Source organism: Oncorhynchus keta, chromosome 24 (assembly GCF_023373465.1).
Source record: "Oncorhynchus keta strain PuntledgeMale-10-30-2019 chromosome 24, Oket_V2, whole genome shotgun sequence".
NCBI lineage: Eukaryota > Metazoa > Chordata > Actinopteri > Salmoniformes > Salmonidae > Oncorhynchus > Oncorhynchus keta.
The window spans coordinates 27,911,863-28,052,979 of NC_068444.1; the positions used below are offsets into that span (position 1 = coordinate 27,911,863).

Genomic DNA, 141,117 nt, shown 5'->3' on the forward strand with positions numbered 1-141,117 from the left:
AATCGTACATTTTGTACATTTTATCTTTGGACGTGAATTGAGTCACGATTGTCCTCCCTGGTAAATAAAGGATAAAAAAATGTAATCAGGTGAGAGCACTACCGGTAGGATAAACTAATTCCAGATGGTGGTTTGATTGGTTGAAAAACCTCCTTCGGGCCCCTCTGACAGCAGCGGTAGCCGCTGCGCTAATGTCCAAGTCATCAGATATTGTTTACCAGATCTGTTGGGTATACTGTACACACCCAGCTATTACCATTGAGCTCAGCAAAGATCAATCTGAAAATGGAATCTGATCTCAATATGTTGATGTTTCCTTTCCTTTTTTCTATTGTTATTTCCCTGGCACGGAGAGGGTGTGTGATTAGGATTACTACGTCAGTACCTGGCCTTGCTCCTCTAACTAACCTTTTGGTAAATACTTTCCAATGTGTCAAGTAATTATCTATTTGTTTTCTCATGATTTGGTTAGGTCTAATTGTGTTGCTTTTGGCATTTGGTGTCCGTGGGATCTGTGGGGTCTGTTTGTGTTTGTGTTTGTGAACAGAACCCCAGACCAGCTTGCTTAGGGGACTCTTCTCTATGTTCTCTCTCTCTCTCTCTCTCTCTCTCTCTCTCTCGCTACTGGGATTTCCTACCTTTCAGGTGCATCTGTTTCTCCAACCACCATCCCTCCCCTCTCCTCCCTCTCCCATCCTGCACAGCAAATTATCCAGTGTTAAATTAACACTGAATGTGTGAACCTGTATAGACACTGGAAAGTGTTAAATTAACACGCTTGGTGTAAAGCTTTATTTCACAGAGTTCCTTGCATCTCAAATTGTACAGTTACCACCCATGACTGTTAGTGACAGAGACATGGTTGTTGCATTCATCTGCTTTCTCTCCTGTTGTCTTCATCAAGTGAAATCCTGAGCAAATATGTTATCATTAGAATAAAATTATATAACACAATATGTATTTCGTAAGGTCTTATTTTGAGAGCCTACACTCTAAACATAACAATTAACTCTGTTAATTGTTTGGCATGGGTCATTAGATCCTCAAAAGGTTTTACAGCTGCACCATCGAGAGCATCCTGACGGGTTGCATCTCTGACTGGTATGGCAACTGCTCAGAATCTGACTACAAGTCACCACAGAGGGTTGTGCGTACGGCCCAGTACATCACCGGGGCCAAGCTTCCTGCCATCCAGGACCTCTATACCAGGCGGTGTCAGAGGAAGGCCCTAAAAATTGTCAAAGAGTCCAGCCACCCTAGTCATAGACTGTTCTCTCTGCTACCACACGGCAAGCGGTACTGGAGCGCCATGTCTGGCTCCAAGAGGCTTCTAAACAGCTTCTAGCCCCAAGCCATAAGACTCCTGAACAGCTAATCAAATGGCTACCCAGACTATTTGCATTGTCCCTCCCCCGCCCCCCTTCTATGCTGCTGCTGCTGCTGCTGATACTCTCTGTTATTATCTATGCATAGTCACTTTAATAACTCTACCTACATGTACATATTACCACCGGTGCCCCTGCACATTGACTCTGTACCGGTACCCCCTGTATATAGCCCTGCTATTGTTTTTTTACTGCTGCTCTTTAATGATTTGTTATTCTTATCTCCTACTTTTACAACAACAACAAAAATCTAGGTATTTTCTTGAAACTGCATTGTTGGTTAAGGGCTTGTAAGTAAGCATTTCACTGTAAGGTCTACTACACCTGTTGTATTTGGCGCATGTGACAAATACAATTTGATTTGATTCAAAGTAACACTCATTGGCATAAAATAACCACAGTGTTGGTATGAATAACCAGAGTTTAACCAAAACCACGCCCTTCATAAACATATTTCTCAGCATGCTCTATTGCAAGTTGATTTTAAAAATGTTGGTCTCAATATCTATATTTTTGCATGTACATTGATTGATTAATTAATGTTATGCTTCTCAAATATAATTGACATTCATTTTCTAAACTTATCCAATATGTTACTTGTATTTATTGCACCTGTTACTGAAATAGTTGTTCCAGTTAGATGTTTAGGTAGTCTCATATTGCAGTCTTCCCAACCCTGGCAGTCAATCTGAATGCAGGTTGCAGATGATTAAAAAATTCAGAAAGTTGGATATCCCCACTCGGACTGGATTTACACATCACTTTGCAAGTCAGACACGTTGTTTGGATAACCCCACATGTTTAAAAAAAATCACTTTCCTTGTGGGTTGACCAAGCAGCTGGGTCTTTTTTAATGTAATCCCCCAAATCAAATAAACCAAATAAAATTTAATTTGTCACATACACATGGTTAGCAGATGTTAATGCGAGTGTAGCGAAATGCTTGTGCTTCTAGTTTCGACAATACAGTAATAACCAACAAGTAATCTAACCTAACAATTCCACAACTACTACCTTATACACACAAGTGTAAAGGGATAAAGAATATGTACATAAAGATATATGAATGAATGATGGTACAGAATGGCATAGGCAAGATGCAGTAGATGGTATCGAGTACAGTATATACATGTGAGATGAGTAATGTAGGGTATGTAAACATAAAAGTGGCATAGTTTAAAGTGGCTAGTGATACATGTATAACATAAAGATGGCAAGATGCAGTAGATGATAGAGTACAGTATATACATATACATATGAGATGAGTAATGTAGGGTATGTAACCATTATATTAAGTGTCATTGTTTAAAGTGGCTAGTGATACATTTTTACATCAATTTCCATAAATTCCCATTATTAAAGTGAGCTGGAGTTGAGTCAGTATGTTGGCAGCAGCCACTCAATGTTAGTGGTGGCTGTTTAACAGTCTGATAGCCTTGAGATAGAAGCTGCTTTTCAGTCTCTCGGTCCCTGCTTTGATGCACCTGTACTGACCTCGCCTTCTGGATGATAGCGGGGTGAACAGGCAGTGGCTCGGGTGGTTGTTGTCCTTGATGATCTTTATGGCCTTCCTGTGACATCGGGTGGTGTAGGGGTCCTGGAGGGCAGGTAGTTTGCCCCCGGTGATGCGTTGTGCAGACCTCACTACCCTCTGGAGAGCCTTACGGTTGTGGGCGGAGCAGTTGCCGTACCAGGTGGTGATGCAGCCCGATAGGATGCTCTCGATTGTGCATCTGTAGAAGTTTGTGAGTGCTTTTGGTGACAAGCCGAATTTCTTCAGCCTCCTGAGGTTGAAGAGGCGCTGCAGTGTGGGTGGACCAATTCAGTTTGTCCGTGATGTGTACGCCGGAGGAACTTAAAACCTACTACCCCATAGGTTATTTTCAGGAGGTGTGGCTTTTAGATAATTATTTTTGGCTGTGTGTGAGAGTAAATATCATTCCTGTTGATCATGTTAAGTTTGAACTCTGCAATTAAACATTTTCCTTTAATATTATTTCACGTTACGTAATTAAAAAATATAATTTACATATTGCAACAAAGTGGTTACTATCCCATTGGGGATATCACATTCATACACTTCTGTAAGCTTCATTAAAGCTAAGAAAGTGTCAGTGTTCAACCATAACATGGGATAACAATTCAACAGCACAGATGAATTGGAATGACATTTACTCTCAAGGCTGGCCAAAAATAACTTCCTGAAAGCCACGCCCCTACTAAGCTAAGCCTCCAGTCTTCTGATCTGACCCACTGGGTCATATCTCAATAACCCAGCATCAACAAACCAACTGTTTATTTACTTATTTTTCTACAACCCAACTAAGTCACCCAATGCCTGCAACCCAGCAGTTGGGTCACCCAAACAACCCAGTATTTTTTAGATTGAAAGCCCTCAAAATAAGGCCGTATGAAATACATATTGTATTGTGTTAGATAATCACATTTTAACAATAACATATTCATTTAGGATTGCACTTGGTGAAGTCCATAGGACTGAAAATGGATGTGTGCAACTAACAAATTCAGTCATGGGAGCTAATGTTACAATTCACTCATAAGGCAAAGCATTCTTGGAAATGTGCAAATTCAACACTGTCTATATAGGTCCACACTTTCAGTTTTATTTTAACACTGGGGAATTTACTGTGTGTCTTCCATCCTCTCCATCTTCTTCCAGAATCCTGTGTGTCTTCATCAACTTCTCTCGTTCCTTCCATTTGTCCTTGCTGTAAAAGGCACGGCTTAAGGGCTCTCTGAAAATATCTTCCTCCATGCCAAGACACAGGTTGTCCTCTATAGCCACAAAGCCTAAAGGGGAATTTGACAAGAGACACATCTCCAAGAGCTAGAGAGAAATTACTTTTCCCCTTTGAGTGAAAAAAAGCACCACTTGACTCCATAGAGCCTTGTCCTTTGTTCTAAAAATGACCTCTCTCTCAATTCAGGGCTTTATTGGCATGGCAAACATGTATTTACATTGCCAACGCAAGTGAAGTAGATAATAAACAAAAGTGAAATTAACACAATAAAAATTAACAGTAAACAGTACACTCACAAACGTTCTAAAAGAATAAAGACATTTCAAATGTTGTATTATGTGCAAATAGTTCAACTACAAAAGGGAAGATAAAAAACATACCTTTGGTTTGTATTTACAATGGTGTTTGTTCTTCACTGGTTGCCCTTTTCTTGTGGCAACAGGTCACAAATCTTGCTGTGCTAATGACACACGGGGGTTTTTCACCCAACAGATGTGGGGAGTTTATCCAAATTAGGTTTGTTTTCAAATTCTTGTGGGTCTGTGTAATCTGAGGGAAATATGTGAGTGGGTCAGTCACACTGGTCAGGTATTCTGCCACTGTGTACTCTCTGTTTAGGGCCAAATAGCATTCTAGTTTGCTCCGTTTTTTTTGTTAATTCTTTCCAATGTGACAGGTAATTCTCTTTTTGATTTCTCATGATTTGGTTGGGTCTAATTGTGTTGCTGTCTTAGGGCTCTGTGGGGTGTGTTTGTAAGCAGAGCCCCAGGACCAGCTTGCTTAAGGGGCAAGAGCCTCCAGGTACATTTTTCTGTAGGTGTTGGCTTTGTTATGGAAGGTTTGGGAATCACTTCCTGACCTCACAACCATAAAGGGCAATAGGTTATTTAACTAATTCAAGTATTTTTAGCCAGATCCTAATTGGTATGTCGAATTTTATGTTCCGTTTGATGGCATTGAAGGCCCTTCTTGCCTTGTCTCTCAGATCGTTCAGAGCTTTGTGAAAGTTACCTGTGGCGCTGATGTTTAGGCCGAGGTATGTATAGTTTTTTGTGTGTTCTAGGGCAACAGTGTCTAGATGGATTTTGTATTTGTGGTCCTGGCAACTGGACCTTTTTTGGAACACCATTATTTTTGTCTCTCTCTCTCTTTCTCATCCCCCTTCCTTCCCCTCTTCCTCCTTTCCCTCCTTTCCCTCCTTTCCCTCCGTAAATTAACCCTCCAAGTGGCTTTTTAGAGCAAGTGGAAAATGAATTAAGGTGGTTTGCATCCATGAGCGTAATTCTAACTCATCCACTTCTGTCAGAAGGAGAGAGAGAGAGAGAGAGAGAGAGAGAGAGAGAGAGAGAGAGAGAGAGAGAGAGAGAGAGAGAGAGAGAGAGAGAGAGAGAGAGAGAGAGAGAGAGAGAGAGAGAGAGAGAGAACTTTTGTTTTTGTCTGTGTATCTTTGGGAAGTAGAGGTACAAGTAAAGATTTATGAAGTAGGAAATGAAGATACCACACTTCCTGGAATATGTCTGATTCCCAGTAAACTCTAGCCTGTCCCTGGTCTACCTTCTGACAGTTAATAATGTGTGCTGAAGCTGCCTCTGTATACACACTCGCCTAGACGCCTGTATCGTTTAAGTTCTATGAAATTGAGCTGGTAAATCCTGCAGGCGACACAACAAACTCAGAAGCATGTATTAACGTTCTTGTGGAAGCTGATTTTTTAGTTCCACTGAGAGAAACTCAAGGGAAACCTGTATTTTCTCTATTAGTTGTGGAAGATTACATATAATTATTTCAGCTGGCCTGATCATGATGCAGAATTCCCATTTCATATGATGAGCCTCACATTATAACACAAGGACCTTTTATAAGAAATGTGCAATAAAAATGTCATGAATTAAAGAGTTTTTTTCGTCAGATGTTTCCAGGGAGGAGCTGGACAGATTGAAACTCATGCACAAATTCATCCCATGACAAATTGAATCCTTTCATTTCATTGTTATCCATATGTTTATTCATATATTTCATGAACTAGTAAATTCCTTTGTGTGTATGTAGGCGAGGAGGAGGCTCTTGCAAAGCTCTCCTAAGAGTCATTCTGCCTCTGACTCTCTTCACTTCTCTGAAGGGGAGGAAACCTTCTGTCCTTCCGTCTGTCTGTCCATGCATGTACCGACTCCAGGGGCAGACTGGAGACTGGCCATCTGGCATTTCGAGTAAATGCCAGATAGGCTGGTCCATATTTTGTTGCACGATAACAATTATCTTGCTGATAATGGGAGCCACAAGGAAAAAATATGCTTGTGTGGGGGCTTTGAGAAAACATTTTTGGACCGGTATGGGGCCTCAAAGAAAAAAATGGTCCGGTTTGTTAGAAATGCCAGGGCCGATTTCTAGTGCCAGTCTGCCCCTGACCCACTCCTTTACAGGAGATGAGACCCATGAGGGGCTGAGGATTAACACAGTGATTGCTGTAGGAGAGTCATAATGTTCAGTTGCGATGAGTTCCTGGGGGTTTTGAAGATGTAGCCCAAACCATTGTCAGACAGCCATTTCACTAATCTCAGTATTTAGTCGTTATTGTGTCTAGGGTTGCAAAATTCTGGGAACTTTCAATACATTTCCCAGTATTCCCGAAATCCCAGTTTGATGATTCCTGTAGTCAGGAGGGAATAAGCAGGAAATGTATCCTCCAACCAGGATTTCTGGAAAACCAGGTAATTTATTGAAAGTTCCCAGAATGTTGCTACCCTAATTGTGTAATTTTTTATTGTGGTCTTTTTGTCAAAATGTCCTCTGCTATTGTTAGAAATTGCTTAGATATACTAAAGAATAAAAGTATGTGGGTTGAATATCTGTCCTTCAGTTTCCTTTCATTCAAAACATACAATGACGACAATGTCCTCTCTCTCTCTCTCTCTCTCTCTCTCTCTCTCTCTCTCTCTCTCTCTCTCTCTCTCTCTCTCTCTCTCTCTCTCTCTCTCTCTCTCTTTCTCTCTCCCTCCTCCTCATTTCATCCCTATCACATTATGTTAACCATTAGCACCTAGCAGTAAGTACAGTACATGGGATATTCCTAATTCCTCTTTTCACACCCTCTCTCACACCTCCCCCTCTCCAGCGTAAACCAATATTGCCTGGGCTGGATGTACTGTACACATCTGTCCCCTCACGTGGAAAGAAAGGAGAGTACAGGAGAAGCAGAGGAATGGAGCGGATAAGGGCATTCTTTGAAAGTGTTTTTTGTAACAAGATATTTGAGATTTGTCATTTATATTTTCAAAACTCAAAATACTTTTCTATAGCATTTTTTTTACAGTTCACAATTTGGTGGCCTCCTTTCACCCTGCATTGGTATCAGAAGTCTGATGGCATCATGGTGTGATAAGAGCATCAGCTAAATGACCAAAATGTCAACGTAAATATGAACAATTACAAGGCACGCTGGGCATTATTCTATATCTGCCCCAAAACAAGGCCACTTGTTATTTTTAACATGTACATTTACAATTTGGTCATATAGTAGAGGCTCTTCTCCAGAGTGACTCACAGTTAGGTCATTCAACTAAGGTTGATTTAAAAAAAATAATAATTAAAAACATCACCGTCTTAGCAATTACATTTATTTTTGTTTCCGTTACTGAGAATGTTGTTGTAGTTAAGGCCTCTACTTGCAAATGTATTTTGAAAATACAAAATACTTAAAATACCTGTATTTTATCTAAATGCAATACTTAGTAAAAATATCTATTCTTTTATTTGAATCATTTGGTCTGTCAGGTATTTTGTATTTGTAACAAGATACTTTTAGATGTAGCTTTGCCCATCTTTGGTCATAACTAGGGACTGGAGTTTTTTTTCTTCTGACCATGTCACCAAACCAGTAAAAACTCCAGTTCCTGAATAAAGCTATATCAATGAGGACAGTGAGTTTTTCCTGGTCTGACATTTTAGGTGCTTATAACTCAGAAATCCTTCCATATTGTTTGCTCTGATGAAAGGTTTAGTATAAGTCTACAGACTAAACCTTTTACTATTCAACAGACCAAATCATGTGGAATGTTTTCAGAGTTTTTCAAAGAAGCGAAGCAATGAAAGGACATGGTTGGAGTTGTTGATCAGACATTCAACACAGTCCTCAAAGGTTCACCTGCGCTCTCCCTCTTTCTCTCTCTCCCTCTCTCATTTGAAATATCTTCCTCTCTCTCATGCTTTATTTTTAGCTATCTCTGTCTGAAACTGAAGACATCTTGTGGCTTCTAATCTCTATCACAGGCAGACAGTATTTGTTGTTGCTATTATTGTGAAAGTTGAAAGTTATATTGTGTCCATATTGTCTTTTAAGATTATACTGATTCAAAGAAAGTGATATTCAAAGTCTGAGTGGCATTTCACTGAACAGCAAGTGTTTGGCTATATTGAGCCCCTTGGCATTTGAAATGGAGATTTGTAATTCAGGTTGTGTCTAGAGACAGAGTTGACATAATTCTCAGTCTAGGGCTGTTAGAAACAATATTTGATTTGATTGAATAGATTCCCATGTGTTTGTAAAATCTGCAAGCCAATCATTTAAAGGGCCAATCCTTAACTGAAAGAAAAACAAAGCCATGTCCCTGCCTCTGTTGAAATAAAAAGCTGAGGGATGGACCTGGAGAAATATAACCAGTCAAATGCATAGACAGAGCTATGGATGCAAATCATGACCATCCAATATATCACAATTATAGCTCTAAGCATTTTTTGAGGGTATACAATGTTTGTTTACATTTACAAAACAAGCTTATATTTTGGGTTCTGAAGGGATAGGACAGTTGTAGGATCTTAATTTGAGCTAGTTTGCTACAGTAAATTATGTGAATTATAATTAATGGACATTTTTGTACAGGTTGATACATTTTTCAACCCGTACAAAAAAGGGAAAATCAAGTCTCATATTTCAGAGTGGAAGCCTTTTTAATCCTCAAATAGACTACAAAGTTGCATCTCCATTTTTTTTATCAACAAAGGACTGATCAAATTTAGATCCTACATCTGTATAAATTATCTTTTTCAAGAATCATATACACATACACACAGTTTATATATAAACTCAGCAAAAAAAAATGTCCTCTCACTGTCACCTGCGTTTATTTTCAGCAAACTTAACGTGTACATATTTGTATGAACATAATGAGATTGAACAACTGAGACATGAACTGAACAAGTTCCACAGACATGTGACTAACAGAAATTGAATAATGTGTCCCTGAACAAAAGGGGGGTCAAAATCAACAGTCAGTATCTGGTGTGGCCACCAGCTGCATTAAGTACTGCAGTGCATCTCCTCCTCATGGACTGCACCAGATTTGCCAGTTCTTGCTGTGTTACCTCCACTCTCCGGGCTCTTTGCTGGCCATGGCAGAACACTGACATTCTTGTCTTGCAGGAAATCACGCACAGAACGAACAGTATGTCTGGTGGCATTGTCATGCTGGAGGGTCAGGATGAGCCTGAAGAAAGGGTACCACATGAGGGAGGAGGATGTCTTCCCTGTAACGCACAGCATTGAGATGGCCTGCAATGACAACAAGCTCAGTCTGATGATGCTGTGACACATGACGGACCCTCCACCTCCAAATCGATCCCGCTCCAGAGTACAGGCCTCGGTGTAATGCTCATTCCTTCGACAACAAACGCGAATCCGACCATCACCCCTGGTGAGACAAAACCGCGACTCGTAAGTGAAGAGCGCTTTTTGCCAGTCCTGTCTGGTCCAGCGACGGTGGGTTTGTGCATATAGGTGAGGTTGTTGCCGGTGATGTCTGGTGAGGACCTGCCTTACAACAGGCCTACAAGCCCTCAGTCCAACCTCTCTCTCTCTCTGTATCGCGTACAGTCTGACTACTGATGGAGGGATTGTGCGTTCCTGGTGTAACTCGGGCAGTTGTTGTTGCCATCCTGTACCTGTCCCGCAGGTGTTATGTTCGGATGTACCGATCCTGTGCAGATGTTGTTACACGTGGTCTGCCACTGCGAGGACAAACAGCTGTCCATCCGGTCTCCCTGTAGCACTGTCTTAGGTGTTTCACCGTACGGACATTGCAATTATTGCCCTGGCTACATCTGCAGTCCTCATGCCTCCTTGCAGCATGCCTAAGGCATGTTCACACAGATGAGCAGGGACCCTGGGCATCTTTCTTTTAGTGTTTTTCAGAGTCAGTAGAAAGGCCTCTTTAGTGTCCTAAGTTTTCATAACTGTGACCTTAATTGCCTCCCGTCTGTAAGCTGTTAGTGTCTTAACGACCGTTCCACAGGTGCATGTTCATTAATTGTTTATGGTTTATTGAACAAGCATGGGAAACCGTGTTTAAACCCTTTACAATGAAGATCTGTGAAGTTATTTGGATTTTTACTAATTATCTTTGAAAGACAGTGTCCTGAAAAACAACGTTTATTTTTTTGCTGAGTTTATATACTACATATATATATATATATATATACAGTTGAAGTCAGAAGTTTACATACACCTTAACCAAATACATTTTAAGTTTTTCACAATTCCTGACATTTAATCCTAGTAAGAATTCCCTGTCTTAGGTTAGTTAGGATCACCACTTTATTTTAAGAACGTAAAATGTCAGAATAATAGAAGAGAGAATGATTTATTTCAGCTTTATTTATTTTGTCACATTCCCAGTGGGTCAGAGGTTTTTGGGTAGCCTTCCACAAGCTTCCCACAATAAGTTAGGTGCATTTTGGCCCATTCCTCCTGACAGAGCTGGTGTAATTGAGTCAGGTTTGTAGGCCTCCTTGCTCCCACACACCTTTTCAGTTCTGCCCACAAATTTTCCATAGGATTGAGGTCAGGGCTTTGTGATGGTCACTACAATACCTTGACTTTGTTGTCCTTAAGCCATTTTGCCACAACTTTGTAAGTGTGCTTGGGGGCGATGTCCATTTGGAAGACCCATTTGCGACCAAGCTTTAACTTCCTAACTGATGTCTTGAGATGTTGCTTCACTATATCCACATAAGTTTCCTGCCTCATGATGCCATCGGCTGCGTGGTCCCATGGTGTTTATACTTGTGTACTATTGTTTGTACAGATGAACGTGGTACCTTCAGGTGTTTGGAAATTGCTCCCAAGGATGAACCAGACTTGAGGAGGTCTACCATTTTTTTGCTGAGGTCTTGGCTGATTTATTAGAATTTTCCAATGATGTCAAGCAGAGGCACTGAGTTTGAAGGTAGGCCTTGAAATACATCCACAGGTACACCACCAATTGACTCATATGATGTCAATTAGCCTATCAGAATCTTCTAAAGCCATGACATCATTTTCTGGAATTTTCCAAGCTGTTTAAAGGCACAGTCAACTTAGTGTATGTAATCTTCAGACCCACTGGAATTGTGATACAGTGAATTATAAGTGAAATAATCTGTCTATTTGCAATTGTTGGAAAAATTACTTGTGTCATGCACAAAGTAGATGTCCTAACCAACTTGCTAAAACTATAGTTTGTTAACAAGAAATTTGTGGAGTGATTGAAAAATGAGTTTTAATGACTCCAACCTGAGTGTATGAGTGTATATATATACAGTACCAGTCAAAAGTTTGGACACACCTACTCCTTACACATTTTTTCTTTATTTTGACTATTTTCTACATTGCAGTATAATAGTGAAGACATCAACATGACGAAATAACACATATGGAATCAAGTAGTAACTAATAAAGTGGTAAATAAATCTAAACGTGTTTATTTTTTTTATTCTTCAAAGTAGGCACCCTTTGCCTTGATGGCAGCTTGGCACACGCTTGGCATTCTCTCAACCGGCTTCACCTGGAATTTTTTTCCAACAGTCTTGAAGGAGTTGTTGGCTGCTTTCCCTTCACTCTGCGGTCCAACTCATCACAAACGATTTCAATTGGGTTGAGGCTGGGTGATTGTGGAGGCCAGATCATCTGATGGATCACTCCATAACTCTCCTTCTTGGTCAAATAGCCCTTACACAGCCTGTAGGTGGGTTGGGGCATTGTCCTGTTGAAAAACAAATTATAGCCCCACTAAGCGCAAACCGGATGGGATGACGTATCGCTGCTGGTAGCCATGCGGTGGTAGCCATGCTGTGGTAGCCATGCAGAATGCTGTGGTAGCCATGCAATTCGACCATGAAGGCCTGATTCACGCAGTCTCCTCTGAACAGTTAATGTTGAGATGTGTCTGTTACTTGAACTCACTGAAGCATTTATTTGAGCTGCAATTTCTGAGGCTGGGAACTCTAATGAACTTAACCTCTGCAGCAGAGATAATTCTGGGTCTTCCTTTCCTGTGGTGGTCCTCATGAGAGCCAGTTTTATCATAGAACTTGATGGTTTTTGCGACTACACTTGAAGAAACATAACTTCATGTCTTAAAGTAATAATGGACTGTTATTTCTCTTTGCTTATTTGAGCTGTTCTTGCCATAAAATGGACTTGCTATTTTACCAAATAGGGCTATCTTCTGTATATCTCCCCTATCTTGTCACAACACAACTGATGGGCTCAAACGCATTAAGAAGGAAAGAAATTCCACAAATGACCTTTAAACAAGGCACACATGTTGATTTAAATGCATTCCAGGTGACTAACTTATGTTTGAGAGAATGCCAAGGCAAAGGGTGGCTACTTTGAAGAATCTCAACTATAACATATTAATTAGGACCGATTTCAAGTTTTCATAACAATTGGTAATCTGCCTTTTTGGACGCTGATTACGGCAGATTACATTGCAACTCACGAGGAAACTGCCTGGCAGGCTGACCACCCGTTATGCGAGTGCAGTGTCTTACGGACCTTGTGGCTGCAAGGAGCCAAGGTAAGTTGCTAGCTAGCATTAAACTTATCTTATAAAAAACGATCAATTTTCACATTGCCCTGTGCATACAAATTGCCATTGATAAAATGCAATTGTGTTCGTTGTCCCTAGCTTATGCCTGTCCATACCATAACCCCACCTCCACCATGGGGCACTCTGTTCACAACATTGGCATGAGCAAACCGCTCGCCCACATGACGCCATACCCATGTCTGCGGTTGTGAGGCCGGTTGGACAACTGACAAATTCTCTAAAACGACGCTGGAAGTGGCTTGTGGTAGAGAAATTAAGATTCAATTCTCTGGCAACAGCTCTGGTGGACATTCCTGCAGTCAGCATGCCAATTGCACACTCCCTCAAAACTTGAGACAGCTGTGGCATTGTGTTGTTTGACAAAACTGCACATTTTAGAGTGGCCTTTTATTGTCCCCAGCACATGGTGCACCTGTGCAATGATCACGCTTAATCAGCTTCTTGATATGCCACACCTGTCAGGTGGATGTCTTATCTTGGCAAAGGAGAAATGCTCACTAACAGGGATGTAAACAAATTTGTGCACAACATTTGAGAGGAATAAGCTTTTTGTGCGTATGGAAAATTTGTGTGATCTTTTATTTCAGCTCATGAAACATTTTGCGTTTATAGTTTTGTTCAGCGTGTAGTAACACCTCACCAGCACAGGCTGATGATGTCACAATGAGTGGGTTGACATACAGTACACACAGGGATTAAGGCCAGGTCACTAATGGTGAGTTCTATTGTGTTATTCTGACCCTCTCACATCGGCTGTCTCGTGTCAGGTCCTTCGTCATGCTAGAGTGGCATTTTTATTAACCATTCACCCACTGAAGTTGTTTTTCATTGAACAGGAATAGCCATTACAAATGCTCAAGTACAGTTCAAGCACAGGTAATTGGCCACTTAAAATTCCACTGTGTTGTGCATTTTTTTAATTATTATTGCTTTTTTGTGTGTTACGAATGTAATGGTTGCTAAGAGAGACCATGCTTTCATAATTTAAATAAACATTTCTAGGACCATTTTGAATCTGTAGAATGCCTATATGATCCAAAACAGATAAGCCAATAGTCTATATGTTGTAGGCGAACTACAGTATATACACTGGGGCAAAAAAGTATTTAGTCAGCCACCAATTGTGCAAGTTCTCTTAAAAGTATGAGAGAGGCCTGTAATTTTCATCATAGGTCCACTTCAACTATGACAGACAAAATGAGAAAAGAACAACCAGAAAATCACATTGTAGGATTTTTTATGAATTTATTTGCAAATTATGGTGGAAAATAAGTATTTGGTCAATAACAAAAGTTTCTCAATACTTTGTTATATACCCTTTGTTGGCAATGACAGAGGTCAAACGTTTTCTGTAAGTCTTCACAAGGTTTTCACACACTGTTGCTGGTATTTTGGCCGTTTCAAATGTTTATTGAAAACAGAAATACATTTACATTTACACTTGTGTCTCAAATACAACCTTACAGGTGTTGGTTAGCTAGCTAGTGAGTTTTTTTTGCCACATTAGCATAGACATGACATAAGTAAAAACATCTTATAACAAAACATGGTTTCAAGAACAAGATACAACTAGCTGAAACATGGCAGCTTCTTGTCATTGTTGCTAGCTATCTGACCATTCAGAATCATAACACATAGCCTTCTGTACCATCAAATACATGTGTATATAAGTAAATGGCCCAGTGCACATCATTTTTGTGACGTTGTCAGGCAACCCGTCTATGGGACAAGGCCCAGGTAAAATGGATACTCAATATAATCTGTGGTAACAATTGTGTGTCTATCAGATGGTGCCCAAAGATCTGAGAGACACCACAACTGTACGAAAAGCGCTAAACAAGACTCCACCACGGGTGAAAAGCGTCACACAAAGAGGACCCTTGTGGATTCTAAATGAGTAGACTGACAAGTCTTTCCGTGGCCCCACTTGCATTTGCATATAACACAATTATTTTTCTATGCTTTACAGTCATGAAAGATTAACTTGCATTGAATTGCATTAATCAAAACCTTTAGGGCAGAGTGCTGCAAGTGACATTTAAATGTCAAGATGAAAGGAGACTAGAGGAGGATTGGCGTTCTTTAACAAGTTTTAATGTCAAGTGCACAAGTACAATGAAATGCCTTTCATGCTCTAAAGCCAATAATGCAGTAATCAATATCAATGTAGTACTGAAAATAACAGGGTAGAACAAAAAACAGAAGAGGAATTAAAATAAAAATTAAGAAAAACACGAGAAAGTAAGAAGCCATATACAGGGTCAGTTCCAGGGTCAGTTCCAATACCATATTTAGAATGCAGGGATATAGGTAGATAGGTATAGGGGTAAGGTGACTAGGCATCAGGATGTATGATAAACAGAGTAGCAGCAGCGTAAATGAAGATTGTATGTGAGTGTGTGTGCATGTTATGTGTGTGTTGGAGTGTCAGTGTGTGTGAGTGTTTAGAGTCATGTGAGTGTGCATGATTGAATCTGTTGGGGCTGTATGCAATTTGGAGTGGGTCTAGGGTGACTGGGAGGATGGAGTTGAGGTGTGCAATAACCAGCTTTTCAAAACACTGAACAGGACTAATGGTTATCATTTTAAAACACGTGGAGATGACAGACTAGGACAAGATTGACAATGACTGTGAAAATACCTGCCAGCTGATCTGTGCATGCTCTGAAAATGTGACCTGGCACTTTGAGCATGGCACTGATTGTCAGAGCAAGGTTTGGGCATGAGGAGAACACAGTCTCTCGCTAACATAATCTCTATACACTTAATTAAGTAGGCCTACAGACTGGTGTTGCAGATGGCTATATATGTTTTGCCACAGCAACAGCAACCCTACTTCACACAGCACAGGTGAGAGAGAGAGAGAGAGAGAGAGAGAGAGAGAGAGAGAGAGAGAGAGAGAGAGAGAGAGATCTCATCTGCCCTCTTACACTCACTTTCCGTTCACTGATCAGATTCAGTAGCTTAAGTAAGATCAATTGATCCTGTCAAAAGAGTTAGCTGTCATCTATCCATTCCTGTCAGATGTAGGAGAGGGAACGAGGACAAAGAGGAGGCCAGGTATGAGTACGAGCGCGGGACAGTGCAGCTCCTGCTTCCTCTAGTCACACAGATAAATATGGCATTGGGCAGGGTCCGAATGAACATTCTGCGCGCGCTCCAGTCGAGTATTATCGAAGAGGACCGCACTTCGGTGGTGAAATGTGTATACTGTTTTTCTGTTAAATGCCTGGGCATTGGACTATTATGATCTCTTTCGGCAAGGCGACAACTAACTCTAGTGTAATCCCAATCTCACAACTAGAACAGGGGCGGAGCGCAGAGCATCTCTCTGGGTCTCACCTGTGTGCGTATCTGAATTGGACACTGCACACAGCGCAAACGATGTGAGAACAAGCGAGAGATGAATCTAACGAATTTTTACTCCAATTTTGGACATTCATTTTCAACAAATCTTTCACTTTTGGGACCTCAACATGAGCACAACAACTGGAGTTTACAGGAGGATAACAACCCCTACCCGGAATTGTTCTTATTTTCGGGACACGAACCGAGCACCATCGTGTTGGTGGTTATGTACTCCCTGTCCTTCCTCACGGGGCTTGGAGGGAACATTATGGCTCTCCTGGTCCTCACCCGAAAGAGGACGGGTCTGGCGGGAGTGTCGGCGACCCGCAGACTGCTGGTAAACTTGGCGGTGTGTGACATGATGGTGGTGTGTGTGTGCATGCCAGTTAACCTGGGACTCCAGGTCTACAACGCCTGGGTGTTCGGTGAGTTTCTGTGCCGCACCGTGCCGTTCGTTCAAGCGGTATCGGTGTCTGCGAGCGTCCTGAGCCTGGCTGTGATCAGTCTGAACCGCTACTACAGCGTGCACAATCCTCTCCACGCCCGTTCTTTTTTTACCGGGCGGCGGATACTGTGTATGATCTGTGTGGTGTGGAGCGTGTCGTCGGGGTTGTGCATTCCGCTCCTCTTCATGAATACCACCCAGACTCTGTCGCTGCTGGACATCACCGTCACTGTGTGTGTGGAGAGCTGGAACGAAGTCAAACTGAAACAGAGATATAGCTTCCTGCTCTTTTGCTCTCTCTACGGCTTTCCGGTGTTGTTTAACCTGGTTATAAGCGTGCTGACCGGCTGGAAGCTGTGGGGCACCGACGACAAACGGACGCAAGATTCAAATACATTTGGCGTTAAGCTATCACTGTCCCGCCTCAAAGTGCGTAAAAGGATAGCCAAGATGGTGCTGTCACTAGTTGTGCTTTTCACACTGTCCTGGCTACCTCTGTATGTAGTGGACATATGGTTAGACTTGAACATGACTGCATCTTTAAAGAATGTGGATGATGTGAACCAGGTCAACCACGAGTGGATTCTTCACGGGAGACCATTTGCGCTATGGTTGGGTCTGACCAACTCCGCTCTCAACCCGCTCTGTTATTGTTTCGTGGGGAACTTGCACAGGTCTGCGAAACGGTTCAGGAAAAGCTACCGACTGAAACTGTCGTCAGTGTGTAGTCTGTTGCCACAGCAGTCCTCCATGCCTATGGGCGGCATCTCAGTGCCCAAAGTCGTGCCATATAGCAGGGCGCAATCAGTGAATCGCAGCGCAGAGATGGGCGCATCGAGAAAGTACGCCAATTTAGGCGATACATTAACCAAGAGCAAGAGCCTGTCCTCTGTGACTGCGTGTGAGACTGTTTTCGACTGATTGACAGAGACAACTACCTGGTTACAGGGTGAAGGTCACAGTTATTTCTCCAATGGACTGGAAAGCGTTCATCATACAGTTCAAAATGAGATATTCTGTGAAAATCTGTCCCTTTTTCAACGCAACCTCCAATGCAAATGGAGATATTTGCCATAAATGCAAGGAACAGATTAGAGTGTTGCTCTTTTAAATATGACGTGTAGTGTTGTCTGTATTATGGAGTGTGTTGCCGCTTTAAAAACGGCCCATGATTCTAGGATTGTTGAAGAATCAAACGGTCAATGTAAATGTTGAGCATGTCCTATACCTAATGATTTTTTGGGACTTGGCTTCACTGAATCCAATTTCAAACAGGCTATTTGATGTTGTTTTCATCTGTACAAAATAATGTGCATCTCATTCGATTGTGCATAATAGGCTAGTTGTCTTTATATAGTGACCCAAAATGATTAATGTATACAATGTATAGACCCTGTTTAAAAACTCGAATATATTTAATTTACCCTCAAGTCCTATGAAGTAGAACTCATCCATCAACATTCAATTCCATGTCAACGAAATGAGCTGTATCCAAAACTTAAATCGTGCCAATTATAAAAACCATTATGTAGTAGTTCAATTACAAAGCTACATTGTATGACTATAATTCTGTAGTTATTTGTCCAAGTCCATTCAAATTGCTTCCATAATTGTTAAATTAGAGAATTGTAGGACCATCATATTTTATATTCCTAGTTATTATTCCAAGTCCATTTCATTTGCCTCCATAGATGGTATAGATTGATATCTCCATTCATCCTTTCTCTAGTCAAGGCTGTGACACATGTCTTTTGGCAGACGGATCGCTCCCTGCTGACTGGCACCATTATGAGTCGAGTTGGCTCCTTGGCAGGGTGGGATGGGGCCCCGCTGGTGGCCGGGACATGGAGCCTGATTTCCAGATTAAAAATGGTACTGCTGAGACGGCCCGAACCCTGATCTGTGGTCACCTACCACTGCTGACGCATGATTGGTGGTGGGTGGCCACAGAGCCCTGGCACCAAAATCAATCTCCTACCATCTGCAGTTACTGAGGCCTGATGTGTCTCCACACAACATGAAAGATCCCTGGATAAATTGTAAAAGTTTGACTTAAAAACCATTTTGGTTCTTTGAAGGTTGACGGATACACTTATAGCCCCCCCGCCACATTAAGGTGCCTCCAACCTCCTGTGAATTACTGATTGTCTGTAATGGTTTTGACAGAGACATGAGAGAGAGAAGGGATCTTAGATTACATTAACGAAGCCTTCCTTCATGGACTCTCACAACCCTTCAAGCTTCTCTACCTCAGTGTTTCTGTAAGGCTTTGATCACTCCAAGATCATTTAGCCAAGTGGGTATTTTAGTGCATGTGAGATATACCAGCATTCCGTTGAGAATTGGATTCATATATATATATATATAAAAAATCGGTAACCATTCCACATGTTGACAAAATAAAATACGCTAGACAAGGTGGGATCTTTTTGTGTCGGTAAAATGAATTACGCGAGAAATGTCGGTGGAAACGCTTTTATGTGCAAATATTGATATTATAACCATAATATCCAAGTAAACTTGGAGTCATGCGATGATGACATGTTGTGTGGTCCTCCCACTACGACTCAGGAAACCATGCAGTTTATTAGGCTACAGATGCAATAATTTATGATGAACTTCACAGGGTGGTGAAAGTGCAAGATTGATGTTCCTTTCCAATAAATATCGAGGGGCTTATTCTGGGGACATGATAATCGATGCTTGGCTGCCATTTAACAAATAATAATATAATCATCATCATTTAGGACAGGGTTTCTCAAACTCGGTCCTTGGGAACCCAAGGTGTGCACAGTTTGGTTTTTACCCTAGAACTACACAGCGGATTCAAATAATCAACTAATCATCAAGTTATGATTATTTGAATGTGCTGTGTAGTGTTAGGGAAAAACCCAAAAGGTGCACCCCCTGGGGTCCCGAGTTTGGGAAACGCTGATGTGGGCTATAGAGTCATAATACCCATAAAACCTAGCAGTCACACAAGGAAATGGTTCCATTCATTTCTCCCATAGGGGATTTCAGAAACACTTCAAATAAGGGCTGTGTTTCGTGTAGACTTACCCTGGCATGCTGTTTTAATAACAGTATAAATATATTGGACAAGGTTACTTCAATCAATATGCCTGTATTTACCCCCCCCCCTCCCTAATTAGCTGCTAATGTGGCTATCATAAAGAACTACAAATGCCATGATGATGTGGACAAGACTGCCGAAGGTAAAGGTAAGAATCTCTGGATTAACTATCTAATAGCTACATTTATTAATGAATACATTGGCTAAATGTATTTCCTGCTGAAGGTGATGTTATCTCCCAGTGTCTGTTAGAAAGCAGACTGAACTAGGTTTCCGCCTGTGCTTATAGCTGTATTCCGTTTATTTTTCCCCTATAAACTCCCTAGTCCTTGCCGATGACAAGCATATCCATAATGATGCAGCCACCACCATGCTTGCAAATATGAAGAGTGGTGGTCAAAGGATGTGTTGTGTTGGATTTGAGCGGTTTCTCTGAGCGGTTTCCTTACTCTCCCCCAACTGAGTTAGGAAGGACGCTTGTATCTTTGTAGTGACTGTGTGTATTGATACAAAGTGTAATTAATAACTTCACCAAAGTGTAATTAATAACTTCCCCATGCTCAAAGAGATATTCAATGGCAGCTTTTTTCCCACACATCTACCAGTTCTTTGTGAAGCATTGGAAAACCTCCCTGGTCTTTGTGGTTGAATCTGTGTTTGAAATTCACTGCTCAACAGGGACCTTACAGATAATTATACTGTATGTGTGGGGCACAGAGATGAGGTAGTCATTCAAAAATCATGTTGCACAGAGTGAGTTGAATACTTATTGACTCAGCTTTTAATTTTTTATTAATATGTAAAATATTCAAAAAAATAATACCACTTTGACATTATGGGGTATAGTGTGTTGGCCAGTGACACAATCTCAATTTAATACATTTTAAATTCAGTCTGTAACAAAATGTGGAAAAAGTCAAGGGGTGTGAATACTTTCTGAAGGCACTGTAAGTGATGACTAATCAATCCCTAGAGGTACCGCTATTAAAATGTCTTCTGACCTTAATGGGACTTTCTGGATAAATAAATGTTACCTACATTTTTTTAAATAAAGGCTTCCGACAACCACATTAATATTTAGACCTTTCCCCTGCAGAAGGACAGAATTTAACCATGAATATGATACATTTCTGAAGATAGAACCTGACCCTGCAAAAGGCTGTGGTTTGGAAAGAAAATGACATATCCCAAACAAATCAATACAATACAGTCCTGGGAGGAAATAAGCATAGAATAACGTTTCTACATTTTATGGGTCAGTGGTCGTTCTAGATAGGTCAATACCTCAGTCCCCTAGAGGTTTTATGACGACTCTGCAATCATTTGTGGAAGAAACAGATCAGTTAACAGAGGGACAGGTAGAGATCCTTTTGTACTTTAACTATTTATACACCGTTACAACACCGTATATAGACATGCCATTTGAAATGTCTTTATTATTTTGGAACTTCTGTGAGTGTAATGTTTACTGTTAATTGTTATTGTTTATTTCGCTTTTGTTTATTATCTACTTACTTGCTTTGGCAATGTTAACATATGTTTCCCATGCCAATAAATCCCTTAAATTGTCATTTAATTGACGAGAAGACATACAAATATAGAGGAAAGATTGGTGTCACAAACAGAGAAGGGAGGGTTGAGGAAGACCAGCGTGTACAGACAGACAGAACAACCTCCCCCACACACATCTAACCGCTTTCAAGATGCTGCATTTACTATTTGATTTTTAATGGTAACCTTAGTCATTTCCCAACAAGTCCAACTAATTGTTTCCTATCTGTTTTGAATACAAGTGGGGCACAGCACTCCCTCGCTGTGCACCACGTGGGTCGCTTCAGCCAGGCTATAGAAATAAACCTGTTATTACAGTTCAATAGCAATGATTGATGTTGACAAAATAATTGGATCTAACACACAAATACTAATTTCCCCCGTGAGTAAAGTTGTCACCAATATCAATTTAAGGGGCTTTATTGACTTGCCAAAGTATGTGAAATAAATAATTATCAAAAGTGAAATAAAGAATAAAAAAAATGAACAGTAAACATTACACTCACAAACATTCCAAAAGAATAAAGACATTTCAAATGTCATACGTCCATATAGTGTTGTAATGATGTGCAAATAGTTCATGTACAAAAGGGAAAACAAATAAACAAATATAGGTTGTATTTACAATGGCGTTTGTTCTTCACTGGTTGCGCTTTTCTTGTGACAACAAGTCACAAATCTTGCTGCTGTGATTGCACACTGTGGTATTTCACCCAATAGATATGGGAGTTTATCAAAATTGGATTTGTTTTCAAATTCTCTGTGGGTCTGTGTAATGAGGGAAATATGCGTATCTAATATGGTCATACATTTGGCAGGCGGTTAGGAAGTGAAGCTTATTTTTGGAACTTGGTTCTCAATAGCAAGGCTATGGTCATAGTCTGTACATAGTCAAAGATTTCCTTAATTTTGGGCCAGTCGCGGTGGCCAGGTATTCTGCTACTGTGCACTTTGTTTAAGACGAAATAGCTCTGTTACTTTGTAAATTCTTTCCAATATGTCAAGTAATTGTCTTTTTGTTCTCATGACTCGGTTGGGTCTAATTGTGTTGCTATGTAGCTCCACTCATCCATTCGAATAATTAAAACAAGTGCATGCTATTGGTTGTCAGAGATCAGTGATTTTGTGAAGTTTTAATGTGGGAGAAGCAGGAATCAGATGACACCGCAAAGAGAAAAATAAATTAAACTAATTTCCTCATCGTCAACCTCTGCTTACGGTACGGTACGGTCCCTCTGGACTTGATTTATATCCAATTACTTTGTACAAGAATACATAAAATCACATAACATTGAAATTCAATGCAATCTTCCTAAAAAAAACTACATGTCAGTATCAACATTCTGTTCTTTAGAGGTCATAAATAAACTATGTTAAGGGTGCGTGGGAAATTGGCTTATTGTGCAACTGGTAAACAAAGGTATATTGTGAGAAGACAAAAGTCCTGACCAAGCTTCCGATTATCATACACATTTATTTTAAAATCAGATCTTGTGGACATTGGTTCTGAAGTGTGTGTTCTGTTAATTTCTTAATGGATGCATCACATCAATCATCATGAGAAAGAAAGAAAGAGAAAAGTGCATCTTAGGAAAAAGAGGACAGTACTGTGAAGCGACTGAGCGCCACTCAACTCTAAACACTCACACACACAGCCTCTCCAATACAACATTAACACACTCAGGTTGCTCATCAAGTATCTCCACAGACTACCACTGTTCATTTCCCACAAGACCAGAGTCCTGTGTGCATCCAAAATGGCTCCCTTATTCTCTATATCGTGCACTAGTTGACCAGAGCTCTATAGGCCCTGGTCAAAAGTGGTGCACTATATAGTAAATAGGGGTACCATTTAAGACACAGCCTATTGAAGTTCACGTCTCAGTATTTTTCTTTCTGCAGGCAAAAGATGCAGCACTGAGTCAGCAGGAGGAGGGGGATCCTCAGATTTGGGGGTGATAGGTCCCCCTGGCAGATCCCCCCCTGACATGGTAACTTCCTGTAAGACAGAGGTCTCATGGGAATGTTCACATGTTGGTGCTCATTCGCGATTGGCTGTTGGCAGAGTTGAGTTCACCTTGGCTGCCCTCCCTGGGAGGAGACTGGAGAGAGAGGGAGAGAAAAGGGAGGAGAGGGGGAGAGAAAAATAAGGTTGAGTGGTTGACATCCTCTATAAGCAAAGACGGGGGAAAACCTAATTCTCATCCTGCATTCTGATACCTTTACCAGTCTTCAGACATAAGAACATACAGTATATGTATCAAAAGGAAAACGTACCAAGCATACAATATAAAAAGTGTTGCAACTATTCTCTGGTACTGTAAGATCATGACAAACTGGGGAGAGAGGGACAGACGACAGACATTCCTCCTCTGAATCTAAGGTATTTTATTTCAGAGCCAATGATGTGTGGAAATGAGCAGTAGTGGATGGCTGAGAGAAACAGAGATGAGGAGGAGAGGGGGAGGACGGCCTGTAGAAAAGATGGGTGGACCAGAGTTCAACGAGATAGAATGAAAGGAAGACAAAGCGGATATGGGAAAAGGGAAAGAGAGAAAGAAAGGAGATGATTAGATGACGGCACTGATAGGGAGGCTGATTGAGGCAAGGATGTCAAAATAAAGAAAGAAATAGCAGTTCTGAGAGATATCCATATCCTAAAGGTAAAAGGCAAAAAAAAAGAGGGGGGATCAAGATAGATGAGTAGAGAGAGCAGCCTGAAAACCCCAGGGAGACCCTGTGTGCAGAGATACCTTGACGTGTATCTGGTTACGCAGCACAGCAGCTCGCAAGATCATGGCTTTGGCTCGCCTCTGGAACTCCTTGCCCATGTGGATAGACTTCTCAAATGTGTGGCTCCGCTGGTCCACGTCCCGCGCATACAGGATCTGGGATGAGGAGGGAGAGTATTTCATAGTCTCTTTGTACATAAATGTGCTTGGCATCTCAAAGAGAGGAGGAGAGAGAGGCTGGGGATAAGAGCGCTGTGGCAAACCATTTGGGTCACTGTCAAATCAACATCCCATGCTGCATTATAAGATTATAAACTGTTAAACAATGAAAGAGTGATCGGAGCTCATCTAGTGTGAGTGAGAGATGGGGTGTATATGTGGGGTGGGATGTATATATGACTTGACTCTTGAGTGTGTGTGTGTTACCTTGCTGTGGGAGTCTATGCGTGCATTGATAAGGCCCTCCAGTATGAGCTGGGTGAGTTCGTCTTCCAGAGCTAGCACTGTGGTGTTGAAGGCCTGGGCCATCTTAGTCATGTCTGCAGACACGTATGGGCTGAAGTACTGCAACACACACACACACACACACACGTTAACATCTTAGTCATACATGCAAGTGAAAAGTAGAGACTGAGGTACTGCACACGCATGCATGACCCTCGCCCACGCATGCATGACCCTCGCCCACACCACTACACAAAAAAAAGTGTACATTACAGCAAACACACACACACACACATTAATACTGGGGAGAGAAAACCTGCTCTGAATGTTAATGATCCCCAAATCAAACTATTTTGATTACATATTTATTATTTACAATCTAAATAACACCAGTGTAACTCACACCCTCCAACAAGTATCCCAACCATCATCCCACTGCAGTAAAACAGAAAAAGGAGACCAAGAGGTCAAGCAGAAGAACAATGTCTAATTTAGGGCATATTAAATAACATTAGCAGAACAACCATTTTAGGTGCCATACTTCACCTGCTAGTCCAGCTAACGGTCAGAAGTAGTGAGCTATAGAAGGAATAGGGTGCCATTTGGAATGCAACCCCTGTAGATGTTTGACCCCAGGAGTCAGTGTCATTCAGACACATCTCCTCAGCTAAATGTAGTATTGATTGCTGCCTGAGCTAGAAGTGACAGGTTTCCATCCAATTAGTGACAGATTTTCATGTGAATATTCTAGAATCCACATACGGTGGTGATATGATGGTTATTATATCAATATGTGCGCAGAGGCATTTACACCTCCATTTCTCACATAATTAATTTTACAGACACAAAAAGATCCCCACCATGTCGAACCAACAAATTACGTCAGCATTTTCAAAAATTGGACCGAAACGGGCACTTTTTTTTATTTTAAATTTACATTATGACTTTACTCGCATAAAAACTGTGGATGGAAACGTGGTTAGAGAGAAATGTTTTGTATCCGATTCTTTCCCCCAGACGCAACGATTGCCTATTTATTTTTTTACGACTATGGGGGAGCCATTGACTGACTAATTGACTATTCAAACCCATCCGTAGTTGTGAGTATATAAGGAAAACAACAGAATACTCTGGATGTCCATGATGTTCAGTATTATACGAGAGTACTGGAGGAAAAGTGTTCCTGTCCCCAGTCCCACCTGTCCGTCTCACCTGTATAAGGGCTCTGTTCCTGATCAGTGTGTAGAGGGTCAGTACGTGGGGGGCCAGGTACATGTCTAACAACAGGTTATCCTGAGAAATAAGAAAGGCAGTCTGCATTTAGGACAGGTTTGAAATATGTGTTATCAACATAATGAAAATACAGCACTAGGAAAATACATCATAGCTAAGAAATCATGTTACTTGGTTCTTACTTCGTTGAATTCCCGTTTTCAAATTATTTTGCTACCCATTTTATGTTTTTCACATCAATGCAATCATTGGATCGATTGATAATCATAGATCATTAATTAGATCAATCTCACCTTGATCTCATCCAGCATTTTGAGACAGGAAGCGTACTTTGACTCATAGAACTTAAAGATGATGTCACGGACCTGAGGCTCCAACTCTAAGAATAATTTAAAGGAGCTGGGAGGACATAAAAATACACGAATAGAGTATTGTGGATGGTAACACAGCTCGGTCAGTTACATGAAAAACATACACCATTTATACAGCAGATACACAGGCGATTGCGTGCTCACACACCTGCTTGAGATTACGTTCTTCTGTAGCTCCTGTCTGTCGAAGGTGGCGAGGGCACACATCCCTCCATACACAGCTACATTGCTGGGGGACAGGAGCTGGACACACAATACAGGAGGTTGGTACAACACCAACAAAAAAATACAAATATTAGAATTTGTCAAGCAGCAATCGTCTTTACAATTGTCCAAGTACCCTTGTCCTAGTTGTTGTTGCCTTCCCAATTGTTGATAAACAATACAAATTATCACAGAACAACACAGGGAAGTCACAGACATCACCTTTAAAGTACTAAGAACAGGCAGGCAGACTGACTAACCTCAGCGAAGTCACAGTGGTCGAAAGAGGCCAGCAGGAAGCACTTGGCTGCTTGTTTGTACTTTCTGGAGGCCAGTTCAGCTAGGCCTGGGGGAGAGTGACAGATATACAGACGTGGAGGAACAAGGAGAAAGAACTAGAGGTCAAATGAACCGTGTGGGAAGAGAACTTTGTAATCTAATCAAAGCAGAAGGGGGTTTAAAACAAATACAATTTCATTGAAACAAAACATTAGCATGAGTGTCTGCACCTGTTGAAGATTGGCATCTGTTAGTGAGTTGTATACCCTCTAGAGAACAACAGGTGAAATCACTTACAGTTTGTAAATCTCTTTTTAGAACAACAAAGAGTGAGTGAATTACCTGCAGCACATTTTAATTTGGTGAGGACTGACTGACTCTGGCAATCTCTCTCCCCTCTTTGCTGAAACAAAAATAAATATATTCCCTCAGTAAAGATGGACATGTCTGTGTCTTTTTTAAGACAGTAGAGGACTTATGCTCTCTGGCTCAGAGGAACCAAGACTTACCTCTGCTATCTCTGGAGTAGATTCAGCTTTGCTCACATAACTAAGGACGTGGGACCAGTTCTGGAGGTAGACGCTAACCTGATGAAAACAGTAAACTCAGTAAGAAAGCCTGTAGGACACATATCAATACCGCCCTCTAGTGCTCATCATTGAAGTTAATCACATCACAGAGAAAGGAAGAGGCTGAGAACAAGTGAGGCTGAGAGAGAACGAAAGAGGAATATAGCTCTTCTGCCCTCCAAACTTTACATCAGGATTAAGAGCATTGACCAAAAACCTAGGACCACTAACTGTCATTATGATAAATGATGACATACCTTGATGACATTAAGACACATGTTTATGACATGCTTGGCACTAGTGCAGTAGTCTCGGGCTCTGGAGTAGCACTTAAGGGCGTTGCTGAGGTCACCGCAGTCCAAGTAGTGGTCCCCAAGGTCATCATGACCCCTCCTGAGGCGAAATAAATTATTATAGAGAGCGTTTAGGCCAGTACCAGAGAGGAAGAGAGGCCAGGAAAGAAAAATTCAGATCCCCCTCTTAAGCCTGAGCAAAGCACTATGCAGAATCACTGATCAACAAATAAATATTCCATTCCAAATGACCTTACATTAAAAAGCTACTACTACTAGTAAACTACTCAGTGATTACTTCAAGATCTGCAAACAGACGCAGAACATTGCTCAGGCCGATCCTCTTGGAGGTGAGGATTACCCAATCGGTTTATTATCTACTTGATGCTAACAACCGTAGCGTTTCCCACCCACCTGATGCTCTCTTTGATGGAGTTGCCTTTGTAGTTCTTTAGGTCAGTGTCCAATTTCTCCAGTTTGAGCAGGGCCTTTTTCCTGGTCGACTCGGCCCATGCTGTGTCCAGAGGAGGGGGTTCGACTGCCCCGCCCTCCACCGCAGCATCTGGAGCCCCCTGGACCTCTCTGAACATACACACACACTCGAATCAATCAAACACTCAACAAAAACAAAAAGCACTTTCCAAACCAACAATGAAAAATAACATACTATGTACTAGTAGTAACCACTGTGCATTGTTGTACCTTCTCTGTGCTATGCTGGAGGGGCTGTGGGCTGTGATACACCTACCTGGTGGCCTCTGTGAGCTTGCGGTGGATCTCCTCGTACACGTCTACATTGAAGGTCCTGTGGACAAAAGACAGGGCCATCTTCAGGGCCTCGGCGCGGAGCTGGGGACAGTGCTCTGCAATGAACTGCAGCCTCTCAATACGCATCAGACCACAGTAGCTGGATGCATATTGCTCCAGGTCCTAGAGAGAGGGAGACAAAGACACACACACTTCAGTGGTAAAAAAGCCAAAACATGTTGATTTTTCACTCAATAGTCTGCATTTCTATTTATTAAGGATCCATTAACGCACTTACATTGCACATAAAACAGTACATCATAACATTATAACACCACTACATATCTACAATACAACATGTACAGCAGCCACTTTAATAATGGGAATTTATGTAAAATATATCACTAGCCACTTTAAACAATGCTACTTAATATAATGTTTACATACCCTACATTATTTATCTCATATGTATACGTATATACTGTACTCTATATCATCTACTGCATCTTTATGTAATACATGTATCACTAGCCACTTTAAACTATGCCACTTTGTTTACATACTCATCTCATATGTATATACTGTACTCGATACCATCTACTGCATCTTGCCTATGCCGCTCTGTACCATCACTCATTCATATATCTTTATGTACATATTCTTTATCCCTTTACACTTGTGTGTATAAGGTAGTAGTTTTGGAATTGTTAGCTAGATTACTTGTTGGTTATTACTGCATTGTCGGAACTAGAAGCACAAGCATTTCGCTACACTCGCATTAACATCTGCTAACCATGTATATGTGACAAATCAAATCTGATTTGATACCACCATACAACATGATAAGTATACTCATGTTTGTGTGTGTCTCTTCACAGTCCCTGCTGTGCCATAAGGTGTACTTTTATCTGTTTTAAAATCTGATTATACTGCTTGCATCAGTTACCTGATGGTGAATAGAGTTCCATGTAGTCATGGCTCTATGTAGCACCTACCATATTCTGTTCTGGACTTGGGTATTGTGAAGAGACCTCTAGTGGCATGTCTTGTGGGGTATTCCACTTCTACAGATTCCTTTGATTTCAGTTTAAAATTTAAATAGCAGTAGAAATGTCATTTGTGTGGTATTTGAGTCCCATCTACATGAAACAAGCCCGCCTTTACAATGCTAGTAGGGGGGGATTCTGGATAGATAGACCATACCAGCGTGGGGTTTTCCACCACATAGTTGACATCTGGTGCATTCTGCTGGTCCTCCTGTGGGTCAGCATCTATCTGCATGGGCTCAACAACCCCCTGAAGAAGAGCGAACATACAGGTAACTGCCAAAATAGAAGAAACACCAACATAAAGTGTCTTAATAGGGTGTTGGGCCACCACGAGCTACCAGAACAGCTTCAATGCTACAAGTGTCTGGAACTCTATTGGAGGGATGCGACACCATTCTTTCACGAAAATTCCATAATTTGTTGTTTTGTGGATGGTGATGGAAAACTGTCTCAGGTGCCGCTACAGAACCTCCTAAAATTTGGGCGGCAGGTAGCCTAGTGGTTAGAGTTTTGTAGTAACCGAGAGGTTGCAAGATCGAATCCCCGAGCTGACATAAAAATCTGTCGTTCTGCCCCTGAACAAGGCAGTTAACCCACTGTTCCTAGGCCGTCATTGAAAATAAGACTTTTCAATGACGGCCTAGTTAAATAAAGGTAAAATAAAAAAATTTGGGTTGAGATCAGGTGACTGACACACACTTTAAACCCCCTTTGCTCTTTTGAGACCCCCTCTTTCAAAGTCACAGATATCTTCTTCTTGCAATGATAGCCAAAATAACCGGCAATTTTTATACATGACCCTAAACATGATGAGATGTTAATTGATTAATTAACTCAGGAACCATACTTTGTATCCCTGATTTTATCAAGCGTTATCTTTATTTTGGCAGTTATCTGTACATACTGTTGATAAGTGTCATAGCAGCGTGGCACAATGAGGGGAATAGTGACAGTCTGCAACCAGGTTACCAAGGTAATAAATAGCCATACATACACGACACTCCCACAATAGACAGATCGCTCATGTCCCACTGGATACTTACATTGGAGACACAATGTACATGTGTTACTGAACAAAATTAAAAAGGGATGGCTAAACTACTACTAGCTGGATAACAGGTCAATCAACTAACTACAATAACAGAAAACTAGCGAGTTAGCATGACTGTCAAAGTGCCTGAAGAAACCATAAATGACCAGCGAACAGTTTCCTGGGGTGCACCTTTCTCATTTTTTGTCATTCTAACATTAGTCAGTTGGTATAGAATAACAGTGAATGGAAATATAATGCTGTAGAGTTAGCTATATGAACTTACTAAAGTTAGCCTAGCTAGTTAGCTTGCCAGTACTGCTAGCGGCCCAAGCTACTCCCGATGTATGCAAGGCTTGCGTGTTTATCGGAGTACCCACCGTCCCAGTTAAGCGCGAGGAAAGCCTTCTCCACGTGCATACCCGCATGCCGTTTTTGTGTAAACATGCATCAAAATAGATTAATGATTACCTGAAAGTTGAATACTTGCACGGGCAAAGGCATCTTTCACGGTTTGTGACGTTCAGCGGCAGAGAGGAAGAAGCGAAGCGAGACGGATAACTGGGACCAAAATCTGTCTTCTCCAGCAGGTGGCGTTTTCCCCGCTGATCAAGGGAGGAGTTGTTGTATGGAGATCAATGAATGTCGAATTTAGTTAACAAAAAAAGTAATGTCTTGTTTTCTACTTGAGGCTTATTTGATCGAATATACGTTTGGTAATGCTTACGTTGTTATGAGTGTACTGATATAAGTAGGACACATGATATCCTGCCAAGTTTGAGAAAAAAACACTTCATATATGATGTGTGCCTGTTATCACACTCGTATCTGTCCTCTCATTGGCTCGAGGGGTCCCACCTGATCTTGCCTTCTCCAGACTGCCTTCCATTTCTGAAGACATTTATTTTCATTGTTGGAGCAGCCAGTCGATTAACTGGTCGATATGGTCCCGTGTTTCAGTTGGTAGAGCATGGCGCTTGCCACGCCAGGGTTGTGGGTTTTATTCCCATGTGGGACCAGAGAAATGTACAATGTATCCACTCGCTACTGTAAATAGCTCTAGATAAGAGTGTATTTTAAATGACTAAAATGTAATATGATGGATAATCTGAGTCTACAGCAACAAACAACGGCTCGCTATCACATCCGGGGCATGGGTTCACAGGGCTCTTTTACGTAATGACGTCAGCGCTGCTCCAGATGTGTCCGAGGCAGTGTTATTGCAGCGTTCAAATCAACGCCGAACTCGGAAAAATACGAGGTCAAACATTGACGTCAGTGATATTCAGGTTGAAAAATCGGAATTAATAGAAAGAGGCCCGATATTCCCAGATCGATTTTTACCAATGGGAGATCGTTTGTTTCCGAGTTCCCAGTTGTTTCAACGCACTAAAGTCATCAGAGATTCCCGAGTTCCCAGTTGTTTTGAACGTGGAATATTTCTATCAACAAAAAACAGTTGCAAACTGATGGTAATTTGTATTAAGATACAACTAGTTAAGATATTAGTTCAGATATTAAACATGAATTACTCAAATTGTAAATTCTAACAATTTATTTGAGGTCACCCTTGAGATGAAAACGTGTTTTTTAAAATTACTTTGTAACACTAGTTGGCTAAACCTACAGGAGGGATTTTGCCGCGAGTTGTTTTGTCTGACAACTTTTTCCATTGTCAGCACAAAATAGGCTACGAGAGCCTACGACATCCAGAGCGAAAATAGCAACACAGTGGCGACCCCAACAGCTGTAGCCTACTACACTACAGGGACATTTAATTTGCAAGGCCAGGTCAGCATCAACCAGAGGGCGCTCAGTTTCAGATAATTTGCGTTTGGAGCGAGAATCACACAGTAGGTGATTTGAGAAGAATCCGAGAAACAGAGGTCGTTTATAATCGCAATAGAAACAACTGACGTTGTTTGACTCGCTTGCACTTGACTGGATGAGTGCACACAGCTAGGTTTCTTAATCGCGGTCGAATAGAGAAAGCGGGCTGCTAATGGTTAAAATGTGAGCCCAATCCAATCATTGTCAAGACGAGGAGACAAAAAAAGAGAAGATCGTTGAGTATAAAAGCGTCTGGAAACCCTGTATTGTATTTTAATTTTCTTTGATCAGATTCTGTTCACTTAATTCATTTTTGGTGACCAGTTCCCCTGGTGTTTTATTGCTGCATTTGGGAGGAGGCACATCGGATTAAATACGTGATTTATTTTGTTTCCATGTAAGTATAAGGCCTTTTCGTGATCACAGAATAAGTGTTTTAAGTAATTCGTCATAAACCGGGGTTTTCATAGAAAAAAAATTATTGACTGAACACTCTTGCCTTTCTTTTGTTTACCGTAGGACAGCCTATAGACCCGTATGTGCACGACATGCACACGGAACAACTCCTAAACATACCCGTAAACTTTAAAGTTACCTTTATAAGACCCAATAATGTTGGTTAATCGCGTTGTTGTTTTCATACATTTGTTGTGAACTCTACAGTTAAATGACCGAGCCCACAGCAGTCAGACCTGTTTCTATTGGCAGTGACCCAATCTGGCAGATTTGCATCTACCAGATTTGCAGATTTGCATAATCCCAAACCAGGCACCAAAATATGAAATGTTATGCATTATGTTTATTTATTTATTTCCCCCTGTAAATTATGTATAACTCCTTCATGCTATCCACTATCCTTCATGCTATATCCACATATCTGTTCTGAGAGCTCATATTTTACTAAGGGGGCTAATTTTAGTAAAGAAAAAAGGGTTTGATTACATCCCTCTGCTTCCTACAACTGACATCTGCTACTGGTTGAGGTATCATTGCCTCTGAAAATAGCAGCAAACAGGAAATTGCTCACACACTGAAGGTAAGTCTGTCAATTAAATGTGACCTGTATAAACTGACTGGCAAATGGAAGGGCATGAGTGACAATGTGCCAAGAAGAGAACTTCCAGACTTTACAGGCCTGTTTTAGTTAGTGGTCAGACTGAGAAGAAATAGTGTCTGCCATTTAAGAGGGACTCAATCAGAATGTATATAGAGTTGTACAGTGAAATCTTGTCCCTTTTATTGATTTGTATTTTTTATTTCACCTTTATTTAACCAGGTAGGCAAGTTGAGAACAAGTTCTCATTTACAATTGTGACCTGGCCAAGATGCAGAAACAAACTAGTCTGTCTGGCACCCAGGGTAGAGTAAACCCATGCAGGAATCAGATTAGGTTTTCAAGTGTGTCACTGTCATCTTATTATGCGGGGTGGTGGTGATGTCTCTTCAGGTTCCTGTGTGATGTCATAAAGATGGGACGCGGTGGAGTGGGAAGCAAAGCTGGCGCCGGGGGCTGAAAGGCCCCTCCAGCGGCCAATCAGGATGCATGTCTCCTCGATGGGTGTCAGCAAGTTCTGCTTTCTGTTCTCCCTGGCCCTCTGTGCCCTCCTGCTGCTCCTCATCCCTGCCCTCCAGCCCTCACAGCATCAGGGGGACCTGCCTCAGCCCCGGGCCCACACCAAGCCTGCCCAGGCGGGCACAGGTGCCAGCAAAATCCCCCAGCACCCTGGAGTTCTGGTTGTCCCTCTCCAGGCAGATGTGGGGAAAGTGACAGTGGGAAATTATGGGATTGATGGTGGATCTATAGGGCAGGGCACACCCAGAGAGACCAAGAGGACTGGGGATGTGGACTGGGTGTATACAGCTGGTCGAGGTGACACCCAGGGCAATGGGAAGCATACAGACTCTCAGACAGGGCCGAAGGAGGACTTCCCCCACAGAGCTGGAGTTGTGGTGGGGGCTGGAGGGTCTCGGTCCAGGACCCCTCTAGAGCTGAAAGACATTTTCATAGCGGTGAAGACCACCAGGAAGTACCACAAGTCCAGACTGGATTTACTGTTCCAGACCTGGGTGTCCAAAGCCAAAGAACAGGTAGGGAGGAACACAGACACATGCATACACACACACACACACACACACACACACACACACACACACACACACACACACACACACACACACACACACACACACACACACACACACACACACACACACACACACTCAAGTCTGAACTTGGCAGTGGTTCAGATGCAGCCTATGGCCCTGGATAAGGGTATTTGTTATGTCAATACAAACACAGCCCCCCCCCCCCCAGGTTATGTTTTATCGACAGGGTAGATCATCTCATTTGTCTTGTACTGTTAGCAAGACCTCCAGACAGGGCATGTTTCTAGAGTACACAATGACTCCTTCCCCTTTCTCTGTTCTCCAAGCAGCTGTAGTAACAGTAAAGAGTGAACATAATTTCTAGCGCCATGGGCTGCATGTCACTGCAACTACACTGCAGGTCCATTTCTCTTAAGAGTTGACTGTACTCCTTCAACAAGGGTTTGATTATCATATAGAACATGGAAGTGGAGGAAATGTGCTGCTATGGCAAATTCTGGTTTAAGATTCTATCCCAGTGAACACAAGATTTTGAAAATATTTATTTTCAACATCTTTCCAATGTCTTCATGTGCTCATAGGGATGGTTTTAGCCATAGGGCAGCAGGTAGCTTAACAGTTAGAGCGTTGGGCCAGCAACCAAGAGGTCGCTGGTTTGAATACCCCAGCCGACAAGGTAAAAAAAATCATTTAAACCTAATTTGCTCAAGGGATGTCATGCTACTATGCCTGACCCTTTAAAACAACACTTTTCACTGCACCTATCCAATACAACAACGTTTTTTGTTGTAGCCAACACTGCAGATTCATGCCCCCATGCTGGCCCACATCTGGGTTTCCTATTGCTATTACAAAAGTAGAGACATCTGGGGCATTGCAGATACCCAGTTCACTCCCTGTCAGCACAGAGCTCAAGCACTTGGAACTCATCTCAGAAAAACATCTCAACCATTAAATAAACAACTTCTCCCCCCTTGGCAAGAGTATCAGCTCCTGTGGTTCAGAATGACGATATGTGCGTCAAGAGCATAAAGGCCAGTGGGAATCAATTGACTGCTTGGATCAGGTTCTATAACGATTCTAACAAACCACATACGTAACTCATCTTGATGAATTGATGCCAAGCCATCTTATTGGCTCTCCTGCCAATCTCTGTTGGTCTTGTGGTTGTTTGGTGTGATATTGGGTGTTTCCTCATCTGCACGGTTAGAATCCTCCACTAAAGCAATGGTTGATGTTCAGTGGAGCCATAAAGTAAAACTGAAGCAGATTCTCTGAGATGAGAAGTCCATGTGTTCTCCACCCCTCATAACCTCAGCTACTATGGCCCAATCCTAACGTATTGTCCCATCAGTGCATGGTTTATGCTTAAGTTTGAGTTACCTGTATCTCTGGCTGGGATTCAGTGATCTGTATATACAAGACCATAATGAGACAGATGCTGGGGTAGAGAATCAAATTTGATTTGTCACATACATATGGATAGCAGATGTTAATGCGAGTGTAGCGAAATGCTTGTGCTTCTAGTTCCGACAATGCAGTAATAACCAACGAGTAATCTAACCTAACAATTTCACAACAGCTACCTTATATACACAAGTGTAAAAGGATGAAGAATATATACATTAAGCTATAGGAATGAGTGATGGTACAGAACGGCATAAGCAAGATGCAGTAGATGGTATCGAGTACAGTATATACATATGTAATGTAGGCTATGTAAACATTATATTAAGTGGCATTGTTTAAAGTGGCTAGTGATACATTTTTTACATGTATGGCAGCAGCCACTCAATGTTAGTGGTGGCTGTTTAACAGTCTGATGGCCTTGAGATTGAAGCTGTTTTTCAGTCTCTCTGTCCCTGCTTTGATGCACCTGTACTGACCTCGCCTTCTGGATGATAGCGGAGTGAACAGGCAGTGGCTCGGGTGGTTGTTGTCCTTGATGATCTTTATGGCCTTCCTGTGACATCGGGTGGTGTAAGGGTCCTGGAGGGCAGGTAGTTTGCCCCCGGTGATGCGTTGTGCAGACCTCACTACCCTCTGGAGAGCCTTACGGTTGTGGGCGGAGCAGTTGCCGTACCAGGCGGTGATACAGCCCGACAGGATGCTCTCGATTGTGCATCTGTAAAAGTTTGTGAGTGCTTTTGGTGACCAGCCGAATTTCTTCAGCCTCCTGAGGTTGAAGAGGAGCTGTTGTGCCTTCATCACCACACTGTCTGTGTGGGTGGACCATTTCAGTTTGTCTGTGATGTGTACGCAGAGGAACTTAACTTTCTACCCTCTCCACTACTGTCCCGTCTGTGGATAGTGGGGTACTCTCTCTGCTGTTTCCTGAAGTCCACGATCATCTCCTTTGTTTTGTTGAGTGTGAGGTTATTTTCCTGACAACACACTCCGAGGGCCCTCCCCTCCTCCCTGTAGGCCGTCTCGTCGTTGTTGGTAATCAAGCCTACCACTGTAGTGTCGTCTGCAAACTTGATGATTGAGTTGGAAGCGTGCATGGCCATGCAGTCGTGAGTGAACAGGGAGTACAGGAGAGGGCTCAGAACACACCCTTGTGGGGTCCCAGTGCTGAGCATCAGCGGGGTGGAGATGTTACCTACCCTCACCACCTGGGGCCGGCCCGTCAGGAAGACCAGTACCCAGTTGCACAGGGCGGGGTCGAGACCCAGGGTCTATGGTACTATGGTGTTAAATGCTGAGCTGTAGTCGATGAACAGCATACTCACATAGATATTCCTCTTGTCAAGATGGGTTAGGGCAGTGTGGTTGCAATTGCGTCGTCTGTGGACCTATTGGGGCGGTAAGCAAATTTGAGTGGGTCTAGGGTGTCAGGTAGGGTGGGGGTGATATGGTCCTTGATTAGTCTCTCAAAGCACTTCATGATGACGGAAGTGAGTGCTACGGGGCGGTAGTCGTTTAGCTCAGTTACCTTGGCTTTATTGGGAACAGGAACAATGGTGGCACTCTTGAATCATGTGGGAACAGCAGACTGGGGGATAAGGATTGATTGAATATGTCTGTAAACACACCAGCCAGCTGGTCTGCGCATGCTCTGAGGACGCGGCTGGGGATGCTGTCTGGGCCTGCAGCCTTGAGAGAGTTAACACGTTTAAATGTTTTACTCACGTCGGCTGCAGTGAAGGAGAGTCCGCAGGTTTTGGTAGTTGGCCGTGTCAGTGGCACTGTATTGTCCTCAAAGCGAGCAAAGAAGTTGTTTAGTCTGTCTGGGAGCAAGACATCCTGGTCCGCGACGGAACTGATTTTCTTTTTGTAATCCGTGAATGACTGTAGACCCTGCCACATACCTCTTGTCTCTGAATTGTGACTCTACTTTGTCTCTATACTGACGCTTATAGCTTGTTTGATTGCCTTGCGGAGGGAATAGCTACACTGTTTGTATTCGGTCATGTTTCCGGTCACCTTGCCCTGGTTAAAAGCAGTGTTTCGCGCTTTCAGTTTCACGCAAATGCTGCCATCAATCCACGGTTTCTGGTTTGGGAATGTTTTAATAGTTGCTGTGGGTACGACATCGCCAATGCACTTGCTAATGAACTCGCTCACCGAATCAGCATATTCGTCAATGTTGTTGTTTAATGCAACGCGGAACATTTCCCAATCCACGTGATCGAAGCAATCTTGAAGAGTGGAATCAGATTGGTCGGACCAGCGTTGAACAGACCTGAGCGCGGGAGCTTCCTATCTATAGGCTGGAAGCAACAAAATGGAGTCGTGGTCAGCTTTTCCGAAAGGAGTGCGGGGGAGGGCCTTATATGCGTCGCGGAAGTTAGAATAACAATGATCCAGGGTTTTACCAGCCCTGGTAGCACTATCGATATGCTGATAGAATTTAAGGAGTTGTAGTGATGGTACAGAAGGAGAGTGTAACGGTTCTCTTGTAGTGAAGGAGAGTCGGACCAAAATGCAGCGTGTAGATTGCGATCCATGTTTATTCAACAAACGTAACACGAATCTAAATACAAACACTACAAAACAAATAACGCAACGAAAACCGAAACAGCCTATACTTGCGTAAACTAACACAGAGACAGGACCTAAGGACAATCACCCACAAAACCCAACACAAAACAGGCTACCTAAATATGGTTCCCAATCAGAGACAATGACTAACACCTGCCTCTGATTGAGAACCATATCATGCCAAACATAGAAATAGACAAACCAGACACACAACATAGAATGCCCACCCAGCTCACGTCCTGACCAACACTAAAACAAGAAAAACATATACGAACGATGGTCAGACCGTGACAGAACCCCCAAGGTGCGGACTCCGAACGCACAACCTAAACCTATAGGGGAGGGTCTGGGTGGGCATCTGTCCGCGGTGGCGGCTCTGGTGCTGGACGTGGACCCCGCTCCATAGTTGTCTTAGTCCACCTCCTTAGCGTCCCTTGAGTGGTGACCCTCGCCGCTAACCTTGGCCTAGGTAACCAAACAACGGGCCCCACTGGACTGAGGGGCAGCTCCGGACTGAGGGGCAGCTCCGGACTGAGGGGCAGCTCGGGACTGAGGGGCAGCTCGGGACTGAGGGGCAGCTCGGGACTGAGGGGCAGCTCGGGACTGAGGGGAAGCTCGGGAGTGAGAGGAAGCTCGGGAGTGAGAGGAAGCTCGGGCAGGTTGATGGATCTACCAGATCCTGGCTGGCTGGTGGTTTAGGCAGATCCTGGCTGACTGGCAGATCCTGGCTGACTGGCAGATCTGGCAGATCCTTGCTGACTGGCGGATCCTGGCCGACTGGCAGATCTTGGCCGACTGGCAGATCTGGCAGATCTTGGCCGACTGGCAGATCTGGCAGATCCCGACTGGCAGTTCTGGCAGATCCCGGCTGACTGGCGGATCTGGAAGAGTCTGGTTGACTGGCGGATCTGGAAGAGTCTGGTTGACTGGCGGATCTGGAAGAGTCTGGTTGACTGGCGGATCTGGAAGAGTCTGGTTGACTGGCGGATCTGGAAGAGTCTGGTTGACTGGCGGATCTGGAAGAGTCTGGTTGACTAGCGGGTCTGGAAGAGTCTGGTTGACTGGCAGATCTGGAAGAGTCTGGTTGACTGGCGGGTCTGGAAGAGTCTGGTTGACTGGCGGGTCTGGAAGAGTCTGGTTGACTGGCGGGTCTGGAAGAGTCTGGTTGACTGGCGGGTCTGGAAGAGTATGGTTGACTGGCGGGTCTGGAAGAGTCTGGTTGACTGGCGGGTCTGGAAGAGTCTGGTTGACTGGCGGGTCTGGAAGAGTCTGGCTGACTGGTGGATCCTGGCTGACTGGCGGATCTGGCTGACTGGCGGATCTGGAAGTATCTTGTTGACTGGCGGATCTGGAAGTGTCTGGTTGACTGGCAGATCTGGAAGAGTCTGGTTGACTGGCAGATCTGGAAGAGTCTGGTTGACTAGCAGATCTGGAAGGGTCTGGTTGACTGGCAGATCTGGAAGGGTCTGGTTGACTGGCAGATCTGGAAGAGTCTGGTTGACTGGCAGATCTGGAAGGGTCTGATTGACTGGCAGATCTGGAAGGGTCTGGTTGACTGGCAGATCTGGAAGGGTCTGGTTGACTGGCAGATCTGGAAGGGTCTGGTTGACTGGCAGATCTGGAAGAGTCTGGCTGACTGGCAGATCTGGAAGAGTCTGGCTGACTGGCGGATCCTGGCAGACTGACGGATCTGGCTGCTCCATGCTGACTGGCGGCTCTGGCTGCTCCACACTAACTGGCGGCTCTGGCTGCTCCATATAGGCTGACAGCTCTGGCGGCTTCTTACAGACTGGCAGCTCTGGCGGCTCCGTGCAGACTGGCAGCTCCTTGCAGACTGGCAGCTCCTTACAGACTGGCAGCTCCGTGCAGACTGGCAGCTCCGTGCAGACTGGCAGCTCCTTGCAGACTGACAGCTCCTTGCAGACTGACAGCTCCTTGCAGACTGGCAGCTCCTTGCAGACTGGCAGCTCCTTGCAGACTGGCAGTTCTGGCTGCTCCATGCAGACTGACAGCTCTGGCTGCTCCATGCAGACTGGCAGCTCTGGCTGCTCCATGCAGACTGGCACCTCTGGCTGCTTCATGCAGACTGGCAGCTCTGGCTGCTTCATGCAGACTGACAGCTCTGGCTGCTCCATGCAGACTGGCTGCTTCATACAGACTGACAGCTCTGGCTTCTCCATGCAGACTGACAGCTCTGGCTGCTCCATGCAGACTGGCAGCTCTGGCTGCTCCATGCGGGCTGGCAGCTCTGGCTGCTCCCTGCGGGCTGGCAGCTCAGGCTGCGCTGAACAGGCAGGAGACTCCAGCAGCGCAGGAGAGGAGAAAGGCTCCAGCAGCGCTGAACAAGCGGGAGACTCCGGCAGCGCTGGAGAGGCGAGGCGCACTGGAGGCCTGATGCGTGGTGCTGGCACTGGTGGTACTGGAGGGCTGGGGTGTGGAGGTGGTACTGGATAGACCGGACCGTGCAGGCGCACTGGAGCTCTTGAGCACCGAGCCTGTCCAACCTTACCTGGCTCGATGCCCACTCTAGCCCGGCCGATACGAGGAGCTGGAATATACCTGGGGACACCGTGCGCACCACTGCATAACACGGTGCCTGCCCGGTCTCTCTAGCCCCCCTGTAAGCACAGGGAGTTTGCGCAGGTCTCCTGCCTGTTGACACGCTGCTTGGTCCTGTTAGGGTGGGTGATTCTGTAACGGTTCTCTTGTGGTGAAGGAGAGTCGGACCAAAATGCAGCGTGTAGATTGCGATCCATGTTTATTCAACAAACGTAACACGAATCTAAATACAAACACTACAAAACAAATAACGTAACGAAAACCGAAACGGCCTATACTTGCGTAAACTAACACAGAGACAGGACCAAAGGACACTAAGGACAATCACCCACAAAACCCAACACAAAACAGGCTACCTAAATATGGTTCCCAATCAGAGACAATGACTAACACCTGCCTCTGATTGAGAACCATATCAGGCCAAACATAGAATGCCCACCCAGCTCACGTCCTGACCAACACTAAAACAAGGAAAACACATACGAACGATGGTCAGACCGTGACAGAGAGAACCGATGCTCTACAGAACAGTGTCTTGCTGGCCGTAGTGTGTGTGGGTGGGTATGTACCCATGGTGGCCAGGGGACATGGAATGGTTAAGCACATGATGGCGTGTGTGTGCAGGAAGGGTGGAAAGGCATGCCCTGTGCAGCGTGGGGAAGTGTTCTCGCGCGGGCCTGTATGTGGTTGTAGACCCTGGGCCACCAGAGGGAAGAAGTTCCTGGGCAACCAGAGACTAGAGGAGAGCAGGAGATGTGTGCAGGAGGAACACACTGCTGTGTTTGCTCTCTCTCTGTGCAGGAATTTCTGCCCACCCCCACCATTTAGAAGGCTGGAGGGCAGGAGGAATCTGTGGGAGCAAGGCTGGTTGAACTGGGAAGAAAGGGGGTGGGGGACAGAGATTCCAGAGAGAGAGCAAACACAGCAGTGTGTTCCTCATGCACACGTCTCCTGCTCTCCTGTAGTCTCTGGTTGCCCAGGAACTTCCTCCCTCTGGGGGCCCAGGGTCTACCACCACAGGAGGAATGAGAGATGTGTTTAGGGGATAAGTCAGAGGGAGGGGGAAGTGGGGAGAATTCTCTGGTGTTATCCTTCTCCAAACACAGAGGCCTGTATGGGAGGCTGTAGAATATAGATCAACATTCTCCACGCAGGGATCTATGGGAGGCTGTAGAATATAGATCAACATTCTCCACGCAGGGATCTATGGGAGGCTGTAGAATATAGATCAACATTCTCCACGCAGGGATCTATGGGAGGCTGTAGAATATAGATCAACATTCTCCACGCAGGGATCTATGGGAGGCTGTAGAATATAGATCAACATTCTCCATGCAGGGATCTATGGGAGGCTGTAGAATATAGATCAACATTCTCCACGCAGGGATCTATGGGAGGCTGTAGAATATAGATCAACATTCTCCACGCAGGGATCTATGGGGAGGCTGTAGAATATAGATCAACATTCTCCACAGGGATCTATGGGAGGGGATCTATGGGAGGCTGTAGAATATAGATCAACATTCTCCACGCAGGGATCTATGGGAGGCTGTAGAATATAGATCAACATTCTCCACGCAGGGATCTATGGGAGGCTGTAGAATATAGATCAACATTCTCCACGCAGGGATCTATGGGAGGCTGTAGAATATAGATCAACATTCCCCACGCAGGGATCTATGGGAGTCTGTAGAATATAGATCAACATTCTCCACGTAGGGATCTATGGGAGTCTGTAGAATATAGATCAACATTCTCCACGTAGGGATCTATGGGAGGCTGTAGAATATAGATCAACATTCCCCACGCAGGGATCTATGGGAGGCTGTAGAATATAGATCAACATTCCCCATGCAGGGATCTATGGGAAGCTGTAGAATATAGATCAACATTCCCCACGCAGGGATCTATGGGAGGCTGTAGAATATAGATCCACATTCTCCACGCAGGGATCTATGGGAAGCTGTAGAATATAGATCAACATTCCCCACGCAGGGATCTATGGGAGGCTGTAGAATATAGATCAACATTCTCCACGCAGGGATCTATGGGAGGCTGTAGAATATAGATCAACATTCTCCACGCAGGGATCTATGGGAGGCTGTAGAATATAGATCAACATTCTCCACGCAGGGATCTATGGGAGGCTGTAGAATATAGATCAACATTCCCCATGCAGGGATCTATGGGAGGCTGTAGAATATAGATCAACATTCTCCACGCAGGGATCTATGGGAGGCTGTAGAATATAGATCAACATTCTCCACGCAGGGATCTATGGGAGGCTGTAGAATATAGATTAACATTCTCCACGCAGGGATCTATGGGAGGCTGTAGAACAGGGATGGGCGACTCTAGTCCTTGGGGGCCTGATTTTTCCCCAGCCTCAGCTAACACACCTGACTCCAGTAATCAACTGGAGGCTGTAGAATTTATTATAGATCAACAGGCAACATAGCACAGCTGGTGAGAACTGTGTCATAGGGTAGAACCATAACCTAGTATATTATAGAAAGATACCCATGTGTTAAATGGTGTGTAGCGTTGAATTGAAGGGGTAGGCTGTGTGAGTGAAGGGGTAGGCTGTGTGAGTGAAGGGGTAGGCTGTGTGAGTGAAGGGGTAGGCTGTGTGAGTGAAGGGGTAGGCTGTGTGAGTGAAGGGGTAGGCTGTGTGAGTGAAGGGGTAGGCTGTGTGAGTGAAGGGGTAGGCTGTGTGAGTGAAGGGGTAGGCTGTGTGAGTGAAGGGGTAGGCTGTGTGAGTGAAGGGGTAGGCTGTGTGAGTGAAGGGGTAGGCTGTGTGAGTGAAGGGGTAGGCTGTGTGAGTGAAGGGGTAGGCTGTGTGAGTGAAGGGGTAGGCTGTGTGAGTGAAGGGGTAGGCTGTGTGAGTGAAGGGAGTGAAGGGGTAGGCTGTGTGAGTGAAGGGGTAGGCTGTGTGAGTGAAGGGGTAGGCTGTGTGAGTGAAGGGGTAGGCTGTGTGAGTGAAGGGGTAGGCTGTGTGAGTGAAGGGGTAGGCTGTGTGAGTGAAGGGGTAGGCTGTGTGAGTGAAGGGGTAGGCTGTGTGAGTGAAGGGGTAGGCTGTGTGAGTGAAGGGGTAGGCTGTGTGAGTGAAGGGGTAGGCTACTTCATACTCTTCTTTTTCCATAGCCAACATACATCACGTATTAACATACTTTCACACTTATGCTTATTTCACAAGTACTATTTTAGAATGTCTGGTCACACACATTTCCTAGGTGGCAAAGGTCTGGATGGATATAGTCATTTATCGGTGTAGTAACAAACCCCCACCTCGCAACCCCAAAATGTTCACACAACTCTTTCTGGTGGAGAGAACATGTTTCTTGCAATTCTAAACATTTTGCATTGGACAGAGAATTGTTTTTGCTGTTTTAAAGCTAATTTTCTGTAATTCTACACATTTTGCATTGGGCAGAGAATTGTTTTTGCTGTTATAAAGCTAATTTTCTGCAATTCTACACATTTTCCCATGTCTTACTTGTGTTTAAATGATACCAGGGGTCGAAGTTCGACCCCATTCTGAGTCTGGACTGTTGTTCGCCAGTTGATTATGGGGGATATAGGGAATAGGGTGACTGGTTCATATCCTGGGTCTGTTCTGGGCCTATAAAACAGATCAGCAGTGAGGCCCTTCAAGACAAAGAGTTCCAGTGTTCAGCTGCACATTAACAGGACCAAACACACTGGCCCAATTTGCTTAGTAACTAACGTCACAGCTCCATTTGTGTTGACATAAAAATACCCTATCTCCCAGGCAGCTCCAGGGGTGCATCCCAAATGGCACCCTATTCTCTTTGTAATACACTACAGGCCCTGGTCAAAGTAGTGCACTATATAGGAAATATGGTACAATTTGGGACACAGACCAGGAGAGGAGTGTTCAAAGACCGCATTGTGCCACCGTTCCACTGTGTGTCTACTTTCTAATGGCCACCTGCACAACTATTCACTAAAAGAACAAGTGTGACCACCGCTACTGTTCTGACCATTGGCTCAGACAGGTATATAGCATTGGCCTAGTTCTCAGTCTTTTAATATATGCCATTTAGCAGACGCTTTTATCCAAAGCGACTTACAGTCATGTGTGCATACATGCATACACACTTTTAGGTCAACAATTTAACAAAACATGTTTTATTTATTTAACGAGGCAAGTCAGTTAAGAACAGATTCTTATTTAAAATGACGGCCTAGGTTGAGCCACTCTAAGGAAAATGTTATGAGCCTCAGTTAAGAGCAGCAGCTGGGTAGTTCCACTCATTTATAGATCATATGGATGTGTCAGGCTCATCAGTTGTTTTACTGTTTGGAAATCAAGAGGGTTTAAAGAGTAGTGGGATCTACAGACAGGCAGTCAGACAGACAGTCTGATTGGTGTATGGGGTCAAATAGAATGGGCTTTCAACAGACATTCTGGCTCATGTGAGGTTTATGGAGTAGTGTGAAGTTGCTCCTAATTCCAAGACACTGATCTATGGTCAGTTTTGTGTTTTCCTCACTAGTGGTTAAGGTTCAGAATAATGGTGGGCTGATCCTAGGTCTGTGACTATGGGCAATGTATACCTGGAGTGGAGTTTAAAGGATGCCTGCTGGGTTTATTTGTACCTGTTAAAACCCTATGAGGGGAGTCCGTGAGAACACAGAGCAGCCATTTCTCTTTAGCTCCAGTCTTGCTGAGTGAACACGAGGCCAACCTTCTCTCCATATATGTGGAGAGATTTCTCTGGAAAGAAAAGAAGACATGGAACCACACTGAGTCACAGCTTTAGTCTCTGAGTATTTCAAATGTGGAAACTATTCTAGGAATCCTTCTACAGTGTTCATAATAGAGCTGTTGGAAAATGACTTACGGGAGGGAGGGAAGAAAGGTACTGTAGATTGAAGGGATTGGAGGCTTTCTCCTGCACGGTGTAGCAACTTTGAATGAACGAGAGTAGAACCAGGGTATCTTGAAATGTTTTAACAAGATGTTATCAATTTTCTTGTGTCTGACTTTTTGCACATTTGTGTTGTTTTAACAGCCTGTCATAGAATTTACACCATCTACAGTGAGCCAGAATATCCCCAGGCTTGCAGGTTGACTTAACATGGTAGAAATCTGTTTAAAACTTCAGCCAACGGGCCCCGGCAACCACACTGCCTCCGGGCCCTGGCAACCACACTGCCTCCGGGCCCCGGCAACCACACTGCCTCCGGGCCCTGGCAACCACACTGCTCTCCAGGCCATTTATGCCCTGCTGGCTGGCCAGGGATCTGCTGAGTTGCCAGGGTGACTGGGTCCTCCCCTCTTTGATCAGGGAAGGTCTTTGTTTGCCTGGCATGGTCTGGCTCGTCCTGGTGGTGGTGTGTGTGTGTGTGTCACATGCCTGTGGTGTCCTGTGTAGTTTTCCACCAGTCCTGGCACGGATGCCCAGCATCTCCCAGGGCACACAGGAAAGAGAGGGCATGCCACCGGGCACGAGGCAGGGAGGAGACAACTGGAGGATAAAAGAAGGGGGGATGAGGGAGGGAGGGAAGAAAGATGAAAAGGGGACAGAGGGATAGAAAGTGAAGGCATGCCACTGGGCACGAGGCAGGCGGGCAGCAGGGAGGGAGGGAAAGAATAAATGACAGGAGGAAGGGAGGGGTAACAGACAATTAGGAGAGAGAGGAGGAAAGGAAAGAGGGAGCATGCCATAGTTGAGGCGAGCAGGGTAAAGGGGAGGAGGGGGACTGAGTGCCAGGGAGAATGGGCCCAGTGTTGTTTGAGTTAGCATAGTCTGGTTATTGTTTTACCCAACTGCTTCACTCCATGAATCAGCAGTATAGGTCTAGGACATGGAGGCCTCATTGTGCAAGCCACATTTTTGATCTCTCTTCCCTCTCCTCTCTCTTTTGCTCTCTCGTTCTCTCTGTCTTGTGTGTGAGGGGGGTGTATACGTGGAAACGAACTTAGTGTTAACAAATCTCTCTCTCTCTGTTTGTCTCCTCAAGACCTTTATATTCACTGATGGGGAGGATCAGGAGCTGAGGAGGAGAGCAGGTCAGTCTACACTCTAATAGGTGGATACTGGAAGTACAAATAGGAAAGCAATTATTGTGTCACTGTACCTTCTTAAATGTAACTATTTATCAAATTTGATTGGTGTTCTTAGAAAGACTTGCAATATGTTATCAGGCATATGTGTATTTGATACCCTAGCATTACTGTCTCAGTAGTACGATAAGTAGACTCAACATCCTCATCTTTTCTCTCAGGGGCTAATGTCGTCAACACTAACTGTTCAGCAGCACACACGCGGCAGGCCCTGTGCTGTAAGATGTCTGTGGAATACGACAAGTTCATCGAGTCGCAGAGGAAGTGAGTCTTTACATACTTTACCTTACTTCCTGCTATTCACCATCACATTGCATGCTAAGAACTTAACTATAGATTAAGTTCTTCATTATTTGGCCAATAAGAAGCCAATTCAGAAGTTAGTTTGTTCTCCTGCCCTGATCAGGGAGGCCAAGTAGTCCCACTTGCTTGGTGGTTAAGATGCTGCCTTTGTCAAGAGTACTGAGCCGCTCAGTTTCAGAAGACTGCCTGTCTAATGTAAAGAAATATTTATATTTCTTTACTGGTGAGAAAAGGAAAGGCCTATTTTGAGAATACATTTCACACATATGTCTGTGTGTTTAGTTAAGGAGGTCAACAGATGGATAGGACTGTATGTCTTCACGTACAGTAGCTCTGGCAAGCACAGATTGTAGGAACACACTGGCCTATTTGGCTCCCGAGTGGCGCAGCAGTCCGTCGGCACTGCATCTCAGTGCTGGAGGCGTCACTACAGACCCTGTTTCGACCCCGGGCTGTATCACAAGCGGACGTGATCGGGAGTCCCATGGGGTGGTGCACAGTTGGCCCAGCATTGTCTGAGTTAGGGGAGGGTTTGGCCGGGGTAGGCCGTCATTGTAAAATTTGAATTTGTTCTTAACTGACTTGTCTAGTTAAAGGTTAAATAAAAACAGTGAAAATATAGACACATTTGTTCCAGTCCCATGTACTATATATGATACTTTATGAGCTGCTATACATTCCAATGAACACCATCATTGTCGTGATGATAACAACACCTTAACACGTCAGTAACACTTAATACAATTGATTTGTAATAACTTTATAATAACTGTATTAATGTAATAACTTGCATCTCTCTCTGTCCTCCCCCCTCCCTTTCTATTCTCTCTCCTCCTTCTTCCAGATGGTTCTGCCATATGGATGATGATAACTATGTGATTGTACCCAGTCTGCTGAAGCTGCTGTCCTCCTTCCAACACACCCAGGATGTTTACCTGGGCCGGCCCAGCCTCGACCACCCCATAGAGGCTGCAGAGAGGGTCAAGAGTGATGGATCTGTGAGTACACCCTGTCTGTTTGTCTGTCTCTTTCTCCAGACCATCCTTCTCTCTCGCTCCATCCCTTCCACCTCGGTCGTTCTGTCAATGCCTCCCTTCCTGTCTCTCTCTTTATCTCTCTCTCCCTTACTCCTGACCTCTGACCCTTGTTTTCTTCTCCTAGGTGTCAGTGAAGTTCTGGTTCGCTACAGGAGGTGCAGGGTTCTGTATCAGTCGTGGTCTGGCCCTCAAGATGAGTCCATGGGCTAGGTGAGTTTGAACAGTTCAACACTCTCAATGTTCTTCAGTTGCACATATTATTGTAGCTGTTAAGCTATTAAGCCAAACTGTTTTGAGCAGTTCACTCACAACCTCACATCTTACCCCCCCTTTCTTTTCTTTTTCATTCTTTCCTGTCCTCCTCCTCCCTAGTCTGGGGAACTTCATCAGCACGGCAGAGAAGATCCGTCTCCCTGACGACTGCACAATCGGTTACATCATCGAGGCGCTGCTGGAGGTGACGCTGACACACACCCACCTCTTCCACTCCCACCTGGAGAACCTGCAGAGGCTGCCCACAGACACCGTGCTGGAACAGGTAGGGGTGGGGGCTGTGTGTGTAGGAGGGGGTCTGTCTGTGAGAGCGAGAGATTGTCTCCACACAAGTGTGTGGGTGAAAGAGACACCCTACTTTGTCTTTTGTCTGTGATGTATACAACAGATACCAATTGTTTGTGTGTGTGTCTAGGTCACTCTGAGCTATGGGGGTTTTGAGAACAGGAGGAATGTGGTCAGCATTGGAGGAGCCTTCTCCCTGGTGGAGGACCCCTCACGGTAATCAGACATTAACCCAACATCCCACCAGCATTCAGTAATGCACAAGACAATTACATGACACTGGTTTACTAAACCTCTGCCTCAGTGCAAAGTTTGCTCTAGCTGAATTGTGAATTACATGTAAATGGTTATCCCCTCTCTCTCCACCAACTCTTTTTCGTCTTACCATTTCCCTCACCCCCGGCATTGCTCATCTCTCCCTCTCTCTTCATCCATCTGCCCCCTCTCTCTTCCTCCCCTCCCTCTATCTCTCCGTCTCTAGGTTTAAGACTGTCCACTGCCTCCTCTACCCAGAGACTGACTGGTGTCCTAGTAAGGGTCACCATTGATGGCCACTAAAGTATATCTACAATACTTCCTACCAGCCTGTTTGACTGGTGTCCCTGTGTATATGCTAGCTATATCATTGCCATGGCAAAATGACAATTTGGCCAAAGCAAAACCAGACTGGCACCCTGGCTAACCCAACAGAACCACTTCACTCAGATAAAATGGTTAAATGTCTGTGTGTCTTTGAGAGGAGACAAGCGGAGGTAAATGGAGTGAGGATCACTTTTGTCATGGTGGGGTGATGAAGAAATGCCCCACTACTCTTATCAGTACTGTACCATCCACTCATCGCAGTAAGTTGTCGTCGCTGGCTGTTGCTGTGGCGATGTGTATCACCGCTCGTTGCTTTAAATCCCAAACTCTAATCTTTTAGTATTGTGGTCGAGGGTTTTTTGAAGGAGTGTTAAGGTACTTAAATTACTGATGAAAAGGTACCTTAAGATGCTGAACAGGGTGAAATGTTAAATTATTTGCTTTTAGGTCTAAACATTTACCGGACTGATGTTTTTTTTACAAGAGCTCATGACCAGAAGTCATCAGAGATGATTATCTGATATCAGTGTTACAGGAAGAGAGAGACCGTTTACGTAATGAGTGAGAGACGTTTGTGCTAATGTAACGGAGTTAAGAATGTACCGTAAGCTGACTCCATTGAAATGTCGCAGATGGAGCTATCCAATTGGATCTTTTTGTATAGCTCATTCGATTGGTACGTTGTCAAGGAGGTTGGTCACGTGTGTTTGCGAGCAGAGGATCACTAGTCGAAGCCCGGTATGGGGAGAGGGACAGTGGAGGGAGCTATACTGTTAGCTGCACATCGGATTCACTTCACAGACTACCCTTGTGTCCCTCATGTCCTGAAGTTAATGTCTTACCAGAAGAGGTTTCAAACTGGTGTGTGTACATATGTGCAGGTTTGTGTGCAACCTAATAGTTTAACCACTCAATCCAAATGCTTTTAATATCTTATAGCCAAAGATGATACTTTGTGCCTTGTGTTTCAATCAACTAGACTTTGGAAATGCTTAAGAGCACATAATGAAAAATGAATTGAAGGCAAGAAAGAGATCGTATGTGTGACAGTAGGAATTAAAACAAGTGTCCACCACACATATACACACAGCCCTGCAGTAACCAAAACAGACTCCTTGAAGGTGAGCACATTATCCTAAAGATCATTCATTAGAACCCTTTGTTGCGTTTCCCCCAATACATGTTATTTCTCTGTCAAAAGGACTCCACATTTTGCACTCATCTCAATTCCCGTGTTTAATATCTCTGTGTATTAAAAGTTACATTCGTGTTATTGACTCATTGTAATGTGTGAGCTTGAGCTGGAAGTAGGTGTGTTTTACTGATGTCTCACATTCCTTTTTGCACGAAAACACTATAATACAAATACAGAATCTGTCTTTCCCACTGCAGGTCAGTGGCTGAGAGAGAGGAGTCTGACTCAGATTCGAGGCAGGATGTGATATTTTTCCTCATCTTCTCCTGTCATCCGTTTCACCATTGCTGTATTATTTTGTTTAATAAAGCATAAAGCATGTTTTGCAGCATTACCAAACACTCCTCGCTGCCCTTTGCTTTACAGATTCATTTTATCATTATACTTATTAAGACACAATTACCAACACAGTGATTGATGTACAGGAGGACAGTGGAACAATGTTAATGGTGCCGAAATACACTGTCATGCTGTTTCTAGCTTCTAGCCACCTTTGCAGTGTTTTTTTGTGTGTTATTTCTTACAATATTTGCTCACAAAGTTTCTTGCATTATTATCTACAGCCGGAAATAACTTTTGGATTTTAGATCGGCAGTCACTCACCAGCATTTCGACCAGAAATTCAACTTGAATTGGTTCCTTTGTTTGAATTTCTAGAGCGAATTCCATTAATTCCAGGGTCTGCCGCAAGACGACGTCGCCAGAGAAGAGGAATAAGAAGTGGGCTTTGAGTCAGACTCAGGTGGCATGCATACCATCCACCACTTCCGAGTATATTACTCAATAGCGTTCAGTCCCTGGAAAATAAAATATATGAGCTCAGGGCAAGGATCTCCGTCCAGAGAGACATCAGGGACTGTAACATACTCTGTTTCATGGAATCATGGCTCTCTCCGGATATGCTGTCCCCATACATTCAGCCAGCAGGGTTAGCCATCTATTGCGTGGAAAGGAAGAAAGAAATCTAGATAAATAAAGGTGGAGGTGAGTGTTTCATGATTATCAAATTGTATTTATCACATGCGCCCTTACAGTGAAATGCTTACTTACAAGTGGTTAACCAACAATGCAGTTTTAAGAAAAATGCTTGATAATTAAAAAATAAGAAATAAAAGTAACAAATAATTAAAAGCAAATCATCTGGCGAGCCATTTGATTAGCTGTTCAGGAGTCTTATGGATTGGGAGTAGAAGCTGTTGAGAAGCTTTTTGGACCTAGACCTCCGGTACCACTTGCAGTGCGGTAGCAGAGAGCACAGTCTCTGACTAGGGTGGCTGGAGTCTTTGCCAATTTTTAGGACCTTCCTCTTGACACCGCCTGGCATGAAGCTTGGCCCCAGTGATGTACTGGGATATAACCACTACCTTCTGTAGTGCCTTGCGGTCAGAGGCTGAGCAGTTGCCATACCAGGCAGTGATGCAACCAGTCAGGATACCCTCGTTGGTGCACCTGTAGAACCGTTTTGAGGACTTGCGGAATAGGTTTTGTCGTGCTCTCTTCACGACTGTCTTTGTGTGCATGGACCATGATAGTTCGTTGGTGATGTGGACACCAAGGAAGGGCGGTATGGAAATTGGAGTGGGTTTAGGGTTTCTGGGATAATGATGTTGATGTGGGCCATGACCAGCCTTTCAAAGCACTTCATGGCAACAGACGTGAGTGTAATGGGTCAGTAGTCATTTAGGCAGGTTACCTTAGTGTTCTTGGGCACATGGACTATGGTCTGCTTGAAACATGTTGATATTACAGACTCAGACAGGGAGAGGTTGAAAATGTCAGTGAAGACACTTGCCATTTGGTAAGCTCATCCTCGTACACGTCCTGGTAATCCGTCTGGCCCTGCGGCCTTATTGACCTGTTGACCTGTTTAAAGGTCTTACTCACATCGGCTACGGAGAGCACGATCACACAGTTGTCCGGAACAGCTGATGCTCTCATGCATGTTTCAGTGTTACTTGCCTCAAAGCGAGCATAAAAGTAATTTTGCTTGTCTGGTAGGCTTGTGTCACCGCGCAGCTCGCTACTGTGCTTCCCTTTGTAGTCTGTAATAGTTTGCAAGCCCTGCCACATCCAATGAGCGTCGGAGCCGGTGTAGTACGATTCAAACTTAGTCCTGTATTGACGCTTTGCCTGTTTGATGGTTTGTCGGAGGGCATAGCGGGATTTTTTACAAGCTTCCGGGTTAGAGTCCCGTACCTTGAAAGCAGCAGCTCTACCCTTTAGCTCAGTGTGGATGTTGCCTGTAATCCATGGCTTCTGGTTGGGGTATGTACTTGCAGTCACTGTGGGGACGACGTCATCGATGCACTTTTTGATGAAGCAAGTGACTACTGTGGTGTACTCCTCAATGCCATCGGAGGAATCCCAGAACATATTCCAGTCTGTGCTAGCAATACAGTCCTGTAGCTTAACATCTGCTTCATCTGACCACTTTTTTATTGACCGAGTCACTGGTGCTTCCTGCTTTAGTTTTTGCTTGTAAGCAGGAATCAGGAGGATATAATCATGGTCAGATTTGACAAATGGAGGGCGAGGGAGAGCTTTGTATGTGTGTGGAGTAAAGGTGGTATAGAGTTTTTTTCCCCCTCTGGTTGCACATTTAACATGCTGGTAGAAATTAGGTAAAACAGATTTAAGTTTCCCTGAATTAAAGTCCCCAGCCACTAGGAGCGCCACCTCTGGATGAGCGTTTTCCTGTTTGCTTATGGCCGTGTACAGCTCATTGAGTGCGGTACTTAGTGCCAGCATCGGTTTGTGGTGGTAAATAGACTGCTACGAATTATATAGATGAAAGCTTTCTTGGTAAATAGTGTGGTCTACAGATTATCATTAGATACTCTACCTCAGGTGAGCAAAACCCAGAGATTTCCTTAGATATCGTGCACCAGCTGTTGTTTACAAATATACACAGACCACCACCCCTTGTCTTACCAGAGGCTACTGTTTTATCCTGCCGAATCAGTGTATAACCTGCCAGCTGTTTGTTATTCATGTCGTCGTTTAGCCATGACTCGGTGAAACATAAGATATTATTTTTGAATGTCCTGTTGGTAGGATATACGTGCTTGTAGTTAGTTTATTTTATTATGTAATAATTGTACATTGGCTAATAGGACCGATGGTAAAGACTAATTACCCACAAGGCACACAACCTTCATCCTCGATATCTCCATCTCTTTCTCCCGAATGACGCTTCTTCCCTCCTATAGGCAGAAACTTAAACAGGAAGTAACTGTGGTAAGGTCTGACAAATGCATAGAGGATGTTGTTCCCACTGTGACGAATAGAAGTCATCCAAACCAAATACCAAACCAGCTGCCTCTGACGTGTACAAACAGATTAGCAATGCTCTCCGTAAGGCAATCAAACAGGCAAAACGACAGTACAGGGACAAAGTGGAGTTGCAATTCCAACAGGTCAGATGTATGTGACAGGGACTCCAGACAATCGCAGATTATAAAGGGAAAAAGCCAGCCACATCGCAGACACCGACGCCTTGCTCCTGGACAAGCTAAATACCTTCTTCAGCTTCCTGAGGTTGAAGAGGAGCTGTCGCGCCTTCTTCGCCACACTGTCTGTGTGGGTGGACAATTTCAGATTTTCAGTGATATGTATGCCGAGGAACTTGAAGTTTTCCACCTTCTCCACTGCGGTCCCGTATATGTTTTCTGAAGTCCATGATCAGCTCCTTCATTTTGTTGACGTTAAGGGACCATTCCGCCAGGGACCTCACCTCCTCCCTGTAGACTATCTCGTCATTGTTGCTAATCAGGCCTACAACTGGTGTGTCGTCTGCACACTTGATTGAGTTGGAGGTATGCATTGCCACGCAGTCATGGGTGAACAGAGTACAGGAGGGGCCTGAACACGCACCCAGAGTTTGAGAGAATCTGCAGAGAAGATCCCCAGAGAAACTCCCCAAATACAGATGTGTCAAGCTTGTAGCATCATATCCAAGAAGACTCAAGGCTGTAATTGCTGCCAAAGGTGCTTCAACAAAGTACTGAGTAAAGAGTCTGAATTCTTACATAAAGTTGATTTTTATAAATGAGCAAAAATGTCTAAAAAACTGTTTTTGCTTTGTCATTATAGGGTATTGTGTTTTAAATGGTGAGGATTGTTTTTGTAATCAATTTTAGAATAAGGCTGTAACATAATTATTTTTTAATTCAAGGGGTCTAAATACTTTCCGAATATATATACTATATTATACACTGGGTGGGTCGAGTCCTGAATGCCGATTGCCTGAAAGCCGTGGTATATCAGACCGTATACCACGAGTATGACAAAACATTTATTTGTACTGTTCCAATTATGTTGGTAACCCCTTTATAATATCAGTAAGGCACCTCTGGTGTTCGTGGTATATGGCCAATATACCACGGCTAAATTCTGTATCCAGGCACTCCTCGTTGCATCGTGCGTAAGAACAGCCCTTAGCCGTGGTATATTAGCCATATACCACACCACCTCGGGCCTTATTGCTTAATTGTATTCTAGTCAAGGCTCATCCTATATAACTACTGCTGTACAAACCTTTCTATGCATATACTGTCTACACACACCATCATATACACATACTGTATATTTATATTCCAGACTCTGACATTGCTTGTTCTGATATTTCTTTTTTTGGATTTGTGTTTATCGTTTTGTATTGTTCGAGCTAGGAACATAAGCATTTCCCTGCACCTGCAATAACATCTGCAAAGTATGTGTACTCAACCAATAAAATGGGATTTCATGTTGGCACATTTACTATTCTTATTACAGTAAATAAGGGGCAGATAGGTTTGAAATGTTTGAGTTCACATAATCAGTTTGATTCTCCCACCCTTTGGAACAACATGCTTGGCCCATGAAGTTTGTCAGTGAGCTCATGCCATGATTCCCAGCCACAACAGTACACATTAAAATGTTTGCTGTGGACAAGCACACCTGAATCAACTTGTCAACTAATCATCAAGCCCTCGATGAGTTAAATCAGATGTGTTTGGCGAGGGCTACAACAAAAAATGTGTGGTGTTTGGGGTACTCGAGGACTGGAGTTGAGAAACGCTGAGCTAATGCATGGAGGCCTATGAAATGTTTGTTTCATTGGAACATAATAACCCAGCTCGCATTAGATTTATGCCTGATTACCTCACTCTCCCCTTTACCCTATTGTGGGCTGCCATCAATCCAACCCCATTTCCAGCAGAGAGGGAAGATAACTCTGGGATAATTGCTTTATGCACAGGGGTAATTTCTCTCTCTGACTGAAACTCAATTGGAGAATGTGTTAACTCAGTGAGACAATTTCTCATGGCCGTATTTAATAAACCATGTCCGAGTAGGAGTGCCAGACAGACTGGTGGGTACCTGATCTTAGATCAGCACTCCTACTCTGAGAGATGGGAGGGGGTATGTCACAGAACCAGAACAACAGTAATTGATTTGCTGCTAGTGCATGATTCCACTGCCTGTCTTGAAGAGACTGAAAATTGTAAATGACATAGTGCTGTGACAAAGTATTTGCCCCGGTCTGATTTTCTCTATTTTCGCAAATTTTTTATACTGAATGTTATCAGATCTTCAACCAAAAACTAATTTAGATAAAGGAAACCTGAGTTTACAAATAACAAACCAAATGTATTTATTTTATTTATTTAACTAACAAAGCTATGCAACACCCAATTCCCCTGTGTGAAAAGTAATTGCCCCTTTACGTGCTAACTGGTTGTGTCACCTTTAGCTGCAATGACTGCAACCAAATGCTTCCTGTAGTTGTTGATTAGTTTAGCACATCGCTGTGGAGGAATGTTGGCAGAACTGCTTTAACTCAGCGACATTTGTGGGTTTTCAAGCATGAACTGCTCATTTCAAGTCCTGCCACAACATCGCAATTGGGATTAGGTCTGTACTTTGACTAGGCCATTCCAAAACATAAAATGTGTTGCTTTTAACCATTTTCATGTAGATTGTGTTTTGGATCATTGTCTTGCTGCATGACCCAGCTGTGAGTCCGCTTCAGCTCACAGGCGAGGTTCTTACTGTGGAATGCAGTGTTTGGTTTTCGCCAGGCATAATGGGGCCCATGTCGTCCAAAAAGTTTTACTTTTGACTCATCTGTCCATGGAACATTCTTCTAATAGTCTTGATGATCATCCAGGTGTTTTTTTGTCAAACTGGAGTCAACTTTTTGAACGAGATGGGTCCCATTATGTCTGGCGAAAACCAAACACTACATTCCACAGTAAGAACCTCATACCAACGGTGAAGCATGCTGGTGGTAGTGTGATGGTTTGGGGATGCTCTGCTGCCTCAGGGGCCTGTACGACATGCCCAAATAGAAAGAACCATGAATTCTGCTCTGTATCAGATCATTCCACAGAAGAATGCCAGGCCATCTGTCTGTGAGCTGAAGCTGAAGTGTAGCTGGGTCATGCAGCAAGACCAACAATCAAGTTCAAATGAAAATTGTTAAAAAAGCAACACACAAGTTTTGGATTGGCCTAGCCAAAGTCCAGACCGAATCCCAATTGAGATGTTTTGTGGCAGGACTTGAAATGAGCAGTTCATGCTTGAAAACCCACAAATGTTCCTGAGTTAAAGCAGCTCTGAATGCAAGAGTGGACCAAAATGCCTCCACAGCGATGTGAGAGACTGATCAACAACTACAGGAAGCATTTGATTGCAGCTAAAGGTGGCACGACCAGTTATTTAGTGTAGGGGGGGATTACTTTTTCACACAGGGGAATTGGGTGTTGCATAAATGTGTTAATTAAATAAATAAACTAAGTATACATTTAGTTTGTTATTTGTAAACCTTTACCTAATATTAGGTTTTGGTTGACGATCTGAGTCAGTGTCAAAAATATGCAAAAATAGAGAAAATCAGAAAGGGGGGCACATACTTTCACCCACTGTATATGGTGCATGCATCACTAGCATGTAGTTTGGCTAACTAGATAATTTGATAGAGTAAAAAGGCTGCCTTTTGACTAAAATCTGAAGTTTTATTGACTTTGGCTTGTACAGTATGGTTTACTGAGATTATATTTTATAAAATGAAAGTATCTCTCTAAATACACATGAAAACATACATATATTGAAATGGATTGTAAATATCAATCTACAGTGAATTTGATGTTGGTTGTTGAATACTCTGTTCTGATGCAAGACTGATTATTAAGTTGCCTATGTACCCGTTGCTTCTAGGGGTCAACTAGGAACAATAACTTTTTTTATCCATTAACTTTTTGCGCAATTTCGAGGTGCACTCTTCATACACCACATCCGTTTCCGCTAAAATCCATGAGAATAAACATTAGCTTTATGGTTTTAATTTACGGTTAGACATACATTTAGCAGTGTGGTTAGGGTTAAGGTTATGTTTAAAATCACGTTTTAAGAAAATACATTGTAGAAATAGGCGGGGTTTATGACTTTGCGGCTGTCGTAACCAGTGACAACTGGGTAAGGAAATTACTTTATAGAGCTCAATATATCTTGCACTGTTCATATAACGAATATTTATTTTAACGCGACATTTTTCAATATTTGAAAGTGAGGAGGACATGTAGCATCGATTTCGCCCTTATCGAATGCGGATGATCTATTTTGTGGCATTGTATCTCTCACCCTTTGCTCTCCATATTGTGCAACATTTACTTGTCCCATAACTTCGCAGCGAAGGTCTGAAGAGCCATGGAAATCTCTTTCGCAGGCAAGCGGGCCATAGTCACGGGGGCAGGAAAGGGTAAGAAAACTACCACCATATTTAAAGATAGTGTCGACGTCTGGTTTGCTGCGAAAACACAACCAAATGCACTTACAACAAGTAAATCAACAAGTAGTTTTGAGCTCAAACTAAGCCGACTTCCAATGTGTCCTGAAAGAACCACTGTCATGATTGTGGGTGACCGAATAACCCAAACACGGTCGAAATGTATGTGTCAGGTTGGCCGTCACACTGAGCTCTCCAGTGAATAATGGTCATTGTGTTTATGGATATTTTCACACAGGCATCGGCCGGGCCACGGCGCTTGCTCTGGCGCGCTGCGGGGCAGAGGTCGTGGCAGTCACACGTACGCGGGCTGACCTGGACAGCCTCCTACTGGAGGTAACCCCCGCAACACTCATATACACACCCAATGACCCTACAACAGTGGGGTGTCGATACTGTTTAAGATTGGGGAAGACGTCTTTAAAAAAAAAATATATATATATATATATATTATGAGCATGGCCTTATTTCTATTACAGCATATTGGATGACTGTCATTCATATTTAATTCACCCAGCTCAATAGGTTTAGTCTAATATGTGATACTCAATTTTTCCTATATCCATCATGAAGTTTCGACAATCTAGCCTACGGAATTATAGTTTATAATGTAGGTAGGTGCACATGTCAAAAGACCAATTGGAGCAACCAAGGTAACAGACAGCGAGTGACATGCCCAGGAACACCTTGCACACACTTGCCTGCATCTAGCAGACCTAGACTTGGAAGAGTTCCAGTGTTGGATAGCCTTAGCTTAGTGTTGGATAACCTTTTCAGTTAAAGAAATAACACAAATAATAATAAGAGCCAGTTAGCTAACATAAATAGCATTCCTCTCTGTTTGAGTAGGCTAAATTAGCTAGCTGCATTAGTGAGCTAAGTAAGTTATATTGAAAAGAAATCTAACAAAATATAGCTAGCTTTCTCTCTCTCTTTCTACAGCTTCTCCTTAATTTTTGAAGAAATTAATTTGTTCAACTATTGTCTTTCTTTCTCTTTGAGTCAACTAGTCACCACATTTTATGCACTGCAGTGCTAGCTAGCTGTAGCGTATGCTTTCTGTACTTGGAAGTCGTCATAATTATGTGTACAGTCGTGGCCAACGGTTTTGAGAATGACACAAATATTAATTTCCACAAAGTTTGCTGCTTCAGTGTCTTTAGATATTTTTGTCAGATGTTACTATGGAATAATGAAGTATAATTACAAGCATTTCATAAGTGTCAAAGGCTTTTATTGACAATTACATAAAGTTGATGCAAAGAGTCAATATTTGCAGTGTTGACCCTTCTTTTTCAAGACCTATGCAATCTGCTCTGGCATGCTGTCAATTAACTTCTGAGCCACATGATGATGACAGCCCATTCTTGCATAATCAATGCTTGGAGTTTGTCAGAATTTGTGGGTTTTTGTTTGTCCACCCGCCTCTTGAGGATTGACCACAAGTTCTCAATGGCATTAAGGTCTGGGGAGTTTCCTGGCCATGGACCCAAAATATCAATGTTTTGTTCCCCGGGCCACTTAGTTATCACTTTTGCCTTATGGCAAGTTGCTCCATCATGCTGGAGAAGGCATTGTTCATTACCAAACTGTTCCTGGATGGTTGGGAGAAGTTGCTCTTGGAGGATGTGTTGGTACCATTCTTTATTCATGGCTGTGTTCCTAGGCAAAATTGTGAGTGAGCCCACTCCCTTGGCTGAGAAGCAACCCCACACATGAATGGTCTCAGGATGCTTTACTGTTGGCATGACACAGGACTGATGGTAGCGTTCACCTTGTCTTCTCCGGACAAGCTTTTATCCAGATGCCCCAAACCATCGGAAAGGGGATTCATCAGAGAAAATGACTTTACTCCAGTCCTCAGCAGTCCAATGCCTGTACCTTTTGCAGAATATCAGCCTGTCCCTGATGTTTTTCCTGGAGAGAAGTGGCTTCTTTGCTGCCCTTCTTGACACCAGGCCATCCTCCAAAAGTCTTTGCCTCACTGTGCGTGCAGATGCACTCACACCTGCCTGCTGCCATTCCTGAGCAAGCTCTGTACTGGTGGTGCCACGATCCTGCAGCTGAATCAACTTTAGGAGACGGTCCTGGCACTTGCTGGACTTTCTTGGGTGCCCTGAAGCTTTCTTCACAACAATTGAACCGCTCTCCTTCAAGTTCTTGATGATCCGATAAATGTTTGATTTTGGTGCAATCTCACTGGCAGCAATATCCTTGCCTGTGAAGCCCTCTTTGTGCAAAGCAATGATGACGGCACGTGTTTCCTTGCAGGTAACCATGGTTGACAGAGGAAAAACAATGAATCTAAGCACCACCCTTTTTTTGACGCTTCCAGTCTGTTATTCAAACTCAATCAGCATGACAGAGTGATCCCCAGCCTTGTCCTCGTCAACACTCACACCTGTGTTAATGTAAAAGATTTAGATGCACTATTGTAAAGTGGCTGTTCCACTGGATGTCATAAGGTGTATGCACCAATTTGTAAGTCGCTCTAGATAAGAGCGTCTGCTAAATGACTTAAATGTAAATGTAAATGTTAATGAGAGAATCACTGACATGATGTCAGCTGGTCCTTTTGTGGCAGGGCTAAAATGCATTGGAAATGTTTTTTGGGGATTCAGTTCATTTGCATGGCAGAGAGGGATTTTGCAATTAATTGCAGTTCATCTGATTACTATTCATAACATTCTGGAGTATATGCAAATTGCCATCATACAAACTGGAGGCAGCAGACTTTGTGAAAATTAATATTTGTGTCATTCTCAACTTTTGGCCATGACAGTAAGTCTATAGAAGGTGAGAACCATGAGCCTCCTAGGTTTTGTATTTAAGTCAATGTACACAGAGGAGGATGGAAAATAGCTGTCCTCCAGCTACACCATGGTGCTGTTGAGGCTACTGTAGACCTGTAGAACTTCATTGCAAAACAGTGTCTTTTAATTAGTTATTTGGTGACGTGAATATATTTCGTATAGTTTTATCCAATTTCTTTTCAGAAATTCACTGAGGAGGATGGTCCTCCCCATCCTCTGCGTTATGACCCTCGTGTCCCTACAACCCCGCCCAGCCCCCCCCTCCACTGCTCAGGGTCTGGACCCCCCCACATTGCATGCTCTATTGTCCCCTTATAGGACCTCTCCTCTCCACTAGCCCTATATGCATATCATTAGAGGCTAGCTAGTTTTCCCTGCTGCTCTTTTCACCTCCATGTGCCATTGTTTCGGCTCCGTGACGAGAGATGATGGGAGATTCTTTGTGGTGATTCGTTGGGTTGATTCTCTCTGCTGTCTTTTCTCTAAGTGTGATTGGTTCTGGTGCTGGTTGTTCCCTGCAGTGTCCGTCCATCAAGCCGGTGTGTGTGAACCTCGGTGACTGGGGGGCCACAGAGGAGGCGCTACGGGAGGCCGGCGGTAATGTGGATCTGCTGGTGAATAACGCAGCCTATGCCACGCTGCAGCCTTTCCTAGAGGTCACCCCCGACCAGTTTGACATGTAAAGATGCTCTCATCGCTGTCCTTTAAATCAGAAATTATCAACTGGTTTGGGAGGGGGGGAGGAGAAGAGGTTTCAAAAAACAACTACTAAAGCCAGTTAGAAAGTGTGTGGAAATGATAATGAATCTACATTTTGTTTAAACAATTTAATGTCAGAATTTTTGTATATTCAATTAGTATTTTCAGCAGAGCTTTTAGCAGCCTATTTAGTGGATTTGGTTGATTTTTTTTTTTTTTTGTGGTCTCAAACCAGTGAGCTTACTAACATTTTTCATCGATCAAAATTGATTATTGTTAATGGAAATGGTCGGAATGTTGATCCCTTGTCATATAATTTGCTACATTACTGTCAATATAGCAGTAAAAATAGCTTTCCAGGTGGCATTTCGGCAATTTTGTATCGCAATGCGAATACTGGGTCGCAACTGAGACAACCTGGTCCAATTTGGGTCCCGAGGCAAAACCAGTTGAGAACCACTGCTCTAAATCATGTTGTGATTGTAATTCATATTCATAGAAGTGGAACACAACTCACTCAAGACTTTGTATTAGACCTACACTACCGTTCAAAAGTTTGAGGTCACTTAGAAAGGTCCTTGTTTTTGAAAGAAAACACTTTTGTCCATTAAAATAACATCAAATTGATCTGAAATACAGTGTAGACATTGTTAATGTTGTAAATGACTATTGTAGCTGGGAACGGCAATTTTTTAAAATGGAATATCCACATAGGCGTACAGAGGCCCATTATCAGCAACCAATGGCATGTTGTGTTTGCTAAGTTTATAATTTTAAAAGGTTAATTGATCATTAGAAAACTTGTCCTCTTGCTCCGTTGTGCCTCCCACTCTTTCTATTCTGGTTAGAACCTGTTTGCGTTGCGCTGTTCTGTGAAGGGAGTAGTACACAGCGTTATACGAGATCTTCAGTTTCTTGGCAATTTCTCGCATGGAATAGCCTTCATTTCTCAGAACAAGACTAGACTGATGAGTTTCAGAAGAAAGGTCTTTATTTCTGGCCATTTTGAGCCTGTAATCAAACCCACAAATGCTGATGCTTCAGATACTCAACTAGTCTAAAGAAGGCCAGTTTTATTGCTTCTTTAAACAGAACAACAGTTTTCAGCTGTGCTAACATAATTGCAAAAGGGTTTTCTAATGATCAATTAGCCTTTTTAAAATGATAAACTTGGATTAGCTAACACAACGTGCCATTGAACACAGGAGTGATGGTTGCTGATAATGGGCTTCTGTACGCCTATGTAGATATTCCATTAAAAATCAGCAGTTTCCAGCTACAATAGTCATTTACAACATTAACATGTCTACACTGTATTTCTGATCAATTTTATATTATTTTAATGGACAAAAATAGCTTTTCTTTCAAAAACAAGGACATTTCTATGTGATCCCAAACGTTTGAAAGGTAGTGTACACATTACACCTGTTTATTTCAACATGGTTTAAAAATAGCTTTCCAGATAAGATGGTTTAAATAAACAAGGTTTAAACTGTGTTACCTCTGTGTGGCTAGTTACACAACAGAAATATTCCAAACATAGCCTTCTATCTGGACATTAATAGGAATATCTCATAAATCCCATTAATTTTTTTTTTCTTCCAATTCCCAGATCCTTTAACATCAACGTGAAGGCTGTCCTCCATGTCTCTCAGGTAAGAAAAGGCTGTCAGAAATTGAATTGGCTCCCTGTAACATAGTTATAGGTAACTTAACAGTTTCTCCATACTCACTGTGCATTCTCTGTGTGTGTGTGGGTAGATTGTGGCTCGGGGTATGAAGGCCAGAGGAACAGGAGGCTCCATAGTGAACATCTCCAGCCAGGCGTCTCAGTGTGCCCTCCAAGACCACACTGTCTACTGTAAGTCACCAACAGGGACCAGACAGAGCAGCACATACATCCCATCAAAACATATTTTAGCTATAGCTCGATTATATCAATTAACTCACTACATCTTGATGTAGTTGATATTTGAATGCATACTGTCTGTCTGTGTGTGCAGGTGCCACTAAAGGTGCTCTGGACATGCTGACCAAGGTTATGGCCCTGGAGCTTGGACCCTATCAGGTAACTACAGGAGGACTGACCCAATAGCAGAGAGCACACATCAAGACACACATGGTTCTTCTGATGTCAGACCAGTACATTTAAATCTCTGTCTGCAACAGTTGTATTGTGGTGGCATCATGTTATGGGTATTCTTGTCACCGGCAGGGACTGGGGAGTTTGTCAAGATCAAAAGAAACATGAAAGGAGCAAAGCCCAGATAAAAAGCTAGAGGAATAACTGCCTCAGTCTTCTTAATACCTAACCCTGGGATAGTTTTATTTTTCAGCAGGACAATTACAAATGTTTTTATGCCAAAGAGACCAGAATGGCTTTCCAATAGGTGTTGACTGTTCCTGAATTGTCCAGTCTCCATCCTGACTTAAATCTGTTTGAAAATCAGAGGCAAGGTTTGAATATTGCTGCCCATCAATGACTCCAACCAAATGTACTGAGTTTGAGCAATTTATACAAAAACGATGGATATATGTTGCCCTAATCGCAGTGGCGGCCCAGTGTGGCCACGGCCTCCCCTGAAATCTGATTGGCCTCCCCGAAGAAATTCTGAGATCTGATCGGTCGTCTCTGAATATATTAATAATTTTGACCAAGACGTGCACCAACAGTAAGACTCATCAATCTCACCGGAGAAAGCATCCGAGCGAGCGAAACATCGCCCCTGAAGCTAGGACAGCAGTCCCTGCCCATCTTCCAAAAACATCTGAAGCCCTACCTCTTCAGAGTATCCCCCTTTCGTGATCTGACACTCACACTTGACGTTTCCCCACTACTTGCTGATAGATACTTTATTGAGGAAAAATGTACTTACTAGGACTGAGATACACTGAGTGTACGAAACATTAGGAACACCTTCCTAATATTGAGTTGCACCCCCTTTAGCCTTCAGAAAAAGGTGTTGAAAGTGTTCCACAGGGATGATGGACTCCAATGTTTCCCACAGTTGTGTTAAGTTGGCTGGATGTGTTTTGGATGGTGGACCATTCTTGATACACACGGGAAACTGTTGAGCATGAAAAACCCAGCAGCGTAACAGTTCTAAGATTTAAAAATCCTTCTTTAACCTGTCTCCTCCCCTTCATCTACACTGATTGAAGTGGATTTAACAAGTGACATCAATAAGGGATCATAGCTTTCACCTGGATTTACCTGATCAGTTTATGTCAAGAGAAGGAGTTTTGTACACTCAGTGTATGTCGTTGTCCCACCTAGCTATCTTAAGATGAATACACTAACTGTAAGTCGCTCTGGATAAGAGCGTCTGCTAAATGACTAAAATGTAAATGTAAAAATATATGTGGAGCCCATGTATATGATCCTGTCTGGCTAAAAAGAGCATGACATGTCATATTCTTTTTGGCCAGACTGCATCAGATACATGGGCTACAGATACTAAGAAAGAGGGGCGCTGTTTGCCTTGCTCGGATGCGTTCTCTGGTGAAATGGATTCAGCATCTTGCTAATTGAAGGAAAATTATGAAACAGGAATGAGAAATATATATTGTTAAGTTTCTTTTTTTATTGTTAAAATATTTGGGGAAGTATAGCTTCCTTTTGCATCCATGAATACACAACCCTTTGTAAGCTGAATGTTATTAGACATATGGTGTTTGTAAAAGATGTCCCTTTCCATTCAAATGGAACTTATTTTGGAGTAGACGAACATGCGTAGATAACCTACGTTTTGAAGTGATTTGTTTGACAATCAGATAAAAACATCATGACAGGTTGTGTTCACGACACATTAAAAGGTAATACATTTTTACAGTTAAATGACATCTTTACTATAAAGACCACAACCAAAAAATTGTGCAAGTGCATGAAAAGAAGAAAATAGACCCCCCCGAATGTCAGGGTATAATTCACACTCTGGATGGTACTTTCAAGTAAATTTACTGCTGTATGCTAATACCCTTATTTAAAACCCTGACCTTTAATCAATGTTTGTGTTTGTATTCATGTACCAAACCTAAGCTGAAGCATTTAATGCATTGAACCTTCATAATTATATATAACAATTACACCTTGCATCAATAAAGGTTCAAAGTGTTATGTCCCCCCTAAACTGGGTCTGTTCCTCACCTTGGCCACCCCATTCAAAATGTTCTGGACACGCCACTGCCTAAGAGTTTGCGAAGTTGGTGGAAGCACCTATGGCAGCCATTACAGCTGTGAAACATTTTGAATAAGATTCTACCATTAACTCTGGCGTGTGAAGACATGCAATCAAGACCTCTTCATATAAAATAATTATTTGGAAATCTGGAGTAGTTTGTTTACATCGGTAGAAAAAAAATATTAAATGTAATATTTGTTTCAATTTTAAGGCAGAAAAATGTGAAGACTGCAAGGGGTGTGTAGACCTTCACTTGGCACTGTATTGATTTGATGTATTGATTATCTACAGGGACTAGGGTTTAGTGCCTTGCTCAAGGGCACAAGGACAGAGTTTTCACCTAGTCAGCTTGGGGATTTGAACCCGCAACCTTTTGGTTACTGGCCCAACACTCTTAACTGCTAGGCTACCGCCTTATTGACTAATAAGTATTGATTGTTGGGGTGTACTTGTTTCTTGCTAGATCCGTGTGAACAGTGTGAACCCCACAGTCGTGATGACTAAGATGGGAAGACTGGCATGGAGTGACCCTGGCAAGGCCAAGACCATGACTTCACGCATCCCTCTGGGACGATTCGCAGGTCACATACATGTTGTTTTGTTAATAATAAGTTATTTATACAATGCATTCGGGAAAGTATTCAGACCCCTTGACTTTTTCCACATTTTGTTACATTACAGCCTTATTCTGAAATGGATTACATAGTTTTTTTTCTCTCATGAATCTACATACAATACCCCATAATGATAAAGCAAAAACAGGTTTTTAGAAATGAGGGGGAAAAAACTGAAACACCTTATTTACATAAGTATTCAGACCCTTTGCTATGAGACTCGAAATTGAGCTCCGATGCATCCTGTTTCCATTGATCATCCTTGAGATGTTTCTACAACTTGATTGGAGTCTACCTGTGGTAAATTTGATTGATTGGACATGATTTGGAAAGGCACAAACTTGTCTATATAAGGTCCAACAGCTGACAGTGAATGTCAGAGCAAAAACCAAGCCATGCGGTTGAAGGAATTGTCCGTAGAGCTCCGAGACAGGATTGTGTTAAGGCACAGATCTGTGGAAGGGTACCAAAAAATGTCTGCAGCATTGAAGGTCCCCAAGAACACAGTGGTCTGCATCATTCTTAAATGGAAGAAGTTTGGAACCACCAACACTCTTCATAGAGCTGGCCGCCCGGTCAAACTGAGCAATTGGGGAGAAGAGCCTTGGTCAGGGAGGTGACCAAGAACCAGATTGTCACTCTGACAGAGCTCCAGAGTTCCTCTGTGCGATGGTTGTCCTTCTGGAAGATTCTCCCATCTCTGCAGCACTCCACCATTCAGGCCTTGGTAGAGTGGTCAGATGGGAGCCACTCTTCAGTGGCAGGGACTGGGAGACTAGTCAGGATCGAGGGAAAGATGAACGGAACAAAGTTTAGAGAGCTCCTTGATGAAAACCTGCTCCAGAGTGTTACGGACCACAGACTGGGGTGAAGGTTCACCTTTCAACAGGACAACAACCCTAAGCACCAGCCAAGAAAATGCAGGAATGGCTTCGGAACGAGTCTTAATGTCCTTGAGTGGCCCAGCCAGAGCCCAGACTTGAACCCAATCAAACATCTCTGGAGAGACGTGACAATAGCTGTGCAGCAATCCTCCCCATCCAACCTGACAAAGCTTGAGAGGATCTGCAGAGAAAAATGGGAGAAACTCCCCAAATGCACGTGTGACAAGACTTGAGGCTGTAATTGCTGCCAAAGGTGCTTCAACGAAGTACTGAGTAAAGGCTCTGAATACTTATGCAAATGCGATATTTCCGTTTAAACATTTTTGCCCTCCAAAAAATAAGTAAACTGGTTTTACTTTTGTCATTATGGGGTATTGTGTGTAGATTGGCGAGGGGAAAAAAACAATTGAATCCATTTTAGAATAAGGCTGTAACGTAACAAAATGCTGAAGAAGTCAAGGGATCTGAATACTTCCCGAATGCACTCTATACTGTATATTATATGTTCTTGTTTTTATTAACACAGCTAACCATGAACATCTGATGACACACAGACTGCCCAACCCCACTCTTTATCTTGTGAAAGCGGCACATTATGATGTGGAGGTGTGTTACTTTATGGTTGTGTGTGTGTGTGTATTATTATTGTGTGTGTGTGTTCCTCTCTGCAGAGGTGGAGGATGTGGTGAACTCTATCCTGTTCCTGCTCAGCGATAAGAGTTCTATGACCAACGGTGTAACCCTGCCTGTGGACGGGGGCTTCCTGGCCTGCTAACCTCTCACCTTCTCATTCTGCCTTCTGATTGGCTGGCGTAGTCATTTTCCATGGTGTCCACTAGTACCCATTTAATTCCTCTTCAAGCACTGATTATATTCGGACTTGATTTTGTTTTATGTTACTGATTACATGTGTCACCCAGAACAATAGAATGAGTCTTTATGAGCTGCCCTGTTTGTTGTAACCGTAAGCAATTGTTTATTTTTTGCAGATTGTGGGTGTGTTAGATTATAGAGAGAACTGCTGGATGAGACTAGTGTAATATACAGTCGTGACCAAATGTTTTTGAGAATGACACAAATATAAATTTTCACAAAGTCTGCTGCCTCCAGTTTGTATGATTGCAATTTGCATATACTCCAGAATGTTATGAAGAGTGATCGCAAAATCCCTCTTTGCCATGCAAATGATCGGAATCTCCCAAAATCATTTCCACTGCATTTCAGCCCTGCCACAAAAGGACCAGCTGACATCATGTCAGTGATTCGTTAACACAGGTGTGAGTGTTGACAAGGCTGGAGATCACTCTGTCATGCTGATTGAGTTCGAATAACAGACTGGAAGCTTCAAAAGGAGGGTGGTGCTTGGAATCATTGTTTGATCTCTGTCAACCATGGTTACCTGCAAAGAAACACGTGCCGTCATCATTGCTTTGCACAAAAAGGGCTTCACAGGCAAGGATATTGCTCCCAGTGAGATTGCACCTAAATCAAACATTTATTGGATCATCAAGAACTTCAAGGAGAGCGGTTCAAATGTTGTGAAGAAAGCTTCAGGGCGCCCAAGAAAGTCCAGCAAGCGCCAGGACCATCTCCTAAAGTTGATTCAGCTGAGGGATTAGTGCACCACGCGGACAGAGCTTGCTCAAGAATGGCAGCAGGCAGGTGTGAGTGCATCTGCACGCCCAGTGAGGCGAAGAATTTTGAAGGATGGCCTGGTGTCAGGAAGGGCAGCAAAGAAGCCACTTCTCTCCAGGAAAAACGTCAGGGACCGACTGATATTCTGCAAAAAGTACAGGGATTGGACTGCTGAGGACTGGGGTAAAGTCATTTCCGGATGAATCCCCTTTCCGATTGTTTGGGGGATCCGGAAAAAAAGCTTGTCTGGAGAAGACAAGGTGAGCGCTACCATCAGTCCTGTGTCATGCCAACAGTAAAGCATCCTGAGAGATTCATGTGTGGGGTTGCTTCTCAGCCAAGGCTCACAATTTTGCCTAAGAGCACAGCCTTGAATAAAGAATGATACTAGCACATCCCCTGAGAGCAACTTCTCCCAACCATCCAGGAACTATAGTTTTTGCAATTCAGTTAGGACATCTACGTTGTGCATGACACAAGTAACTTTTCCAACAATTGTTTACAGACAGATTATTTAATTTATAATACCACTTTCACAATTCAAGTTTGCATACACTAAGTTGACTGTGCCTTTAAACAGCTTGGAAAATTCCAGAAAATTATGTCATGGCTTTAGAAGCTTCTGATAGGCTAATTGACATCATTTGAGTCAATTGGATGTGTACCTGTGGATGTATTTCAAGGCCTACCTTCAAACTCAGTGCCTTGACGTCATGGGAAAATCAAAATAAATCAGCTTACAACCTTACAAAAAAATTGTAGATCTCCACAAGTCTGGCTCATCCTTGGGAGCAATTTTCAAATGCCTGAAGGTACCACGTTCATCTGTACAAACAACAGTACGCAAGTATAAACACCATGGGACCACACAGCCATCATACCGCTCAGGAAGGAGACGTGTTCTGTCTCCTACAGATGAACATACCTTGATGCAAAACGTGCAAATCAATCCCAGAACAACAGCAAAGGACCCTGTGAAGATGCTGGAGGAAACAGGTACAAAAGTATCTATATCCACAGTAAAACAAGTCCTATATCGACATAACCTGAAATGCAGCTCAGCACGGAGGAAGCCACTGCTCCAAAAAAGCCAGACAACGTTTGCAACTGCAAATGGGGACAAAGATTGTACTTTTTGGAGAAATGTCCTCTGGTCTGATGAAACTATTTGGCCATAATGACCATCGTTATGTTTGGAGGAAAAAGGGGGAGGCTTGCAAGCCGAAGAAAAACATCCCAACCGTGAAGCACGAGGGTGGCAGCATCATGTTGTGTGGGTGCTATGCTGCAGGAGGGACTGGTGCACTTCACAAAATAGATGGCATCATGAGGCAGCAAAATTATGTGCATATATTGAAGCAACATCTCAAGACATCAGTCAGGAAGTTAAAGCTTGGTCGCAAATGGGTCTTCCAAATGGACAATGACCCCAAGCATACTTCCAAAGTTGTGGCAAAATGGCTTAAGGACAACAAAGTCAAGGTATTGGAGTGGCCATCAGAAAGCCCTGACCTCAATCCTATAGACAATTTGTGGGCAGAACTGAAAAAGCGTGTGCGAGCAAGAAGGCCTACAAACCTGACTCAGTTACACCAGCTCTGTCAGGAGGAATGGGCCACAATTCACCCAACTTATTGTGTGAAGGTTGTGGAAGGCTACCTGAAACATTTGACTAAAGTTAAATAATTTTAAAGACAATGCTAACAAATACTAATTGAGTGTATGTAATCTTCTGACCCACTGGGAATGTGGTGAACGAAATAAAAGCTGACATAAATCATTCTCTCAACTATTTTTCTGACATTTCACATTGTTAAAATAAAGTGGTGATCCTAACTGACATAAGACAGGGAATTTTTACTATGATTAAATGTCAGGAATTGTGAAAAACTGAGTTTAAATGTATTTAGCTAAGGTATGATGAGACAAACATGTGTTTACAAACCACAATACAGTACAACATTTTGTATTTATTAATAAACATACACTACCGTTCTGAAGTTTGGGGTCACTTAGACATTTCCTTGTTTTTGAAAGAAAAGCACATTTTTCTGTCCGTTTCAAATAACATCAATTGATCAGAAATACAGTGTAGACATTGTTAATGTTGTAAATGACTATTGTAGCTGGAAATGGCTGATTTGTAATGGAATATGTACATAGGCGTACAGAGGCCCATTATCAGCAACTATCACTCCTGTGTTCCAATGGCACGTTGTCAAATCAAATTTTATTTGGCACATACACATGGTTAGCAGATGTTAATGAGAGTGTAGCGAAATGCTTGTGCTTTTAGTTCCGACTATGCAGTAAGAACCGACGAGTAATCTAACCTAACAATTTCATAACAGCTACCTTATACACGTAAGTGTAAAGGGATAAAGAATATGTACATAAGATATATGAATGAGTGATGATACAGAACAGCATAGGCAAGATGCAGTAGATGGTATCGAGTACAGTATATGAATATGAGATGAGCAATGTAGGGTATGTAAACATAAAAGTGGCATTGTTTAAAGTGGCTAGTGATACATGTATAACATAAAGATGGCAAGATGCAGTAGATGATAGAGTACAGTATATACATATACATATGAGATGAGTAATGTAGGGTATGTGAACATTATATTAAGTGGCATTGTTTAAAGTGGCTAGTGATACATTTTTTTACATAAAATTTCCATTATTAAAGTGGCTGTAGTTGGGTCAGTATGTTGGCAGCAGCCACTCAATGTTAGTGGTGGCTGTTTAACAGTCTGATGACCTTGAGATTGAAGCTGTTTTTCAATCTCTCGGTCCCTGCTTTGATGCACCTGTACTGACCTCGCCTTCTGGATGATAGCGGGGTGAACAGGTTAGGGTTATTGATGATCTTTATGGCCTTCCTGTGACATCGGGTGGTGTAGGTATCCTGGAGGGCAGGGAGTTTGCCCCCGGTGATGCGTTGTGCAGACCTCACTACCCTCTGGAGAGCCTTACGGTTGTGGGCGGAGCAGTTGCCGTACCAGGCGGTGATTCGGCCCAACAGGATGCTCTCGATTGTGCATCTGTAAAAGTTTGTGAGTGCTTTTGGTGACAAGCCAAATTTCTTCAGTTTGTCCGTGATGTGTACGCCGAGGAACTTAAAACTTTCTACCCTCTCCACTACTGTCCCGTCGATGTGGATAGGGGGGTGCTCTCTCTGCTGTTTCCTGAAGTCCACGATCATGTCCTTTGTTTTGTTGACGTTGAGTATGAGGTTATTTTCCTGACACCACACTCCGAGGGCCCTCACCTCCTCCCTGTAGGCAGTCTCGTCGTTGTTGGTAATCAAGCCAACCACTGTAGTGTCGTCTGCAAACTTGATGATTAAATTAGAGGCGTGCATGGTCACGCAGTCGTGGGTGAACAGGGAGTAGAGGAGAGGGCTCAGAACGCAACGTTGTGGGGCTCCAGTGTTGAGGATCAGCGGGGTGGAGATGTTGTTAGCTACCCTCACCACCTGGAGGCGGCCCGTCAGGATGTCCAGTACCCAGTTGCACAGGGTGGGTCGAGACCCAGGGTCTCAAGTTGATGACGAGTTTGGAGGGTATTATGGTGTTAAATGCTGAGCTGTAGTCGATGAACAGCATTCTCACAAAGGTCTTCCTCTTGTCCAGATGAGATAGGGCCGTGTGCAGTGTGGTTGCGATTGCGTCGTCTGTGGACCTATTGGGGCAGTAAGCAAATTAGAGTGGGTCTAGGGTGTCAGGTAGGGTGAGGTGATATGGTCCTTGACTAGTCTCTCAAAGCACTTCATGATGACGGAAGTGAGTGCTACGGGCGGTAGTCGTTTAGCTCAGTTACCTTGGCTTTCTTGGGAACAGGAATAATGTGGGCCCTTTTGAAGCATGTGGGAACAGCAGACTGGGATAAGGATTGATTGAATATGTCCGTAAACACACCAGCCAGCTGGTCTGCGCATGCTCTGGGGATGCCGTCTGGCCTGCAGCTTTGCGAGGGTTAACACGTTTAATTGTTTTACTCAAGTCGGCTGCAGTGAAGGAGAGTCCACAGGTTTTGTTAGGGGGCCGTGTCAGTGGCACTGTATTGTCCTCAACGCAAGCAAAGAAGTTGTTTAGTCTGTCTGGGAGCAAGACATCGAGGTCCGCGACGGGGCTGGTTTTCTTTTTGTAATCCGTGATTGACTGTAGACCCTGCCACATACCTCTCGTGTCTGAATTGTGACTCTACTTTGTCTCTATACTGAAGCTTAGCTTGTTTGATTGCCTTACGGAGGGAATAGCTACACTGTTTGTATTTGGTCATGTTTCCGGTCACCTTTGCCCTGGTTAAAAGCAGTGGTTCGCGCTATCAGTTTCGCGCGAATGCTGCCATCAATCCACGGTTTCTGGTTTGGGAATGTTTTAATAGTTGCTGTGGGTACGACATCGCCAATGCACTTGCTAATGTCACGCCCTGACTTTAGTATTCTTTATTATTTAGGTTAGGTCAGGGTGTGACATGGGTGATATATAGTGGGGCAAAAAGTATTTAGTCAGCCACCAGTTGTGCAAGTTCTCCCATTTAAAAAGATGAGATAGGCCTATAATTGTCATCATAGGTGCACTTCAACTATGACAGACAAAATAAGGGAAAAAAATCCAGAAAATCACATTGTAGGATTTTTAATTCATTTATTTGCAAATTATGGTGGAAAATAAGTATTTGGTCAATAACAAAAGTTTATCTCAATACTTTGTTATATACCCTTTGTTGGCAATGACAGAGGTCAAATGTTTTCTGTAAGTCTTCACAAGGTTTTCACACATTGTTGCTGGTATTTTGGCCCATTCCTGCATGCAGATCTCCTCTAGAGCAGTGATGTTTTGGGGCTGTTGCTGGGAAACATGGACTTTCAACTTCTTACAAAGCCACTCCATCGTTGCCCGGGCGGTGTGTTTGGGATCATTGTCATGCTGAAAGACCTAGCCACGTTTCATCTTCAATGCCCTTGCTGATGGAAGGAGGTTTTCACTAAAAATCTCCCGATACATGGCCCCATTCATTCTTTCCTTTACACGGATCAGTCGTCCTGGTCCCTTTGCAGAAAAACAGCCCCAAAGCATGATGTTTTCACCCCATGCTTCATAGTAGGTATGGTGTTCTTTGGATGCAACTCAGCATTCTTTGTCCTCCAAACACGACGAGTTGAGTTTTTACCAAAAAGTTATATTTTGGTTTCATCTGACCATATGACATTCTCCCAATCTTCTTCTGGATCATCCAAATGCTCTCTAGCAAACTTCAGACGGGCCTGGACATGTACTGGCTTAAGCAGGGGGACACGTCTGGCATTGCAGGATTTGAGTCCCTGGTGGCGTAGTGTGTTACTGATGGTAGGCTTTGTTACTTTGGTCCCAGCTCTCTGCAGGTCATTCACTAGTTCCCCCCGTGTGGTTCTGGGATTTTTGCTCACCGTTCTTGCTCACCGTTCTTGTGACCTCCTACGACAGGCCACAGACCGGAACCTCCTACGACGGGCCACAGACGAGGATCTACCACAACGGGGCACAGTTCGGATCCAACAGAGTCTCCCTCCATTCCGGATCCGCCAGAGTCTCCCTCCAGTCCGTATCCACCAGAGTCTCCCTCCAGTCCGGATCCGCCAGAGTCTCCCTCCAATCCGGATCCGCCAGAGTCTCCCTCCAGTCCGGATCCGCCAGTGTCTCCCTCCAGTCCAGAGGACTCACTCACTCCAGACTCGAACATCAGTCCAGTGGCGTCCTCTAGTCCGGGGTCGACGGTGAGGGTTCCCACTCCAGAGACATCACGTAAGTGGGCCGTGTCAGAAGTGGAGCGGGGTCCACGTCCCGAGCCAGAACCGCCACCTCGGAGTTATGCCCACCCAGACCCTCCCATATAGGCTTATGTGTGCGACCGGGAGTCTGCACCTTTGGGGGGGGTACTGTCACGCCCTGACTTTAGTATTCTTTGTTTTCTTTAATATTTTGTATTTTGGTTAGGTCAGGGTGTGACATGGGTGATATATGTGTTTTTGTACTGTCTAGGGGTTTTGTATGTTTATGGGGTTGTTTACTGTCTAGATGTTTTGTATGTCTATGGTTGCCTAGATTGGTTCTCAATCAGAGGCAGCTGTTTATTGTTGTCTCTGATTGGGAACCATATTTAGGCAGCCATATTCTTTGGGTATGTCTAGTTGCCTGTGTCTGAACTATTATCATATATAGCTTCATGTTCGTTTTGTTGTTTTGTAAGTTTGTTTAAGTGTTCTTCGTTTCATTAAATAAGAAGATGCATTCAACTCAAGCTGCGCCTTCATCCATACAACGAACAGCTAATGAACTTGCTCACCGAATTAGCGTATTTGTCAATGTTGTTGTTGGACGCAAAGCGGAACATATCACAATCCACATGATCGAAGCAATCTTGAAGCGTGGAATCAGATTAGTTGGACCAGCGTTGAACAGACCTGAGAGCGGGAGCTTCCTGTTTTAGTCTCTGTCTATAGGCTGGGAGCAACAAAAGGGAGTCGTGGTCAGCTTTTCCGAAAGGAGGCCGGGGGAGGGCCTTATATGCGTCACGGAAGTTATAATAACAATGATCCAGGGTTTTACCAGCCATGGTAGCACAATCAATATGCTGATAGAATTTAGGTAGTCTTGTTTTCAGATTAGCCTTGTTAAAATCCCCAGCTACAATGAATGCAGCCTCAGGATATGTGGTTTCCAGTTTACATAGAGTCAAATAAAGTTCGTTCAGGGCCATCGATGTGTCTGCTTGGGGGGGATATATGCGGCTGTGATTATAATCGAAGAGAATTCTCTTTGTAGATAATGCGGTCGACATTTGATTGTGAGGAATTCTAAGTCAGGTGAACAGTTTTAGTTAATCCAAGTTTATTTTAAAAGGATAATTGATCATTAGAAAACCCTTTTGCATTTGTGTTAGCACAGCTGAAAACTGTTGTTTTGATTAAAGAAGCAACAAAACTGGCCTTCTTTAGACTAGTTGAGTATCTGAAGTATCAGCATCTGCTGATTCGATTACAGGCTCCAAATGGACAGAAATAAAGACCTTTCTTCTGAAACTCGTCAGTCTATTCTTATCCTGAGAAATGAAGACTTTTCCATGCGAGAAATTGCCAAGAAACTGAAGATCTCGTACAACCCTGTGTACTACTCCCTTCACAGAACAGCACAAACGGGCTCTAACCAGAATAGAAAGAGGAGTGGGAAGCCCCGGTGCACAACTGAGCAAGAGGGCAAGTACATTAGAGTCCCATACAGCAATAATGCATTCAACCGTCCCAGTGATCCAGCAGCGCAATTTTTTTAAAGCATGTTTTAAGTTGAAATATTATAACAACCTATCTACATGTTTTTAATTTAGAGTTATTAAATGGTCACAGCTTATTATGCACATCTGCAAGCATAGCAGCTAAGGCTGGACAAATATTAAGTATCTATTTTGTTTTAGTATGTTAAAATGCTATATACAGCATCCTCTGTATTGATAGGGCCATATTTATTTAATAAAACAATGGCCAGTTTGGGCCAGTTGTATGTACGTTATTTTGTAAAAACAAACATAATAGGCTATGTCTGGCCTGCAGATTCTTTCAATATGGCCCTTGTACTGATTGAGTTTGACACCTTGCTTTAGACCATACATTGTTAAAACAAAACCCCAAAATGATTTAATGTAACACTACGTGTGTTCATTTCTTACACTGAGAAAGTGTAACAACGTTAGCACTAAGCAAAGAGAGTCCAGTCTACTCTAAATCAAGTGTTATTTTTGGCACTGTGGGTGTTGTGTACTACTTTATAGTTGAGCTATGGAAACAAACACCACAATCAAGTTCATTTGAACATTTTAAGAGTAAAATGGGGAACTCTGCAACAGAGTTAAATCTTTAACACATTCAAAGGTGTTATTTATCACCAGCATAGTGGGACTCCTATGTTCGCTGAAAATAGTGTATATTTTTACACTTTCAGAGTTAAATGACAAATAAATGGCATGTAACACCATGCAATGTTTTTACGGTAGCCAACTGCTTTACAGTACCCGATTTCTGATGTCCTATGCATGTTCTGTATACGGATAATGACATTGTAAGACTGACATATTTCTCAACATGCTCACAACCTGCCAATGGATACAAATGATTAGAACAATTGTGCATGTCAAGTTTAAATCATATACTAAACTCAGCAAAAAAAAGAAACGTCCTCTCACTGTCAACTGCGTTTATTTTCAGCAAGCTGAACATGTGTAAATATTTGTATGAACATAACAAGATTCAACAAATGAGACATAAACTGACCAAGTTCCACAGACATGTGACTAACAGAAATGGAATAATGTGTCCCTGAACAAAGGGGGGTCAAAATCAAAAGTAACAGTCAGTATCTGGTGCGCCACCAGCTGCATTAAGTACTGCAGTGCATCACTTTCTCATGGACTGCACCAGATTTGCCTGTTCTTACTAGGAGATGTTACCCCACTCTTCCACTAAGGCACCTGCAAGTTCCCGGACGTTTCTGGGGGGAATGGCCCTAGCCCTCACCCTCCGATCCAACAGGTCCCAGACTTGCTCAATGGGATTGAGATCCGGGCTCTTCGCTGACCATGGCAGAACACTGACATTCCTGTCTTGCAGGAAATTACGCACAGAACGAGCAGTATGGCTGGTGGCATTGTCATGCTGGAGGGTCATGTCAGGATGAGCCTGCAGGAAGGGTACCACATGAGGAAGGAGGATGTCTTCCCTGTAACGCACAGCGTTGAGATTGCCTGCAATGACAACAAACTCAGTCCGATGATGCTGTGACACTGCCCCAGACCATGACGGACCCTCCATCTCCAAATCGATCCCGCTCCAGAGTACAGGCCTCGGTGTAACGCTCATTCCTTCAACGATAAACGTGAATCCGACCATCACCCCTGGTGAGACCAAACCGTGACTCATCAGAGAAGAGTATTTTTTGCCAGTCCTGTCTGGTCCAGTGACGGTGGATTTGTGCCCATAGGCGACGTTGTTGCCGGTGATGTCTGGTGAGGACCTGCCTTACAAAAGGCCTATAAGTCCTCAGTCCAGCCTCTCTCAGCCTATTGCGGACAGTCTGAACACTGATGGAGGGATTGTGCGTTCCTGGTGTAACTCTGGCAGTTGTTGCCATCCTGTACCTGTCCCGCGGGTGTGATGTTCGGATGTACCGATCCTGTGCAGGTGTTGTTACACGTGGTCTGCCACTGTGAGGACAATCAGCTGTCCATCCTGTCTCCCTGTAGCTCTGTCTTACGCATTTCACAGTACGGACATGGCAATATATTGCGGATATAAAGCAGATTTTGGATGAAAGATGTGAAAGATGTATGAAAACCCCAAAGAATACACAATCAAAGGTTCTGAACATAAGATAGTGGGCATTACAAGTGTTATCAGTTTAGAGTTTTGAAAATATACCACTTACATCGGGAAATGTGGCAAAGTTATTGAAAAAATCCATAACTGAAAGCACTTCAGTAACAATGTGATGATTCACCTCTTTCTTATCGCTCTCCCTCCAGAATAGATTTCATTATCTTAATTATCTTATCCATTGTTCTTTTTATTGTCATACAGAAAGTGACTACTAGTTTCAAAATGTTCACAGTAATAATGTGAATAAGCAGCAACAGTAATGAGTTTTGTCCTGACCTGTCTCTCAGTCCTTTCGGATTCAGCTGGGACTGTATCATGGCCTTTGTGTTCATCCATTGTACACAGATAACAGATAAACTGCTGATCGTTGCGGCAGTAAATATCAAACAGGTTGTCATGACGAGAGCAGATAGTTTTTCTATTTCCCCTTTATTTAACCAGGTAGGCCAGTTGAGAACAAGTTCTCATTTACAACTGCGTCCTGGCCAAGATAAAGCAACGCAGTGCGACACAAAAACAACACAGAGTTACACATGGAATTAACAAACGTACAGTCAATAACACAATAGAAAAAAAAATCAATATACAGTGTGTGCTAATGAGGTAAGATTAGGGAGGTAAGGCAATAAATAGGCTGTAGTGGCGAAGTAATTACAATATAGCAATTAAACACTGGAGTGACAGATCTGTAGAAGATTAATGTGCAAGTAGACATACTGGGGTTCAAAGGAAAAAATAAATAAATAGCTGCACTGACAGCTGATGCTTAATGTTAGTGAGGGAGATATGAGTCTCCAGCTTCAGTGATTTTTGTTGTGTGGAAGCTTGGACCAGCTTGTGCTTCATAAAGGCAAGAGTGTCATAGTGATGCTGGAAGTGAGTCCAGACACACCAGACAGGACTTGAAAGCATTGAGTTTTATCCCACTACAGGAATCACATGCCACATCTCAGGTCCAGCGTAATAACGAGCAAGAGGAGCAGCCTGGAGGCCTGTCTTCTTCAGATTCTCCACCAATTCAGCCATTTGTGTTTCTGTTTAGAACAGGCCTAGGGATGAAGGTCTGTCTGCACTGGCTGCAGCTGTATTTGTATTATGGATCCCCATTAGCTGCTGCCAAGGCAGCTCCTACACTTCCTGGAGTCCGGAAGAATTAAGGCAAGGTTATACAATTATTTATTTTTTTACAATACATTCATTTCAGAATTCACAACACACTAAGTGTGTGCCCTCGGTGTGCCCATACTCCACTACCACATATCTACAACTAAAAAATCCATGTGTACGTGTGTGAATAGAGCGTATGTTATTGTGTGTGTGTATGCATGTGTCTTTGCCTACGTTTGTGTTACTTCACAATCCCTGCTGTTCCATAAGGTGTATTTTTACCTGCTTTTTATATCTGATTCTACTGCTTGCATCAGTTATCTGTGGAATAGAGTTCTATGTAGCCATGGCTCTATGTAGTACTGTGCGCCTCCTATAGTCTGTTCCGGACTTGGGGATTGTGAAGAGACCTCTGGTGGAATGCCTTGTGGGGTATGCATGGGTGTCTGAGCTGTGTGCTAATAGTATAAACAACCAGCTTGGTACCTTCAGCTTGTCAAAACAAGTAGTAATGAAGTCAATCTCTCTTCTACTTTGAGCCATGAGAGATTGACATGCATGTCATTAATGTTAACTCTCAGTGTACTTTTAAGGGCTAGCCGTGCTGCCCTGTCCTGAGCCAACTGCAATTTTCCCAAGTCCCTCTTTGTGGCATCTGACCACACTACTGAACAGTAGTCCAGGTGCAACAAAACCAGGGCCTGTAGGACCTGCCTTGCTGATAGTGTTAAGGCAGAGCAGCGCTTTATTATGGACAGACTTCTCCCCATTTTAGCTACTGTTGTATCAATATGTTTTGACCATGACAGTTTACAATCCAGGGTTACTCCAAACAGTTTAATCACCTCAACTCTCAATTTCCACATTTTTCATTACGAGATGTAGTTGAGGTTTAGGGTTATGATCGTCCTGGTCAAAGCAGTTGTTAATTTCAGCCTATACGGTAGCTGTGTCCTCAAGGAAAAGCCACATGATCCTTCAGCAGATCTGACAACTAATGGGATCCACAGATGTTGCAATGTTGGAGCTGACACTAACAGACTGAGCTGCAGAGTATAAGAGATCACCATTGTTTCTCTAGAAGTATTGATGTTTCTAAGAGGGAAAATGTACTGGTTGAGTATGTTTACTCTGTACCTGTACAAGGTGTGGTGTTAGACCAAGACCAGGAGGAGAGTGGCTGTGATTGGACAACTGATGGATGTGATAGGGGAAGAGTGGAGTATTTGGACTGGAGTCATGCCTCCATTAATCAGAATCAGAAAAATTTAAGAATGCAGAAGAACCAGACTTGAACTTTATCTTGACAGAAAGCAATCAAATTGGTCTGGGAGCAGGGAGATGTGTTTTTTTCGCTGAAGTTGAAAACCCACACACATTGCAAAGAATGATAATAATATAATATGATAATAATGATAAAATAATTTAGACACTAGTACACTTCAGGACATTTGAAACAAAAAACCAGTTACATATACATTTGTATTTATTATACAAAATTGAAAGATATCACGACACTGACATGTGAAGTCATAAAAAATAAGACAAACAATTAAACCATTATACAAGTCATCTTACAGTACATTGCCAGTGCATTAAAAAAAGCTTTCTTCTTAATAACAATGGGGTCAAATCACCAGTTCATATCCATGCAGTAGTAGTTTTAGTAGCTTTTCAGAATTCTGATCTACAGTATTGAGGAATAGGATGAAGTTACCCCGAGACACTGATCTAAGACCAGTTTTGCAAATCCCCCCTAATGGTTAAGGTTAGGATTGAGTAGTGGTAAGCTGATCCTAGATCTGCGCCTGAGGAAAACTTCTACCCAAAGCCAGTTTTGACACCTTGGACAGGCTCAGAGACACATTATTCAACCACAGTTGCTATGCCAACCAATAACGTCATGACAGAGAAGACTGCAGTTCTGTATCTCACCACCAGAGTGGGACATACAGTTATACTGCAGGTCCACAACCACCACAGAAATGCACTGGTTAATTAATTATATATGTTTGCAATATGATACCTCCTAGAGTCAAAGTGAGTTACTATTATCCTTTTATTTTGAATTGTCTGGAATTAAAGAGTTAAATATTCAGGTACATAATAAATAGATATATCCATAATGAATTCCTCCTCCAAAGGTTTTTTTTATTTTTTATTTTTAAACATTACTAGACTTAGTTTGGTTAACACATAAAACAGACCACGATTGTGATCGTCCATTTCCCTTTTCTTTTTTTGAGTCAACAGTTTGTTGCAAAGTCTTGTGTATCACTACAATACGAAATAGTACCAAAAACTTGACACTGCTTGAAACTTTACTCTCTCACACATACAGTGACATGCGAACACACACACACACACTCCCACACACACACCCACACGCGCAAATGAACATTTACAAAGGACGTTGGGAAAATGAAGACAGATTGTTTAGACCCATGCAGGCACCTCCATCAGAGGCATTACTCAGGCAGCAAGGTTGTACAGCCCCCACTTTTGGCATGCTTGTCTGTTTATCACATTATTCACTTCACAGAGTAGGGTGAAATTGACCCTAAACACTGATCTAAGGTCAGTTTTGTGTTTTTTTCTCCCCGTAATGGTGAAGGTTAGGATTTGAGGTGGGCACGCTGATCCTAGATCTGTAACTAAGGGCAACTTCAAACCAGAGCCACATATTCACAGTACAGGCTGTTTTGAGTGCTGTATCAACTCAAGCAAACAAGACTGAGACGGAGGAGGGTTGTATGAGTGAGAGTAGACACTTTAACTGTCCACAGAGGAGTACTTTCCTCTGTGGAAAACAGACAAATGGAAACTTGACGACGCATATCTTTACACCAGATCAAATCGTTTTCCCACTGTAAAAAAAAAAAAGTCCAGTAATTCTCTTTCTCTTCGGGCCAAATCCTAACTTAAGATCAAATATTCCATTGACATGAATGCGTTATTTACACAAACATCAGTTAAATTGCCGTTACGTGGTGTCTCAAGTCAAGATTCGTCCCGGAGAGAAGTAGTGGTCATTATGGTGATGTTTTAGTAGTACCAGACAATGGCCGCCATATTGGCTGTTTCTCCTGGACCAATGAGAGCCCTCAGAACACGGTGCACCTCTTGCCCCTCTTCTTGACGGGTGGGGGGCAGAGCACGGCGCGGATGGCCTCGTCAAACACAGTCTTCAACCCTCGCTGGGTCAGGGCAGAGCACTCCAGGTACTTCACAGCACCTGACCACCACACACAAACAACAACACGCTTATTTCACATCTATAAACATAGAACAAAAAAACATCTGGGTAAGAAGATAAAGGGCTTAATTGACAATCTCGCACTATCCCAGACTCGGCAATCTGACATCATCTCACACAGCGGGTCACTTCCTGCTTAGAGCAAAACCCTGAGAAAGTAACCGCCCCTTCCGCTGTACTTCCGTATCATGTCCCCTAATCTCTTGAACGGGCTTCACGATTATATCATGACATTTGTGAAAACACGGTAATTTAAGATATATACATCAAATTATATTTATGTTTGTTGATGAATTTACTTCTACCAGATGCCTTTTATTAAGTTTTTGCCCTGAAGACCATTCAAAAAGCCTACAAAAGTTGTTTTTTTAAAATACAAGGCTACTTCCTGGAAAACCACACGTCACTTGCATAGCGTATTAACAACAGAATCCAAATCTGCCAAGACCACCATCAATGGCTCTTCCCAATGTGGGCATAGATGGGCAGACACCCACACAGACTGACCTATCTCCCGTGCCATGGCCAGACCCTGGGGGTAGGTGATGGGGGACAGCTTCTTGTCCCTCAGCCTTTCGATGGTGTCCTTGTCATCTCTCAGATCCAGCTTGGTGCCCACCAGGATGATTGGGGTGTTGGGGCAGTGGTGTCTCACTTCAGGGTACCACTGAGACAGAGGGTAAAGGTCATTAGATCAAAAGTCAAAGATGGAGAGCAAGGCTGGGTAGAACAGAGCTATTGAAATAAAACCTCTAATCTAGTCTGTAGGGCCATAGATGGATTATAGGACTATTATGGCTAGAGTAGAGCAGAATAGTATAATAAAATAGAACACAATTAGGCACTGCTGAAATAACCTCACCTATTCTTTAAAAACACAACATCCCAATTAGTGAATCTTCATTTTGAACCACAGTCATAGAGAGAGAGAGAGTTTGACAAACAGAAAGGTGTGTGATGTCATCTAAGAGCATTGTAATGCTTTTGGGTTGAAACCACAATGACCAAACTCTCTCTCTCTATATGCAGGACTGTAGCTACAGAACATGAACCAGGGAGAGCTATAGATGTGCTTCTTTAGGTCAGGCTCGGCAGGTCCCTTGTTCCTGTGTCTGTGAGCAGGAAGGTTCAGTACTGACCTTAGCTCGGACGTTCTCAAAGGAGGCCGGGCTGACCAAGGAGAAGCATATCAAGAACACATCCTGGGGAGAACCATAGAGAGACAGACCTTAGGGTGAAACCACTGAGATCAACCAACCACGGAATCACCTGACTCCACATGGGACAGACTGGAAGAAAAGCTCTGCTGCGGAATGGTAGATTGCAAATCAATCCTTCACAGAAATGTAATGGGTGTGTGTGTGTGTGTGTGTGTGTGTGTGTGTGTGTGTGTGTGTGTGTGTGTGTGTGTGTGTGTGTGTGTGTGTGTGTGTGTTTTACCGTCTGTGGATAGGACAGTGGTCTGAGTCTGTCGTAGTCTTCCTGTCCTGCTGTATCCCATAGACCCAGATTCACTGGTTTCCCATCTACCATCACATTGGCAGAGTAGTTGTCAAAGCTAGTGAGACAGATAGGGGGAATATCTTTATCTCTGAATGCCCGCTCTATGTAAAGTATACTCGTCAGAAACACAAACACTACATAGAGGAAAGCAGACATACATTCACTCACTCACTCACTCACTCACTCACTCACTCACTCACTCACTCACTCACTCACTCACTCACTCACTCACTCACTCACATCTATGTGTGTGTGTATGTGTGTGTGTGTGTGTGTGTGTGTGTGTACTCACACAGTGGGTATGTACTCTCCGGGGAAGGCATTGGTGGTGTAGCTGATCAGCAGACAGGTCTTACCCACGGCCCTGAGAGAGAGATATTTGGTTCTTACTCACTGCTATAGAAAAACACAAGTCCAATAACGAGACAAAAAAAATGCTGCTGAGTTAGGTAGGCTGATACTCAGCGTGTGTGTGTGGTTCTGCCCTTCTCTCTCTTTCAGTTTAAGTGTCACACAGACACTGGCCTACATTAACTTTGCCTGGGGGACATACTACCACCCTCACGCCCTACTGCCCCCATCCCTGTTATCGACAAACACACAATACAGGAAGGGTTGGTGACAGTGATGCGTGTGTGTGTGTCTATGATTATGTGTATCCTGCATGTCAAAATGATATGAACAGATTGATGGTGGCATGGCAGGGTAGGGGATGAATGGTGTGTGTTAGAATGTGTGTGTGTGAATAGGAAGAGAGGGGAAGAGGGAGGGGTAATGAAAAAAAAAAAAAATTGTGATCGCAGGCCACTAAAGGTCTCTTGGTTGCTCTGGGAATGACTGATTAGCAGATGCAATTTTAACACATTATGCTAATGCACTGATGTGTCATCAGAAATCATCCAAAAGGGATGTGGCATGAGTAGGGCACTGTAGATGTCAACATTTAGCCTAGTACAGAAAAACTCAGATATAGGATCAGATCAATTCTTTCTATAGTAAAATAACTACATAGGCCTACTCAGCTGTTTTTCATACCAAACCCCCAAATACTGTAAATACATTTATTATGCGTGGTAGTTAATTATGGATCGTGCATGAAGGCAGCCAAAACTATAACGGTATAGATGATTTATATTATCACAAATGTTTTTTTTAAAACGCTGTAAATTAAGATTCTTATAAAACAACGCCTAGAGATTCCTTAGCCCGCATCGTCAATGATGAAGTCTAATTCCGACGGCCTACGATGCGAGTAGGTGTTTCCCCTTAGCATCGCTACAGCCTGGGCGTTTTCTCAGCGTAAAAATACAAAAGTGTACATTTTACACATCCCACATCCCGGTATAATATTACAAACATTCCACAAATGAACGGAATTTTTTATTTTTTTATTTTTATAACCTAGCTGTGCATTTCCAAGTGAATGCTTAGAAAGAAGACTTCCCATATAACAGAGAGCCCCAGCCCCTTTTCCTACACACTGCATCTCCCATCCATGACCGCATCACTGATCACACACACAGAAAGGATGAGAAAAACATCTCTACATTGAGATTGAGATTCTTACCCGTCGCCGACCACCACGCATTTAATTGCTTGCATTTGCGAAGGAGCAGGCGGTGTCACAAAGCCGACACAAGTGTTTTAAAAAATATATATTTCACAATGAAAGGTAGCTGTAATTTGTATGAGAAGCGGGCCAGTCCGCTCAGCTTTTGAGCCGCAGTGAAAGGGGGTCGATGAAGAGTGGCGCCAGAAAACAACGGAAAAGACCGAGGGTATTTAAAGGGCCAGTGACCATCCGAACTGTATTTACTGCTTTCTCTTAGTATTTCTTTGTATTCCCAATTAGCCGCTGCCTTCCTGGGGTCCAAACAAAAGACAACAAATAAAATACATAATATACATAACACTACATAACACAATACATAATACAAAGCAAAATACAGTACAAAATATATAAACATGTCTGTGTCTCTTTACAGTCCCCTGGTCCCATAATGGTTTTTTGAATCTGGTTTTATTGCTAGCTTGAGTTGCCTGGGGTGGCAGAGAGTTCCATGTAGTCATGGCTCTATTTAATACTGTGCGTTTCCCAGCCTCTGTTCTGGACCTGGAGACTGTGAAGAGACCTCTGGTTACATGTCTTGTGTTGTACCGATGAGTGTCCGAACTGTGTGCCTGACTGCTTGAAAAGACAGTTCGGAACTTTTAACCCATCAACACCTTGCACAAAGACCAGTAGGGAGATATACATGCATACCACTGAAATTCACCCTCTGTGTACATCTAAGTACAATTCGTGCTGCTCTGTTCTGGACCAACTGGAATGACCTTCTTTGTCGCATAGGACCACACAACTGGGAAGTAGTCCAGGTGAGACAAAACTAGGTTCTGTAGGACCTGTCTGAAGAAAGCAGAGCAACACCGTATCATGGACAGACCTCTTCCCATTTTAGAAAACATTGAGTCTACATTGAGCTCCAAAAGTATTGGGGTATAAATTCTACAATGACTATGAGGTTAAAATGTAGAGTGTCAGAATTACTTTGAGGGTATTTACATCCATATTGGGTGAACCATTTACAAATTACAGCACTTTTTGTACATAGTCCCCCCATCTTAGGGGCCCAAAAGTATTGACACATTACCTTTGGTCCCACATTCATAGCACACAATGACTACATCAAGCATGTGACTCTACACATTTGTTGGATGCATTTGCTGTTTGTTTTGGTTGTGTTTCACATTATTTTGTGCCCAATAGAAATGAATGGTAAATAACGTATTGTGCCATTTGAGTCCCTTTTACTGTAAACAAGAACACAGGTTTCTAAACACTTCTACATTAATGTGGATGCTACCACGATTGCAGATAATCCTGAAGGAATTGTGAATAATGATGAGTGAGAAAGTTACAGATGCACAAATATCATACCCCCAAGACATGCTAATCTCTCACCATTACAATGACAGGGGAGAGGGCATTTATATTGGGGTGAGGAGGGTTATGATAATTGTGAGTCTAACCTCCTCAGTCATCATTATTCACGACTCATTCAGAATTATCCACATTAACTTTTTACTACTTTCATACACATAAGTGACACTGAGTGTATAAAACATTAGGAACACCTGCTCTTTCCATGACACAGACTGACCAGGTGAAAGCTACAGTTGAAGTCGGAGGTTTACATACACCTTAGCTAAATACATTTAAACTAAGTTTTTCACAATTCCTGACATTTAATCCTGTCTTAGATCAGTTAGGATCACCACTTTATTTTAACAATGTGAAATGTCAGAATAATAGTAGAGAGAATTATTTATTTCAGCTTTAATTTCTTTCGTCACATTTCCAGTGAGTCAGAAGTTTACATACACTCAATTAGTATTTGGTAGCATTGCATTTAAATTGTTTAACTTGGGTCAAACGTTTTGGGTAGCCTTCCACAAGCTTCCCACAATAAGTTGGATGAATTTTGGCCCATTCCTCCTGACAGAGCTGGGGTAACTGAGTCAGGTTTGTAGGCCTCCTTGCTCGCACACGCTTTTTCAGTTCTGCCCACACATTTTACATGGGATTGAGGTCAGGGCTTTGTGATGGCCACCCCAATAACTTGACTTTGTTGTCCTTAAGCCATTTTGCCACAACTTATGAAGTATGCTTGGGGTCATTGTCCATTTGGAAGACCCATTTGTGACCAAGTTTTAACTTCCTGACTGATGTCTTGAGATGTTGCTTCAATATATGTACATACTTTTGCTGCCTCATGATGCCATCTATTTTGTGAAGTGCACCAGTCCCTCCTGCAGCAAAGCACCCCCACAACATGATGCTGCCACCCCCGTGCTTCACGGTTGGGATGGTGTTGTTCGGCTTGCAAGCCTCCCCCTTTTTCCTCCAAACATAACGATGGTCATTATGGCAAACTGTTCTATTTTTGTTTCTTCAGACCAGAGGACATTTCTCCAAAAATTACAATTTTTGTCACCATGTGAAGTTGCAAACCATAGTCTGGCTTTTTTATGGTGGTTTTGGAGCAGTGGCTTCTTCTTTGCTGAGCGGCCATTCAGGTTATGTCGATTTAGGACTCGTTTTGCTGTGGTTATAGATACTTTTGTACCTGTTTTCTCCAGCATCTTCACAAGGTCCTTTGCTGTTGTTTTGGGATTGATTTGCACTTGTCGCACCAAAGTACGTTCATCTCTATGTGTCACGACTTCTGCCGAAGTCGATGCCTCTCCTTGTTCGGGCGGTGCTCGGCGGTCGACGTCACCGGTCTTCTAGCCATCATTGATCCATTTTTTCATTTTCCATTGGTTTTGTCTTGTCTTCCTACACACCTGGTTTCAATCCCATTCATTACCTGTTGTGTATTTTAACCCTCTGTTTCCCCTCATGTCTTTATCAGAGATTGTTTGTTTTTCAGTATTCGTGTTGTTTGTATTGGTGCGCGACGGGTCCTCGTACCCACTTTGTTTTATTGTATTCATGGTTTTGGAGTTGTTTTTTTCTTCAAGTTAATAAACAACTCCATTCCACTAAGTTTGATTCTCCTGCGCCTGACATCCCTGCCACCTATACACACAACTCTGACAGAATCTCTGACCCAACATGAAGTCAGCAGGAGAAGGTACCCCTGCCATGGAGGTGGAGGAGTGCGTCATGGAACATATGGAGATGATTTACAATCTGAGCGCCGCAATGGATCGCGTTGTCCAGAATATGGACCGCTGGGAGACACAGGGAGTTTTTCCAGCTCCTCCACCAGCACAACCGGGGTCTCCCCTGAGCGCCCCTTTCCCGCCTGAACCCAGCAGGATCCATCTATCCATGCCACAGGGGTACGACGGAGATGCTGCTCCCGGCTGCCAGGGTTTCCTCCTCAAACTAAGCCTGTACCTGGCCACGGTCCACCCAGCTCCATCGGACCGTGAGAAGAGTTTCGCTCTCGTCTCGTGCCTCACCGGGAAAGCCCTGGAGTGGGCCAGCGCTGTGTATAGAGGGGGAGATGCGGCGTTGGACCATTTGAGGAGTTCATCCTCTGTTTCCGGGCAGTATTCGACCACCCACCAGAAGGCAGAGCGGCGGGTGAGCGCCTCTACCATCTGAGGCAGGAGACGAGGAGCGCCCAGGAGTTTGCGCGGGAGTTTAGCACTCTGCCTGCCGGCGCTGGATGGAGCAACAGGGCCCTGATCGACCATTACCGCTGTAGTCTACGCGAGGACGTCCGTCGAGAGCTGGCCTGCAGAGACACCACCCTCACCTTCGACCAGCTGGTGGACCTGTCCATCCGGCTGGACAACCTGTTGGCTACTTTCGGACGTCCAGATCGGGGTCTGGTTGTTCCATCCTCCAGCACACCCTCTCCGATACCCATGGAGCTGGGAGGGGCAGTGCGCAGGGAGACCGGAGGGGGTTCCCGCTCGTGCACCATATGTGGTCGCAGAGGTCACACTGCTGGTCGGTGCTGGGTTGGTTCCTCTGGGAATCGAGGTAGCAGGCAGGGCACTCTGGCATCACCCCAGGTGAGTAGACACCATTCTCACCCAGAGCCCTCTATTGCACATATGTTTGTCTCTGTCACTTTTCCTGAACTTTCCCCGCGTTCCCAGCATTAGGCGCTAGTAGATTCAGGCGAGGCTGGGAATTTTATTAATAAAGTATTAGCTCATAGTTTAGGGATCCCCATTGTTCCTGTAGATGTACCTTTCTCCGTTCACTCCCCCCATTTCCCCCGGTAACGCAGGTGGGTCACAGGGAAAAGATTAGTCTTTTTCTTATTGATTCTCCCGCGTATCCCGTGGTGCTGGGCCTACCCTGGTTAGCTTGTCATAACCCCACTGTTTCTTGGCCACAGAGGGCTCTCAAGACGTGGTGGCGAGAGTGCTCAGGTAGGTGTTTACGGGTTTCTGTTGGTGCTACTACGGTGGGAAGTCCAGACCAGGTCTCCACCGTGCGCATTCCCTTGGAATATGCCGATTTGGCTCTCGCTTTCTATAAAAAGAAGGCGACTCAATTACCATCCCATCGATGGGGGGGATTGTGCAATAAATCTCCTGGTAGACGCTGCACTTCCCAGGAGTCACGTGTATCCCCTGTCGCAAGCGGCGACGGTGGCTATGGAGACATATGTCTCTGAATCCCTGCGTCAGGGGTATATTCGGCCCTCCATTTCACCCGTCTCCTCAGGTTTCTTTTTTGTGAAGAAGATGGATGGAGTTTTGCACCCGTGAATTGATTATCGAGGTCTCAATCAAATCACGGTAGGTACAGTTACCTCTTATCGCTCTTATCGCTACAGCGATTGAGTCAATGCACGGGGCAAGCTTCTTCACTTAACTGGATCTCAGGAGTGCGTACAACCTGGTGCGTATCCGGAAGGGAGACGAGTGGAAGACGGCATTTAGTACCACTTCAGGGCATTATGAGTACCTCGTCATGCCGTATGGGTTGATGAATGCTCTATCAGTCTTCCAATCCTTTATAGACAAGATTTTCAGAGACCTGCACGGGTAGGGTGTAGTGGTGTATATCGATGACATTCTGATATACTCCGCTACTCGCGCCAAGCATGCGTCTCTGGTGCGCAGAGTGCTTGGTCGCCTGTTGGAACATGACCTGTACGTCAAGGCTGAGAAATGCCTGTTCTTCTAACAGTCCGTCTCCTTCCTAGGGCATCAGATTTCCAAGTCAGAATTGGAGATGGAGGGTGACCGCATTACAGCCATGCGTAATTGGCCGACTCCCACCACCGTATAGGAGGTGCAGCGATTCTTAGGGTTTGCAAACTACTACCGGAGGTTTATCCGGGGTTTTGGTCAGGTTGCTGCTCCCATTACCTCGAAACTATGATGTGGGGGACCGGGAGCTGTTGGCTGTCGTCAAGGCTTTGAAGGTGTGGAGACATTGGCTTGTGGGGGATAAACACCCTTTTCTCATCTGGACTGACCATCGCAATCTGGAGTACATCCCGGAGGCGAGGAGACTGAATCCTCGCCTGGCAAGTTGGGCCATGTTTTTCACCCGTTTTGTGTTTACCCTCTCTTACAGACCAGGCTCCCAGAACGTTAAGGCAGACGCACTGTCCCGGCTGTTTGACACAAAGGAGCGGTCCATGGATCCCACTCCCATACTCCCAGCCTCTTGTTTGGTGGCGCCGGTATTGTGGGAGCTGGACGCGGACATTGAACGGGCATCACGTGCAGAGCCCTCTCCCCCTCAGTGTCCAGCTGGGCGTCTGTACGTTCCGTCTGCTGTCCGCGACTGACTGATCTATTGAGCTCACACGTCACCCTCCTCTGGTCATCCTGGGATAGGTCGGACGGTGCGCTGTCTTGAAGGGAGGTACTGATGGCCCACTTTAGCTAAGGACGTGAGGGTTTATGTTTCCTCCTGCTCAGTGTGCGCCCAGTGCAAGGCTCCTAAACACCTGCCCAGAGGTAAGTTACAACCCTTACCCGTTCCACAACGGCTGTGGTCGCGCCTGTTGGTGGATTTCTTAACTGATCTTCCACCTTCACAGGGTAACAACACGATCCTGGTCGTTGTGGATCATTTTTCTAAGTCCTGTCGTCTCCTCCCTTTGCCCGGTCTCCCTACGGCCTTACGAACTGCGGAGGCCCTGTTAACACACGTCTTCTGGCACTATGGGGTGCCTGAGGATATAGTGTCTGATCGGGGTCCCCAGTTCACATCAAGGGTCTGGAAGGCATTCATGGAATGTCTGGGGGTCTCGGTCAGCCTTACCTCAGGTTTTCACACCGAGAGTAATGGGCAAGTGGAGAGAGTTAACCAGGATGTGGGTAGGTTTCTGCGGTCTTATTGCCAGGACCGGCCAGGGGAGTGGGCAAAGTTCGTGTCCTGGTCAGAGATGGCCCAGAATTCGCTCCGCCACTCCTCCATTAACCTTTCTCCCTTTCAATGTGTATTAGGGTATCAGACGATTCTGGCTCCTTGGCATCAGTCAGACCGAGGCTCCCGCGGTGGACAATTGGTTCCGGTGCGCGGAGGAAACCTGGGAGGCCACCCACGTCCACCTACAGCGTGCCATACTGCGCCAGAAAGTTGTCGCAGACCGTCACCGCAGTGAGGCCCCGGTGTTCGCACCAGGGGACAGGGTCTGGCTCTCGACCCAAACCTGCCCCTGGGTCCGCGGTTTGTGGGGCCGTTTAAAGTCCTGAGGAGAGTGAACAGGGTATGTTATAGGTTACAGCTACTCACCAAATACCATATTCCCCCTCGTTCCATGTGTCTCTCCTCAGGTCGGTGGTGGCTGGCTCCAGGAGGCTGAAGTGCGCGATGTTCCTCCGCCCGCTCTGGACATCGAGGGGGTCCCGGCGTACTCCGTTCGATCCATCTTGGATTCAAGACGTCGGGCGAGGGGCCTTCAGTACCTCGTGGACTGGGAGGAGTACGGTCCAGAGGAGAGATCCTGGCTTCCGGTGGAGGATGTGTTAGATCCTTCCCTGCTGCGAGAATTCCACCATCTCCATCCGGATCGCCCTGCGCCTCGCACCAAAGTACGTTCATCTCTAGGTGTCACGACTTCTGCCGAAGTTGATGCCTCTCCTTGTTCGGGCGGTGCTCGGCGGTCGACATCACCGGTCTTCTAGCCATCATTGATCCATTTTTCATTTCCCATTGGTTTTGTCTTGACTTCCTACACACCTGGTTTCAATCCCATTCATTACCTGTTGTGTATTTTAACCCTCTGTTTCCCCTCATGTCTTTGTCAGAGATTGTTTGTTGTTCAGTATTCGTGTTGTTTGTATTGGTGCGCGACGGGTCCTCGTATCCACTTTGTTTTATTGTATTCATGGTTTTGGAGTTGTTTTTTTCTTCAAGTTAATAAACAACTCCATTCCACTAAGTTCGATTCTCCTGCGCCTGACTTCACCGCCACCTATACACACGACTGACACTAGGAGACAGCGTCTCCTTCCTGAGTGGTATGACGGCTGCGTGGTCCCATGGTGTTTATACTTGCATACTATTGTTTGTACAGATGAACGTGGTACCTTCAGGCGTTTGGAAATTGCTCCCAAGGATGAACCAGGTCTACATTTTTTTTCTGAGGTCTTGGCTGATTTCTTTAGATTTTCCCATGATGTCAAGCAAAGAGGCACCGAGTTTGAAGGTAGGCCTAGAAATACATCCACAGGTACACCTCCAATTAATTCAAATTATGTCAATTAGCCTATCAGAAGCTTCTAAAGCCATGCCATAATTTTCTGGAATTTTCCAAGTTATTTAAAGGCACAATCAACTTGGTGTATGTAAACTTCAGACCCACTGGAATTGTGATTGTGAATTATAAGTGAAATAATCTGTCTGTAAACAATTGTTGGAAAAACTACTTGTGTCATGCACAAAGTAGATGTCCTACCCGACTTGCCCAAACTATAGTTTGTTAACAAGAAATTTGTGGAGTGGTTGAAAAACAAGTTTTCATGACTACAAACTAAGTGTATGTAAACTTACGACTTAAACTGTATATTCCTTATTGATGTCACTTGTTAAATTCACTTTAATCCATGTAGATGATTGTGGACTACAGGAAAAAGAGGACTGAGCACGCCCCCATTCTCATCGACGGGGTCGCAGTGGAGCAGGTTGAGAGCTTCAAGATCCTTGGCGTCTACATCACCAAAAAAGTAACATGGTCTAAGCACACCAAGACAGTCGTGAAGAGGGCACGACAAAACCTATTCCCCCTCAGGAGACTGAAAAGATTTGGCATAGGTCCTCAGATCCTCAAAAGGTTCTACAGCTGCACTATCGAGAGCATGGCTGACTGGTTGCATCAATGCCTCAACTAACATATTACCTCAACTAACCGGTGCCCCCGCACATTGACACGTGACTAATAACATTTGATTTGGAGGAGATTTCCAAGCCTTGAGACAGTTGAGAGATAGATTGTGTATGTGTGCCATTCAAAGGGCGTGAATGGGCAAGACAAAAAATGTAAGTGCCTTTGAATGGGGTATGTTAGTAGGTGCCTTGCGTATTGGTTTGAGCGTGTCAAGAACTGTAATGTTTTTCATGCTCAAAAGTTTCCCGTATGTATCAAGAATGGTCCACCACCCAAAAGATATCCAGCCACTTGACACAACTGTGGTAAGCATTGGAGTCAACATGGGCCAGCATCCTTGTGAGTTGCTTTCAACCCCTTGCACAGTCCATGACCTGACGAATTGAGGGTGTTCTGAGGGCAAAAATGAAGTGAAATTCAATATTAGGAAGGTATTCCTTATGTTTTGTACACTGTGTATGTTTTGACCATGATAACTTGCTATCTAGGGTTGAGTGATTTGTTCCAAAAACAATGCTTTTAGTTTGAGATATTTAGTAGCAGCCTATTGCTAGTTAACTATTTTTAAACTGGAGCTCTATGTTAAGGGTGCCAGTTATATTTTGTACTGTCGAAGCTGACGTGTATACAATTAAGTCGTCAGCGTACATAGACACACAGGCTTATTCAAGGTCATTGGAAGGTCATTAGTAAAAACAGAAAACAGTAATGGTCTAAGCCGGCTGCCCTGCGGTACACCACACTCAACCGAATTTGCATTAGAGGCTTCCATTATAGAAAACCCTCTGTGTTTTATTAGATAGGTAACTCTCCTCCATGACAAGGCAGATGATGTAAATCCATAACGATATCTGTGGCACCATGAGAGGCATGGGCATAGGTGTGGCTGAAGGATTCCTAGTGTCGCACCATGGACAGAACAACCACATCAGCACAGGAGAAAGGTGCGCTCACTTCAGCACCATGGACAGCGGCACTGTGGAAGGCTGCACTACCTGCAGGCTGGACCTCACTCAAGTGGAGCAGTTTGGAAGACACAGAGTGCCTACTCGCCCACTTACACTGTGTTTCTCGCTCCGTCAGGAGAGTTACGAACTCTGCCAGTGAGGCCACACCGCCGCAAGAGACTACATACAGGTGGTCGGTGTCTTTAACCACCCTCTTGCCTGAACCCTTGTAGACTAGAATGCCAGAGGCACTAAAAGCAAAAGCATCTGAAAGTAAAAGCATCTGAAACATGCTCTTTTGTTGTGTGTTTACACATTGCCAGCTTGTGTAAATTGGGGAAACCCCACTCTTTCTGACAATATCAAAAGCTGTACTTTTAAGGGGTTTGTCTTTTCTCCAATGTTTGACAACCATTGATTAAAAATATGGAATCTTGTTGATTTATGACTAAACAATTTAGCCTAAACTTAACAAAAACCATTTTTTATTGATAAAAAAAAATCACAGTACCAATCCCAAAACTGCAGTGCAAAAACCATATAAACAGACAGAAAAATGTACATCACACATAGGGCTGTTGTGGTGACCATATTACTGCCACAACTGCAGTCATGAGTCAAGACCTCAGTAAAATTCCATGTGAAGGTTGAGTTATGGTAATCTCCTTTTATGTACTCTGGACATAACACTACCATCAGGTCACTAATGGCCTGGTACTCAGGGCTCTACTGTTCCCCTAAACACTCTGACATCAACGCAAATGCAATCAAACAACAAAACAGTAGGCCTTTGAAGAAAGAAGTTCAACAGCAGGTTGAAACAGTAAGTGTTTGTATTTTCAAAGCCTAACACAATGAAATGGACAGTGACTTCAAAAGGTGATGATTCATTTAATACACCCATACACATTTTAGAGCTTATGCATTTGCATAGGCTTATGAGCCCAAACCCGAAAAAAAAAATACAATTACGATTTGTTACGAAAACATGTTATTATCGATGTTCCCGAACAGATTTCACTTGGTTTCCCAAATGAAGCACTGGGTAGCTGCAGGAACAAGGTTGGAGAGCCCATGGCATAAAGCGTTTGGGCAGAATATCACCTAACAGGGCAGTGAGAGCATGCTTCTCAAACACTGGTTGATGCATGGAGTGAAATAAGTGTTGTTATATTCATTTCTCAGCTTCTCATATTAAGCACATTCTCTGCTATAAAACCCAAGTAGATTACAAAACGGACTGGCGAGAAAGCGTGTGGCCTTCATTCGCTATTCCAGTGCATACAGATGACGGATTTTTCCCCCTGCTCCTCTTTATGTCCATTGGATAACGGGCCATTCTAAATTCAAAAGTAATTTTACATAGTAAAGACCTGTTGTTTCAAAAGATCACATTCTCGCTCAACATAGTCACTTCATATGCGTAGTCGCTCTGTAATGGGAAAAATATAACATAATTTACAGTAGGCCAACTCATATTTTGTTCTTCTGAAATACATTTTCTTTTGACCTAACTAAAATAAATAAATGGATTTATTCTGATGGTGTATAGTAAATTGACTTAGACTTTTTAAAATGTTGATGTTCCAAAGGTACGCCTGGAGATGCTAAAAGTGTTTATGTTAATTAATGGTAAATTACCAGTGGGACAGGCAGTCTTTTGCATTACAATAACCATCTGACAAAATTTTATGACTGTCACAGCTCTAATCACACACCATTCAATTGCACTTGATTTGCTGATTTGTACAACCATAAAAGCTTCAAGAATTGTGACATGTAATAACTGTCAGTCATTGATATCGATGAGCACATCTTAAAACCTGGTGTAAGTAGCTTGTGAACACAACAGTTTATTACTATCCCTGACTGGGACTGAGTCTGAGAGAAACTACAGTGCATGCAGAATGTATTCAGACCCCTTGACTTGTTCAACATTTTGTTAGGTCACATCCTTATTCTAAAATGGATGAAATAGTTTCCCCCCCTCATCAATCTACACAAAACACCCCATAACGACAAAGAAAAAACAGTTCATTATTATTAATTTTTTTGCAAATGTATTATAAAAATAAAAAAAACAGAAGTACCATATTTACATAAGTATTCAGACCCTTTGCTATGTGACTCGGAATTTAGCTCAGGTGCATCCTGTTTCCATTGATCATCCTTGAGACGTTTCTACAACTTAATTGGAGTCCACCTGTGGTAAATTAAATTCATTCAACATGATTTGGAAAGGCAAACACCTATCTATATAAGGTCCCACAGTTGACAGTGCATGTCAGAGCAAAAACCAAGCCATGAGGACGAAGGAATTGTCTGTAGAGCTCTGAGACAGGATTGTGTCAAGGCACAGATCCGGGGAAGGGTACCAACACATTTCTGCAGCACTGAAGGTTCCCAAGAACACAGTGGCCTCCATCATTCTTAAATGGAAGAACCGAGACTCTTCCTAGAGATAGCCGCCCGGCCAAACTGAGCAATTGGGGAAGAACGGCCTTGGTCAGGGAGGTGACCAAGAACCCGATGGTCACTCTGACAGAGCTCTAGAGTTCCTCTGTGGAGATGGTTGTCCTTCTGGAAGGTTCTCCCATCTCTGCAGCACTTCACCAATCAGACCGTTATGGTAGAGTGGCCAGACGGAAGCCACTCCTCAGTAAAAAGACACATGACAGCCCACTTGGAGTTTGCCAAAAGGCACCTAAAGACTCTCAGACCATGAGAAAGAAGATTCTCTGGTCTGATGAAACCAAGATTGAACGCTTTGGCCTGAATGCCAATCGTCATGTCTGGAGGAAACCTGGCACCATCCCTACAGTGAAGTATGGTGGTGGCAGCATCATGTGGGGATGTTTTTCAGAGGCAGGGACTGGGAGACTAGTCAGGATCGAGGGGAAGATGAACAGAGCAAAGTACAGAGACCTGAGACTAGAGCGAAGGTTCACCTTTCAACAGGACATCAACCCTAAACATACACCCAAGAGTGGCTTTGGGACAAGACTCTCAATGTCCTTGAGTGGCCCAGCCAGAGCCTGGTTTTGAACCCGATTGAACATCTCTGGAGACCTGAAAATAGCTGTGCAGCGACGCTCCCCATCCAATCTGACAGAACTTGAGAGGTTCTGCAGAGAAAAATGGGAGAAACTCCCCAAATACAGGTGTAGCATCATACCCAAGAAGACTCGAGGCTGTAATCGCTGACAAAGTACAGAGTAAAAGTTCTGAATACTTACGTAAATGTGATATTTCAGTTCTGTATTTTTTTAAACCTATTTTTGCTTTGTCATTATGGGGTATTGTGTGTAGATTGATGAGGGGGGAAAAACAATTTAATCAATTTTAGAATAAGGCTGTAACGTAACAAAATGTGGAAAAAGTCGAGGGGTCTGAATACTCTACGAATGCACTGTACACCCGAAGCTGCAGATGTCTAGAGGTGAATATCTGTGCTGTTGATATTTTGTGCTGGAGGGACCAAAGGGCAGAGGGGGAAGGACCGGAGAGGAACACATGGAGTATGGGTGTAATAGAAAGGTTTGGGTCACTTTAGTATCCCACTTTGTGAGGGTGTATGGGCACAAGGTTGTAGGGGTAAATGGGACAGGGGTTAGGGGTCAGAGGTTATTTCTTGGGACTGCAGAACCCCAGTGGTGACCCCTATACTTAGTCCCTCCATAAGGATGGGAAGGGTCAAAGGTTAGATGTCAGAGGTCACTTCTTAGGACTGTAGTGCAGCGGTGACCCCTGTACGTATGTGAGTATAGCGTTCTGGAGGAAGCTAGCTCTCTGGGCCTCGTCCTCTCTCATCCTCTGGATCTCTGCCTCTCTCAGTCTCAGCTTCTCAAACAGAGATGATATCTCACTCTCCTTGTCCAGGGTGGCCTCTCTGTGGTTACTGGCCAGCACTGTGGTAGACAAGACATACATAGAACAAATACTGGTTATTTCAAGTGTGTCAACCAATTATGTCAACTGTAAAACAAAGAGGGAGGACAGGTGAGAGGCAAAAGAGAAAGGGTGAGATGGGGCTTATGTAGAGAAGAGGACAGAGATAGGATGAAGAGAGGAGATGGGAGGGAGAGGAGAGTGTGCATACCTTTCATCTCTCTCTCCAGAGCAGCTATCTTCTCCTTCAGTCCTCCCTGTGCGGTCCTCTCAGCCTGCAGGTGTCCCATCTGCTCCTGTAGCTCCACCCTGACCCGACTCACCTCTGCAACCTTCTCCTGGTCCTTACCAGACAACTCCTGGAGGGGGACAAATTCTCTATATTTAATTACACCAAAGTGCAAATATTACCATCCCAGTAAACATACAACCCCCACACAACGTTGTCTCTGCCCCTACACATATGAACATCATTCAGTGCTGAGAATTCACCAACCTGATTATGTTAAATCAGTAAAAATCACTTATTAGCATCAAATTGTCCCAGACAAATGTAAGACAAGTACACTGAACTTGATCTAGGTATTGTTTCAGTGTGTATAGTTGGTTGTTTTGTGCCAGTGGTCTCTCTGACACATTCCCAATCTGACCTGCTGCAGCTCCTCTATCCTGCGTCGTAGTCCGTCTGTCTCGATGCTCTGCTGTCCACTACGAGCCTGCAGCTCAGCTATGGTCTGTTTCTGCTGGGAACAGTGGCTCTGGGACTCATCACGGGACTGACGCAACCCACGCAGCTTCTCCTCTAACCCACTCACACGCTGCTGCTGCTCAGACAGAGGAGGGGATAGAGAAGAAAGAGTTGAATCCTCACATTGTTATTGCTTTTCCAAATTTCAGGCACACACACTGATACACAGAGACCCAGACAAACAAACACAGTTTCTAACAAATTACATTGAGTTGTTCTACAACAGGTGTATAAAGTACCTCCTCCAGGCGAACCTGTACCCGCACCTTCCCCTGTTCCTCCTCTGCCTGGGCTCTCTCTGTAACACAGGCTGCCTTGGCCCTGCTCAACTCCTACAATACGAAAAACACAGTTATACAGGCTGCCTTTGCCCTGATCAACTCCAACAGAGCAGAAGCATACATTAACACAGGCTGCCTTGTCCCTGATCAACTCCAACAAGACAGTTCAGGACAGAAAGACACAGTTTCACCTCTGTACTGTCATCTATAGGGATCTTGTGCCACATTATGGTCATTGGAATTTAATTGTGATTTACTGAAGGCAATACATTATCAAAAATATCCAATATAAAGAGCTGACCTCCTCCAGCTGTATCCTCTGTCCCTCCAGTTTGAGGATCCGGTCCTGTAGAGCCCTCTGACTCTCCTCAAGGTGACGATTCACATGGTCCACCTACACGCACACAAACCCACAATGTACACTCAATAAAGGGAAAAAGACAGAGTCTGTTGTATATTTAGTGAGAGACATTGTCAGACAGCAGGTTGTCTTCTCTACCTCTTTCTGTCGAAGGTTATTCATGTCCTCCAGAGACTGTTTAGATCTCTTCTTCTCCATCTCCAAACGCTCTGAGGGGGAGAGAAGATATTGAGTATACTCTCTCTGTGTGTGTGTGTGTGTGTGTGTGTGTGTGTGTGTGTGTGTGTGTGTGTGTGTGTGTGTGTGTGTGTGTGTGTGTGTGTGTGTGTGTGTACCTTCTGCCTGTGCTAGCCGTAGCTTTAGCTCTGCTGTGCTGTTGGTGAGCTCCTGCTTCAGCTCAAAAATCTGGTCCTGCTGAGACTTACACCTGCTCTCCATCTTCTCCAACTAACACACACACACACACACACACACAACGAGAGACTGACTCCGTAAACAGCTTAGGTACTGCATCAAAAACACAAACATTATATTCATACACACAAGCGCACACACACAACTTATACCTTATTCTTGAGCTGTACGTTTGTCTCTGACATACTGTTAATCTCTCTGAGGAGCTTCCCCTCCCTCAGAGCACTGTCCTGCAGAACCAAACACACACACCACAATGTTATGCTCACATACATCTTAACCAGACCATCTGTACATCAGTCTCGCCGTCCCCTTCCCCCTTCCTAGTACCTCCCCTCCATTCATACCTCCTGTTCTTTCTTCCTCTCCCTGCTCTGTCGTTCTCTCTGCTCGTCTTTCTCAGTCTTCACTCTGGTCAGCAGCTCTCCCAGGTTGTGGTTCTTCTGTTCCGACATGGCCAGTGCTGCCTCAGTCATCTGGAATCTAGACACACAGAACGGTCAGGTGTGTGTCTGTGAAAGTCAAAAGAAGGCCAGTTTTATTGCTTCTTTAAACCAGAACAACAGTTTTCAGCTTTGCTAACATAATTGCAAATGATCAATTAGCCTTTTAAAATTATAAACTTGTATTTGCTAACACAACGTGCCATTTGAACACATGAGTGATGGTTGCTGATAATGAGCCTCTGTACGCCTATGTAGATATTCCATTAAAAAAATCAGCTGTTTCCAGCTACAATAGTCATTTACAAAATTACCAATGTCTACACTGTATTTTTGAAATTGTACCCCCTTTTTCTCCCCAATTTCGTGGTATCCAATTGTTAGTAATTACTATATTTTTCTCATCGCTACATCTCCCGTACGGGCTCGGGAGAAACGAAGGTCGAAAGCCATGCGTCCTCCGAAACACAACCCAACCAAGCCGCAAAGCTTATTAACACAGCGCGCATCCAACCCGGAAGCCAGCCGCACCAATGTGTCGGAGGAAACACCATGCCCCCGGCGACCTGGTTAGCGTGCACTGCGCCCGGCCCGCCACAGGATAGGCCAAACCCTCCCTAACCCGGACGATGCTAGGCCAATTGAGCGTCACCCCATCGAGCCTGGGCTCGAACCCAGAGTCTCTGGTGGCACAGCTAGCACTGCAATGCAGTGCCTTAGTCCACAGCGCCACCCGGGAGGCCCTACACTGTAATTCTGATAAATGTGCTTTTCTTTCAAAAACAAGGACATTTCTAAGTGACCCCAAACTTTTGAACAGTAGTGTATATCTAAGACAGAGTGGATGCCACCCTCCATAGGGTTTATCCAGAGGTACAGTAGTACCTGTGTCCTGTATGAATGAGCCCTGAGGGAGAGGGGTCTGAAGTGGGTCACCGTGGATATATATATAGCCCCCTGCCTGGGTCCTCTACCTGAGAACCAAGAATATCTGTCTTTTTAAGTGCCTGATTAAAAATTCAACATGGGTTTCTTCTAGTCACAGCATCAGTACTTCATTAAGATAAAGGAGATGTGGTGATGAGATTTAAAACAAGATATGGAAGGTGAGGAACTTTCACTTAAGACTCATATTAGTCAAATTCTCATATATTTACATGTGGCTCAAAAGTCTTCTAATCATTGTAGATCTAAACATAGACAGTAAGAAGTACCAGTAACGCACTCACTACGGAAGTGATCCGATGAAGCGGATTTGATTTATTTCACCTGTATTTAACCAGGTAGGCAAGTTGAGAACAAGATCTCATTTACAATTGCGACCTGGCGACCTGGATGCTAAACTACAGGACTGTTTTGCTAGCACAGACTGGAATATGGTCCAGGATTCATCCGATGGCATTGAGGAGTTTACCACATCAGTCAACGGCTTCATTAATAAGTGCATCGACGATGTCGTCCCCACAGTGGCGAGTACGTACTAGAGGTCGACCGATTAATCGGAATGGCCGATTAATTAGGGCCGATTTCAAGTTTATAACAATTTTGTCTATTTTTTTTTTTTTACAACTTTATTTAATTCAATGATGGCCTAGGAACGGTGGGGTAACTGCCTTGTTCAGGGGCAGAACGACAGATTTTTGCCTTGTCAGCTCAGGGATTCAATCTTGCAACCTTACGGTTAACTAGTCCAACGCTCGAACCACCTGCCTCTCATTGCACTCCACAAGGAGTTATACGAATGCAGTAAGAAGCCAAGGTAAGTTTAATGCTAGCTAGCAACTTATCTTATAAAAAACAACCAATCAATCATAATCACCAGTTATAACTACACATGGTTGATGATATTACTAGTTTATCTAGCGTGTCCTACGTTGCATATAATCGATGCGGTGCGCATTCTCGAAAAAGAACTGTCATTGCTCCAACGTGTACCTAACCATAAACATACCAGATAGCACCATAGCATACCAGATAAGCTAAATACCTTCTCTGCTCAATTTGAGGCAAGCAACACTGAACCATGCATGAGAGCACCAGCTGTTCCGGACAACTGTGTGAGTAGGACCTTTAAACAGGTAAACATTCAGAGAGCCGCAGGGCCAGACGGATTACCAGGACATGTACTCAGCGCATGCACTGACCAGCTGGCAAGTCGCTTCACAGACATTTTCAAACTCTCACTGACCTAGTCTGTAATACCTACATGTTTCAAACAGACCACCATAGTCCCTGTGCCCAAGAACGCCAAGGTAACCTGTCTAAATGACTATCGCACCGTAGCACTTACATCTGGAGCCATGAAATGCTTTGAAAGGCTGGTCATGGCTCACATCAACACCATAATCCTAAACACCCTGGAGCCACTCCAATTCGCATACCGCCCAAACAGATCCACAGATGACGCAATCTCTATTGCACTCCACACTGCCCTTTCCCATCTGGACAAAAAGAAAACCTGTGAGAGAATACTGTTCAATTACTACAGTTCACGGTTCAACACCATAGTGCCATCCAAGCTCATCACTAAGCTAAGGATCCTGCGACTGAACACCTCCCTCTGCAACTGAATCCTGGACTTCCTGACGGGCCACCTCCAGGTGGTGGGGGTAGGCAACAACACATCCACAATGCTGACCCTCAACACGAGGGCACCTCAGGGGTGCGTGCTTAGTGTCCTCCTGTACTCCCTGTTCATACATGACTGCATGCCCATGCACGACTGCAACACCATCATTAAGTTTGCAAACGACACGACGGTGGTAGGCCAAATCACAGACGACGATGAAACAGCTTATAGGGAGGAGGTCAGAGACAACGTCAGCAAGACAACGGAGCTGATCGCGGACCACAGGAAAGGAGGGCCGAGCACGCCCCCATTCACATCGACGGGGCTATAGTGGAGCGGGTCAAGAGCTTCAAGTTCCTCTGTGTCCACATCAGTAAGGAACTATCATGGTCCAAGCACACCAACACAGTCATGAAGAAGGCACAACAATGCCTCTGCTCCCTCTGGAGTCTGAAAAGATTTGACGTGGGCCCTCAGACCCTCAAAGTTCTACAGCTGCACCACTGAGAGCATCTATGGCAACTGCTTGGCATCCGACCATAACATGCTGACTACACCGGGCGAGCGTGCATGTTGATTAATCCACAGATAAAAGGGTAAACCAAGTTTGTTTATAGTAATCTCTCCTCCTTTTTGCTTCTTCTTCTGACTTTATATGGTGGTTGGCAACCAACTTTAAGGTGCATTACCACCACCACTGGCCTGAAGTGTGGACCTCAGTTCATCTTTCAATCATCCACATGGGTATATGCTCTGAAAAACCAATGAGGATATGGTCCAGTTATTCTAACGATTGTGACACTGGGGCTGAGCTCCCTGCCATCCAGGACCTCTATACCAGGTGGTGTCAGAGGAAGGACCTAAAACTTGTCAAAACTCCAGTCACCTAAGTCATAGACTGTTCTTTCTGCTACCACAAGGCAAGTGGTACCTGAGATCCAAGTCTGGGACCAAAAGGCTCCTGGACAGCTTCTACCACCAAGCCATAAGACTGCTAAACAGTTCATCAAATGGCTACCTGGACTATTTGCATCGAACCACATTTTTTTGCACTAACTCTCTTGCAATGGCTCTATGAACTCACTGGACTCTACCCACACACTCGCACTCCAACACACACATACACTCACACACAGACATACACGCACGCACCCATATTGACGCCACATATTGACACTTTCACACACGCTGATGCTACTCTGTTTATTATCTATCATGATTGCCTAGTCACGACCTCGTACCCCTGCACATTGACTTGGTACCGGTTCTCCTTCTATATAGTCTCGTTATTGTTGTGTTACTATTTCTTTCTTTAAAAATGTTTCTTACTTTTTAACTGTGCATTGTTGAGAAAGGACTCGTAAGTAAGCATTTCACAGTAAAATCTACACCTGTTGATGTGACTTGAGGATGAATGTGGGGTTTAAACATGGACTGATGAGGCCTGCTTACTTGGCTGTGAGAGAGTTGACAACAGACTTCCTCTCGTTCAGGGCCTCCTGTAGCTGACCCACATGGATAGATGTGGTCCTGGAGGAGAGGGAAACACAGGGTCATTAATATGTACAGAGCCTTCAGAAAGTATTCATACCCCTCGACTTATTCCACATTGTGCGTTACAGCCTGAATTCAAAATGTATTAAATAGATCTTCACACAATAGCCCATAACGAAAGTACTTTTTTTTTTTTTAAATGTTTGCAAATGTATTGAAAATAAAGAACACTCTCATTTACATAAGTATTCAACCTCTGAGTCAATAAATGTCAGAATCACCTTTGGCAGTGAATACAGCTGTGAGTCTTTCTGGGTAAGTCTCGAAGATCTTTGCACACCTGGATTGTACAATATTTGCACAATATTATTGTTTTATTCTTCAAGCTCTGTCAAGTTGGTTGTTGATGATTGCTAGACAGCCATTTTCAAGTCTTGCAATTGATTTTCAAGCCGATTTAAGTCAAAACTGTAACTAGGCCATTCAGGAAAATTCAATGTCCAGTGTATATTTGGCCTTGTATTTTAGGTTATTGTCCTGCTGAAAAGTGAATGTCTCCCAGTGTCTCTTGGAAAGCAAACTGAACCAGGTTTTCCTCTAGGATTTTGCCTGTGCTTTTGCCGTTTATTTTTATCCTAAAAACTCCCTAGTCCTTGCCGATGACAAGCATATCCATAACATGATGCAGCCACCACCATGCTTGAAAACATGAGTGTTACGCAATGATGTGTTGTGTTTACCCCAAACATAACTCTTTGTGTTCAGGATAAAAAGTTAATTTATTTTTGGGCAGTTTTACTTTAGTGCCTTACTTTAGTGCCTTATTAAATTTGTATTTGAAATTCACTGCTCAACAGAGAGACCTTACAGATAATTGTATGTGTGGGATACAGAGATAAGGTTGTCATTCAAAAAAATCATGTTAAAACACTATTATTGTAAAGTCCATGCAACTTATTATACAACTTGTTAAGCACATTTTTACTCCTAAACGTATTTAGACTTGCCATAACAAAAGGGGTTGAATACTTATTGACTCAAGACATTTCAGCTTTTCATTTTCAATTAATTAGTAAAATATCTAAAAAACGTAATTCTACTTTGACATTGAGGTTTTGTGTGTACGCCATTACAACAAAATCTCAATTTAATCCATTTTAAATTCTGTCCATAAAACAACAAAATGTGGAAAAAGTAAAAGGGTGTGAATACTTTCTGAAAGCACTGTATGTCTATAGATTGTATATACAGTGCATTCAGAAAGTATTCAGACCCCTTACCCTTTTCCACATTTTGTTATGTTACAGCCTTATTCTAAAATGGATTAAATAAAAATAAAAAACTCAATCTACACACAATACACCATAATGACAAAGCGAAAACAGGTTTTTAGAATTATTTATTTTTTTAAACAGAAATACATTATGTAAATAAGTATTCAGACCCTTTGCTCTGAGACTCGAAATTTAGCTCAGATGTTTCTACAACTTAATTGGAGATGTTTCTACAACTTAATTGAATTTACCACAGGTGGACTCCGATCGATTGGACATGATGTAGAAAAGCACACACCTGTCTATATAAAGGTCCCACAGTTGACAGCGCATTTAAAAATATAAAAAAACAAGCCATGAGGTTGAAGGAATTGTCCGTAGAGCTCCGAGACAGGATTGTGTCGAGGCACAGATCTGGGGAAGGGTACCAACACATTTCTGCAGCATTGAAGATCCCCAAGAACACAGTGGCCTCCATCATTCTTAAATGGAAGAAGTTTGGAACTAGAGCTGGCCGCTCGGCCAAACTGAGCAATCGGGGGAGAAGGGCCTTGGTCAGTGAGGTGACAAAGAACCCGATGGTCACTCTGACAGAGTTTCAGATTGTCTGTGGAGATGGGAGGACCTTCCAGAAAGACAACCATCTCTGCAGCGCTCCACCAATCAGGCCAGACGGAAGCCCCTCAGTAAAAGGCACATGACAGCCCGCTTGGAATTGGCCAAAAGGCACCTAAAGGACTCTCAGACCATGAGAAACAAGATTCTCTGGTCTGATGAAACCAAGATTGAACTCCTAGGCATGAATGCCAAGCGTCTGGAGGAAACCTGGCACTATCCCTACGGTGAAGCATGGTGGTGGCAGCATCATGCTGTGAGGATGTTTTTCAGCTGCAGGGACTGGCAGACTAGTCAGGATCGAGGGAAAGATGAATGGAGCAAAGTACAGAGAGATTCTTGATGAAAACCTGCTCCAGAGCGCTCAGGACCTGAGACTGGGGGCGAAGGTTCACCTTCCAACAGGACAACGACCCTAAGTACACAGCAAAGACATCACAGGAGAGAAGTCTCTGAATGTCATTAAGTGGCCCAGCCAGAGCCAGGACTTCTCTAATCGAACATCTCTAGAGACCTGAAAATAGCTGTGCCGCAACGCTCCCCATCCAACCTGACAGAGCTTGAGGATCTGCAGAGAAGAATGGGAGAAACTCCCCAAATACAGGTGTGCCAAGCTTGTAGCGTCATACCAAGAAGACTCGAGGCCCTAATCTCTGCCGACGGTGCTTCATCTGAGTAAAAGGGTCAGAATACTTATGTAAATGTAATATTAACATTTTAGTTTTTTTTATGTCTAAAAAACATTTTTTGCTTTGTCATTATGGGGTATTGTGTGTAGATTGATGAGAAAAATAAATAATTTAATACATTTTAGAATAGGGCTGTAACACAACAAAATGTGGAAAAAGTCAAGGGGTCTGAATACTTTCCGAATGCACCGTAGCTACATGACCATTAGCCTGGGTGCCAGTCTGTTTCTGCTTTTAAGCCAAGTTGTCATTGTCTAACCAGACAAGTCCTGTTGGCAACACAATAACGTTGCTATTGTTGTTATTATTTTTCTTATTATTGTTGATGCAGAAACAGTCAAGGCTAATCTTATTGTACCACTCACGCTGACCTGGTGCTTCGGCCCATCTCGTCTCTCTGTTTGTCTATGGTCTCCATCAGACTCAGAAACTAAAGGGAGAGAGGGAAAGGCAACATAACCATCTTACATACAGGGCTTCTTGTTCATCTGCACACACATTTCTAAACATAAAATGGTAAATAATAAACCAAGATACAGTATATTATGTGCAGTGCTATTCCCTTGTCTCTCCCCTTCTTGTTCTACATGGAGGAGAAGTCTATTTCCCAGCAGCTCCATACCTGGCGTCCCTTCTCCTCCTTGAGGATCTGGATCTCCTTGCTGAGGACCTGGGTTCTGCTGCGGCTCTCTCTCACAGTGGACTGCCTGTCCGAGTTATGATCCATCGCCTGCTCTATGGAGGGGGGAGACCATATGTGGGGGGTGGTTACTTCAATCAAAAACATTACAATAACAGACGTTCAGCAACACACAAGCTTAGACAGACTGACTGACACTGAGACAGACAGACACACACAAAAACAGCTTACCGAGGGCTTTGAGTGTGTCGCTGGGGATGTTGTTTCCAGCCATCTCCAGGTGTGTCAGGGTCCTGTTCTGCTGTAGAGCCTCCAGGAAGGACCGGCCACCCAGCAGACCAATGTTGTTCCACCTCACATCTATGCAACCACAACACAGGCAACAGACCAGATAGAGAACCATGGCACCTTTGCTGTCTAGGCATCAAGTGGTACATTGTTCATGGACCCAGTCTCCCAGAAAAAAATCTAGTTCAAGCCTGTATCCTAACCCCAAAAAATGTGATATTTTCAGTTCTGAAGGTATTGAATCAGTCAGTGTAAGCAATATGGTGATGACCTTGCTTTCTCATGGGCTCTGGGGACCATATTGCTTACACCTACCTGGTTATTTCAGTTGTGAAGACAGTGACACCGAAGGTGTAGGGGCTAGGAGAATAGCTTCTGGGTTGTTTTCAGACAAGGCTTTGGTCTACTCCACAGGGATGTAATGATTCACAATACCCATTGGTCCCAGTTCAAATGTTTAAGACATGAGTGCATCGGTCCGGACCCCAAACCGATAGAAATGTAGCATGCATCAGTCAGGAAATAGATTCAAACATTACAAATCGCCGGTTCACTAAAATGTTTTGGACAAATGACTTTCTTTCTACCTTCTGAAAATACCGCTCATCTTTTGTGACAACTGCATCCTCTTCTTCAGTGTGGAACTAAGCATGTCATTGTGTTAACCCGCTTGTCCGCTTGTCATTCCAATTTCCTTGCATTAGCGTAGCCTTTTCTGTAGCCTGTCAACTATGTGTCTGTCTATCCCTGTTCTCTCCTCTCTGCACAGACCATACAAACGCTCCACACCGCGTGGCCGCGACCACCCTAACCTGGTGGTCCCAGCGCGTACGACCCACGTGGAGTTCCAGGTCTCCGGTAGCCTTTGGAACTGCCAATCTGCGGCCAACAAACACTGCTACTCCTACTGCTCTCTCCTCGTCCGCCCACGTGTTCTCGCACACCCCGAGAGCTTCTGGTCAGCGGGGTGGTGGCACCGGGATCCTCATCTCTCCCAAGTGGTCTTTCTCTCTTTCTCCCCTTACCCATCTGTCTATCGCCTCCTTTGAATTCCATGCTGTCACAGTTACCAGCCCTTTCAAGCTTAACATCCTTATCATTTATCGCCCTCCAGGTTCCCTTGGAGAGTTCATCAATGAGCTTGATGCCTTGATAAGCTCCTTTCCTGAGGACGGCTCACCTCTCACAGTTCTGGGCGACTTTAACCTCCCCACGTCTACCTTTGACTCATTCCTCTCTGCCTCCTTCTTTCCACTCCTCTCCTCTTTTGACCTCAATACGCTTGACCTCATCTTTACTAGATGCTGTTCTTCCACTAACCTCATTGCAACTCCCCTCCAAGTCTCCGACCACTACCTTGTATCCTTTTCCCTCTCGCTCTCATCCAACACTTCCCACACTGCCCCTACTCGGATGGTATCGCGCCGTCCCAACCTTCGCTCTCTCTCTCCCCGCTACTCTCTCCTCTTCCATCCTATCTTCTCTTCCTCTGCTCAAACTTTCTCCAACCTATCTCCTGATTCTGCCTCCTCAACCCTCCTCTCCTCCCTTACTGCATCCTTTGACTCCCTATGTCCCCTATCCTCCAGGCCGGCTCGGTCCTCCCCTCCCGCTCCGTGGCTCGACGACTCATTGCGAGCTCACAGAACAGGGCTCCGGGCAGCCGAGCGGAAATGGAGGAAAACTCGCCTCCCTGCGGACCTGGCATCCTTTCACTCCCTCCTCTCTACATTTTCCTCCTCTGTCTCTGCTGCTAAAGCCACTTTCTACCATTCTAAATTCCAAGCATCTGCCTCTAACCCTAGGAAGCTCTTTGCCACCTTCTCCTCCCTCCTGAATCCCCCCCCCCCTCCTCCCTCTCTGCAGATGACTTCGTCAACCATTTTGAAAAGAAGGTCGATGACATCCGATCCTCGTTTGCTAAGTCAAACGACACCGCTGGTTCTGCTCACACTGCCCTACCCTATGCTCTGACCTCTTTCTCCCTCTCTCTCCAGATGAAATCTCGCGTCTTGTGACGGCCGGCCGCCCAACAACCTGCCCGCTTGACCCTATCCCCTCCTCTCTTCTCCAGACCATTTCCGGAGACCTTCTCCCTTACCTCACCTCGCTCATCAACTCATCCCTGACCGCTGGCTACGCCCCTCCCGTCTTCAAGAGAGCGAGAGTTGCACCCCTTCTGAAAAAACCTACACTCGATCCCTCCGATGTCAACAACTACAGACCAGTATCCTTCTCTCTTTTCTCTCCAAAACTCTTGAGCGTGCCGTCCTTGGCCAGCTCTACCGCTATCTCTCTCAGAATGACCTTCTTGATCCAAATCAGTCAGGTTTCAAGACTAGTCATTCAACTGAGACTGCTCTTCTCTGTATCACGGAGGCGCTCCGCACTGCTAAAGCTAACTCTCTCCTCTGCTCTCATCCTTCTAGACCTATCGGCTGCCTTCGATACTGTGAACCATCAGATCCTCCTCTCCACCCTCTCCGAGTTGGGCATCTCGGCGCGGCCCACGCTTGGATTGCGTCCTACCTGACAGGTCGCTCCTACCAGGTGGCGTGGCGAGAATCTGTCTCCTCACCACGCGCTCTCACCACTGGTGTCCCCCAGGGCTCTGTTCTAGGCCCCTCTCTTATTCTCGCTATACACCAAGTCACTTGGCTCTGTCATAACCTCACATGGTCTCTCCTATCATTGCTATGCAGACGACACACAATTAATCTTCTCCTTTCCCCTTCTGATGACCAGGTGGCGAATCGCATCTCTGCATGTCTGGCAGACATATCAGTGTGGATGACGGATCACCACCTCAAGCTGAACCTCAGCAAGACGGAGCTCCTCTTCCTCCCGGGAAGGACTGCCCGCTCCATGATCTCGCCATCACGGTTGACAACTCCATTGTGTCCTCCTCCCAGAGCGCTAAGAACCTTGGCGTGATCCTGGACAACACCCTGACGTTCTCAACTAACATCAAGGCGGTGTCCCGTTCCTGTAGGTTCATGCTCTACAACATCCGCAGAGTACGACCCTGCCTCACACAGGAAGCGGCGCAGGTCCTAATCCAGGCACTTGTCATCTCCCGTCTTGATTACTGCAACTCGCTGTTGGCTGGGCTCCCTGCCTGTGCCATTAAACCCCTACAACTCATCCAGAACGCCGCAGCCCGTCTGGTGTTCAACCTTCCAAGTTCTCTCACGTCACCCCGCTCCTCCGCTCTCTCCACTGGCTTCCAGTTGAAGCTCGCATCCGCTACAAGACCATGGTGCTCGCCTACGGAGCTGTGAGGGGAACGGCACCTCAGTACCTCCAGGCTCTGATCAGGCCCTACACCCAAACAAGGGCACTGCGTTCATCCACCTCTGGCCTGCTCGCCTCCCTACCACTGAGGAAGTACAGTTCCCGCTCAGCCCAGTCAAAACTGTTCGCTGCTCTGGCCCCCAATGGTGGAACAAACTCCTCACGACGCCAGGACAGCGGAGTCAATCACCACCTTCCGGAGACACCTGAAACCCCACCTCTTCAAGGAATACCTAGGATAGGGTAAGTAAGGGTAGGTAATCCTTCTCCCCCCAACAAGATTTAGATGCAAGTGGCTGTTCCACTGGTTGTCATAAGGTGTATGCCTAAACAGCTGCGTTTCCATAACCAAAAATATTGTATTTTCAGCTGCTGTACAAAACCGAAAGTAAAAGAAATAGTGCGCATACAACCAATCTAGCGCTTCTTAGACTTGCTTTCAATGAGAATGACAGATCTACACTGAGTATACAAAGCATTAAGAACACCGCTTTTTCGAGGACAGACTGACCAGGTAAAAGCCATGATCCATTATTGATGCGTTTTTCACGCTCAACAGTTTCCAGTGTGTATCAAGAATGGTCCACCACCCAAAGGACATCCATAGACATACACAGTACATAATTTACACACACACAGAAGTCAGATCAGACAGATACAGCTCAGAAGCTCAACCTTTGAGCTCCATCAGCAGCTGATTTTTAATTTAGAATGAAAAATGAATGTGTTTATGGAACAAATATTAGTACATCGAATCGTATCGCATCGAACCGAATCGATTCTTTCCTCTAATCAAATCGCATTGAATTGCTTCAAACTAAAACATATTGTTCCCGTATCGGTGCCCATGCATCTAGATACATATTGAATCGTCCTGAAAGGGAAATATGCACGCCCCGACTACTCTAGTTGAATCTCGACTCTAGTGATCTTGGCTGTATTGAGTCATTTCCCAATGCGTGGTGCTCCTTTGTGAAGTTTTCCCTACGTACAGATCTAGGATCAGCTTCCTCTACCCACATCCTAAACTTAACTATTTGTGGGGGAAATGCAAAAAGCAAATCTGCATCTAAAAAGTAACTTAACCCTACACCTGCAAACCCACTGACCCAGTTCCTGCAGGGTGCTGTTCCGCTTGAGGGCCAGGCAGAGCTCCGAGGCCCCCTGGTGGTTGATCTGGTTATTGCGCAGGTCCAGCTGGGTGAGACAGGCGTTGGTGGCCAAACCCTCACAGAACACTGAGAACGCCTCCTCCCACATCCCCAACGCATTCCACTCCAACACCAGCCTGTGTCCAACACAACAACCTTAGCTTGGGTTATGGTTCCCTTAGCAATGCAGTATCGTTGTGTATGCACAACTCATGCTGGTCCCAGAAGAAAATAGAGGGATTCTTTTTATTTATTTAAAAAAATATAACTGAAATAATCTTAACATACCTGAACGCTTAGCCACATTTTATAGACATTTCAATAGAAATTTCAACCAAAAAGTTTTCATTGAATGATCTAGCTTGCTACTAGCTCACTAACCAACTCACCTGCACAGTGTCTTATTTCTCACCAACAGCTTCCCTAAAGCCTCAGCTCCTGTTGATCTCAAGTTATTTCCCTGACAACAAATAGAAAATATATGATCAAATTGAAATTTGTCAAGTCAGGCTGGCCACCCCATCTCAGACTGGTCAAGTGGTCTGCGGTGTGTAGAGGCCTCTGATGGTCCTTACCTTCAGATCCAGGACTTTAACAGTAGTGTTGGCACACAGCCCATTCAGGAGCAGCTTGGCACCTGGACATGACAAAGACAAGTGGCAGTCAGGAGCAAGTGTTATCAAAGCATTGCTATAAAAAGTGTTATCTAAGCATTATAACAATGTAACTAAACTGCAGCAACAAAGCAAACAGTTCTAGCTATATAATCTCTGTGCAGCAGTAGCAAAAGCCCTACAGGATTCATAGTACATCCATGGCTCAAATATACACAGTATCACACAGTCAGCACAGTAACAAAAAGACAGAAAGATCCCCACACGACTACCACCCAACAAACACATACCTTCCTCAGTGAGCATGCAGTCACTGAGGGCCAGCTCGGTGAAGAGTGTGTCTTTGTGAAGGACCCTCCCCAGCACGGCACAGGTGTCTACAGACAGGCTGTGTCCCCTCAGGTCCAGCCTGGATCCTGCTGCGGCTCCCCTGGTCTCCTGGAGCTGAGCTAGCACTGACTCCTGGGGATCCACGCCCCCCTCCTTACACAGACGCAGGTAGGTCCGTCTGAAATCCTCCATACCGGGCCGTACACTGTCTCAGAGCTGTTTGGATTCCTTTTGAGCTCCTCTGTTGTTTGTTACTAGTATTCTCCTCCTCTCTTTCAGTCCCTCTGTTCCTCTCCAGGTTCTCTGTGCAGCTTCAATCCCTCATCCGCCCACTCACCCCTTCTTTTCCTCTTCAGTTTTTCTTTGTTCCTTCCCGGACCCTCCGATCCTGCCCAGCACTGTGCTGTCGCCCTGGCCTGATGGAGCTGTGGGGTGAATTGGGAGACAAGTGAGGAAACCCAGCTTAGACTATGTCTGTCTGACATACAAAATAAATTACACATCATTTCTAGGCTCTTTACTCTCTCTCTCTCTGGGGTTTGGATGTCTTTAAAAAAAATCAGCTCAAGAGCTTTGTAAAATGGTAATTTACATCATTGAGTAACTGGAACTGGCTACAATAATCAACATTGCATAAATTACAGCAATAACTATGATTAACAAGCTAGCAGCTGGTGCAGAATTGTCAAAGCCTACTTTTGACCACTACATCAATTAGGATGCATTCAGAGCTAAAAATGACATCAGGCAGGCAGCAATCATCTCTTTCAGTGATTTTGGCAGACACTGCATGGCTGAAGAAGATGAAGCAATCCAGTCCACTATCCAATTAGTAATGATGGCCCTTCAGCAACTGCCACTGACACCATTGCTGATTTATCTAGCTAACGTTACCTAGCTATTTACCTAACTAGCTAGCTATTTAAATAGTAAGACTAAGGTTGCAGCACACTGTCTATCTAGTTAACCAAACCATTGAAAATGGTTGGATGAGTAGTAACCCACCTTATTTTTATTTTTTATTTTTTTTTCCCCCATTATTTAACCAGGCAAGTCAGTGAAGAACATATTCTTATTTTCAATGACGGCCTGGGAACAGTGGGTTAACTGCCTGTTCAGGGGCAGAACGACTCGGGGGTTTGAACTCACAACCTTCCGGTTACTAGTCCAACGCTCTAACCACTAGGCTACGCTGCCGCCCTTATTGTTGTTGACAAATGAGTTTATCCATGGCTGACAGGCTAGCTGTTACAGTAGTACAGTAAAGTTAGCTAATCTGTTAACATGGGTAATGGCTAATAGACTAACGGACGCTGTTTCTGTTAGTAAACAATGAGATTAACGTTAACTAGCTAGCTACATTACTGTAGTTACTGGCAGCTTGTTTAGCTAACTAGCTAACGTTACCTGTTCACCTTCCTGCAATATATTGCTTCCTAGCATTAAAAAAAAAGTCAAGAGAAGAAACGAGAGGAATTTACACCGTAGATCACATCGCTATAAGGTTTTTGGAAATATCAAACCTTGTTAGTTGTTGTTGAATGGTGCAAGTTTTTTGAGTTAGCTGGAAGGTAACCAGGAAGTGGGATTCACGTCGGATTGATATGTACGTAAGCGCAGTGCATGTCGTTACGTGTAGTTTTGAGAAGCGCGCGCGATGGAGGAGCCTTGGCGCTCAATTTGGAACATTATAGACTCTGTCTGTGCTTGCCTTTCATTATGTTTTCTAAAGAAATGGCTCAGTTGTTGCTTAGTCGCTCGTTTTGTTCAACATCTATAAACTGAAAGTAATGTTAATAGGGGCAGGTAGCCTAGCAGTTAGTGCAGAGAGACAGCAACAGGAGGGTTGCCAGTTCAAATCCCAGGTCTGACAGGAAGAATCTGTCAGGAAGTGAGCTGGCAACTGTAGAGTTGCTGGTATCAAAATCTTAAATGATGTTGCCTGCTGTTGTGCCCCTTGAGCAATGCATTTAACCCCCCACAACAACAGTGCCCAGTGTGGCAGCCCCCGCACCTCTCCAAAAAACATGTATGTCTTTCAGAGGGGTTGGGTTAAAAGCGGAAGTCAAATTTCATTTGGACCTTGTGTGCAATTGACCAATAAAGTGATCTCATACTTAATCTTAAAACTAGCTAGCTACATTATCAAACAGCCACAGACTGTTGGGCGATAGCTAGCTATATAGTTTGCTGTGGCTGCTTGAATCAGAAACATCTCAAAAGATCCGACTTTCGTCATCTCTTCTGATTAAGTGCTTCAGTTGTTCTTCAGTCGATCAAATCCTGAAAATAATAAAACTTAGTGGCCTGTTCTTTGAAATGAATTTAACCTTTGAAAACCGAAGTAACTTTACAACCTTGTAAACAAATGCGGCAGCATGTTGGTGGAAGTTGTGTGTTACAGATGACATATTGATCTGTGGATCTGAGCATTCCACACCTGTCTGAGAATAAGCAGCTTTGTTTGACCTGAAATTGGGTTTGTCCTAAAAGACAGAGGGAGAGAGAGACAAAAACTCTTATTTAAACCCAGAGGAGGAAAGAAAGAGTTCTCAGACGGGGTTTAGGCTGTTGTGAGGAACTGAGTTCAGTTTGTGTTTCAGCATCCTTCACTCGGACACACAAACAGAGGAACTTGGGCCACAAGTTCACGAGGAGCACATCTAAGGAAGATTCCAGAGGGAAAATGTAAATGTATGACTGAGGTTGTTTTTAGAGCTTGGTTCAGAGTGAAATTTCAGTCTGTTTAGCAGCACATAATCGACTTAGCTCTCATTTGAAGGACAGACAGAAAGGTGTAGGAATGGATGACCTAAGAGACAGCAGCTCTTGGTGAGTTTTTTTATGTTTTAAGAACAATAAGAAGGAGAATGCACTTTATACTCCATTGTGATTGGGTCTTTGTTAGGCTATCTATTTGTAATTTAGATCAGTGTTGAAGTTATAAATGCTGTCTAGTCTATATACACATTTCATGTTTAGCATTGTGTTTAGATACCTTTCATCCTCTCTATTCTAGTTCAGTTTTGTGGGTGTGAATCCTGTGATTTCATTCTACAGAAAATCAAGATATCAACATGTTTTTGAAAAACCTAGCTCTCTGAGTAGAGCAAATGTACATCTTAGTTCTAATTCCAAACCCTTTTGGAGTAGAAACAGTTTCATTGACTCATTGACTGCATATCCCTGCCGGTGGGTTGATTGCGAGAACTGTCCCTGATCTAAAAGGAGCACTCATGCATGCCTAGATTAACCAGGAAGAGAGAGGAGAATGTGGAGATGTGACTGATTGTCCCGTGGTTTCCCATGGCAACGGGACCAACAAGCCTGTCCTCATCATGGTTGGCGACACACGAGACGGGGGTTTAGGGGCACCCCTATGCCTAGCAGTCTCCCTCACACCATGAAGTCTCTCTTCAAGTACACTTTAAATACATACAATACAAGGAAACTTGAGTTTCAACCTCAATACAACAACGCTTTTTAGCGCATTTGTTTTTTGTGACTTTCACACAGTAATTTCAAGGAGGTCTACCACATGAAATTGGTTAGTTATCTGGATCCAATTACTCTAGTCTTTGAAATTGGTCACAATGTGTGCATTCTTACTGCTGCCAGAGGGGAGTGCTACATGTTCATATTCTGTAAGGCATTCATATTATGCCTTACACAATGGCCACTACAGTATTTATGGAATTTATATCTATCCAATAAACACGTTGTGCTTATCTATAATTGACTGTTTCATATGTATCTAAAGTGTCTACTACAATGGGACAGTAAATATTTCCCATTTACAGGGATGCAAGCCAGAATGCCTGTCTTCAGGAGGAACTAGAACAAAACATGTTTTACTTTTAACTAGGCAAGTCAGTTAAGAACACATTCTTATTTACAATGACGGCCTACCCCAGCCAACGCTGGGCTAATTGTACGCCGCCCTATGAGACTCCTAATCACAGTCGGATGTGATACAGCCTGGATTCAAACCAGGGACTGTAGTGAAACCTCTTGCACTGAGATGCAGTGCCTTAGACCGCTGCGCCACTTGGGAGCCGTAGAACTAGACTAGAACACTTGCTGTTGCTGAGGGACGCAGTTACCAATCCCACACCCTCGGACAAGGGTCCCGGCGGAGTTGGAGAGGTGCACGGAGAGACGGAGGAGGAGAAGGAGGGATGAGTTCTGTGATTGGTCCAGACTGCCAGGGCAGATGGATGGAAAGGGTCTTTAATGAGGTAACATGTGAAGCTGTGCTGCTGCTCCAGTTTCAACTGTTCTGCCTGCGGCTATGGAATCCTGACCTGTTCACCGGACGTGCTACCTGTCCCAGACCTGCTGTTTTCAACTCTCTAGAGACAGCAGGAGTGGTAGAGATACTCTTAATGACCGGCTATGAAAAGCCAACTGACATTTACTCCTGAGGTGCTGACTTGCGGCACCCTCGACAACTACTGTGATTATTATTATTTGACCATGCTGGTAATTTATGAACATTTGAACAGCTTGGCCATGTTCTGTTATAATCTCCACCCGGCACAGCCAGAAGAGGACTGGCCACCCCTCATAGCCTGGTTACTCTCTAGGTTTGTTCCTAGGTTTTGGCCTTTCTAAGGAGTTTTTCCTAGCCACCGAGACCCTGCAGAGGAAGGGGTTAACAGAAGGAGGTTCAGGGGCTGGACCACTGATTCGTCTACATGCTCAATGTCCACAAGGACGCTGTAGCAACCAGCAGCAGGGACCTCCACTTTGTTGACGTGTCCACAACCAGCTGCTTTAAGGACGTCCACTTGTTTGGTGTCTAGCTGACTTTTAACTGTTAACTTTTAAAAAAGTCAAAGTGTAACTTTTGCTTTTGATTTGATAAATTGAAGTTCCATTTTTGACTGAGTGTCTCTTGTTGTCAGTAATGTCCCAATCTCTCTCTGCTACTGGTATGACACAAAAGTACAGCTAAAATTCCTAATTCTCTTTGTGCTAAAATAAATGTCCCATCTGAACATTTTACCAATCTGGCCACTATTCCTCCCAGTCACCAGGGCTGTGCTGTTTGCTGCAATGGGGAGATGAGAGGGGAGGGGTCCATCTGTTATGGTTCCTCAAACATCACACTGGACTGTTTGAGAGCCCCTTCAGTGAGGACAACCACCGAAGAGAATCTACATGCAGGTAGGCCTCATTATCTCCATTTACTTTGTGCTGGGCTAGAACAAAACTCTGCACACCACTGAAATGACTGTATAATTGCTTGCTGCATTACAAGCTCTTCCAAGGGAGATATTTGTCTTGGCACTGTGGTTAGCATGCCTTCCTTGGGACCAAAAGGGTATGGTGTTTTTCAGGCTTCTTTCCTAAGTGAGCGACACCCCATAGTTCTCCAGGACCAGAGTTGGTGACAGGATACAAATGGGTTAACTAGCATTATGGGTGTGAACATGTCTCCTACCAGGATATTGGTGACTTCTACCAAAAAATCTCCGCAGTCCAACAGGAACCAATCAACAGGATCAGCGAAGCCTCCTCAGTATTCATCATGCATGTCTCACTCAGGAGAGTGTGGGAAATCAAGTGTGGGAAATCAATAAGGTAATAATATTACACAGTATCTACATTATTATGCATATTTATTGTGTTGGTACTATGGAGTAAGCAAGGTATAAAGTGCCACCATTTCTAATGGATGATACAAAAAGCAGTGGGTAGCTGTTATTGTATCACACAGCCTTATTCTTTATCAGATTTTGACAGCACTCAAGGTTGGGTTTTAATAGACAGAGAAGGTCTGAGTGACCTTGACCCAGGTCAAGTTGAAATGTCAACTCTGACATAATCAGATTCTCTCATGGTAGCAATCTACACGTAGTCATGGAGAGTAATGAATAACATCAGAGGTCAACCGTCACACCGCAGAATGATGAAACTCACCTGGTCAGAAATATTTTGAGTAATAACTGTGTTTTATCTAGAAAGTAGATGTTGCTCACTGTCGTTGACTCCCACCCTATAACCAATGTAATATATATATATATATAATGGCTTTTACTGGGGAGAAAACATGTGAAGAAGTAATTCAAGTGGGAGGGGATGTTTTCTATTAGTCGTTATGGCTTCTGAGAGGGCACATTTTGTGCTGCAATAAACTGTCTAGCTTTGGTCAGTTGAACAATGAAGCCGCCCTCAACAGTTCCCAATTATAAACTAATAGGAAAGGAAGTATTTTTAGAATTTTTAGTTATTCTACATTTTATTAAGTAACCCATAAATCCTAACATCCCTTTCCCTATGTCTGTCTCTCTTCTGGTGTTCTCTCTCTCCTTCGCCCACCCTCTCTCTCCCTCTCCTCTCCTCCCCCACCCTCTTTCCTGCTCTAGCTCTTCACCCCCTCTCTCCCTCCTCTGCAGGGTGTGACCTGTTTTGACTTCAGCAGATCTCTTAACCAGTTGGTGACGTGTGGTCTGGACCCTACGGTCAGACTGTGGAACCGCTTCATTGTAGTTAATTATTAACTTTTCTGTGCTAAACTATGTAGAACATTGGCCTGTTGGAAACTACAACTCCTTACTAAATCTCAAAGTTCGGCAATGATCTGATTTATCTCTAGAGAAACTGCAGCGCAATGTGAGCATTGAGTTCAGAAAAAAAGGAAAGAAATGGTTTCAAATAATTGAACCGACGTAGGAAAATAACTGACATTTCAGTTAATTGCTCATGTCACGATCATCGTAAAGAGGAGACCAAGGCGCAGCGTGATATGAATACATGTTCTATATTTAATGAAGAAAGAACACTGAAACAAACTTACAAAAACAACAAACGAACATGACGTTATATAATCTAAATGTGCAGACACAGGCAACTAGACATAGATAATAACCTACGAAATACCCAAAGAAGATGGCTGCCTAAATATGGTTCCCAATCAGAGACAACGATAAACACCTGCCTCTAATTGAGAACCAATCTAGGCAACCATAGATATATATAAACACCCAGATGATAAACAACCCCATAAACCTACAAAACCCCTAGACAGTACAAAAACACATACATCACCCATGTCACACCCTGACCTAACCAAAACAATAAAGAAAACAAAGAATACTCAGGTCAGGGCGTGACAGCTCAGCACTATTAGAGACAAAAGGGATTTGACACTATCTTTTGTGAAGGGTTCTTTTTTGGAAATTTGTTAAAAATCTGTATGCCACCCAGCCAGCATAGATGTTATCGGCATATGAGAGTTTGGGAGGAGGGATGAGGAGACAATGCCATGGTGCCCCCCTCTCCTGTGCCCTCTACAACAACACACTGAAACAGGAGTGTATGGAATCTTATCCACATATGCACTGTCACGTCTACACATACACACACAAGAGTGTGCATACTGTATGTGTGTGTTTATGTCTGTGTGTGTGTGCGCGTGCCTGTTTACATCCGTGTGTGTGTATCGTGTGTTTTTCTACGTGTGTGTAGGTCATCGCCGGATGTAATGACTTGTCTGTGTCACTGCGGGACGTAGAAATAGGGACTCTTGAGTCTGAAGATCACCAGTGTTCACGGAGAGGAAGAGATGGGGATAGACTCCTCCCACAGAAGACTCATCACTGGAGCACGCAACAGATCCAGAACTTCTCAAGGACCCTGTTTGCAAATGATCAATTCATCTCTCTCCATATTTTTTTGTTATCACTGAACTGACAACCTGGATTGGTAAAAGCAACTGTAGCTTTATGCAGTGGAGCCTGTGCTTTCACCGTTCCAACCATGTTACTGATGTCTGATAACTATTTTAAGAAAAGGAGAAAAGCAGGATACATTCTCCAAGTATCTGTTAAGACCTTCTCCTTTATTATTTTTATTTTTATTTAACCTTTATTTTACTAGGCAAGTCAGTTAAGAAGAAATTCTTATCTACAATGACGGCCAACCAAAAGGCAAAAAAGGCTTCCTGCGGGGATGGGGGCTGGGATTAAAAATTAAAAATGTATCAAATATAAATATAGGACTAAACACACACCACGACCAGAGAGACAACACAACACTACATAAAGAGAGATCTAAGACAGCAACATAGCATGGTAGCAACACAACATAACAACAACATGGTAGCAACACAACATGGTAACAGCACAAAACATGGTACAAACATTATTGGGCACAGACAACAGCACAAAGGGCAAGAAGGTAGAGACAACAATACCTCACACAAAGGAGCCACAACAGTCAGCAAGTGTCCATGATTGAGTCTTTGAATGAAGAGATTGAGATAAAACTGTCCAGTTTGAGTGTTTGTTGCAGATCGTTCCAGTTGCTAGCTGCAGCCAACTCAAAGAGGTGCTCTGGGGACCTTTAACAGAATGTGACTGGCAGAACGGGTGTTGTATGTGGAGGATGAGGGCTGCAGTAGATATCTCAGATAGGAGGGAGTGAGGCCTAAGAGGGTTTTATAAATAAGCATCAACCAGTGGGTCTTGCGACGGGTATACAGAGATGACCAGTTTACAGAGGAGTATAGAGTGTTCTATAAGGAGCGTAGGTGGCAAATCTGATGGCCGAATGGTAAAAACACAACTAGCAGCACGAGAGGACAATTACCTACCGATCTATAAATTATGTCTCTGTAGTCTCTGTAATCTTGCATGGGTAGGATGGTCATCTGAATCAGGGTTAGTTTGGCACCTGGGGTGAAAGAGGAGTGATTACGATAGAGGAAACCAAGTCTAGATTTAACTTTAGCCTGCAGTTTTTTAGCCTGCAGTTTTGATATGTGCTGAGAGAAGGACAGTGCACCGTCTAGCCATACTCCCAAGTACTCAGAGGTAGTAATCACACCTGTGGGGTGAGGGGCATTCTTCTTACCAAACCACATGACCTTTGTTTTGGAGGTGTTCAGAAGAAAGATTGTTGGACACTAAGGAAGCCTTGTTGTAGAACATTTAACACAAAATCTGGGGAGGCCAGCTGAGTATAAGACTGCATCATCTGCATATAAATGGATGAGAGAGCTTCCTACTGCCTGAGCTATATTGTTGATGTAAATTGAGAAGAGCGTGGGGCCTAGGATCGAGCCCTTTGGGTAACTCCCTTGGTTGACAGACAGTGACTGAGACAGCAGATTTTTTTACTTTATACTAGAGGTCTACCGATTAATCGGAATGGCCGATTAATTAGGGCCGATTTCAAGTTTTCATAACAATCGGAATCTGTATTTTTGGACGCCGATTTTGCCGATTTAAAATATTATTATTTTTTACACCTTTATTTAACTAGGCAAGTCAGTTAAGAACACATTCTTATTTTCAATGACGGCCTAGGAACGGTGGGTTAACTGCCTTGTTCAGGAGCAGAACGACAGATTTTTACCTTGTCAGCTCAGGGATTCAATCTTGCAACCTTATGGTTAACTAGTACAACACTCTAACCACCTGCCTCACAAGGAGCCTGCCTGTTATGCGAATGCAGTAAGAAGCCACGGTAAATTGCTCGCTAGCATTAAACTTATCTTATAAAAAACAATCAATCAATCATAATCACTAGTTATAACGACACATGGTTGATGATATTACTAGTTTATCTAGCGTGTCCTGCGTTGCATATAATCGATGCGGTGCGCATTCGCGAAAAAGGACTGTCGTTGCTCCAACGCGTACTTAACCATAAACATCAATGCCTTTCTTAAAATCAATACATTGAAGTATATATTTTTAAACCTGCATATTTAGCTAAAAGAAAGGTTAGCAGGCAATATTAACCAGGTGAAATTGCGTCACTTCTCTTGTGTTCATTGCATGCAGAGTCAGGGTATATGCAACAGTTTAGGCCGCCTGGCTCATTGCGAACTAATTTGCCAGAATTTTATGTAATTATGACATAACATTGAAGGTTGTGCAATGTAACAGCAATATTTAGACTTAGGGATGCCATCCGTTAGATAAAATACGTAACGGTTCCGTATTTCACTGAAATAATAATCATTTTGTTTTCGAAATGATAGTTTCCGGGTTCGACCATATTAATGACCTTTTTATTTTTTATTTTACTAGGCTTTCATAACAATCGGAATCTGTATTTTTGGACACCGATTTTTCCGATTTAAATTATTATTATTTTTTACACCTTTATTTAACTAGGCAAGTCAGTTAAGAACAAATTATTATTTTCAATGACAGCCGAGGAACAGTGGGTTAACTGCCTGTTCAGGGGCAGAACAACAGGTGTGTACCTTGTCAGCTCGGAGATTTGAACTTGCAATCTTTCGGTTACTAGTCCAATGGTCTAACCACTAGGCTACCCTGCCACTACCCTGCCGACCTAAGGCTCGTATTTCTGTGTGTTATTATGTTATAATTAAGTCTATGATTTGATAGAGCAGTCTGACTGAGCAATGGTAGGCAGCAGCAGGCTCGTAAGCATTCACTTTCGTGCGTTTTGCCAGCAGCTCTTCGCAATGCTTCAAGCATTGCCAGCGAGATTAGGCTGGTGTAACCGATGTGAAATGGCTAGCTAGTTAGCGTGCTAATAGCGTTTCAAATGTCACTCCCTCAGATACTTGGTGTAGTTGTACCCCTTGCACTGCATGGGTAACGCTGCTTCGAGGGTGGCTGTTGTCAATGTGTTCCTGGTTTGAGCCCAGATAGCGGCGAGGAGAGGGATGGAAGCTATACTGTTACACTGGCAATACTAAAGTGCCTATAAGAACATCCAATAGTCAAAGGTATATGAAATACAAATCGTATAGAGAGAAATAGTCCTATAATTCCTATAATAACTACAACCTAAAACTTCTTACCTGGGAATATTGAAGACTCCCAAGTACTGTTAAAAGGAACCACCAGCTTTCATATGTTCTCATGTTCTGAGCAAGGAACTTAAACATTAGCTTTCTTACATGGAACATATTGCACTTTTACTTTCTTCTCCAACACTTTGTTTTTGCATTATTTCAACCAAATTGAACATGTTTCATTATTTATTTTATTGATGGATTATATTAAGTTAAAATAAATGTTCATTCAGTATTGTTGTAATTGTCATTATTACCAATACTCCTTAGCCGGCCCACAAGGATAGGAATGCTCTACCGTATCAAAATCTTCGGCCAAGTCAATAAAAATAGCAGCACAACATTGCTTACAATCAAGGGCAATGGTGACATCATTGAGGACCTTTAAGGTTGCAGTGACACATCCATAACCTGAGCGGAAACCAGTTTGCATACCAGAGAGAATACTATAGTCATCAAGAAAGCCAATCAGTTGATCTTTGACAACACTTTTGATAAACAGGGCAAAATAGAAATAGGCATATAACAGTTAGGACCAGTATGATCTCCCCCTTTAAATAAAGGACAAACCGTGGCTGCCTTCCAAGCAATAGGAACCTCCCCAGAAAGGAGAGACAGGTTAAAAAGGTCAGAGACAGGCTTGGCGATAATAGGGGCAGCAACCTTAAAGAAGTAAGGGTCTAAACCATCTGACCCAGATGTTTTTTGAGGGTCAAGTTTAAGGAGCTCCTCTGGCACCTCGGACTCAGTGACTGCCTGCAGGGAGAAGTGGGGTAGGGGAAAAAGAGGGAGAAGCATCGGGGATAGTCGCATTAGAAGGGGTGGGAAATTAGGAAATTTTGGACGGGCAAGGAGGCATGGCTGAGTCAAATAGCAATCCTGAGTTAATGAAGAGGTGATTAAAGAGCTCAGCCATGTGCTTCTTGTCAGTAATAACCACATCATCAACATTAAGAGACAATGGCAGCTGTGAGGAGGAGGGTTTATCTCCAGGTCTTTAACTGTTTTCCAGAACTTCTTGGGGTTAGACCCACAGAGAGAGAACTGCTCCTTAGAGTAATTAACTTTGGCCTTCCAGATAGCCTGAGTGCAGGGTAGCCTAGTGGTTAGAGCATTGGACTAGTAACCAGAAGGTAGCAAGTTCAAATCCCTGAGCTGACAAGGTTGTTCTGTCCCTGAACAGGCAGTTAACCCACTGTTCCTAGGCTGTCATTGAAAATAAGAATTTGTTCTTAACTGACTTGCCTGGTTAAATAAAGATAAAATAAAAAATGATTTCTCATTTGCCTAAACGAGAGCCAGTCAGTCTGAGTATGTGTGTGCCGAGCCTTTCGAAAAATGTAATTCTTGCGGTGGAGTAACTCTACAAGTTCACAATCAAACCAGGGGCTGAACCTGTGTTTAATTCAAATTTTCTTTATGTGGGCGTGTTTGTTAACAATACCACTGAAAATATCAAAAAAGAAGGTTCAAGTGTATTTGACAGAGGGGATCAAGCTGATTCTATATACCATTTTACAGAGGCCAGTTTATGACTGAAGGCTTTCTTATTAAAGTTTTTTAGCATGCATCTATGACAAATCAGGACAAGTTGTTTCACTGAGTAGCCATTACGAACACAGGCTGTAAAACAGTGATCATTACAGAAAACACCAGACTGATACCTATCAGGATTATTTGTGAGGATACATCGAGGAGAGTAGCCTTTTCTGTGTGTTTGGAGTCATACCTTGTGGGATTGGTAATAATCTCAGAAAGATTTAGGGAGTCCCATTGCTTTAGGACTTGGTCAGGTGGTTTAAGCATGCCCCAGTTTAGGTCACCTAGCAGGACAAATTCAGACTTAGTGTAAGGGGCCAGGAGAGAGCTTAGGGCAGGTAGGGTACAGGCCGGTTCTGATGGAGGACGATAGCACCCAGCAACAGTCAACAAAGAGCTATTTGAAAGTGTAACGCTTAAAACAGACAGCAAATCAAATTGTTTGGGGACAGACTTGGTGGAGACAACTGAGCACTGAAGGTAAGTAAGCCTTGGTAAAGATCCCCCACCTTTGGAAGATCTGTCTTGCCGAAAAAGGTTATAACCACAAAGGTTAACATCTGTATTCAAAACACTCTTCCTTAATCACGTCTCAGTAATGACCAACACATCTGGATTGGAGCTGTGAACCCACACTTTCAATTGATCCATTTCAGGTAATAAGCTTCTAGTGTTAACGTGCAGAAATCCCAGGCTTTTACGAGAGCAGAAATCAGTGAAGCAGATATCAGAGCACAAGTCAGAATGGTGGCTAGCAACAGTAGGTGGGCCAGGGTGTACATGCACATTTCCAGATATCATCAGCAGTAATACAGTCAAGGCACGGCAGAGGACAGGGAGAGCTCTGCACTGCTGATTTATGACATCTGAATGTGCATCAGATGGCAACAAGATCATATTGTACAGCAATTTCATCAGGTAACATGAATACAAAGCCGGTGAGACGTGGTTAGAATAGGATGGGAGGCCAAAAGTCTATGTAACCAATAGAGTGGGAGTGGGAACAAACATAGTCTGTCCCACAGTTGGGTAAAGAAAGCTTGTAGTCAATGAAGCATGCAGGAGTCATAAGGCAAACAGCAAAATGCACAAGAAAAAAATAAAATAAATAACAACTTGGGGCTAGCCATTGTAAGTTCAGAGTCACTCGCCCCAACAGTGTGTGTCTGCTGGAGGCGAGCGAAAGCTCAGGAAAGAGGGGGGAGTGTGGTGGGGGTACCTGTACCAGACAGAGGGAGACAGGCCAGGGCAGATGGTGAACAGATCGCCAGGTGGAATCCAATCGAGAAGCTGTTATTTCTGGAGGCAGATGTCTTGTAGAAAATGCCAGTGAATGGTCTTTGAACAGCAGGAGGGGGCTTCAGAGGATGCTTCAAAGACTTCTGTCACTTGTTGGGCCCAAAGGCCTCGACACCTTTCACTTCACACCTCAGTGCTAATTGAAGTTGTATCTGGTCTGTCCTTGCAAGCCTGGCAGCCTTAACTAAGCATTAAGTCCCTATAAAGTAAAATATATAATTGTAATCTACTTTATTTTTCATTTTTTAAATGTCTTTTTCTTCTTGGCTTTCAAAATAGCATCAGACCAAACACTACTCACTCAGTTCCAGGTTGGATGGTGTCCTCAGGTTTCTGTTTCTTTGCTTGAGCACCCTCCATATAGCTTGGAAAAAGGAAGCCTTGGTAGCAGTAATCTCTCAGGTTAATTTTGGTCAAAATTAGCTTGTAGGTTTTGATCTGGAGCAAAGGCCATGCTGTGGAGGGTAGCATCCTGCACATGTCCTTGCTGAAAAATCCAAGTTTATCTAACTCCAAATCTATCCTTTTGTAAAAAACATGCTGAAAAATGTGAGAGCTCACATGCAGCTGTGTCTCTCTCTCTGAGGGGGGTGAAGATTAAGTTAGAACAACTTTAGATGGACACAGATGTAGTTTACTGTGATGTGATTTTTCTGTCTGTTAAAAGGTGTGGAACCTACTGAGCGGCCTCAACCTACACAAGCTAGAGCATGTCACCTTCTCAGAGGTCACAGGGATCACCTGTCTCTATGACAATTAGCTCCTGGCTGTGGGGTGGAGCCAACAGATCGCTTAGTATGACATCACAGGGGCTAAGGTACATTCACACACACATTTTCCTTGTCAATGAAAAGTGCATGTGTTCCAGCCAGTATAAACACCTACACTGCACTCTCTGGTGAAAGAGTCCACCACACCTCAACACCAGTGTTATCTTACACTACCGCCAGACCATGTCTACTCCATGTGGTTCCACTCAGAGGTACCAGACACATACCTTCCTTACAAGAGAGCTTTCATGAATGAATATCTATTTATATAGCATATTTAGTTCTGAGGTTTCTTATTGTAAGACATCAGCAGAACCTGGTGGGGTTTTGAGAACACATCATTTTTATGCTATAACAACTTGGCTAAGAGGTGGTGTATGTAAACTATATCAGTGAATCAAATCAAATCAACCTTTATTTGTAACATGCGCCGAATACAACAAGTGTAGATCTTACCATGAAATGCTTACTTACTGGGCCTCCCGGGTGGCGCAGTGGTTAAGGGTGCTGTACTGCAGCGCCGGCTGTGCCATCAAATTAGTATGTTATTTTGGTGAACGTATGGTTCCAATATGTGTGTGTTGGTGTAGGATGTGTATGTGAGGGCGGACATGTTGTTATATGGCCTCTTGTGTGTGGTGTGTCATATGGGATGTGTATGTGAGGGCAGACATGTTGTTATATGGCCTCTTGTGTGTGGTGTGTCATATGGGATGTGTATGTGAGGGCAGACATGTTGTTATATGGCCTCTTGTGTGTGATGTGTCATATGGGATGTGTATGTGAGGGCGGACATGTTGTTATATGGCCTCTTGTGTGTGGTGTGTCATATGGGATGTGTATGTGAGGGCAGACATGTCTTGGGAGTTGGGTCAGCAACACAGAGCTGACATCCTGGCGGTTGACCACTGCCCTGCCCTGGGGGTCGTTGCTACGGGTAACCACGATGTAGAGGTCATCATCTGGAGCTGGGCCACACAGAGACCTCTGGTTTGCCTGCAGAGGGACACACACTCACTGTGAGTCTGGCTGTGTGTGTGTGTGTGTGTGTGTGTGTGTGTGTGTGTGTGTGTGTGTGTGTGTGTGTGTGTGTGTGTGTGTGTGTGTGTGTGTGTGTGTGTGTGTGTGTGTGTGAAACAATTGACCATGTTTTCCTTTGTACCTCAATGCTTCATCGTAAATGTAAATCAAATTTTCATAATGTGTTTGCTGTCTGTGTATGTGATGTGTGTGCGTATGTGTCCACGACAGCGCACCTCATAGGGAGTAACCTGGTCACACACTCACTGTAAACTGGTCGCCCACACGGTAACCAGAACACACACACGGTGAGAGAGGGAAGGAGGGAGAGGAGGTGGCAGAGGGACAGGGATCCGGGGGAAAAAGGAGTAGCTAAGGAAGGCGAGAGAGAGAGTTTAGTGGTGGGCTGTAGTAAATCTGAAAGTGATTATGATGACAGTTGTGTGGTGGTGCGGTGTCATCCAAGTGGAGGCGAAGAGGAATGGGGAGTCAAGACAAATTATATTACTCATGATATCAATCAACTTATTTATTAGAGCTGGGAATTTCCAGGGACCTCACGATACAATATTATCACGATACTTAGGTACCGATACAATATGTATTGCGATTCTCAAGATTCTATACGTATTGCGACTCGATACTGCGATTTTATTGCTATTCGATGTTCCAAAAATATTGCTCACCAAGTCTTCTGCAGGGATGTGAGAGCCATGAGAAAGTGAGTTTTGATCAGTCATGGAAATAAAAGGGCTAAAAACACGTTAGCTTGTCATTTAGAAACAAGATGGCGAACAAGCTATAGAAGGAAAAATACCTGAGTTTTGGCGTAGGTACAGCCAGCTAGCCCAAAAATATATTGCGATATTGTCAAAAATAATACTCCCCCATCTCTACTGTAGTGGGGATTTCCAGGTGAACAAAAGGAAAAAGTTGTTGATCTAATTAATAAAAAAAAAATTCGGATTAATTACAAGTTGCAACAGGGAGACAACCTCCAGCATAGAATCATAGAAAAAGTCTAACTTGCCTTCTCTAAGCAGGCCCCTTATATTGTAATCTCACAGCACCAATGTTCTGTGACACCCGCCTAGAGACTTGCAGGAAGTCACAACATCAGCTGCTACATAATCACAATGTGACAGAATACAAAAACATAAAGTGTCCTCGGTCCTTGTACATCCAGTCCAGTCTAGCGTTAATCACTATCAACAGATATGAGAACCCATCAGGCATGGCGCTATACCGGGGCCCCTCAAGCATTTTTGTATTTTTAAATAAGGAAATATTTAAAAATGAATAACCAGCCATTCTGTTCCCAATCTGATCCCTGGCTGCGTGCTCGTGCTGCGTGTGTGCCCTATGGCATGACTGTGTGTGTGTGTGTGTGTGCGTGCGTGTGTGTGTGTGTGTGGGGGGGGTCATGAAAATTACAGAAAGAGGGGGGAGGTATGCAAAGCATTGTGTTAATTACTCTAAAATCAATAAGAACGTTATTCACCTTAAATTTCACAACTACAGCTAGTATTTATGTTCTCTGTCCTTGTGTGGGTGTGTGAATACTGTATGTACCAGTGGAGGCTGCTGAGGGGAGGAAGGTTCATAATAATGGCTGGAATGGAGTGAATGGAATTCATTCCATTCACCCCATTCCAGCCATAATACTCTGTTCTATCCATTATTATGAGAAGTCCTCCCCTCAGCAGCCTCCACTGGTATGTACTGTACAGTATGTCTCTCTCTGGTCGGGGGTATACAGTATTATCAGGATCATCACCTCTGTTTTTAGGACAGTATATATGCAAGTTTAGGATACATCTCTTTATTCATCTCTGTTTTATACTGTACTCTATCTTCAGGTGTGTCTACCTGTCTGTTTCACCTCCCCAGCCCTCCTCCAGCCACCCTCCTCACCTGCAGTCCTGGAGGGCCCACGAGTGTGGAGGTGCTGGTGTACACAGAGTGACTTTTCTTCCTCTCTGGCCCTGTGAATGGGACCACCAGACTGTTGACGGGGGAGGGAGGGCATGTAGGTTCCTTCGGTACAGTAACTACAGCCTCAATGACGCAGCCACTTACCATACTTACAGATACTGAACTGAAGTGGTCTTTAGGTGCTGTGCAGTACTCTTTCTGTCAGTATTCCATAAATGGCCCATTTGGATACACATCACTCACAAAGTTCTTAACATCTACTGTTTTATGGATCTTGGAGAACATTATGTGCTAGCTGAATTTAAGTGATTGAATAGTTCCCCCATTACAACTGTACAAACCTTTCCCTGGGAGATTGAGTTGGATCCATTTTTTTTAACTTGTTTTTGTAACCTCTAGGTCTACCACACTCTTTCTCAATCTGCTCCTTTGCAGAGGATTGTAGTCTTTTATATATAACCCTAAAAAGGCTGCCATCATATATCACTAAATACCCCAGAACAAAGCAGTCTGGTGGCTGGAGAGTATTTCTGTAAGACCGTGGTGTATTTAAAGGCACTGGGAAAAATGCACAAAATTAGAGATTTGCATCAAATAAATGAGGATGTTGGAATGTTGGAGAGGCTTTGTCGAAGGCATAGAAAACAGGGCTAGGCTGAACTGTAAAGACTCACTGTATACACAGTGTGTGTGTGTCAGTGTGTGTGAGTGCGTGCATGCGTGGGTGGGTGTGTCAATTCTGATGGGAAGCAATGAGAAAGACATCCTGATGAATTGGCTAACTGTTTCAACAACCACAATGGCTGACTTCTGTTGATAGTTTACTGTAAGCACAGCTGAGTTAAACCAGATGGAGTTTGGTTCGGTTTCGACAGTTTTCAGTGAGTGTGTGTGTGTGTGTGTGTGTGTGTGTGTGTGTGTGTGTGTGTGTGTGTGTGTGTGTGTGTGTCTTTGTGTGTGTGTGTGTGTTTGTGTGTGTGTGTGTGTGTGTGTGTGTGTGTGTGTGTGTGTGTGTGTGTGTGTGTGTGTGTGTGTGTGTGTGTGTGTGTGTGTGTGTGTGTGTGTGTGTGTGTGTGTGTGTGTGTGTGTGTATGCATGTGTGCCTTTTTGTGTCTGTGTGTGGACAGAGAGAGTCACCCGTAGCGACCGTTTGTTGTTGTGGGGATGTGGTGAACAGAACATCATCAATCTTCCCATGATTTTGAAACCCAAGGAAAAGACACACGCATGCACACACATGCACACACAAACCTACTCATCAATATGTTCTATGAGGGCATAATGACTACCATCTCTGAGAACAGACCTGATGTGAGTGACACTGTGTGTGGTGCTGGTTTTAGTGGTTATGAGGTCACTGTGGTGCAACCCCAGTATAGGCTGTGTAGGATAAAAAAACATGTCATTATATGTCTGTTGGCCAATTAAGCTCCCTGGAAACAGGTTTTCAAAAAAGAGATCATTATTCTAAATGTTTTTCACAAAGTCTCTCTTGAAAGTGATTTATTTCAATGATAATTAAAGGTTACATGTAAGTTTCATCAAACTTTTCAACAGCTATGTATTCTATACAAAGACCAACTGAATGACATGACAGAGGAGGAGAAAGAGAAACTGAAGAAGAAGAAACTGTACTATGAAACAAAGATTAATGATATAAAGAATGATAGTAAAGAGCTTTGGAACACCTAAATTACATTTTAGGCATGACAACAACCAATTCTGAACCTACACATCTATGCATAACTGACCAAATTCCTTAAAGTGATTGTGGAAGATGTGAAAAAATATTTGTTGTCTATCAACAATAACAAGCCACCTGGGTCTGACAACTTGGATGGAAAATTACTGAGGATGATAGTAGACAACATTGCCACTCCTATTTGCCATCTCTTCAATCTTGCCTACAGGAAAGTGTGTGCCCTCAGGCCTGGAGGGAAGCATAAGTAATTCTGCTATACCAAGAATAGCAAAACATCCTTTACTGGCTCAAACAGCCGACCAATCAGCCTGTTACCAACCCTTAGTAAACTTTTGGAAAAATTGGTGTTTGACCAGATATAATGCTATTTCACAGTAAACAAATGAACAACAGATTTTCAGCACACTTAAAGGGAATGGCATTCAACATGTACAGCACTTACACAAATGACAGATGATTGGCTGAAATAAATGAATAATAAAAAGATGCAGTTTGACATTATCGATCATAATCTGCTGCTGGAACAACGTATGTGTTATGGTTTTACATCCCCTGAATATATTGTGTATCGGGAGTTACCTGTTTAACAGAACACATAGGGTGTTCTTTAATGGAAGCCTCTCCAAAATAATCCAGATGGAGTCAGGCATTCCCCAGGGCAGCTGTCTAGGCCCCTTATTTTTTTTTTACTTTACTAATTTCCTGCTAATGACTCTTAGTAAAGGCTGTGTGTCTATGTATGCGAATGACTCAACACTATACACGTCAGCTACCACAGCAAGTGAAATCACTGCAACACTTAACAAAGAGCTTCAGTCAGTTTCAGAACAGGTGGCAAGAAATAAGTCCTAAATATTATATTAGTTGGTCCTAAATATTTCTAAAACTAAAACGCAATGTATTTGAGACAAATCATTCACTAAAAACCCTAAACCTCTACTAAATATTGTCATGAATAATGTGGAAATTGAGCATGTTGAGGAGACTAAACTGCTTGGAGTAACCCTTGATTGTAAACTGTCATGGTCAAAACATATTGATGCAACAGTAGATTGGGAGAGGTCTGTCCATTACAGGAGGTTGGTGACCCCTTAATTGGGGAGAACAGGCTCTTGGTAATGACTGGAGTGGAGTTAGTGGAATGGTATCAAACAAATAAAACACATGGTTTCTATGTGTTTGATGCCATTCCAATTACTCCGTTCCTGTTACGTCCGTCATTGGAATGAGACCAAAGCGCAGCGTGGAAAGTGTACATCTTTCTTTATTTTAGATGAACACCAAAAAACAACAAAAGATAAACAAACGTAACGTTCTGCAGGCTACACAGTAACTGAACAAAAACAAGATCCCACAAACTCAGGTGGTAAACAGGCTGCCTAAGTATGATCCCCAATCAGAGACAACGATAGACAGCTGCCTCTGATTGGGAACCATACCCGGCCAACAAAGAAATAGAAAACTAGAATGCCCACACAAATCACACCCTGACCTAACCAAATAGAGAAATAAACAGGCTCTCTAAGGTCAGGGCGTGACAGTTCCAGACAATATTATGAGCCGTCTTCCCTTCAGCAGCCTCAACTCCTGTCCATAATAAATCACGCCTCTGCTTTCTTAAGAACGCTATCAACAAGGCAGGTCCTACAGGCTCTAGTTTTGTCACACCTGGACTACTGTCCAGTCATGTGGTCAGGTGCCACAAAGAGGGACTTAGGAAAACTACAGTTGGCCCAGAACAGGGCAGCACAGCTGGCTCTTAAATGTATACGGAGAGCTCAAAGTAGATTAGAGATTGACTACATCACTACTTGTATTTGTGAGAGGTTTTGACATGTTGCATATACTGAGTTATCTGTTTAAACTATTAGCACACAGCTCAGACACGCATGCATACCCCACAAGACATTCCACCAGAGGTCTCTTCACAATCCACAATTCCAGAACAGACTATGGGAGGTGCACAGTACTACATAGAGCCATGACTACATGGAACTCTATTCCACATCAAGTAACTCATGCAAGCAGTAAAATCACACAATGAAAACCTGCACACCCAGTGGCCCTATGACAGGAGTCTAACATACAGTGGCAGTGTTGAGAAAGGAGAAAGGTTACTGTAAAAACCAGACAGGTCATAGCCAGACCCAATAAAACCTGATGCTATAATTCAATCACCCTCAGTTTAACTGATTTATGAAGCATGGCATCTGTACATTCTTGACACTCTTGAACAGGAATTGGAGCAGGAGTTTAGTACATTTGGTCAACGTTTTACTCAGGACCCAGAGGCTGGAATTGAAGTGAAGAACTGAGCAGGTGTGTGTGTGTGTGTGTGTGTGTGTGTGTGTGTGTGTGTGTGTGTGTGTGTGTGTGTGTGTGTGTGTGTGTGTGTGTGTGTGTGTGTGTGTGTGTGTGTGTGTGTGTGTGTGTGTGTGTGTGTGTGTGTGTGTGTGTGTGTGTGTGTGTGTGTGTGTGTGTGTGTGTGTGTGTGTAGAACATTTCCTACACTTTCCTCTCCCAGTCTGTCTATTTCCTTGTCCCTGCCAAAATAAGCAATTAGCTGTGCTCCCCTTTCCAGACACACAAATACACACACACTCATTCACACACGGGCACACACACACATTAAGCAGTTTCCTCCCTGCAAGTCCTGTAGACGAAGCACCAACACCAGATAACCAGACAGGGCCTGTAGAGGAAGCCCCAACACCAGATAACCAGACAGGGCCTGTAGACGAAGCACCAACACCAGATAACCAGACAGGGCCTGGAGAGGAAGCCCCAACACCAGATAACCAGACAGGGCCTGTAGAGGAAGCCCCAACACCAGATTTTCAGACAGGGCCTGTAGAGGAAGCCCCATCACCAGATAACCAGACAGGGCCTGTAGAGGAAGCACCAACACCAGATAACCAGACAGGGCCTGTAGAGGAAGCCCCAACACCAGATAACCAGACAGGGCCTGGAGAGGAAGCCCCAACACCAGATAACCAGATAGGGCCTGTAGAGGAAGCCCCAACACCAGATAACCAGACAGGGCCTGTAGACGAAGCACCAACACCAGATAACCAGACAGGGCCTGTAGAGGAAGCCCCAACACCAGATAACCAGACAGGGCCTGTAGACGAAGCACCAACACCAGATAACCAGACAGGGCCTGTAGAGGAAGCCCCAACACCAGATAACCAGACAGGGCCTGTAGACGAAGCACCAACACCAGATAACCAGACAGGGCCTGTAGAGGAAGCCCCAACACCAGATAACCAGACAGGGCCTGTAGAGGAAGCCCCAACACCAGATAACCAGACAGGGCCTGTAGAGGAAGCCCCAACACCAGATAACCAGACAGGGCCTGTAGACGAAGCACCAACACCAGATAACCAGACAGGGCCTGTAGACGAAGCACCAACACCAGATAACCAGACAGGGCCTGTAGAGGAAGCACCAACACCAGATAACCAGACAGGGCCTGTAGAGGAAGCCCCAACACCAGATAACCAGACAGGGCCTGTAGAGGAAGCCCCAACACCAGATAACCAGACAGGGCCTGGAGAGGAAGCCCCAACACCAGATAACCAGACAGGGCCTGGAGAGGAAGCACCAACACCAGATAACCAGACAGGGCTTGTAGAGGAAGCACCAACACCAGATAACCAGACAGGGCCTGGAGAGGAAGCCCCAACACCAGATAACCAGACAGTGCCTGTAGAGGAAGCACCAACACCAGATAACCAGACAGGGCCTGGAGAGGAAGCCCCAACACCAGATAACCAGACAGGGCCTGTAGAGGAAGCCCCAACACCAGAGAACCAGACAGGGCCTGTAGAGGAAGCCCCAACACCAGATAACCAGACAGGGCCTATGGAGGAAGCCCCAACACCAGAGAACCAGACAGGGCCTGTCGGCACCCAAGAAAGCCCTGATTTCAACACACTAAGGTAAGGCTGACTCCAACACACACACGCACACACACACACACACACATTATTCTGCTTTCAGGTCATGTAAACTCAGAGATTGTTCAGACCATGTTGACATATTCAGGAGAGGCTAAATCATTGACTACCAGATATGTTCTCATGTCACTAACACTGACACACACTGACATTGACACTGACACACACTGACACTGACACACACTGACATTGACACTGACACACACTGACACTGACACACACTGACACTGACACACACTGACACTGACACACACTGACACTGACACACACTGACATTGACACTGACACACACTGATACTGACACACACTGACATTGACACTGACACACACTGATACTGACACACACTGATGCTGACACACACTGACATTGACACACACTGACATTGACAATGACACACACTGATACTGACACTAACACACACTGATACTGACACACACTGACATTGACACTGACACACACTGATACTGACACACACTGATACTGACACACACTGATACTGACACACACTGATGCTGACACACACTGATACTGACACACACTGACATTGACACACACTGACATTGACAATGACACACACTGATACTGACACTAACACACACTGATACTGACACACACTGACATTGACACTGACACACACTGACACTGACACACACTGATACTGACACACACTGACATTGACACTGACACACACTGATACTGACACACACTGATACTGACACACACTGATACTGACACACACTGATACTGACACACACTGATGCTGACACACACTGACATTGACACACACTGACATTGACAATGACACACACTGATACTGACACTAACACACACTGATACTGACACACACTGACATTGACACTGACACACACTGATACTGACACACACTGATACTGACACTGACACACAATGACACTGACACACACTGACATTGACACTGACACACACTGATACTGACACACACTGATGCTGACACACACTGACATTGACACACACTGACATTGACAATGACACACACTGATACTGACACTAACACACACTGATACTGACACACACTGACACTGGCACACACTGATACTGGCACACACTGACACTGACACACACTGATACACACTGATACTGACACACTGACACACACTGATACTGACACACACTGATATTGACACACACTGATACTGACACTGACACACACGGATACTGACACAAACTGATACTGACACACACTGACACTGACACTGACACACACTGATAGACACACACTGACACACACTGAAATTGACACTGACACACACTGATACTGACACTGACACGCACCGATATTGACACTGACACACACTGATACTGACACACACTGATACTGACACACATTGACACTGACACACACGGTTACCCGACACACACAGACACTGACACACACTGATACTGACACTGACACTGACACACAGTGATACTGACACACACTGATACTGACACACACTGACACTGACACACACTGACACTGACACACACGGATACTGATACTGACACACACTGATACTGACACACACTGACACTGACACACACTGATACTGTCACTGACACACACTGACACTGACACACACTGATACTGACACACACTGACACTGACACTGACACACACTGACACTGACACACACTGATACTGACACACACTGATACTGACACACACTGACACTGACACACACTGATACACACTGATACTGACACACACTGACAGTGACACACACTGATGCTGACACACACTGACACACAGTGACACTGACACACACTGATACTGACACACACTGATACTGACACACACTGATACTGACACACACTGACACTGACACACACTGATACTGACACACACTGATACTGACACACACTGATACTGACACACACTGACACACACTGACACACACTGATATTGACACTGACACACACTGATACTGACACACACTGACACTGACACTGACACACACTGATGCTGACACACACTGACACTTACACTGACACACACTGATACTGACACACACTGACACTGATACTGATACTGACACACACTGACACTGATACTGACACACACTGATACTGACACACACTGATACTGATACTGACACACACTGACACTGACACTGACACACACTGACACTGACACACACGGATCCTGACACTGACACACACTGACACTGACACACAGTGACACTGACACTGACACACAGTGACACACAGTGACAGTGACACTGACACTGACACACAGTGACACTGACACACACTGATACTGACACTGAAACTTACACTAGTAACAAACAATAACAGCACTACAGACACAGCCTGACACAAAGGAGCTTGGAACTCTCTCTCCCCCCACTCTCTCTCTCTCTCTCTCGTTCACTGTCCTCTCTCTCTCTCTCTCTCTGTTTGCTATTTACAACCAGAACCTTATTTCCCTCCCTCCTGTCCCTCTCCCCCAGGTGTCTCTGTGTCACCAGCTGTATGGGGACATCCAGCGGATGATGAAGGCGAGAGGAGGCATGTGTTTGGGGGTGTGTGCACGACCTTCCAAGCCCTGGCTGTGCAGGTGAGTCAAGGTCAAATGTCACAAACCAGCATTCCCTCCGAGCTATAGTTGATTAATGTATTGCATTACATTGTATTGTTACTTGGTTTATACACATTTGGTTGTTAAGGGACTTGACATTTAAATCTGGGTTACTTACACCAGTATTATAATAGCTATTACCAGTAATATAACTGAAAAAGACCAATGATCAATGCAGAAGGAATTTTACAGCATAACTCCACATCCTTTAGGCAAATATTCCGTGATCAGAAGGACTGGAGTAGAAGAGGGAGCGGAGGAGGAGGAAGAACATTTCTGTTCTATTTCGGAGAGGTTTTTGGGGAGAAAATGTATTTTTCTGCACTGACGGAGTTTGGATGCAGTTTCTTCTCTCTCACCATATTTCTTTATTTCTCCTTCTCTCTCTTCCTCTATTTGTCTCTCCCTCTATTTCACTCTGTCTCCCTGTGTTTGTTTGTGTGTCTGTTGCCATGCTCTGCCTGAAGTGAGGGATTTTGACCTGCTGACTCAGTGATGGTCAGTGAGGGAGGAATGGAAAGAGCAAGATAAAGAGAGGTTTGAAAAGATTTTCAGGCTTAGAGGGAATTATTCCAACAAAGAATGGCAGAAATGTTTTGTTCTTCGTAGGTCAGTCCTCAGCCTGCATGACAAATGTATTCTCAACCTGAACTTTGAACCTCACACTCTTCCTTTAACCTCCTCCCATTCCCTCTCATCCCCATATCACGCTTCACCTCCTTTACCCTCCTCCCCTCTTTTTCTCCCTCTTCCCTGTCACCCTTCTCTTCCAGGACTGTCAGGTGTTCTAACCGGAGGATTTGCCTATGAGCCAATGACCATGGCTTTTCCGTGCCACTAGTGTGAAGTGAAGTAGCTAATTTGATGCATGGCTTTCAGATCACAGACATTATAAATATAACACAACGTCCAGGATACATATAGATATAGCGAGTTACAACTAAATAGCTAAGCGAAATGTTACATTCAAATGAAACAAACCAATGCATGGCATAGTCAGCTAGCTAGCTGCTAACGTGGTCTGAAAACAACAATGAAAACAAGTATTCCATAGTAGCTATAACACTCGCATACATATTTACAACTAAATAGCAAACGCAACATATCACTTAAATATCTAAGATATGTCTTACTTTTCAGCCGGTCGGTT

General features: G+C 43.8%; 6 protein-coding genes across 11 annotated transcripts; 3 read left to right on the forward strand and 3 right to left on the reverse strand.

The window, feature by feature from the left end:
* The first annotated feature begins 16,585 nt into the window (after positions 1–16,585).
* LOC118357709 (gastrin/cholecystokinin type B receptor) lies at positions 16,586–17,725 on the forward strand. Its single transcript, XM_035735071.1, has one exon. The coding sequence runs from the start codon at positions 16,586–16,588 to the stop codon at positions 17,723–17,725; it is 1,140 nt and encodes a 379-aa protein (XP_035590964.1).
* Positions 17,726–22,882: 5,157 nt separating this feature from the next.
* Positions 22,883–31,529, reverse strand: LOC118402902 (COP9 signalosome complex subunit 1). Of its 3 annotated transcripts, none has more exons than XM_052478043.1 (15): positions 31,238–31,529; positions 30,851–30,984; positions 29,504–29,596; positions 28,302–28,483; positions 27,968–28,135; positions 27,518–27,653; positions 27,201–27,278; positions 27,034–27,094; positions 26,673–26,758; positions 26,357–26,451; positions 26,131–26,236; positions 25,817–25,897; positions 24,587–24,724; positions 24,182–24,316; positions 22,883–23,530 (listed from the first exon to the last, which is right to left on the reverse strand). In XM_052478043.1, the coding sequence occupies exons 2-15, from the start codon at positions 30,881–30,883 to the stop codon at positions 23,456–23,458; spliced, it is 1,467 nt and encodes a 488-aa protein (XP_052334003.1). In that variant the 5' UTR covers positions 30,884–30,984; positions 31,238–31,529; the 3' UTR covers positions 22,883–23,455. The 3 variants fall into 3 exon arrangements, with proteins under 3 accessions (XP_052334003.1, XP_052334002.1, XP_052334004.1); XM_052478042.1 differs by having other exon boundaries at positions 31,107–31,529; XM_052478044.1 differs by having other exon boundaries at positions 29,504–29,622; positions 30,851–31,529.
* A 398-nt stretch (positions 31,530–31,927) lies between these two features.
* rfng (RFNG O-fucosylpeptide 3-beta-N-acetylglucosaminyltransferase) lies at positions 31,928–50,968 on the forward strand. 2 transcript variants are annotated; one of them, XM_035801259.2, is made up of 9 exons: positions 31,928–32,606; positions 33,657–34,297; positions 46,850–46,898; positions 47,114–47,216; positions 48,100–48,253; positions 48,417–48,502; positions 48,665–48,830; positions 48,981–49,066; positions 49,332–50,968. In XM_035801259.2, the coding sequence occupies exons 2-9, from the start codon at positions 33,749–33,751 to the stop codon at positions 49,396–49,398; spliced, it is 1,260 nt and encodes a 419-aa protein (XP_035657152.1). In that variant the 5' UTR covers positions 31,928–32,606; positions 33,657–33,748; the 3' UTR covers positions 49,399–50,968. The 2 variants fall into 2 exon arrangements, with proteins under 2 accessions (XP_035657152.1, XP_035657154.1); XM_035801261.2 differs by lacking the exon at positions 31,928–32,606 and adding an exon at positions 32,619–33,245.
* A 6,924-nt stretch (positions 50,969–57,892) lies between these two features.
* dcxr (dicarbonyl/L-xylulose reductase) lies at positions 57,893–68,684 on the forward strand. Its single transcript, XM_035801263.2, has 9 exons — positions 57,893–58,085; positions 58,300–58,368; positions 58,634–58,731; positions 61,730–61,887; positions 63,520–63,562; positions 63,669–63,768; positions 63,911–63,975; positions 66,552–66,669; positions 68,258–68,684. Exons 2-9 carry the CDS (start codon positions 58,317–58,319, stop codon positions 68,359–68,361), a joined length of 738 nt encoding a protein of 245 aa, XP_035657156.1. The 5' UTR covers positions 57,893–58,085; positions 58,300–58,316; the 3' UTR covers positions 68,362–68,684.
* Positions 68,685–81,211: 12,527 nt separating this feature from the next.
* Positions 81,212–86,251, reverse strand: rac3b (Rac family small GTPase 3b). 2 transcript variants are annotated; one of them, XM_035801285.2, is made up of 6 exons: positions 86,070–86,251; positions 84,795–84,866; positions 84,440–84,557; positions 84,139–84,201; positions 83,507–83,666; positions 81,212–82,978 (listed from the first exon to the last, which is right to left on the reverse strand). In XM_035801285.2, exons 1-6 carry the CDS (start codon positions 86,102–86,104, stop codon positions 82,848–82,850), a joined length of 579 nt encoding a protein of 192 aa, XP_035657178.1. In that variant the 5' UTR covers positions 86,105–86,251; the 3' UTR covers positions 81,212–82,847. The 2 variants fall into 2 exon arrangements, with proteins under 2 accessions (XP_035657178.1, XP_035657181.1); XM_035801288.2 differs by having other exon boundaries at positions 82,918–82,978; positions 83,503–83,666.
* Positions 86,252–96,085: 9,834 nt separating this feature from the next.
* On the reverse strand, positions 96,086–115,984 carry lrrc45 (leucine rich repeat containing 45). Of its 2 annotated transcripts, none has more exons than XM_052478048.1 (18): positions 115,887–115,984; positions 114,324–114,788; positions 113,995–114,056; positions 113,809–113,879; positions 113,378–113,556; positions 108,918–109,046; positions 108,669–108,781; positions 108,418–108,476; positions 105,427–105,504; positions 101,310–101,445; positions 101,115–101,192; positions 100,884–100,995; positions 100,687–100,757; positions 100,489–100,581; positions 100,146–100,238; positions 99,809–99,982; positions 99,370–99,517; positions 96,086–99,178 (listed from the first exon to the last, which is right to left on the reverse strand). In XM_052478048.1, exons 2-18 carry the CDS (start codon positions 114,553–114,555, stop codon positions 98,985–98,987), a joined length of 2,022 nt encoding a protein of 673 aa, XP_052334008.1. In that variant the 5' UTR covers positions 114,556–114,788; positions 115,887–115,984; the 3' UTR covers positions 96,086–98,984. The 2 variants fall into 2 exon arrangements, with proteins under 2 accessions (XP_052334008.1, XP_052334007.1); XM_052478047.1 differs by having other exon boundaries at positions 108,412–108,476.
* Positions 115,985–141,117: the final 25,133 nt, after the last annotated feature.

Bases quoted from the DNA above. Each gene is read 5' to 3' on its own strand.
- LOC118357709 (XM_035735071.1), top strand. From the start codon at position 16,586: ATGTACTCCCTGTCCTTCCTCACGGGGCTTGGAGGGAACATTATGGCT.
- LOC118402902 (XM_052478043.1), bottom strand. From the start codon at position 30,883: ATGCCTTTGCCCGTGCAAGTATTCAACTTTCAG. The intron at 27,095-27,200 runs GTAAGTCTTGGT...TTTTTGTTTCAG, and splicing joins CTACTCCAGAGATAGCAGAG to CAAAGAGGGGAGAGAGATTG. The intron at 23,531-24,181 runs GTATCTCTGCAC...CTCTCTCTCCAG, and splicing joins GTAACCAGATACACGTCAAG to TCTCCTCCCAGGGAGGGCAG.
- rfng (XM_035801259.2), top strand. From the start codon at position 33,749: ATGCATGTCTCCTCGATGGGTGTCAGCAAGTTCTGCTTTCTGTTCTCC. The intron at 34,298-46,849 runs GTAGGGAGGAAC...TGTCTCCTCAAG, and splicing joins TGTCCAAAGCCAAAGAACAG to ACCTTTATATTCACTGATGG. The intron at 48,503-48,664 runs GTGAGTTTGAAC...CCTCCTCCCTAG, and splicing joins AAGATGAGTCCATGGGCTAG to TCTGGGGAACTTCATCAGCA.
- dcxr (XM_035801263.2), top strand. From the start codon at position 58,317: ATGGAAATCTCTTTCGCAGGCAAGCGGGCCATAGTCACGGGGGCAGGA. The intron at 61,888-63,519 runs GTAAAGATGCTC...TCCAATTCCCAG, and splicing joins ACCCCCGACCAGTTTGACAT to ATCCTTTAACATCAACGTGA. The intron at 66,670-68,257 runs GTCACATACATG...TCCTCTCTGCAG, and splicing joins CCCTCTGGGACGATTCGCAG to AGGTGGAGGATGTGGTGAAC.
- rac3b (XM_035801285.2), bottom strand. From the start codon at position 86,104: ATGCAAGCAATTAAATGCGTGGTGGTCGGCGACGG. The intron at 84,558-84,794 runs GTGAGTACACAC...CTGTCTCACTAG, and splicing joins GGAGAGTACATACCCACTGT to CTTTGACAACTACTCTGCCA. The intron at 83,667-84,138 runs GTCAGTACTGAA...CCTCTGTCTCAG, and splicing joins TTGAGAACGTCCGAGCTAAG to TGGTACCCTGAAGTGAGACA.
- lrrc45 (XM_052478047.1), bottom strand. From the start codon at position 114,555: ATGGAGGATTTCAGACGGACCTACCTGCGTCTGTGTAAGGAGGGGGGC. The intron at 114,057-114,323 runs GTATGTGTTTGT...TGTCATGTCCAG, and splicing joins CTGCATGCTCACTGAGGAAG to GTGCCAAGCTGCTCCTGAAT. The intron at 101,446-105,426 runs GTAAGCAGGCCT...CTGTGTGTCTAG, and splicing joins GTCAACTCTCTCACAGCCAA to ATTCCAGATGACTGAGGCAG.